At 32.0% G+C, this 144,179-nt stretch overlaps 7 protein-coding genes and 2 long non-coding RNA genes across 12 annotated transcripts; 6 read left to right on the forward strand and 3 right to left on the reverse strand.

Annotated features, from left to right (window-relative positions):
• Positions 1 to 2,549: 2,549 nt before the first annotated feature.
• LOC127705001 (uncharacterized) lies at positions 2,550 to 30,676 on the reverse strand. The gene is made up of 2 exons (XM_052209249.1): positions 30,589 to 30,676; positions 2,550 to 4,464 (listed from the first exon to the last, which is right to left on the reverse strand). Exon 2 carries the CDS (start codon positions 4,448 to 4,450, stop codon positions 2,765 to 2,767), a length of 1,686 nt encoding a protein of 561 aa, XP_052065209.1. The 5' UTR covers positions 4,451 to 4,464; positions 30,589 to 30,676; the 3' UTR covers positions 2,550 to 2,764.
• Positions 6,116 to 9,313, forward strand: LOC127705014 (uncharacterized). Its single transcript, XR_007983608.1, has 2 exons — positions 6,116 to 8,261; positions 9,040 to 9,313. It is a non-coding gene; the product is annotated as an uncharacterized LOC127705014 (long non-coding RNA).
• On the forward strand, positions 9,833 to 11,685 carry LOC127705008 (uncharacterized). Its single transcript, XM_052209256.1, has 2 exons — positions 9,833 to 11,049; positions 11,466 to 11,685. Exons 1-2 carry the CDS (start codon positions 10,800 to 10,802, stop codon positions 11,636 to 11,638), a joined length of 423 nt encoding a protein of 140 aa, XP_052065216.1. The 5' UTR covers positions 9,833 to 10,799; the 3' UTR covers positions 11,639 to 11,685.
• LOC127705004 (uncharacterized) lies at positions 14,739 to 23,715 on the forward strand. 3 transcript variants are annotated; one of them, XR_007983602.1, is made up of 2 exons: positions 14,739 to 15,752; positions 16,700 to 17,824. XR_007983602.1 is itself a non-coding variant. In XM_052209253.1 (2 exons), exon 2 carries the CDS (start codon positions 22,660 to 22,662, stop codon positions 23,647 to 23,649), a length of 990 nt encoding a protein of 329 aa, XP_052065213.1. In that variant the 5' UTR covers positions 14,744 to 15,752; positions 22,590 to 22,659; the 3' UTR covers positions 23,650 to 23,715. The 3 variants fall into 3 exon arrangements, 2 of the variants coding, with proteins under 2 accessions (XP_052065213.1, XP_052065212.1); XM_052209253.1 differs by lacking the exon at positions 16,700 to 17,824 and adding an exon at positions 22,590 to 23,715 and having other exon boundaries at positions 14,744 to 15,752; XM_052209252.1 differs by lacking the exons at positions 14,739 to 15,752; positions 16,700 to 17,824 and adding exons at positions 21,475 to 21,642; positions 22,590 to 23,715.
• LOC127705013 (uncharacterized) lies at positions 25,009 to 27,058 on the forward strand. The gene is made up of 3 exons (XR_007983607.1): positions 25,009 to 25,340; positions 25,934 to 26,090; positions 26,853 to 27,058. It is a non-coding gene; the product is annotated as an uncharacterized LOC127705013 (long non-coding RNA).
• Positions 30,677 to 35,075: 4,399 nt separating the features above from the next.
• On the reverse strand, positions 35,076 to 44,432 carry LOC127705569 (cytadherence high molecular weight protein 2-like). Its single transcript, XM_052209898.1, has 21 exons — positions 44,427 to 44,432; positions 43,994 to 44,150; positions 43,246 to 43,512; positions 42,743 to 43,081; positions 42,516 to 42,602; positions 42,119 to 42,415; positions 41,850 to 41,936; positions 41,202 to 41,540; positions 40,667 to 40,889; positions 40,503 to 40,621; positions 39,969 to 40,191; positions 39,805 to 39,923; positions 39,009 to 39,494; positions 38,358 to 38,696; positions 38,001 to 38,276; positions 37,350 to 37,688; positions 37,037 to 37,268; positions 36,537 to 36,655; positions 36,286 to 36,498; positions 35,470 to 35,673; positions 35,076 to 35,308 (listed from the first exon to the last, which is right to left on the reverse strand). Exons 1-21 carry the CDS (start codon positions 44,430 to 44,432, stop codon positions 35,076 to 35,078), a joined length of 4,704 nt encoding a protein of 1,567 aa, XP_052065858.1.
• A 20,739-nt stretch (positions 44,433 to 65,171) lies between these two features.
• LOC127704993 (chitin synthase chs-2-like) lies at positions 65,172 to 77,434 on the reverse strand. Of its 2 annotated transcripts, XM_052209238.1 has the most exons (6): positions 75,797 to 77,434; positions 71,664 to 71,819; positions 70,504 to 70,998; positions 69,758 to 69,969; positions 67,804 to 67,852; positions 65,172 to 66,297 (listed from the first exon to the last, which is right to left on the reverse strand). In XM_052209238.1, the coding sequence occupies exons 1-6, from the start codon at positions 77,343 to 77,345 to the stop codon at positions 65,906 to 65,908; spliced, it is 2,853 nt and encodes a 950-aa protein (XP_052065198.1). In that variant the 5' UTR covers positions 77,346 to 77,434; the 3' UTR covers positions 65,172 to 65,905. The 2 variants fall into 2 exon arrangements, with proteins under 2 accessions (XP_052065198.1, XP_052065199.1); XM_052209239.1 differs by lacking the exons at positions 65,172 to 66,297; positions 67,804 to 67,852; positions 69,758 to 69,969 and having other exon boundaries at positions 70,250 to 70,998.
• A 21,835-nt stretch (positions 77,435 to 99,269) lies between these two features.
• Positions 99,270 to 109,870, forward strand: LOC127705570 (uncharacterized). Its single transcript, XM_052209899.1, has 2 exons — positions 99,270 to 99,462; positions 109,608 to 109,870. Exons 1-2 carry the CDS (start codon positions 99,270 to 99,272, stop codon positions 109,868 to 109,870), a joined length of 456 nt encoding a protein of 151 aa, XP_052065859.1.
• Positions 109,871 to 115,540: 5,670 nt separating this feature from the next.
• Positions 115,541 to 122,167, forward strand: LOC127705007 (C-type mannose receptor 2-like). The gene is made up of 3 exons (XM_052209255.1): positions 115,541 to 115,708; positions 120,614 to 120,793; positions 121,865 to 122,167. The coding sequence occupies exons 1-3, from the start codon at positions 115,588 to 115,590 to the stop codon at positions 122,101 to 122,103; spliced, it is 540 nt and encodes a 179-aa protein (XP_052065215.1). The 5' UTR covers positions 115,541 to 115,587; the 3' UTR covers positions 122,104 to 122,167.
• Positions 122,168 to 144,179: the final 22,012 nt, after the last annotated feature.

Genomic DNA, 144,179 nt, shown 5'->3' on the forward strand with positions numbered 1-144,179 from the left:
CTCGACCACCGTATAGGTATACAATTAGCTTTCTGTGCACAAGACATGTAGTTTAAGACTACTTTATATATAAGAAAGTACTAAAACGTCCAAATGGTATTTTTAAACATCTGAAAGTTAAAAATACACTTAAAAGTTTAAGAGCAATTCAGGTACCAATTTTCCAAGTCACCAGTCATACAAAATTCAGCTGAAGCTGTTTTAGTAATTTCTATCTTTCTCTTGCTAAAGGGACCTCAAGTAGGTGATTAGTAGTCTTCGCTTTACCTCCGTGTGAACACAAAGAGAAACTATCTCTTTAATTGTGTTTAAACTACTACGGTAAAAATGTATCGACTCGATAATAAATAAACATATTACTATTTTAGATTGTGAGGTGTTATACTTTCTACATCCGTTCTAGATTAATAAATAAATAAGTAAAAATGAACGTTATAATAATGATTTAGCTCCATGCATAGAAAAACAAATATTTTTGGTCGAACAAATTACTTATCTTGCAATCTCCATGTATATATCTTTATTTCCATATGTTTCTTTCCATACAATGTGTATAATTTAATTAAAGTTTAAACAAATTCGGGCTAAGGGTCACTATATTCATTATTTGCCGTGCATTTTAACGTTTTCTCCATTAATCTAGAAAGGTTGTAGAAAGTTCAACATCTCACAATCGAAAAGTAGTAACATATGTATTAATAGTCTACAATCGCATGCAAATAACAAATAAGAACAAAAATCCTACCTTTTATCTGTCTGTAAGTGTTCAGTCAGCATACTGGATAGTAGATACAATCGAGATAGTATACTTATACCGCGACCAACTCCGCTCAAACCGGTGTTAAGGGCCGTCTTAAACTTGCAGTGAGGTAAAAGTTTTGCTCCATGCCGAAGTCTTACTGTATCTTGGAGATGAAGAACAGCAATAAAAGCGTTGTTCCTTTGCTTTTGTGTTTTTTGTTTTGCAAGGTCTGATTTTGTGTCCTGGATGGATACTCCAGATGTGTTCTTTTCTATTATACTCCGTGTTGACAATAAGTAAGATTCAAGAAAATACCTCATTATACAAAGATGTAGTTATGAATGATCTTTGATATTCTCTGATTTTGTAGTCTCTGGACAATTTAATGCTTGATATATCGGATAGACACTTGGTTATGTTGGCCTCAAGATGCCTTTTATTTTATCTATAGTTTAGGTTGATATCTCATTGACTGAAACCTCACATATCCTTTTATTCCGCCTTATATTATTATTCGTTGATAATTATACCGTAATTATGCTTAAGGAATAACTGCAGCTGTCATCGGTAATTTTTAAAGAACTTCTCTTTTTTAAGCACGTATATCAATTCTATCTGATACCTTTGATTGCGTAATATATTTAACAGTGATAAGGAGTTTCGGTTGATGTACACATTTATGTAAAAAAAACTTTTGAGGAAGGTGATATTCCTTTGACACCGTCTTACGATGTTCATTTATCTCCAACTCGTTCGCTATGCCCGTGTCTGTAGTGACCTTTTAGATTTCAATTAGCATAATCTATGTATCACTGGTTTACCAATTTAATACTGTAATTAGATCTTTGAATATTGTTTTTATTTGTATAAATATTGATTCTGTTATCAGTAAATTAAAACAATACTAAATATTATTGGTATACACATATGCACTTTCACGGTACTATAATCTATTGATACCTATGTTTTGGCATTTCACACGGCCATATTTTCTCTGACTGTTAATGACGTCTTTACACTAAATCAATTGGATATTTGATGTGTACTTGATTGATGTATTAGTCTTAGATACAGGATTTTTTATTAGTTGTTATTGGCTCTGAACTAGCCGTCAGTAACTGCTAGTTGTCTCAGATAGCGTGTGTCTTTTTTGTTGTAAGGGATGTATAATTACCCTGCTGAGTCCGGTCTGTGTTTCGTTAGATTTTTTTCTGCTTTGTATCGATGTTATGAATTACGCCCTTTTCAACTGATTTTTATAGTGTGTTCTAATGTTATTATATTACACCACTGTCCCAGGTTAGGAGGAGGGTTGGCGCCTTTAAACATGTTTAACACCGCTATTTTTGGTATGTGTCCGTCCCAAGTCAGGAGCTTGTGGTTCAGTTTTTGTCGTTGGCTCATCTCTGTCATAGTTGTTTTTTGTAAATTGTTTTGTTATAATTCAGACCGCTAGTTTTCTCAATTGAATGTGAATGGTTCCATATTGTTCATGTCGGGGCCTTTTATATATGGTGTGGGTTTTTCTGATTTTCGAAGGCCGAACGGTTGCCTGTAAATGCTTACATCCATACGACATTTCTTTATTTTTTATAAAGATACATGTGAGTTATTATCAAATGAAAAAAAAAAAGATGCAGTGTTCAAAGTTACGAGTTGCTTCATACAAAACTGCATGCAGTATTTTAAAAATACACAAGAAACATGAGTTGTTATCTAAATACTGTAGATCTCATTTTTCTTTTTAAGCATAACAAGCGTGTAGGGCGGTCAAGCTCTGACTTGGTTCATACAAAAATTCATGAGAAACTTAGTATAAATGATATTTATTCTATTAAGTAATTTAATTAGTTAAACAGTATATCTAAACTAGACTATATATCTCGGTATGAGAACATCAATGATCATTAGACAAACAATTAAAAGAGTTTGAAAAAAACTATTACAATAACGATTTTCCATGCTTCTATTACAACTTCGGTGGTGTAAATAAAATCATTTGGCAGCTTAAATGATAAATATTCAAATCAAAGTAAAAGTAAATGCCTTGTCGTAAAAATTCGAAACCAGTAATTGATTTGTAGTTCTGTTATAATCAATAGACACAGGATGGGAAAGACCATCACTGGCTAACTCTTTGTATTGTTGTCCATCAGAAGATATAACTACTACTTTTTTCGAATATTCTCCTACTACGTATACATTACTATCATTGTCGACAGTTATACCACTCAGACCCCTGAGGACTTTTTCATTCTTAAATTTCCATTGTTCTGTACCTTGTAGATCATAACATGTAACGTTGTTTGATTGGTTATTTGTATGGTACATTTTGTCACCAAATATTGCCACGTAACAGCACGCTGGTATTTTATCGCGGACTATATCAATTGTTGAGTTGTTGTGCGGATTGATCAGTTGAATTCCTTTTCCTTCAGCAGAACAAATGAATTTGCCATCTGTCACTGCTATGCCATAATATTGAGAATCAACTGGTATTGTTTTCTTGATTTGTTTGTTTTGTATGTCGATGATTGTGATACATTTCCTACCTGACTCGCCTGATGTTACAGCAAGTGTGTTGTCGTGACTGATGTAGGCTATGTCGAATGCAAATGTCGGTGTAATCAATTCAAAGTCGTTGGTGCCGTCTAGGTTGAATACTCTTACAGCTCCACCAAAGTAAGACAAAAACGCCATTTTACCATCTGGTAACATGCAACAACCCGTAATGTTCTTTCCTGTTGTATTTATAGTTTGAAGCAGCTTCAAATTAATATTGTCGACTGACCTGGATGATATGTGCAGAAGCATTATTTGGGCTTGTTTGTCTTTCCTCCTTGTGAGGACTACATCGCATGGTTTTTTCTCAATCTTTACTTCTCCAAAGTTCTTGATACGATTAACTAAATCTTGCATGGCGGAATTTGTATTGTACGACAGTTCGCGGTCTTTAAACTTTTCGCTGTTAATCACAGACTGCAGGAATTCGTCTTTGATTGAGACATTTTTTTCTAGCTCCTTCATAGAAATAAATGTCTGTAGATCTGTAGCATGTTGCTTGATATTTTCAATGTTTGTTCGGAATTCAATTATCTCTCTTTCATTTTCCTTCAATAAGTTCAGTAGTTCGCTAATTATCTTATTTTCATTTGCTTCGGTTTCATTTAACTTTTTCATAATGTCGTCTTGTATTTTGTCTAAATGGTTGTTGATTGTAATCCTTGTTTGTTTCACTTCTTGTTCAATTTGCATTTTCTTTTCGGATAACCTCTTCAAGTTGTGTTCTCTATCATTTCGAATAATTTGAATATTGTCGGAAAGTTCTACTAATAATTGTTCTATTTCGTAAAAGGCATTCGAAAGTTTAGTGTTTTGAATTACATCAGCCAACTTGTCGAAGTCTCGACATTCCATATGATTTTCTACAATGCAACTACCACAGCAAAGACTTTCATGCTTTTTGCAATAAAATGTGTACTTCTCATTATGTTTGCCACAGGTTTGAGTGATTTTGACAATGTCACTTGGTATTTCCTGGTATTCACTTATTAGTACGGTGTAATGTTTTCGTGTTCCCTTTGACCTACTGTGGTGATCTTTGCATTCTGAACAAAGCCCTTCGTCACATTCAAAACACCAGATTATGGATGGTTTGGTAATATTACTTTGATCACATACACCACACACGGGTGTCGATGATGCCATTGTAAACAATAAAACTGGAAACAAAATAATTCAATTACAATGCATTACAATTAATAATGTATTCTATGATCTCTTAACATACATGTATCCCATCATCAATTAGAGGATTATTTGAATTTGTCTTTTGCAATTCATTAAAGAAGAAGAAACTTTACTAAACAATTTTTTTTATGATTTAAGTTGAATTTCGTAAACTTCAATATAGATTTTAAAATGCATATTTAAGGAGTATGTGTTAAAGAAAGAAATGGATTGACTTTTGACATCTAAAGAATAGAGTCTTCTAAGAAACTGACACGCTCAACTGACAAATATGTCATTTTGATATTAATATTCACATTATATACAATCAGCTTTTTTTATTGGATTGATCAGTTTCACTTTTTATAATTTCTCTGTATCTGCAATAGTTTTCGTGAAATAAGTCAAAAGCACAAACAATTAATAAAAATATGTGTCAGTCATGCTGAAATAAGGATTTATTTGATCATGTTTGTCTATCTGACTTATTTGTAAATTTTGGTTTGATGAACATTTTCCCTATGTGCAGTACTAAATGTTTAGAATAGTTTTTAAAATAATGGCTAAAAAACACAAATGGATTAAAACCGTCGTTTAAGGGCAATTACTCCTATTATGAGTCGATTGACAATTACCATGATTACCGACGTTTGACTTTTACGTAGGGTGTGTGTTGCTTATGAATGTTGCTGTTTACCATAATGGCATTTCTCATTATTTTAGAATAGTGTTTAAGAAAATACTACCAAAACCTATAAACTTGACAAATATTGTCATTCAAGGGCATACAGAATCGATTTACAATTTCTGTCTACCATATGTATTTGCAGGTCTTGGTATGCTGGTCACGTTAGCTGTCTATCATTATATATTATAGTTTTCAATATAATTGCCAAAAAGCAGTTAATGGGTTATGTAAGAGCTATAAATCAAAAAGAAATAAATTTCACATATTGGTGATGTTAAACTTGTATTAGATCTTACCGTTCTCGTTATTCTTGCTGTTTACTTTTTTACTCTTATTATCATTGTTTTTAGAAAAAAGCTATAAATAAAACCAATGGTTAAACTTGACATTCAAGGACAACAACTCATATTAAGAATCCATTTCCCAAGTTATTTGTTTGTGTTTCTAAACATTTTGCAATTTACATATTTTGCCTACTTCCTGAAGGTTTTGAGATAGTTGAAAGCGGCAAATATTGAAAAAAATCGACATTTCAAGGGCAACAACTCCAAAACATTGTGTCAGAATTTCATTAGTTTTTCAAATGTATATAGATCTTGTCACACTGATCATTTTAATCATTTAAACTTTAAACTTAATAACTTTAGATTTGATAACACACAAAAAATGGAAAAATGGACTTATTAGGAGTAATAACTCCGAAAGAGATTAACATCATTTTAGTAAATAAAAGTAGATAATTTTGCTGTGTGGCTAATTTTTGCCATAAAATATTGAAAGAAGCTTCTAAAATATCCAAGATAACCACGATAGCTTCCAAAACTTTAACAAATCCAACAAAACGAATAATCTAGATCAATTTCATCAAAACGAGAAATATGATTTTTCTACAAATATTCGGTTTAAAACATCTTGTCCTTTTTTAACAATTTTGCAATTTACATTTTGAACCACAGACTAGTTCTTATACTTTTATAGATATCAATAAAAAGTAAAATCACAAAAATACTGAACTCCGAGGAAAATTCAATCGGAAAGTCCCTAATCACATGACAAAATCAAATGACAAAACCCATCAAACGAATGGACAACAACTGTCATATTCCTGACTTGGTACAGGCATTTTCAAATGTAGAAAATGGTGGATTGAACCTGGTTTTATAGCGCTAAACCTCTCACTTGTACGACAGTCTTATCAAATTCCGTTATATTTACAACGATGCGTGAACAAAACAGACATTATAAATAAAATAGTCAAAATATGGGTACAGCAGTCATCACTGTGTTACAATATCAAAACAAACAATTATTTACAAAAAAAGCACAAAAGCATCTATCAAATTAAAAACCACATTCATTGCTTCGCGTGTCTGACGTCAGAAAATGTAAACGTCACATAAGAAAAAAGTTTGTCATTCAATGTTTATTCAAAACAATTTTATAATTTCACATGGGGAATGTTGGTATACAGGGTTAAAAAATCAAAAGTTATGTTAGAATTAATTTCAGAAATAGACCGAGATTTAAAATTGTCCAAAAGTTCTTTAGAATTTTAAAGAATCCACATATGGTAAATACCACTACGCGAGTAAAATAAATTTGTCGTTTGTCGTTCAAAGTATTTTCAAATTTATAATAGAACAATAACATAATGACATATAATAGAACAATAACATAATGACGGGATCTTTTAAAGTACAGAGTCACGTTATAAGAACCACGTTAACACAAAAAGTCGCATATACAAAACACACCAGCAAGAATGAAAGATAATACAAACACATTGACGGGATGTATGAGTACCTAGCCACGTCAAATGGATATCACAGAAAACAAACCAAACAGTAAAAGTAATATTAATAATAGAACAAAGACAAATGAAAGAACAATATTACACGTTGTTAAGATGATAAACAACGTCAGTATGCAGAATCTATACTTCAAGACCATCATGTATTATTTGTGAAGTTGATACGGAATATTTATCAACAAGGTCTTGGTACCTTCCGATGAACTTTTTTAGAAAAAGGACGAGACGTTCTTTGACATACCCCTGGTTCATCAACTTTCTGCTCAGACACTGGTGACGTTTTACAAAGTCTGAGTAGGAGCTGCAAGCTCTTGAATATCGAATAAGTTGGGAAATGTATATCCCATATGCAGGTGAAGTTGGTATATTGCTACTAAGGTGGGGGAAATTTATAATTTTAAAACTAAACTCGTCTCGTTTGTCATAGATTCTGGTACTGAGATGACTGTGTATGATAAAATAATAAAATAATAAATAATAATAAAACACTGGTAAAAACGTACAATTCATAGATAATAACTCGATTTAGAGTTTTTAGAATGTTTTGGGTAGATAGATCTTGCCATGCTGATCTTCATTTTTGGAAAAATACTCTTTTAACTTTGCTCTGATTGTTTTCAAAATAATGGCAAAAAACAGCAGTAAAAAATACAAAAATCTAAATTTCAGGGGCATTAAGGGGGTACCGTACACCTAAGAAAAGATAACTCTGACTGAAATTCTGAATTAACTTACGTCAATATAGCGTTTTAAAATACGCCTCATATTACAAGCGTTTTATTGACCTTGAATAGTTGTTTACCTGTTGATATGAAGCAGACGATACATCAATGTTATAATGGAACAGCGTAAACGTGATCCGTTTGGTAAATTTTCGAGGTCTAAATCTGCCGATAAGAAATCAAATCGTTCAGATTACTTCAAATGGTTAAATGATGGCAGGAAATTGGAAGATTCTCCGCAAGTCGGCTTGCGTAATGATCATGGCAATTACGTATACGAGTTTCTTGATGTTGGGGCCGAGGCTGAATTGGAAGATGATAACAAGTCTGATGTGTCAAAATCTTGGACAATGAGGAGAAGAATTGTTGAGTTGAATGTCCTAGCAAAAGTAATGTATTGCTGCACTTGCAAGTGTCCGCTTCACCTGTCAAATATTGTAGGAGAACGACTGTTTGGGCTAGGTGGTCTACTGATGGTGGATTGTGAACTGTGTCATACTGTAACTGATGTCCAGTTTGGGAAGAGGGGGCCATCTGGAAGTTATGACATCAACACAAAAGCTTCCATAGGTAGGTATAGAAACTATATGATTATATCACATGCTTGTAAATTATAATAGCCTGTATGATGCTAATATTTACAGTTTTACTGTTTACATTTTATTTATAATTAACATGTTGCATTGTTTATTTTTCATAATTATATTTAAATGCATTCATGATTTTTGTTTAATAAATAGATTAATATTGAGTCCTTGGGGGCAATTACAACTAATGTGTCTATATATATAGCTAACTCAACAGTGCATGCTGCTTGCATACTTGGGCAAATTGGGGTGTTGGGAAAACTTTTTAGATTAAGGTATTTAGGATTTTTTCTGAGACAAATGCCTGTGCCTTATAGCAAATTAATTGTTGAAAACATTGTCATTGTTTAATGAACATCAACAACTTTCAACCCCTCCCTTCTTATCTTTTTCATAGTCAAAGTAGGCTTTGAAAAGAGTTATAATAACTAGTTATAAACTGTGAAATATTTTTTTTAGGGCTTGGCCATTAAATGTACAACTATATGTACATTATCATATCATGCAAATATTCTTAGATGATGTTTTGTAAGCCAAGTCAGAGAAATTAGCACAGGACTGTCAGCCTGTGTCCTGTTAATATATCTTTAGTCTAGGAAATTTTAAAGAATTTTACAATTTTAAGAGAAACAAATTACCATCTTTTCTTTGTTTATAACACAACTGTTTCTTAGTCTTAGAAATGCAGGTGTGTACATTTTCCATTATTAAGACATCAATTTTCTTTCTCAATTTTAATAATACCTCATATTCTATTAAAGGAATGATACATGCAGGGATGGGCCCAACTCATCTGCAGAACTTTCTAGCAGAATGTAACCTGCCATCCATTACAGAGAGCACATTAAGGAAAAAAGAGAAAGAATTAAGTGGACAGATTAAAAATGTAACAATCCAGTCGTGCAATATGGCACAAAGAGAGGAAAAGTCACTTAGCACAAATGGCAATGTAAGTATTAAATGTATGCACACAAAGTGGAATATCCAGACTGGATGCCCCTTTCTAAAAAACTAAGTCTTTTTTACCCCCCACCCCCCCCCCCCCCCCCCCCAAAAAAAAAAAAACCAAACAAACCTTATATTGTATAACTTTTTATGGAGTACATCTAGAAAGTCCTAGATCCTAGATTTAATTCAAGGGACTTAGGTAATATATATGAGAATTATAATGCAATTTGATCATGTAATGCTACATTGTATATATGTACAGGTATGTCATAAGAAACTTCAAAGTAACATCAAACATGTTTTTGAAGTGAAGCTGATTTTTTATTATTTCATGGTTTCATGCATCAAGAATCATTCAAAGAATTATTAAACAAATAACAGTTTCACAGAAGAGTAAATTTGTAATATTAAAATGTGTCCCCTTAGTAAATATTGTCCTAATTACAAAAAATACAATAATCATTTAGGTATAAGTGTGAGACAGACAGAATAAACAACAATACATGTACATGCATGTACAGATCAAGACTTTTCACCACCTAAAATTGCACAGGACAGCACAATTTTTGAAATTTTTTCAGTAGATTTAACAGTGAGGACCAGCAGAATTTCTTTAAGGACCACAAAAACAATAATTTCTAATTGTGTATTTGGTGTGCAGTCACTGCAAATGTTTGTTTCTGCATACATATGCATCCAAAAGATTTGTTTGTGTTCTTAATAATGTATTTGTAGCTTACTACAAAACTAGGTATCCTAAAGGTGAAGGTAAATGTTTAAGGTCAATCTATAAAAAACTTGCTGGGACTTTTTTTTATTAGAAATGCAATCTTTTTTAGATTGAAGCAAGTTTTGACGGCGACTGGCAAAAGAGAGGCTCCGGTTGGAATTATAATAGTAATACATGTAAATAAACAGCATTCATATTATATAATTTAATGTCTGACATTCATGATTTAATTACTGTATTTTGTTAAATTTTGCTGAATCAATTATTAATATAAATAACTTAATTGGACAAAGAATTAATTTCACTATTTAGTTTGATATAAGACATGTAAGAAGCTGTAGTTAAAGAAATATCTTCCCATACTTATTTTTATTCAATCCCTAGGCTAGATCTCTTTAACTTACCTGGTTCAATTATAGCAAATAGGTGAGCTTTTGCCATCATTTTGCATACATTATAGAAGTAAGATGTGTTACATGATTGCCAGTGACTCAACTGTCCACCAGAGCTCAAATGAATTGGAAGTAGGCAATTATAGCTAGACAACTATAAAACCTTCAATAATGAGAAAAACTTATATCCAACATGAAAAATACCAAACAATTCAAATGAAAAAACTAACGGCGTAAATAATAACAAAACAATTTATGAAGAAAATATGACAGATGTAAACTAACAACAACCACTGAACTACAGGCTCCTTATTATCAATATCTGTCCGTCATATTAATCTGTAACATTACATCTGTGAACCTTTCATTAAAATATCCATTATCCTACACTTCTAAACAAATTGAAACCAAACTTCAAAAAAATATTTACTAAACTGTTTATCATTGCATCATGTATGTAATACCTTTTACTTTAATTCTTGCAGGACATGCAACTTTTATTGGAAAGGAGACAGGAAAGGTGTTGTCCTTTGATTTAAGGAGTAAGACTTGTAAGGTTTGTGAATTCCATCTTAATAGAAAAGAGACTGTTCCGGAGCATGAGTGTCAGTTGAATTGGCATGGCTCTAGTAAATCCATGGAGGCAGATATGGCGGTTTCTATGGCCCACAGATTAAAAGGTGATGAATGTGAAATTAATGGTATGTCTCATATTCAAAATAAAGAATTTTGAAATACAATTTCATGTAATGAGTTCCCCAAAATGCATTGAAAATATCATATAAAGGGAAATAACTCTTCTTTCAACAATACTTTTAAATTTGAAAGGTGAATATTTTGTGATTTTCACAGGAAACTAAGATTTTGTTCTTACACTTTTATGACAAAGAATCAATTAATTTTGTTGTTAATGATATAACATAAGCAATTGCATGTAAAAATCCAGTTTATATTTATTTTAGTTGCTTTATTTACATTAGCTACATGTAATTAAATAAGGCAGAATATAACAGCTATCACTATTTTCCAAATAAAAAAAATATGCTTGCAGTTGTATATCTTGACCGCTGTTGTGTTGCCTTTTTGTAGGTTTATAATTCTTCAATCTTCATTTCAGTCATACATGCTGATAATGATGCAGCAACATCAGCCAGACTTGAAGTTGAGTTTGAAAATATAAAGAAAAAAGATGACCAGAACCATGTAAAGAAGGGTATATCAACAAGCAAATATAATATTTCAAAGAGGTATTTTCACAAATTAATTTTAGTGTTACGAGTATGTCTATGATATGAAAAGGCTTAAGCCCATCCTTTACCAAATCAAATCATACTTATAGATCTTATTATATTGATCTGTCAAGACTACAAACTCTAAAAAAAACATTACAATGAAATTTCAATTTTGTGTTGTTCAAAGACATGTAAAGATCTTTGCATTTTTGTGTTATCTGAATTCACAAACATTACATTGAAAATTGAAAGAACTATTAGTATATATATGAGTAATCTTCATGGCTTATGGAACGACCAAATAGTTTTTAGTGAGGCTTTATGAAGTTTAGAATAAAAAGGCCGGACTTAAAAAATAGAAACTAGGACCCTTTTTTTCTGAAAATTAAAAGGCAGATGCATGAATCCATGATTGAAGATTTAGTTCATGCCCCATAAAAGTCTGAAGGGTGCTTGCTCCCTCAATAGTATAGACAGATAAGCAATAAAAAAAAGAAGACTTTTTAAATTTTTTTTTTACATTAATTATTTGTTTCTTATTTTGTAGTTAAAAGAATTGCAAAAGGATGAAACAAAAAAATATTTTGAGGTGCTTTATGTATTCCATTAAGGGAGGTGACAATGAAGATGACATTAAGATTGGGCTGCAAAGAATTGTACCAGATATTTTTGGATCACATGAAAATTGTAAAGATGCTGACTGGTGTAGCTATCATCAAGATCCAGAAACATTTACGTAAGATCTTCTATACTGGTATTGACAACATATTGTTAGCTTACTGGGGCCCGAAGGGCCCCATGTGAGCTTATACCATCACTTGGCGTTCGTCTGTCGTCGTCGTCGTAAACTATTTCAAAAATCTTCTCCTTTGAAACTACTGGGCTAAATACCTTCAATCTTAAAATAAATGTTCCTTAGGGTATGTAGTTTATAAATTGTATCCAAAGTTTTGATCCATCGACAAACATGGCCGCCATGGCTAAAAATAGAACATAGGGGTCAAATGTAGTTTTTGGCTTATATCTCAAAAACTAAAGCTTTTAAAGCAAATCTGACAATGGGTAAAATTGTTCAATTGGTCAAGATCTATCAGCCCTGAAATTTTCAGACGAATCGAACAACCAATTGTTGGGTTGCTGCCACTAAATTGGTAGTTTAAAGGAAATTTTGCAGTTTTTTGTTATTATCTTGAATATTATTATAGATAGATATAAACTGTAAACAGCAATAATGTTCAGCAAATTAAGATCTACAAAAAAGTTAAATGACCAAAATTGTCAATTGACCGCTTAAGGAGTTATTGCCCTTAAAGCTTTAAAGACAATTTTACACAATTTGTTCATCAAGTTTGCTAACATTAAAAAATCTTCTCCTCTGAAACTATTGTGCCTAATACTTCTTAACTTTAAATAAATGTTCCTTTAGGAATTTAGTTTATGAATTATATCCGAATTTTTTATCAATCAACAAACATGGCCGCCATGGCTAAAAATAGAACATAGGGGTCAAATGCAGTTTTTGGCTTATATCTCAGAAACTAAAGCATTTAGAGAAAATCTGACATGGGGTAAAAATGTTTAAAAGGTCAAGATCTATCATCCCAGACTTTTTCAGACAAACATTGTTGGGTTGCTGCCACTAAATTGGTTATTTGAAGGAAATTTTGCAGTTTTTGGTTGCTATCTTGAATATTATTGAAGATAAAGATAAACTGTAAACAGCAAAAAATGTCCAATAAAGTAAGATCTACAAAAAGGTTTCATATGATCAAAATTGTCAATTGACCCCTTAAGAAGTTATTGCCCTTTAAGGACAATTTTATACAAGTTGTTTATGTTTTTTAACTTTAAAAAAAGAAATGAATCTAGTATAAATTTTGTATTTTATTTCCTTGTACGTCAAGAAACATAGAAACTATGGCTAAAATGGAACATATGGGTAAAATGCATTTATTTGCTTTTGAAGAAAATATGACAGATACAATGAACATTGAAGTGGCATTTTTAAGCCACTCATTAATATATATTGAAAAGCAAAACTAATCATTGATGAAAGATTTAACCAGGTTTTAACAGGTGAGCGATTCAGGCTCTTGAGAGCCTCTTGTTTTCTGTATTGTCTCATTTCTCAAAGAATTAATAGATATAAGATGTGGTATGAGTGCTAATGAGACACCTCTTCCATCCAATTCACAATTTGTAAAAAGAAACCAATGATACATATGTCAATCCTAAAAATTGATTCCTTAGTATGCTGAATCTTACCGTGTATTAAGTTTTTGGATTTTGGCCCGGTTTTTAAATTGGTCCACATTGAGGTCCAAAGGGTCAAAAATTAAACTTTGTTTGATTTCATCAAAAATTGAATTATAGGGGTTCTTTGATATGACGAATCCAACTGTGTATTTAGGTTCTTAATTTTTGGTCCCGTTTTCAAATTGATCTACATTAAGGTCCAAAGGGTCCAAAATTATACTTTGTTTGTTTTTAACAAAAATTGAATTCATGGGGTTCTTTGATATGCTGAATCTAAACATATATTTAGATTTTTGATTATGGGCCCAGTTTTCAAGTCAGTCCAAATTGGGGTCCAAAATTAAACTTTGTTTGATTTCAACAAAAATTTAATATATGGGGTTCTTTGATATGCTGAATCTAACCATGTATTAAGTTTTTGGATTTTGAACCCCATTTAAATTGGCCTACATTGAGGTCCAAAGTGTCCAAATTAAACTTTGTTTGATTTCATCAAAAATTGACTTATTAGGGTTCTTTGATATGCGGAATCTAACCTTGTATTTAGATTTTTAATTTTTGGTCCCTTTTCTAATTGGTCTACATTAAGGTCAAAGGGTCCAAAATTAAACTTTGTTTGATTTCAACAAAAATTGAATATATTGGGTTCTTTGATATGCTGAATCTTACCATGTATTTAGATTTTTGATTTTGGGTCCCGTTATCAAATTGGTCCATATTGAGGTCAAAAGGGTTCAATATTAAATTTTATTTGATTTCTTAAAAAAATGAATTCTTGAGGTTCTTTGATATGCTTAATCTAACCATGTATTTAGATTTTGGATATTTGACCTTAGTAGGTGAATGCCCAATTTAAAAATTTTAATTTCTTAGACTACATTCATTTTGTGTCAGAAATCTATGCTGTGTCAAATATTAATAACAATTCAAATTCAGAGCTGTATCAAGCTTGAATGTTGTGTCCATACTTGCCCCAACTGTTCAGGGTTCGACCTCTGCGGTAGTATCAAGCTGCACCCACTTTTTGTTCTAAGAACTCCCCTTTTTTCTTAACAACTCCTGCCCCTGTTTTAGAATTTCTTGATCCGCCCATGTACAGAAATATTGAACATATACTTATACTAAATATTAACACTAAAGTTTCAGGCTAAGTATTTTGTGCAAATAAAAATTTGAAATGTAAATTTTATTTTCATTTTATTCAACTCCATTTTAGGTATAAAAGTTTACCAAATGGGAAACCGCTCAAGTCTGAAGGATTAAAGGTTGAATTGAATAATTTAGTGCAAAAAATGATTGGTAGGAGTAATTCTTTAAATGATCTTGGATCTACACAGTCAAATGAAAGCTTTAACCAGCTTGTATCTGTAAAGGCCCCTAAATCAAGGTAATTTGTATATATATTTGCATGTCAGATCACATTCTAAAGCAACAATGAATACAAGTATAAAAAATATGTTTTATGATTACCAATAACTAAGACAACTCTACACTAGAGAGCAAATGACACAGAAATTAACAGCTATGGGTCACAGAAAGGCATTTAACAATGATCAATTCTCATATGACATAGTAAGCTATAAAAGGCCCCAATTCACAAATTTATGTATAGATATAAAAAGATGTGGTATGAGTGCTAATGAGACACCTCTTCCATCCAAGTCACAATTTGTAAAAAGAAACCAATTATACATATGTCAAAGTTCAACATTCAACACAATTCAAACAAGAAAACTAATGGCCAAATTAATGTAAAAAATCAATAAATGAAAAACAAATATGTCACATTGCAATTACTGACAGCTAGTTCAAAGCCAATAACAAAAAAAAAACCCATGCATCTAAGACTTAATTATCTTGTCAGGCTATCTGCAGCTGTGCTTCAGAAAAATGAAGGATATGGCTACTTATCCAAGGTAACTATGAAAATTTTAACATCTTCTTTTTGAACGAAGGGTGACATAGTGATTGAATATGATTGCTTCTTTTTCTTTCCTCTTCTATTTCTTTCTTCTTCTTCATCTTTTCAGAAAAGCCTGTTCAGACCATAACTTTATTAATCTTTTGATATAGCATATAATGAATTTTTAGTATGTGGGTATATCACTTGTGTCAAGTTCCAGGATTGGTAACTAAGACCTTGACCTAAAGTTCATTAAAATTAAATTTTTAGTACTATCTTTATGTCCACTCCATGTCTTTTTGTCCGTCTGACCTTACTCTCATCCTCTTTCATTTCCTCACTCTAACTGAAGTTTGCCTCATCACGGAAAGTGAGTCACTTATTGTTCTAGAGTCATGCCCTTTATAACTTGCAAATTGTTTTGTTTCCTTACTCTAACATAAGTTTGTCTGATACAACTTTTATAGAACTGATACATATAAGAATCACAACACTCAGACAGAGTTCAAATTTGTGTTGTGACTCATTTGTCAACCTATAGTTCTGTCCCTTTTTAACTTGGAAAATTGCAAAGCTACAGCGGAGGCATTCATGACATCTTACACATTTTCCTTTAATAATTTTTTTATCTTTTTGAAACCATGTTACATGTTGCATCCAATGTTTATATACAAGGAGATTACTGTATTGCTTTTTTAGCCCTGCAGATATACATTGTACAATTTACAGTCACGAATCATGTTTATCTAGTATGTAACTCAATTATCTTCTTTCTTCTCAAATTGTTATCAGATGTGGTATGTGTGCTAATGCAACAACTATCCATCCAAGTCACGATATATAAAGAGTTACCATTATAGGTCAAAATATGTGTTCACGATGGAGACTACTGTTTTTTCTTGATTTTTAATATTTTAATGCATATATGTATTACATTTTAATTATGTTTCATTTTTTTAGATCAATGAAGCAGCAAACCTCTCTCCAGGAGAATTTACAATATCAATTTCCTCTGTAAGAGATAAAAAAAATGGAAAAAAGAAAAGAAAAAAAGAGTTCAAAGGAATATAAAGTTGGCCGTATACAAAAGAAAAGAAACCGCAATAAGAACGAGCGTAAACATCTGTTAAGAGAAGGAAAAACCTATGGATCTCAAATGGAATTTGATCGTCAACAGGACCCTGAGCAAACCACAGAAATTCCACTTCCTGTTAATCTAGATGGCACTGAATGCAAAGTGTTTTTTGATTTAGAAACAACAGGCTTGGGTAGGAATAGCGACATCATTCAGATAGCAGCTAAGTCAAATTCAAATAGTTTTAACAGATATGTCATCCCAAGAGTGGACATTCAGATCGAGGCCAGTAAGATCACTGGTATAACATACAGCCATGGAACAAATAAAACGTATGTTCGAGGAGATATAGTTGAACCTGTGACACTACATAAAGCCCTACTTGATTTTATACATTTTTAAAGGAACAGAACCAGCCAATTATACTAGGTCATAACATTTGTAACTTTGACATTCCTGTAATTGTTAACAAATTGAAAGAAATTCATGTAATTTGTTTTTCGACATTTTGTGAAACCGTGAAAGGTTTTATTGACACAATGAAAGTGGCTAGAAAATATATTTCAAAAAATGATGTAGAAAATTTTAAGCAGCAGACTCTTGTCAAACAGTTTGTAGGAGAAAATTACTCTGCCCACAATGCAATAGAGGATGTGGATTCATTAAAAACATTATACAACAGTAAATTTACCTCACTAGTGAAATCTGATGATGTATTTTCCATTTTATACCACAATTGCATGGACTCCTACTCTGACTTACTAAGTAATAAAATTGTTTCAAGGCTAGTTTGCATGCAACTAGCAAAAGATGGTATATCGTTGAAACACCTCAAACTGGCATCTGTACGAGATGTAAATGGACTGAAATTTGTCTTACAGGACCATAAGATACCACCAAAGAGTGTGAAATGCATTCAGGACTACTTTCAGACTGAGGAATGAATTTTGTATGGCCAAAAAATAAATATATGTCTGTGTTTTCCTATAACCTGACTGTGTCTACCCTGATACTTGTTTTATTATTTTCCCAACACAATGAATTTGCCAAGGATATGATGTTTCAGTCTGTCCATTTGTCTATATATATCCTATTCTTGTTAGTTCAACTCCTTAACAACCACACAACAGAATTTAATGAAATTTGGAAGGTGGTAAGAATGCAATAAGTGTGTATATTACAAATTTCTATGAAATTTTGATTCCCTGCATTATCATTTTTATATTTTGAGTTATAGTCCCAGCTCAATTGACACTGAAAAATAAATAATTTGCCATTTTTATCTGCAAAAAAATGACCGCCAAAGTCAAATATACTAGTGGTTGGATATTGTACCCTATGAAATAAAAATTTCAAAAATCATTTATCTGAAGCTACTAAAATAAAATGAACCAAACTTTAAAGTCTCATGAAGGTCAAATTTGCAAGGAACACACCACTTCATGATAATACATTCATATTTGCCAAAGATGTAAGACCTAGGTCAAAAGTCATGGCCTGGTCATTTTCATGCTAAAAACTACATAAAGTTGACCTTGTGGTCAAATTTCAAGATCACATGAAGGTCATCATGGTGCAAGACACATTACCTGATGATGATACATCTACATACCAAAGATCTAAGTCCAAGGTCAAAAAACAACAAGGCATGGTAAAGTGTTAATAGTAAAAAAAAAAATGACCTTGAGGTCAATTTAAGGTCACATGAAGATCATCACAACACAGGACACTCCATCTCATTATGATACATCCTCATACAAAAGATACAGGACCTAGGTAAAAAAAAAACAACAACAAAAATGCATATGGCCTTGTTTTCTATCAAAAATTCATATATTTGACCTTGAGGTCAAATTTCAAGGTCACATGAAAGTCATCTTGATATGTGACACTCTACCTCATGATGATACTTCAACATGCAAAATATCTAAGCCCTAGGTCAAAAGACAAGAAAACTATGCCCCAAATATATTATCAGAATGGAACTTGCTCTTATTTATTGAGGGTGGTGGTATTATAAAAAACTATAATTAAAAAAAATCTGGTGGATAAAATTTATACATTTTTGCAAGAATTACAAACTGATATAGCACTACAAATGGTTAGTTTTAAAAAAAAATTAAACGACACGTTTTTTTTTTTTTTAAATTTTTTCTTCAAATACTTGACCCATCATATTCACTGTGGGGGGGCTGAATCTGAGACCCCCCTTTTTAAATTCGGACAAAAATTCAAATCCAGAATAAAAAAAATACAAGTAAAGGGAATAGGTGAACTAAAATTCGCCTCAGTTTTCACTATTAACTATGCTATTGTCAATTTAGGATCAATTTTAAATTTTTTAACATATATACCCCTATACCCATATTTCTGAAACTTCCAAATTTGGCTGATATTAGCATGTAAAAGATGCCATATTCGAGTTGCCAAATCTTTTAAACGTATGATTCAAATCCTTCGAAATTTTTATAAGATGTTTAGCTTGGCCTAGTTTATCAATGGGATAAAAACAAGAAAAATTAAACGACAGTTTTTTTTTGGATTATAGTGTTGGGTACCCCCTTAAGTGACCATTAAACATTACCAGGTATTTTTCCTCTAATTGCTATAGTTCGCATGTTCTATTTCTAGCAATAGAGGCCAAATTTGACGAACAGAACATATAAACAGATTATATATACATTGAACGATACATTGCCAGATTTGACATTTTAATCCATGTTAAATTATCCTGACATGTTTCACTAACTGTGTTTTTACTGTTGTACTTAAAAAGAAAAAAAAAACTAAATATTATTGTTTGATTTATTTTTTGTTTAACTTTGCCGCATAAAGGGATATAACTGAGTAACAGAAACTTTTGTGAAACCAATGATACATATGTCAATCCTAAAAATTGATTCCTTAATATGCTGAATCTAACCGTGTATTAAGTTTTTGGATTTTGGCCCGGTTTTTAAATTGGTCCACATTGAGGTCCAAAGGGTCAAAAATTAAACTTTGTTTGATTTCATCAAAAATTGAATTATAGGGGTTCTTTGATATGACGAATCCAACTGTGTATTTAGGTTCTTAATTTTTGGTCCCGTTTTCAAATTGATCTACATTAAGGTCCAAAGGGTCCAAAATTATACTTTGTTTGTTTTTAACAAAAATTGAATTCATGGGGTTCTTTGATATGCTGAATCTAAACATATATTTAGATTTTTGATTATGGGCCCAGTTTTCAAGTCAGTCCAAATTGGGGTCCAAAATTAAAATTTGTTTGATTTCAACAAAAATTGAATATATGGGGTTCTTTGATATGCTGAATCTAACCATGTATTAAGTTTTTGGATTTTGAACCCCATTTAAATTGGCCTACATTGAGGTCCAAAGGGTCCAAATTAAACTTTGTTTGATTTCATCAAAAATTGACTTATTAGGGTTCTTTGATATGCGGAATCTAACCTTGTATTTAGATTTTTAATTTTTGGTCCCATTTTCTAATTGGTCTACATTAAGGTCAAAGGGTCCAAAATTAAACTTTGTTTGATTTCAACAAAAATTGAATATATTGGGTTCTTTGATATGCTGAATCTTACCATGTATTTAGATTTTTGATTTTGGGTCCCGTTATCAAATTGGTCCATATTGAGGTCAAAAGGGTTCAATATTAAATTTTATTTGATTTCTTAAAAAAATGAATTCTTGAGGTTCTTTGATATGCTTAATCTAACCATGTATTTAGATTTTGGATATTTGACCTTAGTAGGTAAATGCCCAATTTAAAAATTTTAATTTCTTAGACTACATTCATTTTGTGTCAGAAATCTATGCTGTGTCAAATATTAATAACAATTCAAATTCAGAGCTGTATCAAGCTTGAATGTTGTGTCCATACTTGCCCCAACTGTTCAGGGTTCGACCTCTGCGGTAGTATCAAGCTGCACCCATTTTTTGTTCTAAGAACTCCCCTTTTTTCTTAACAACTCCTGCCCCTGTTTTAAAATTTCTTGATCCGCCCATGTATAGAAATATTGAACATATACTTATACTAAATATTAACACTAAAGTTTCAGGCTAAGTATTTTGTGCAAATAAAAATTTGAAATGTAAATTTTATTTTCATTTTATTCAACTCCATTTTAGGTATAAAAGTTTACCAAATGGGAAACCGCTCAAGTCTGAAGGATTAAAGGTTGAATTGAATAATTTAGTGCAAAAAATGATTGGTAGGAGTAATTCTTTAAATGATCTTGGATCTACACAGTCAAATGAAAGCTTTAACCAGCTTGTATCTGTAAAGGCCCCTAAATCAAGGTAATTTGTATATATATTTGCATGTCAGATCACATTCTTAAGCAACAATGAATACAAGTATAAAAAATATGTTTTATGATTACCAATAACTAAGACAACTCTACACTAGAGAGCAAATGACACAGAAATTAACAGCTATGGGTCACAGAAAGGCATTTAACAATGATCAATTCTCATATGACATAGTAAGCTATAAAAGGCCCCAATTCACAAATTTATGTATAGATATAAAAAGATGTGGTATGAGTGCTAATGAGACACCTCTTCCATCCAAGTCACAATTTGTAAAAAGAAACCAATTATACATATGTCAAAGTTCAACATTCAACACAATTCAAACAAGAAAACTAATGGCCAAATTAATGTAAAAAATCAATAAATGAAAAACAAATATGTCACATTGCAATTACTGACAGCTAGTTCAAAGCCAATAACAAAAAAACCCATGCATCTAAGACTTAATTATCTTGTCAGGCTATCTGCAGCTGTGCTTCAGAAAAATGAAGGATATGGCTACTTATCCAAGGTAACTATGAAAATTTTAACATCTTCTTTTTGAACGAAGGGTGACATAGTGATTGAATATGATTGCTTCTTTTTCTTTCCTCTTCTATTTCTTTCTTCTTCTTCATCTTTTCAGAAAAGCCTGTTCAGACCATAACTTTATTAATCTTTTGATATAGCATATAATGAATTTTTAGTATGTGGGTATATCACTTGTGTCAAGTTCCAGGATTGGTAACTAAGACCTTGACCTAAAGTTCATTAAAATTAAATTTTTAGTACTATCTTTATGTCCACTCCATGTCTTTTTGTCCGTCTGACCTTACTCTCATCCTCTTTCCTTTCCTCACTCTAACTGAAGTTTGCCTCATCACGGAAAGTGAGTCACTTATTGTTCTAGAGTCATGCCCTTTATAACTTGCAAATTGTTTTGTTTCCTTACTCTAACATAAGTTTGTCTGATACAACTTTTATAGAACTGATACATATAAGAATCACAACACTCAGACAGAGTTCAAATTTGTGTTGTGACTCATTTGTCAACCTATAGTTCTGTCCCTTTTTAACTTGGAAAATTGCAAAGCTACAGCGGAGGCATTCATGACATCTTACACATTTTCCTTTAATAATTTTTTTATCTTTTTGAAACCATGTTACATGTTGCATCCAATGTTTATATACAAGGAGATTACTGTATTGCTTTTTTAGCCCTGCAGATATACATTGTACAATTTACAGTCACGAATCATGTTTATCTAGTATGTAACTCAATTATCTTCTTTCTTCTCAAATTATTATCAGATGTGGTATGTGTGCTAATGCAACAACTATCCATCCAAGTCACGATATATAAAGAGTTACCATTATAGGTCAAAATATGTGTTCACGATGGAGACTACTGTTTTTTCTTGATTTTTAATATTTTAATGCATATATGTATTACATTTTAATTATGTTGCATTTTTTTAGATCAATGAAGCAGCAAACCTCTCTCCAGGAGAATTTACAATGTCAATTTCCTCTGTAAGAGATACAAAAAATGGAAAAAAGAAAAGAAAAAAAGAGTTCAAAGGAATATAAAGTTGGCCGTATACAAAAGAAAAGAAACCGCAATAAGAACGAGCGTAAACATCTGGTAAGAGAAGGAAAAACCTATGGATCTCAAATGGAATTTGATCGTCAACAGGACCTTGAGCAAACCACAGAAATTCCACTTCCTGTTAATCTAGATGGCACTGAATGCAAAGTGTTTTTTGATTTAGAAACAACAGGCTTGGGTAGGAATAGCGACATCATTCAGATAGCAGCTAAGTCAAATTCAAATAGTTTTAACAGATATGTCATCCCAAGAGTGGACATTCAGATCGAGGCCAGTAAGATCACTGGTATAACATACAGCCATGGAACAAATAAAACGTATGTTCAAGGAGATATAGTTGAACCTGTGACACTACATAAAGCCCTACTTGATTTTATACATTTTTTAAAGGAACAGAACCAGCCAATTATACTAGGTCATAACATTTGTAACTTTGACATTCCTGTAATTGTTAACAAATTGAAAGAAATTCATGTAATTTGTTTTTCGACATTTTGTGAAACCGTGAAAGGTTTTATTGACACAATGAAAGTGGCTAGAAAATATATTCCAAAAAATGATGTAGAAAATTTTAAGCAGCAGACTCTTGTCAAACAGTTTGTAGGAGAAAATTACTCTGCCCACAATGCAATAGAGGATGTGGATTCATTAAAAACATTATACGACAGTAAATTTACCTCACTAGTGAAATCTGATGATGTATTTTCCATTTTATACCACAATTGCATGGACTCCTACTCTGACTTACTAAGTAATAAAATTGTTTCAAGGCCAGTTTGCATGCAACTAGGAAAAGATGGTATATCGTTGAAACACCTCAAACTGGCATCTGTACGAGATGTAAATGGACTGAAATTTGTCTTACAGGACAATAAGATACCACCAAAGAGTGTGAAATGCATTCAGGACTACTTTCAGACTGAGGAATGAATTTTGTATGGCCAAAAAATAAATATATGTCTGTGTTTTCCTATAACCTGACTGTGTCTACCCTGATACTTGTTTTATTATTCTCCCAACACAATGAATTTGCCAAGGATATGATGTTTCAGTCTGTCCATTTGTCTACCCTACTGAAAATGAGTACGGGATTCCACTGGTATTCAGTGGAAAAAAATATTCCGATGGAATCCCATTAGAATTTCATCCAAAACATCTAAAATATTTTTCACACTGTAATACCAATGGAAAATCAGTGAAATTTCCAATGAAACTTCCAAAGATTTTCCAATTAATTTCCAGTGGAATATTATTGTTTACATTTCAGTGGAGTTTTGATTTAATGCAAATATTCCAGTGGAATTTTGGACTTAGAAATTTAAAGGAATATATAATTCTAATTCAATTTTTTTCAAATAATTAAGTGCATGATTATTATATAAAGGATTTAATTTGTAACATATAATTTGCTGGCCTGATAAGAAATTAAATATTATAATCATGATAATATATGGGATGTAATGAATATTTCATAAACCTACATAGATACATGTATATGAAACATTTGTTCAAAAAAGTTACATGGTTAAACGTAATATGAAATCACTTGCCTAGCAACAAATGAAAATAATCATTTGGTCTGAAAGACCCCCCCCCCCCCCCCTCCCATATAAAATAAGTAAAATGGTAGCTCCTCATATGTAGGGTGAATATAATGCATCACCATATAGCCTATGAGTATGACACATTGAAAGGATACATTTTAACTATTAGGAAATAAAATTAAATGTGCAATAATATAAATAAATTGGGTTGAGAATAAGATTCTGTTTGATTTAACGAACAAAAACAATTACGATTCTTTTTGAAAAATGTGCATGGCTCTTAAAAGGGCCGTTTTTAAACAGATCTGTTGCAGAAATTATCTTCAGTCTGTACGAATTGTTAGGATAACTCCGTTTTTTTCTTCAAGTGACCGTACTGGAAACTGCCTTGCACTAGTCTACATGTATACAATAATATAATTATTTCTCCTTTGACTTCATCATATTCATTAACTGTTACTGGTCTACTGTTCTTTTGAGAAAAATAAAGTGAACGGCTTTCATTTTCCACATTGTTCTATAAACTGTTTCGGTATCTTAACTTTGTCGGGGTGATGAATTTTTCATCATTTTCATGTCCTGAACTCGGTACTGGAACTCGCGTCATATAAGTTAATCTATAGAAACATTTCACATATAGTCCAATCAATTGTACGCTAAATGTCAGTGTTTTGGCATCATTTGAGCAAAAAATTCGTGAAACTGTAGTCAATAATGTTGTTTTTCAACACACATATTTACATTCATGGAGGCTGCCATTTTTTTCTACCAGACTATAAAAATAACCGCTGATTTGATTGGATAACTCAATTTCCGGGATTTCCGATCGGCCAATCAGATCGTCGTTATCATTAATACACGGAATGTGTTCAAATTTGAAACTAAAAATATTGTACGAGTATGTATCCTGTCCTGTGGTTACATTAATCATGTTAATAATTATTAATACTCAACAACCTTCGATAAATAAAGAAAAAGTCATTAAAAGCAGAACATTTAGGCATGACATTAGCTGTTGAACCAAGAATTTACGATGAGACGATGTGCTGATGTAGGGCAGACGTACAGCAGATACAGGTAATGTTTAAGAGATTTTAATTTGATTTTTACATCATGAATATTTTTAATTAAAATTATAAAAAAGATATACACCCGCTTTAGTTTCATTCATGGGCTCCGTTAGTTCACACTTTGAGGATGACCATTTGGTGTTCTGAAAAGGTAGTCCAAATAATCATGACGTCTTGAAAGGTTATTATATTTTTTTTCTTTGACGCCTTACATCGATGTAAGGCGTCAAAGAAAAAAATATAATAGGCTTTCAAGACGTCATAATTATTTAGACTACTGAAAAGGGGGAGGTGGGAATGTAATAATAATTTTATTATTCAATATTCAATTACATTGTGTGCCTTCACAATCAAGGAAAGATGTTTACTACACAATGTCAGGCACATTCAACTTAATTTTGTCATGTTCTGAATTGGATGGATATGCAACACAAAAAATCCCTAAAGGTTAATATTGTGTTTTAGAATCTTTATACTTAAATGAAAGAAGCTTCTTAATTATATATGTACATTGTATGATAAATATCAGTAATATATGATGCATACAGGTCATGACCAGAATTAAAAAATATTAATAAAATGTTTTTACATTTTTCTTAGGTTGTCCATATATTAAAAGGAATTGATCATGGTGAAGGTACAAAGCTGCAAAAATGATGACTGTGCATCGATCAATATCCACTCAATAATATGAAAACACGATGAAAACAAACGAACCAGCAGGAGAAAAGAAATTTGAGTATAAGATTATTGAAAGGTACTTGAATTATTTTTTCATCCTTCCCACACTTGAAATAAAAATACATTAATCATTCACATCTATAAGCTGTAAACACATCTCAAAAACATTCATCTGATCATCATGCACAAATTGTTAATCATGGATATTATGTAAATAAAATGAGGTGTCTGGTATGCTTCAACCAGATAGTAAACCAACAACAAACACAACACAAAGGGGAAGATAATATGAGGCTAAATAAAAATATATGCATGGTTCCAATTACCTTACCTACCTTTTTTTTAGTCTTAACATTAGCCTACCCTAAAGTATTTTTTTGGAATTTTTCAGTAAGTACTGTTTAAGTCAGAATGTTGCTCCCATAGACTCAATGTAAAAAAAGCCATAAAATAAAAAAAAATCTTACCTACCTACCCTAATTTTTTTTTAAATGTAACTGGAACCAAACATACTATTTTATTTGGCCTCTGAGAGACACCTGATCCATAAACAATAAAAGTCTATTTTGATAAAAAGAGATGTGTGTTATAAATCTAAGAGACAGCAACCCAACAACTATAGCCAAAGAAATCTAGAGAACACATAGTCTTCAACAATAGACATACATGTGTCTAAATTGCTCTTAGTGTATAAATGTTGTGAATAAATTAAACAAACACAAAAAAATATGCCAGTAACATATATTTTTGAATAATTGCAGACTGGAGCATGGTATTGTAATATTATTTTATTTCAAAATTCTATGCATGTTATGATGTATGATTTTTTTTCTTTCAGATTAATCAATGAAGACTTAATTGAAGAGGATTGGAATGCAGAAACTTTTGACTTAATTCATGAATAATATCAATGGATGATGAAGAAAACTGACCAAACTGACAAAGTATTTCGTATGCGTGTAAACTGGACATTTTTGTTTGTTTAATGCACAATAAACAAATTTGTAAAATTGAAAATTAAAACCATTTGTGAAAGATTTCAAGGACCAAAAGTTACCATGGACTTATGAATAATTTAACCAGAAAAATGATTTACATGTACAATTAAGTAAATACATCTTTTACTAAAAAGTGATAATTTATCAACATTAATATTTTAAAGAGGTTGATCTTTTCATTTAAAAGGTCTTAAATGTGGATAATGTATAAACTGTTGTAATTTCTTTAATTGTTGACTTGCATTAAAATGGTTATTGTCTTATTTCAAGTTTTCTTATTAATTCATTCAAAAATAAGCAGTGCATGCAAAATGATATCTAACGTTTCAGTGGAATTGTCAATTTCCATTGAAATATCACTGGTTTTCTTTGGTTGATTGTTACAATTTCCAATTGAATTACCACTGGTATCCCAGTTGAAAACAACAAATGTCCAGTGGGAAAACAATGGTATTCCAACGAAGTTTTCACTGGTATTCCAATGGAATTTCCACTGTATTCCACTCGAGTATTCACCGGAATCCCATTGGATATTTCACTGATATCCCAATGGAAAATAATGAATGTCCAATTAAAATCCCGACCAAATTTCCCAGTGGTAATACAGTGGTATTCCAATGGAACTCTGATGGAACTCCACTGGTATTTTCAGTGAAATCCCACTTTACATTTTCAGTAGGGTATCCTATTCTTGTTAGTTCAACTCCTTAACAACCACACAACAGCATTTAATGAAATTTGGAAGGTGGTAAGAATGCAATAAGTGTGTATATTACAAAGTTCTATGAAATTTTGATTCCCTGCATTATCATTTCATATTTTGAGTTATAGTCCCAGCTCAATTGACACTGAAAAATAAATAATTTGCCATTTTTATCTGCAAAAAAATGACCGCCAAAGTCAAATATACTAGTGGTTGGATATTGTACCCTATGAAATAAAAATTTCAAAAATCATTTATCTGAAGCTACTAAAATAAAATGAACCAAACTTTAAAGTCTCATGAAGGTCAAATTTGCAAGGAACACACCACTTCATGATAATACATTCATATTTGCCAAAGATGTAAGACCTAGGTCAAAAGTCATGGCCTGGTCATTTTCATGCTAAAAACTACATAAAGTTGACCTTATGGTCAAATTTCAAGATCACACGAAGGTCATCATGGTGCAAGACACATTACCTGATGATGATACATCTACATACCAAAGATCTAAGTCCAAGGTCAAAAGACAACAAGGCATGGTAAAGTGTTTATAGTAAAAAAAAAATGACCTTGAGGTCAATTTAAGGTCACATGAAGATCATCACAACACAGGACACTCCATCTCATTATGATACATCCTCATACAAAAGATACAGGACCTAGGTAAAAAAAACAACAACAAAAATGCATATGGCCTTGTTTTCTATCAAAAATTCATATATTTGACCTTGAGGTCAAATTTCAAGGTCACATGAAAGTCATCTTGATATGTGACACTCTACCTCATGATGATACTTCAACATGCAAAATATCTAAGCCCTAGGTCAAAAGACAAGAAAACTATGCCCCAAATATATTATCAGAATGGAACTTGCTCTTATTTATTGAGGGTGGTGGTATTATAAAAAACTATAATTAAAAAAAATCTGGTGGATAAAATTTATACATTTTTGCAAGAATTACAAACTGATATAGCACTACAAATGGTTAGTTTAAAAAAAAAATTAAACGACACGTTTTATTTTTTTTTTAAATTTTTTCTTCAAATACTTGACCCATCATATTCACTGTGGGGGGCTGAATCTGAGACCCCCCTTTTTAAATTCGGACAAAAATTTAAATCCAGAATAAAAAAAATACAAGTAAAGGGAATAGGTGAACTAAAATTCGCCTCAGTTTTCACTATTAACTATGCTATTGTCAATTTAGGATCAATTTTAAATTTTTTAACATATATACCCCTATACCCATATTTCTGAAACTTCCAAATTTGGCTGATATTAGCATGTAAAAGATGCCATATTCGAGTTGCCAAATCTTTTAAACGTATGATTCAAATCCTTCGAAATTTTTATAAGATGTTTAGCTTGGCCTAGTTTATCAATGGGATAAAAACAAGAAAAATTAAACGACAGGTTTTTTTTGGATTATAGTGTTGGGTACCCCCTTAAGTGACCATTAAACATTACCAGGTATTTTTCCTCTAATTGCTATAGTTCGCATGTTCTATTTCTAGCAATAGAGGCCAAATTTGACGAACAGAACATATAAACAGATTATATATACATTGAACGATACATTGCCAGATTTGACATTTTAATCCATGTTAAATTATCCTGACATGTTTCACTAACTGTGTTTTTACTGCTGTACTTAAAAAGAAAAAAAAAACTAAATATTATTGTTTGATTTATTTTTTGTTTAACTTTGCCGCATAAAGGGATATAACTGAGTAACAGAAACTTTTTTAAAAACAATGTGTTATGAATATCCCCAATTTATTATATAGCAAGAAAGTTCTGTGGCCCCATTTTTCCTTTTTCTTCTCTGAAAGCATATTATTTGATCTACCTTCTCATATTTTATCTTACAATTCGATGGTTAAGTTTTCATTTTATCACACAAAATTGGGTTTTCCATGCATAATCTTTACAAAATTTGACAATTTTGTACAACATGTAGAGTAAAAAAAATCCCAGTGACCCATACTTTTTATTATATTTAAAAAAAAAAACCGTGACATAAACAACATTTTGACCAGTTATTAAAAGATTCTATACATTTAAATTAACGCCCCCACCTACAATAAGACAAGTTATTTCAGAGCGAAACTAGTCGAATTATTGTATCACTAGCCTGTCATTTATGAGGTTTTGAGTTCGAATCCCGCAGGTGGCAAGTGTCCTCGATTTCAATCTTTATTTACTAAGAAGGTCAGTTTCCTACTGAAGGTCGGTGGTTCTCTCCGGACACTCCGGGTTCCTCCGCCAGAAAAAAAATGACTGCCACGAAAATGCACACAAGTGCTGAAAGTTGCGTTAAACAACAACCAATCGATCAATTTGTTGATTCTGATTTTATTCTGTAAGGGGTGGGGGAAGTTGTTGTATTACTTTTTGGACGAACAGAAAATAAATTTTAATAAATAATAATAATGCCCTGTTCTGAGAGTAAAACAAAAATAGTCTGGTCGGCTTTAAATTAGAAATAAGTATTTTGACTATATTAAATTTTCAAGCACTGCTCTTTCAGAATGAAATGGTCGTCCTCTAACTTTGAACAAATTATTCCATAATCTAAAAACGAATGGATGTATCAACCATAATAATGTTACTTGTCATTAAATGTTAAATGCTTGAGATGAGTTATGAAAAGGACAACTTTTATCTAAAAAAATATTACCAACTATGCCAGATGTTCACGAGGTTTAGACGATTACAGGTTGATGACCATTATCTCCCTTGTACATGTTGTATTATACCTTTGAACATATTATTTAAACAAAAGCAAATTGGACATATCCACCACAATAATATTTTCTGTTGTTAATTAACATGTTAGATGTACATAATATAACATAGCATACATACGAAGTTATTAGTTTAAAGGAGTAAAACGACTGTAGAAATAGAAATTCCAGCAGGAAGGTAAACAATAGGTAAATGTATCACATGATTTGTTATGACGTTTATCTCTATAATATTTATACAATAATCAAGTGATATTCGCGGTATATTTAAACAAAGAAAATTATAATGATATAACTTTGATTTGTGCGAATTATCAGGATAACGAAAACTGCCACTTTATTTGATTAATACTTCTTAATGCTTTGAAAACCGACACAAATTGTATAATTAGCAATGTTCCCATATTTTTTGTACTATTATCCGTTGAACAGTTGTCTGATCGCTCAACCATCTCAATGTAGATATCATGAAAAAGTGAAGTAAAAAACAAAACAAAAAAAACCCCAAAAAAATCAAATGAAAATGAAGCCTCAATTGTTAATTGTAGAATAGAAATATAATACCTTTATTATCGGAGAATATATATTTTTTTCTCTTACGAAATAGGAGAACATTTTTTTTCTATTTTTATTACGAAATAGGAGAAAAGCTCGCCGAGGCTTACTTGTTTCCAACGATCGTACACATTATCTTTTATAAAAATTGTCTTATTTAATATAATATGTATTGTATTTATATAATAAGTTTGTGTTTGATATTGCTGTTTCCGATTCTTAGACAATGAGATGGTAAAAAAAAAAAGAAGAAAAAAAAAGCAAGGTCGGTTGAACACGCGTCTGATTTGTGAGCGGACATATTCATATTATCAAAGTAAACGTCGGCTTTTACAGCCAACGGCCGTACGGTTGCCTGTTACAGCTTACATTTACAGCTGGTGATAGTTGTATCCTTGGCATTCATTCCACACCCAATATTTTTATATTTATTTCTTTTTATCGTTTGAGACCGTATATTTAAAAAGATCTTTGACTTTTGTTCGGACGGTCATTGAATCGTTCACGTTTATTTCAAATCCGTTTCATTAGAAAATTATTACACATTGTTTACCTAAGAAGAATTCAGTGTATTAAGATACGATACCAAGTACTAGTATGTAAAAGTCTTGCTTATCATACGATGTTGATGTCAGGTTCCTGCTGCAGTTGTGAAAATGATTGCAGTCGTACAGAAAAAGAAAATGTCCAAATCCATCGTCTGTTTTATATGCAATCCTAGCATCACTGTTCAAATCAATTTGACTATTTGATTGTCAAGTTATCAATTCTTTTTAATATAAGTGAAAAAATTGCTTACAATAGCATTTACCCTGAAGTCGTTTTAATTATCAATTTATTTGAAAGGTTAGTAGTAATCTTGTGCCTCATTCGGTCTTGTGGTAGACTTTTCTAGATAAAACAAAAGTTTCATTGGTTTTGTTATGAAATCTGGACAGATTTTGCTTAACTAATTCAAATCGTCTTTACTGAATAATAAACTTGTTTTGAAGTAATAATATTTCAAGTCGATGCTTCCATTATCGATCCATCAATCAACAAAAAAATTATTACAAATATGAATAAAAGTATGATATATTAGAATTTATTCGATTTAAAAATATTCAATCAATTAAACCAAAGATTATGATGAATCTTCTGTACAAAAGTCGGTTAGGGCCAACGTTTTATAAAAACAAAACAGCCGATTTATTTCTATTACTATAAATTAGTGTAGTCATTGATTATTTGCGCGCAATGATCTACTAAAAGTTATTTAAGATACAACGTATATTTACAATTCTCTTGATATATATTTTGAGCATATTCTATACCAATTTTGTATAAGAGACAATGTATTCTTTTTAAGTTTGGCCCAATTGAATAGTTAAATCGTATTCTGCTCATTCATGTCATTTGTTCAGATTAATTGATACGTAGGCGAAATTCTCTTTGCAATATGACCACATGCAATTTTCGTTGTCCGGTCAAATATTTATACTTGTATCCGGTTTATGTTTCCTCTGCAGTCCAATCATTCGTTTAAAAGATTAATTACCGGTTTTTTAAAACGTCACTAATTATAGAAAAATGAACGAAGCTTCCAAAACGAATTAGCGATCGATTTCAAAAAATTAGCTTACCGATATGTCAAAGAAACAAATGAAACCTTCCACCATAAAACCCACTCCCCTAACCCCTCCTCCCCCCAAAAAAAAGAAATATAAATAAACTCATTATAGATACCAGGATTTAAATTATGCACGCCAGATGCGCGTTTCGTCATTAAAAGACTCATCAGCGACGCTCGAATCAAAAACGTTTTTAAAGAAACAAAATATAGTAGAAAGCAGCTCGTACTCCCGAGATTTAGAACTACAAAATTATAATATGGTTTGAGATCGTTTCTCTATAATGCTGCCAAATCTGGAGTGTAACCAATTAAAAAAATTGGTACATCCCAATAACAGCTCATGCCAATGCGGTGCATGTGTATAGTGCTTTTCTACTTGTGCTTCTTTATTTTTGATTTTGTTTTACTGTTTGATTGCTTTAGCTTTTTTAGTTGCTATCATCTGCTGTGCTTATCATTCTTACTAATGCCATGTTTTGAGATATACTCAATTTTGCATACTATGCATTAAACTTTTATATGTCATCTATAGTATCTTACCATTTACTGTATGCTTAAAATGATGTTATTTTCATGACTTTTGTATGAGTGTATATATTTTGTTATTCAGTCAATTTGAAAAGCTCACTAGAGCTTGTGTTTGTGCAGTTTTTTGAATATCAATTGAAAATAAACTTTAAATTGAGTTGAAGAGCATTCATGACCCGACATTCCGAATGGTTTTGTCCAATACAGATATTGTTATAATTTCCTTGGGTAGAAAATCCTTAGTATTTAGAAAAATGCAATGTTTTTTAAACAGTACATTTATAATTATGACCATATCAATGATAATTCATGTCAACACAGAAGAGCTGACGGTACTGGAAACCTCCACCGGCAGTGTCATCGACCCAGCTGTTGTAAATAAATTCATCATAGATACCATCCTACTCTATCCCACCCTACTCATGCAGCCATACCTTGAAGTTATTGTGTATCAGTGGCACGTGTTATTTAGAGGTAGTCTACCTCTGCCCCTTGTATTATGGCCGAGGTGGACAATCTCTGAGTTTAGCAAGCTGGCAATATTCAAAGAGAGGCCAAAGATATCAAAGGAATATTCAAACTCAGTAGTCGAAAACAAACTGTCAATGTCATGGCAAATTAACGATTAACGACGAAAAGACAAACAACAATACACAAAACACACATAGAAAACTAAGGACTGAGCAACACGAACTATGAACCATGTGACATACCGGTATATGGTGTTTGTGGAACGATGCATTATAAAGGACAATTATATAATGGCATTTTCGTTATTGACATTAATCTCATCAGCAAGAACATAGAGGGAACCAGTAAGGGCGAGATGATATTCGAGCTGATGAAGTCAGAATAAAAAAATTATTTAACATTATTCTTTTTATCAGCCACTTCTCTTAACTATATGTTTTGTTTTGATTTGAAATATAAAATATCTTGAAGGACTTACAATCTAGTAAAACTACTATTTAAGCTTTCAAAGAGGTGTATTTGTTTATCTTGGACTGTCTCATGACATTGTATATACTTCATTGTTTGCAGCAATAGGGTTTTGTCTTTACATTTTGAAGTTTTATCTTTAAGATCAAGAGTTAAGTATTTAAGTTTTGTAGTTTTATCTTTTAACGATATGAGGCTTTGCCTTTATGGTTGGTCTTTTTATCTTTCCTAGCGCATTGTTCCTTTTGTGATTATGTCGTTACGTTCTGTAGTGATGTCATTGCGTTCTGTGGTGATGGCTTTATGTTGTGTAGAGAAGTCGTTACGTTGTGTAGTGATGTCTTTATGTTGTGTAGTGATGTCGTTAGGTTCTGTAGTGATGTCGTAACGTTCTGTACTGATATATCTCTACGATTTGTAGTGATTTCGTTACGTTGTGTAGTGATGGCTGTATGTTGTGTAATGAAGTCGTTACGTTGTGTATTGATAACTTTACATTATGAATCGATGTCGTTACGTTGTGTAGTGAAATCTTTTCGTTATGTAGTGATGTCTTTTTGTTCTGTAGTGATTTCGTAACGTTCTGAAGCGATGTCTTTACGTTCGAAAGTGATGCCTTTACGTTCTGTAGTGATGTCATTAGGTTCTGTAATGATGTCCTAACATTTAGAAGTGATGTCTTTAAGTTCTGTAGTGATGTCTTTAAGTTCTGCAGTGACGTCTTTACGTTCTGCAGTGATGTCTTTAGCTTCTGTTATGATTTCGTTACGTTCTGTAGTGATGTCTTTACGTTGTGTAGTGATGTTTTAAAGTTGTGAAGTGATGTCTTTACGTTCTGAAGTGATGTCTTTACGTTCTGTAGTGATGTCTTACGATCTGTAGTAATGGCTTTATGTTGTGTAGTGAAGTCGTTACGTTGTATAGTGATGTCTTTACGTTCTATAGTGATGTCTGTAGGTTCTGTAGTGATGTCTTTACGTTCTAAATGATGTCTTCAGGTTCTGTAGTGATATTAAGTCCTGTAATGATGTCTTTACGTTCTGTCGTGATGTCTTAACGTTCTGTAGTGTTGTTGTTAGGTTCTGTAGTGATGTCTTTACGTTCTGTAGTGATGTCTTACGATCTGTAGTTATGGCTTTATGTTGTGTAGTGAAGTCGTTACGTTGTATAGTGATGTCTTTACGTTCTATAGTGATGTCTGTAGGTTCTGTAGTGATGTCTTTACGTTCCAAATGATGTCTTCAGGTTCTGTAGTGATATTAAGTCCTGTAATGATGTCTTTACGTTCTGTCGTAATGTCTTAACGTTCTGTAGTGTTGTTGTTAGGTTCTGTAGTGATGTCTTTACGTTATGTAGTGATGTCTTTACGTTTAGTAGTGATGTCTTCACGTTGTTTAGTGATTTCTTTATGTTGTGTAGTGATATCTTTACGTTGTGTAGTGATGTCTTTACGTTCTGCAGTGATGTTGTTACGTTGTGTAGTGATGTCTGTATGTTGTGTAGTGATGTCTTTACGTTGTGTAGTGATGCCTTTTCGTTGTGTAGTAATGTCGTTACGTTGTGTAGTGATGTCTTACGTTCTGATGTAATGGCTTTATGTTGTGTAGTGAAGTCATTATGTTCTGTAGTGATGTGTTTAGGTTCTGTTGTGATGTCTTTACGTTCTAAATGATGTTTTTAGGTTCTATAGTGATATCTTTACGTTGTGTAGTGATGTATTTACGTTTTATAGTGATGTCTTTACTTTCTGTAGCGATGTCTTGAAGTCCTGTAGTGATGTCTTTACGTTCTATCGTGATGTCTTAACGTTTTGTAGTGTTGTTGTTAGGTTCTGTAGTGATGTCTTTACGTTCTGTAGTGATGTCTTTAGGTTCTGTTGTGATGTCTTTACGTTCTTAATGATGTCTTTAGGTTCTATAGTGATATCTGTACGTTGTATAGTGATGTATAAATGTTTTATAGTGATGTCTTTACTTTCTGTAGTGATGTCTTGAAGTCCTGTAGTGATGTCTTTACGTTCTATCGTGATGTCTTAACGTTCTGTAGTGTTGTTGTTAGGTTCTGTAGTGATGTCTTTTCGTTCTGTAGTGATTTCGTAACGTTCTGAAGCGATGTCTTTACGTTCGAAAGTGATGCCTTTACGTTCTGTAGTGATGTCATTAGGTTCTGTAATGATGTCCTAACATTTAGAAGTGATGTCTTTAAGTTCTGTAGTGATGTCTGTAAGTTCTGTAGTGACGTCTTTTCGTTCTGTAGTGATGTCTTTAGCGTCTGTTATGATTTCGTCACGTTCTGTAGTGATGTCTTTACGTTGTGTAGTGATGTTTTTAAGTTGTGAAGTGATGTCTTTACGTTGTGTAGTGATGTTTTTAAGTTGTGAAGTGATGTCTTTACGTTCTGAAGAGATGTCTTTACGTTCTGTAGTGATGTCTTACGTTCTGTAGTAATGGCTTTATGTTGTGTAGTGAAGTCGTTACGTTGTGTAGTGATGTCTTTACGTTCTATAGTGATGTCTGTAGGTTCTGTAGTGATGTCTTTACGTTCTAAATGATGTCTTCAGGTTCTGTAGTGATATTAAGTCCTGTAGCGATGTCTTTACGTTCTGTTGTGATGTCTTAACGTTCTGTAGTGTTGTTGTTAGGTTCTGTAGTGATGTCTTTACGTTTTGTAGTGATGTCTTTACGTTTAGTAGTGATGTCTTCACGTTGTGTAATGATTTCTTTATGTTGTGTAGTGATATCTTTACGTTGTGTAGTGAAGTCATGACGTTGTGTGTTGATGTTTTTACGTTGTGTAGTGATGTCTTAGCGTTCTGTCGTGATGTCTTAACGTTCTGTAGTGTTGTCGTTACGTTGTGTAGTGATGTCTATATGTTGTGTAGTGATGTCTTCACGTTGTGTAGTAATGCCTTTTCGATATGTAGTGATGTCGTTACGTTGTGTAGTGATGTCTTACATTCTGATGTAATGGCTTTGTGTTGTGTAGTGAAGTCATTAAGTTCTGTAGTGATGTCTTTAGGTTCTGTTGTGATGTCTTTACGTTCTTAATGATGTCTTTAGGTTCTGTAGTGATATCTTTTAGTTGTGTAGTGATGTATTTACGTTTTATAGTGATGTCTTTACTTTCTGTAGTGATGTCTTGAAGTCCTGTAGTGATGTCTTTACGTTCTATCGTGATGTCTTAACGTTCTGTAGTGATGTCTTTACGTTCTGTAGTGATTTCATTACGTTCTGTAGTGATGTATTTACGTTTTGTTGTGATTTCTTCACGTTGTGTAGTGATTTCTTTATGTTGTGTAGTGATGTCTTTACGTTGTGAAGTGAAGTCGTGACGTTGTGTAGTGATGTCTTTACGTTCCGTAGTGATGTCGTTACTTTGTGTAGTGATGTCTGTATCTTGTGTAGTGATGTCTTTACGTTGTGTAGTGATGCCTTTACGTTGTGAAGTGATGTCTTTACGTTGTGTAGTGATGTGTATACGTTGTGTAGTAATGTCTTTCCGTTCTAAAGTGATGTTTTTAAGTTGTGTAGTGATATCTTTACGTTGTGGAGTGATGTCCTTACGTTCTGTAGTGATGTTTCTACATTCTGTAGTTTTGTCGTTACGTTATGTAGTAATTTCTTTACGTTCTGTATTGATGTCTGTATGTTCTGTATTGATGTCTTTTCGTTCTGTAGTGATGTCTTAACGGTCTGTAGTGATGTATTTACGTTCTGTAGTGATGTCTTTACGTTCTGTAGTGATGGCTTTATGTTGTGTAGTGAAGTCGTTACGTTGTGTAGTGATGTCTTTATGTTTTGAAATGATGTCTTTACGTTGTGCAGTGATGTTTGTATTTTCTGTAGTGATGTCTCTAGGTTCTGTAGTGATGTTTTAACGGTCTGTAGTGATGTATTTACGTTCTGTAGTGATGTCTTTACGTTCTGTAGTGATGGTTTTATGTTTTTTAGTGAAGTGGTTACGTTGTGTAGTGATGTCTTTTCGTTTTGAAGTGATGTCTTTACGTTGTGTAGTGATGTTTGTATTTTCTGTAGTGATGTCTTTAGGTTCTGTAGTGATGTCTTTACGTTCTGTAGTGATGTCTTTACGTTGTGTAGTGATTCCTTTACGTTTTATAGTGATGTCTTTACTTTCTGTAGTGATGTCTTGAAGTCCTGTAGTGATGTCTTTACGTTCTATCGTGATGTCTTAACGTTCTGTAGTGATGTCTTAACGTTCTGTAGTGATTTCATTACGTTTTGTAGTGATGTATTTACGTTTTGTAGTGATTTCTTCACGTTGTGTAGTGATTTCTTTATGTTGTGTAAAGATGTCTTTACGTTGTGAAGTGAAGTCGTGACGTTGTGTAGTGATGTCTTTACGTTCTATAGTGATGTCGTTACGTTGTGTAGTGATGTCTGTATCTTGTGTAGTGATGTCTTTACGTTGTGTAGTGATGCCTTTACGTTGTGAAGTGATGTCTTTACGTTGTGTAGTGATGTGTATACGTTCTGTAGTAATGTCTTTACGTTCTAAAGTGATGTTTTTAAGTTGTGTAGTGATATCTTTACGTTGTGGAGTGATGTCCTTACGTTCTGTAGTGATGTTTCTACATTCTGTAGTTTTGTCGTTACGTTATGTAGTAATTTCTTTACGTTCTGTATTGATGTCTGTATGTTCTGTATTGATGTCTTTTCGTTCTGTAGTGATGTCTTAACGGTCTGTAGTGATGTATTTACGTTCTGTAGTGATGTCTTTACGTTCTGTAGTGATGGCTTTATGTTGTGTAGTGAAGTCGTTACGTTGTGTAGTGATGTCTTTATGTTTTGAAATGATGTCTTTACGTTGTGCAGTGAAGTTTGTATTTTCTGTAGTGATGTCTTTAGGTTCTGTAGTGATGTCTTAACGGTCTGTAGTGATGTATTTACGTTCTGTTGTGATGTCTTTATGTTCTGTAGTGATGGCTTTATGTTTTTTAGTGAAGTGGTTACGTTGTGTAGTGATGTCTTTTCGTTTTGAAGTGATGTCTTTACGTTGTGTAGTGATGTTTGTATTTTCTGTAGTGATGTCTTTAGGTTCTGTAGTGATGTCTTTACGTTCTGTAGTGATGTCTTTACGTTGTGTAGTGATTCCTTTACGTTGTGTAGTGATGTCTTTACGTTGTGTAGTGATGTGTATACGTTCTGTAGTAATGTCTTTACGTTCTAAAGTGATGTTTTTAAGTTGTATAGTGATATCTTTACGTTCTGTAGTGATGTCTTTACGTTGTGTAGTGATTCCTTTACGTTGTGTAGTGATGTCTTTACGTTGTGTAGTGATGTGTATACGTTCTGTAGTAATGTCTTTACGTTCTAAAGTGATATTTTTAAGTTGTATAGTGATATCTTTACGTTCTGAAGTGATGTCTTTACGTTCTGTAGTGATGTCTTACGTTCTGTAGTAATGGCTTTATGTTGTGTAGTAAAGTCGTTACGTTGTGTAGTGATGTCATTAGGTTCTGTAATGATGTCCTAACATTTAGAAGTGATGTCTTTAAGTTCTGTAGTGATGTCTTTAACTTCTGTAGTGACGTCTTTACGTTCTGTAGTGATGTCTTTAGCTTCTGTTATGATTTCGTTACGTTCTGAATTGATGTCTTTACGGTGTGTAGTGATGTTTTAAAATTGTGAAGTGATGTCTTTACGTTCTGAAGTGATGTCTTTACGTTCTGTAGTGATGTCTTACGTTCTGTAGTAATGGCTTTAATTTGTGTTGTGAAGTTGTTACGTTGTGTAGTGATGTCTTTACGTTCTATAGTGATGTCTGTAGGTTCTGTAGTGATGTCTTTACGTTCTAAATGATGTCTGCAGGTTCTGTAGTGATATCAAGTCCTGTAGTGATGTATTTACGTTCTCTCGTGATGTCTTAACGTCTTAATGTCTTGTGTAGTGATGTCTTTACGTTGTGTAGTGATGCCTTTACGTTGTGAAGTGATGTCTTTACGTTGTGTAGTGATGTGTATACGTTCTGTAGTAATGTCTTTACGTTCTAAAGTGATGTTTTTAAGTTGTGTAGTGATATCTTTACGTTGTGGAGTGATGTCCTTACGTTCTGTAGTGATGTTTCTACATTCTGTAGTTTTGTCGTAACGTTATGTAGTAATTTCTTTACGTTCTGTATTGATGTATGTATGTTCTGTATTGATGTCTTTTCGTTCTGTAGTGATGTCTTAACATTTAGAAGTGATGTCTTTAAGTTCTGTAGTGATGTCTTTAACTTCTGTAGTGACGTCTTTACGTTCTGTAGTGATGTCTTTAGCTTCTGTTATGATTTCGTTACGTTCTGAATTGATGTCTTTACGGTGTGTAGTGATGTTTTAAAATTGTGAAGTGATGTCTTTACGTTCTGAAGTGATGTCTTTACGTTCTGTAGTGATGTCTTACGTTCTGTAGTAATGGCTTTAATTTGTGTTGTGAAGTCGTTACGTTGTGTAGTGATGTCTTTACGTTCTATAGTGATGTCTGTAGGTTCTGTAGTGATGTCTTTACGTTCTAAATGATGTCTGCAGGTTCTGTAGTGATATCAAGTCCTGTAGTGATGTATTTACGTTCTCTCGTGATGTCTTAACGTCTTAATGTCTTGTGTAGTGATGTCTTTACGTTGTGTAGTGATGCCTTTACGTTGTGAAGTGATGTCTTTACGTTGTGTAGTGATGTGTATACGTTCTGTAGTAATGTCTTTACGTTCTAAAGTGATGTTTTTAAGTTGTGTAGTGATATCTTTACGTTGTGGAGTGATGTCCTTACGTTCTGTAGTGATGTTTCTACATTCTGTAGTTTTGTCGTTACGTTATGTAGTAATTTCCTTACGTTCTGTATTGATGTATGTATGTTCTGTATTGATGTCTTTTCGTTCTGTAGTGATGTCTTAACGGTCTGTAGTGATGTATTTACGTTCTGTAGTGATGTCTTTACGTTCTGTAGTGATGGCTTTATGTTGTGTAGTGAAGTCGTTACGTTGTGTAGTGATGTCTTTATGTTTTGAAGTGATGTCTTTACGTTGTGCAGTGATGTTTGTATTTTCTGTAGTGATGTCTTTAGGTTCTGTAGTGATGTCTTAACGGTCTGTACTGATTTATTTACGTTCTGTAGTGATGTCTGTACGTTCTGTAGTGATGGCTTTATGTTTTGTGATGAAGTGGTTACGTTGTGTAGTGATGTCTTTTCGTTTTGAAGTGATGTCTTTACGTTGTGTAGTGATGTTTGTATTTTCTGTAGTGATGTCTTTAGGTTGTGTAGTGATGTCTTTACGTTCTGTAGTGATGTCTTTACGTTGTGTAGTGATTCCTTTACGTTGTGTAGTGATGTCTTTACGTTGTGTAGTGATGTGTATACGTTCTGTAGTAATGTCTTTACGTTCTAAAGTGATGTTTTTAAGTTGTATAGTGATATCTTTACGTTCTGAAGTGATGTCTTTACGTTCTGTAGTGATGTCTTACGTTCTGTAGTAATGACTTTATGTTGTGTAGTAAAGTCGTTACGTTGTGTAGTGATGTCATTAGGTTCTGTAATGATGTTCTAACATTTAGAAGTGATGTCTTTAAGTTCTGTAGTGATGTCTTTAAGTTCTGTAGTGACGTCTTTACGTTCTGTAGTGATGTCTTTAGCTTCTGTTATGATTTCGTTAGTTCTGAATTGATGTCTTTACGGTGTGTAGTGATGTTTTAAAATTGTGAAGTGATGTCTTTGCGTTCTGAAGTGATGTCTTTACGTTCTGTAGTGATGTCTTACGTTCTGTAGTAATGGCTTTAATTTGTGTTGTGAAGTCGTTACGTTGTGTAGTGATGTTTTTACGTTCTATAGTGATGTCAGTAGGTTCTGTAGTGATGTCTTTACGTTCTAAATGATGTCTTCAGGTTCTGTAGTGATATCAAGTCCTGTAGTGATGTCTTTACGTTCTCTCGTGATGTCTTAACGTTCTGTAGTGTTGTTGTTATGTTCTGTAGTGATGTCTTTACGTTTAGTAGTGATGTCATTCCGTTCTGTAGTGATGTATTTACGTTTTGTAACGATGTCTTCACGTTGTGTAGTGATTTCTTCATGTTGTGTAGTGATGTCTTTACGTTGTGTAGTGAATTCATGACGTTGTGTAGTGATGTCTTTACGTTCTGCAGTGATGTCGTTACGTTGTGTAGTGATGTCTGTGTGTTGTGTAGTGATGTCTTTACGTTGTGTAGTGATGCCTTTACGATGTGTAGTGATGTGTATACGTTCTGTAGTAATGTCTTTACGTTCTAAAGTGATGTTTTTAAGTTGTGTAGTGATATCTTTACGTTCTGAAGTGATGTCTTTACGTTCTGTAGTGATGTCTTACGTTCTGTAGCAATGGCTTTATGTTGTGTAGTGAAGGCGTTACGTTGTGTAGTGATGTCTTTACGTTCTGTAGTGATGTCTTACGTTCTGTAGTAATGGCTTTATGTTGTGTAGTGAAGTCGTTACGTTGTGTAGTGATGTCTTTACGTTCTATAGTGATGTCTGTAGGTTCTGAAGTGATTTCTTAACGTTCTAAATGATGTCTTCAGGTTCTGTATTGACATTAAGTCCTGTAGTGATGTCTTTACGTTCTGTCGTGATGTCTTAACGTTCTGTAGTGTTGTTGTTAGGTTCTGTAGTGATGTCTTTACGTTTTGTAGTGATGTCTTTACGTTTGGTAGTGATCTCTTTACGTTGTGTAGTGATTTTTTTATGTTGTGTAGTGATGTCTTTACGTTGTGTAGTGAAGTCATGACGTTGTGTGTTGATGTCTTTACGTTGTGTAGTGATGTCTTTACGTTCTGTAGTGATGTCGTTACGTTGTGTAGTGATGTATGTATGTTGTGTAGTGATGTCTTTACGTTGTGTAGTGTTGCCTTTTCGTTGTGTTGTGATGTCGTTACGTTGTGTAGTGATGTCTTTACGTTCTGATGTAATAGCTTTATATTGTGTAGTGAAGTCATAACGTTCTGTAGTGATGATTTTATGTTCTGTTGTGATGTCTTTACGTTCTAAATGATGTCTTTAGGTTCTGTAGTGATATCTTTACGTTGTGTAGTGAAGTATTTACGTTTTATAGTGATGTCTTTTCTTTCTGTAGTGATGTCTTGAAGTCCTGTAGTGATGTCTTTACGTTCTATCGTGATGTCTTAACGTTCTGTAGTGTTGTTGTTAGGTTCTGTAGTGATGTCTTTACGTTCTGTAGTGATGTCATTACGTTCTGTAGTGATGTATTCACGTTTTGTAGTGATGTCTTCACGTTGTGTAGTGATTTCTTTATGTTGTGTAGTGATGTCTTTACGTTGTGTAGTGAAGTCATGACGTTGTGTAGTGATGTCTTTACGTTCTGTAGTGATGTCGTCACGTTGTGTAGTGATGTCTGTATGTTGTGTAGTGATGTCTTTACGTTGTGTAGTGATGCCTTAACGTTGTGTAGTGATGTCTTTACGTTGTGTATTGATGTGTATATGTTCTTTAGTAATGTCTTTACGTTCTAAATTTAAGTTGTGTCGTGATATCTTTACGTTGTGGAGTGATGTCCTTATGTTCTGTAGTGATGTTTCTACGTTCTGTAGTTTTGTCGTTACGTTATGTAGTAATGTCTTTACGTTCTGTAGTGATATCTTTACGTTCTGTAGTGATATCTGTATTTTCTGTATTGATGTCTTTTCGTTCTGTAGTGATGTCTTAACGGTGTGTAGTGATGTCTTTACGTTCTGTAGTGATGTCTTTACGTTCTGCAGTGATGGCTTTATGTTGTGTAGTGAAGTCGTTACGTTGTGTAGTGATGTCTTCACGTTTTGAAGTGATGTCTTTACGTTGTGTAGTGGTGTTTGTATTTTCTCTAGTGATGTCTTTAGGTTCTATAGTGATGTCTTAACGTTCTGAAGTGATGTATTTACGTTCTGTAGTAATGGCTTGATGTTGTGTAGTGAAGGCGTTACGTTGTGTAGTGATGTCTTTATGTTCTGAAGTGATGTATTTACGTTCTGTAGTGATGTCTTTACGTTGTGTGGTGTCTTTTTTATGCTTTTTTCTTCTTAAAATGTTACTTTTGTACTGAAAATGTTTTTGGTCTTATTTTTACCTAAATTTTTTTATTAATGCACCAACGTGCAACAACCAACCAGTAGCAGACTCACAATGTACGGAAATCCTGATTTCACACTTTTGATACAAGTGTAACTGGAACATGCATACATGTAAAAAAGTATAACAAAAAAAGTGAACTTCAAGGCAATTTCAACAAGGGGGAGTGTATACAAACTGACAAAATCAAATGCTGTCAATCAACAGAACAAGTGTAAAACAACTGCCATATTCTTATCTTAGTACAGGCATTTTCCGGATAAAATGGGGTGTTAAACCTGGTTTTATAGTTAGCTTAACCTCACAATTGTATGACAGTTGTTCATAGTTCCGTTATATTGACAAAATTAGGTAAGCAACCCCAACAGACATACTAGATTTATTTGACAGCAATCGGGAGCCATCAATTCAAAACTGTGTAAACATACATCACAGACAAACAACACACTAAAAAATTCATCCTGGGTTTATTAAACAAATATTTCAGATAAGAGTTTATGTTTCCCCTTAGTTTGCAATCGATGTTAATAATTCTGATATGACGTTAGATGAGCCATCCTTTGTTTTTATATTTAACCGAGTGTTTAGCGGAAATGTGTAATCGAAGTACAAGATTTAATATCCTTTTTAAAACTGCAACAAGTGCAAGTTACTTAACCCCTTTTTTAGCAATTCTTCTTCAGAGTCCTTTCTTTTCGTAATGCCATAATCATTGACGTATGCATATAAATCGTCTTTTAAGATTTTCAATTTATAAAGTGTGAGAGCAGTACGCTAGTAAGAGTTTTTCAAATTTTTTATCATTCACTCGAAATAAGCTTTCATTAACATATTTTTCTTTTTATTTACCTTATTAATCAACCACTTATAAAAATACCGCCAATTGCACTTGCTAATCGTATATAAACATTCTGATGAGTTATTATATACCATCCGATGATTAATTTTCTGTGTAGGACAATACACAATCTATGAATCATCATCATTATCATTACAAGCTTCACCTGTCGATACATTTAACCGCTGTTTACTGTCACGAAGGAAGAATTGAAGTATTTCAAAATCTGCGTACAATTTACTCGTTTGAGGGATTAACTCGGTATGTAAGCTTTGTAATATTATTATATTTAACGCCATACATTCGTTGAGTATTTTGTTATATCAATATGGTTGAAACACTCATTTTTTTTTCTTTTGATCAATTGTTCAAAGTTAAAATATAAGGGAGACAATCGTCGTGAAAACGTTATTATTATGATTTTTTTAACATTTTGCAAATTTTCATTTTCAGAAAAATCATGTATAGGATTATTGTTTGATGTCCTATTGTTTAACATTTAGATTCGATGTTCTTGTGATAATTCAGTGCTTGTGGTGATGCTGAGGAATACAGTGTCCAATCTTTTCATGTTGGGCCTGTCCTTATGAATTGACAGATACGGCTTCTCAGCGTCCTCAGTAAATTATTTTTTAGAGTTTGCTTTACTTTTTAATGGTTCATCTGATTTTATAATAGCTGAAACTATAGAAATATCAGTAGCAGTTACATATAAGGATCCGTCAAATCTGTTTGCTATTTTTCTCAATTCTTTTTTTTTTTAAAGTAAAAGATACGAAAAGGGATACTCAAACTGATAAGTCGAACACAAACTGATAATGCCATGACACGAACTCGACACAAAATCGGAGTTGACACCAGGTGCTTCGGAAGGGTAAGCAGATCCTTTTCAACATTAGGCACCCGTCGTGATGATAATGTAAGTACAAACCCCGTTATAAGTCTCATTATGTCTGTTTTGGTTATTCCCCCAATTTTGTCAATTTAACGGAACTATAACAGTTGTCATACATGTCGGAGTTTGAGCTACCTGTAGCTCTAAAACCAAGTTAAACTCAATATTTTCGTCGGAAAATGCCTGTACCAAGTCAGGAATATGACAGCTGTTTTTCATTCGTTTCGTTTGTTGATAGAGTCTAGCGTTTGATTTTGTCAGTTTTTATGGACTTTCCCTTTGTGAGTTTACCTTAGATTACGGTATTTATGTTACACTTTTTTTGGTAGGTCAGAGGAAAAGAGAACGGATTATGGTTACGACAATTTGAACATCGTCGTCATCTGTGGAACAAATATCTCATAACGGTCAACGAATTCGTGACGACGTCAATAACAATTTCAACTTCACCACTTGAACCTTTTGTTCAAATGTACATTTTGGCTTCATTTTCATTAGTTGATATTGATGACAAAATAGAGGTTAAAGCCACTGTACACATACATGAACCATATCTCATTTAATACGAATATCGGTTATCAGAAACTGAAACAAAATTTTATACCAAAAAAAAATGTCATTGTAAAATATTTCATCTTCAAAATTTTTTTTAGAGACGGAATATTTGAATGGAATGATGACAATTTTTTTGAGAACGTTTTTAGCCGAAATATGACCTTATCTTAAAATTTGCCTCTCTTGATGTGAGAAGATGGCCTCTTCCCCAAATGTTTCTCTATTAACAACAGTTTTCGCTATCAACCATAAACTAAGTAATACCAGATATCAATTGCTGTATGGGAAAAATTACGGGATATAATAAACCTATTGTGATTCTTGTCATAATCTCAATTGCGTTTGGTCACTGACGAAAATTCGTTTAAAAGGTTTTAATATGTGCAAGGGGAACACATGTATATATACGGAAAAAAACGTTACATATAAGGATATTTTTGGTGAAAAATGGCAAAGAAAATTATATAGAAATCATTGAGAGAATTGTCGTAATGCGTTATTAGTTAACAGAGGTATGTAAAACAGTTATTTTTTAAATATTGTTTTACAGAATATATTAAAACATTGATGAACCACTCAACTGTAAATAAAATAATATAATAAGTTAAAACAAACAATATATTATTAAGTTTTGGTTGCATACCTTTTTTTTGAACCGGAAAGATAACTTCCCATTTTGGTTGTGAATTTGGAGTAATTCAAGTCCTGATAAAAACTGGTAATTAAATTAAATATATATTACAATTATATATAACATTAAGCAGTAAAAGACATATATTGAAATATACTATTGAATATCAGTTGCCATTCAAATATGTAGCTTTTTATGGAGAATGTGAATGAGAATACAAAAAAAAAAAGAAATGCATGATACATGTAGCCAAATCAAAAGAGTAACAGTTAATTCCCTTTGCATTTATGTATCATGATTAAGTAGTGTTACCTCTATAATCTTTAGTAGTCACAAATTCCACTTAAATATGCGTTTCATTAAATTATTATTCAATGTTAGATTGCTGCTTTAAATCAGATCAATATCTTTATAAGATATGTGTTGAAGATCGATTACCAATTAATTAATTACCCGATATGCCAACTTTCATTTGTATTTTAGAAATGAATATTCTTAATTGATATGGCTGAAATGTAAATAATTGTACAGAACATTTGTTCGTCAGTTAAGAACGATGCACGTATAGGCTATTTATAAACTATTAATATTTTGAAAAGTTTGAGTTCAAAATTATAAAGTTGCCCCTATTAGTTTATAACACTAATAACCATAAAAAAATTGTAATAAGTCAATAGCTAATGCAAATAAATGGAATTTATTAGATCCACTTTGAATGCAAATGTATGACTGTTTCTTGTATATACCAGTCTGATTACTGTTTATTTTTCATATAATTTCAATCCGATTTATAATTGTCCGTTATAGTTGATTAAGATTGTTTTTGCTGCAGAATTGAATGTAGCAACAACACAATTAAAAACAAAAAAAAATCTATTTGCTAAGGCGTTTTAAGCAAAGATTTTCTTCTTTAATGAATTGAGCAGTACACATTCGATGTGTCCTCTAATAAGTGACTGAATATATATAAAGTATTGTCAAAATACAGAACTGTTACAATTGAATTATATTTTTTGTAGTTATTGTTAAACATGGCCTCATCAACACCCGTGTGCGGTATATGTGATCAAAACAATATAACCATACCATCCATGATCTGGTGTTTTGAATGTGATGAAGGACTTTGTTTAGAATGCAAAAGCCACCACAGTCTGTCGAAGGGAACACGAAAGCATACCACCGTACCAATAAGTGAGTACCAGAAATTACCATGTGATATTGTCAAAATCACTCAAAACTGTGCCAAGCATAACGAGAAGTTCAATATTTATTGCAAAAAAGCATGAAAGTCTTTGCTGCGGTATTTGTATTGTAGAAACTCACTTAGCATGTCGTGACCTCGGCAAACTGGCTGATATTATTCAAAACATAAGCTTTGCAAATGCCTTTGATGAAATTGAACAATCGTTAGCAGAACTAACCAACAATATTCAAAGAATTCGAAATGATCGAGAAAATAATACGAAGAGGTTAACCAAGAAAAGAAAGCAGATCAAGCAAGAAATTGAACACACAAGGATTACACTGAACAACCATTAAGACAAAATAAAAGCTGACATATTAAAAAAATTAAATGCAACCGAAGAAACGGAAAGTAAGTTAATTGGCAAACAGCTGGAATTGTTGAAAAAAGAAGAGAGTGAGGTAACTGAATACCGGAAAAACATTAAAAGTATCAAGCAACATGCCACAGATCTTCAGAAATTTATTTCTATAAAAGATCTGAAAAAAAAGGTCACAAGGAAAGACGAATTCCTGATGGCAGTGATTGACACCGAAAAATTTTAAGACCTCGAAATGACGTATAATGCCAATGCCGCCATGCAAAATGTCAACAACTATATCAAGAATTTTGAAGAAATAATAATTGAAACGAAACCGTGCGATGTCATCCTCACAAGGAGGAAAGCCAATCAAGCCCAAATAATGATGCCGAACATATCACCTAAGTCAGTTGAAAATATAAAAGTGATGCTGCATAAAACTATAAATACTATGGTGAATCGGACATGGGGTTGTTGCATGCTACCTGATGGTAGAAATACCTTTGCAGATTACTTAAACAAAGATATCAGAATATTCAAAACTGACGGATCAAAAAATTTTGATGAGAGAACAGCAACAAATCCATGCGACATAGCTTACAACAGTGAAGAAAAAAACACTGAATGTAACCTCAGGACAGTCAGACAAGTAATACATTACAATATCGACATACAACACAAACAAATCAAGAACGAAATACCATTTGATAATAAGTATTACGGTGTAGCTGTAAAAGATGGTAAGTTCATTTGTTGCGCAGCTGGAAAAGGAATTCATTCGATCAATCCGCACAGCAACTCAAGAAATGATATAGTTTGTGATAAAATACCAAAGTTTTGTTACGTTGAAACATTTGGTGACAAAATGTTTCAAACAAATAACAAACTAAACTCCGTGATATGTTATGACATACAAGGCTCAGTACAATGGTCATTTAAGGATGAAAGCGTCCTTAAGGGTCCAATTGGTATCTCTGTTGACAATAACGGTAACGTGTACGTAGTTGGGAAATCGTCAAGCAATGTCATTGCTATATCTGCAGATGGCCAACAATACAAGGAAACACTAACTGCCAATGATGATCTGTTAGACCCTTCATGTCTTCATTATAATATTAGTTCTAGTCAGTTACTGGTGGCAAATTATGAAAAGAATGCAATGATTTTTACTTTGAATTCAATATAAAACAATCATCATACTTGATATTACAAATGCTAAACGCATATTATCGTTTATGTCAATTAAGTTGCAACGGCTAACCTATAAAGTAGCATGTGATCTGTCTTTCCATTTTTTATTCTTTTATCTTGACATTGTATTCATAAGAACATGTGCAGTGACATGTTATAAATTTTATTTTACTGTTTGAACTAAAAAGCTTTGTAATTAAACAAATAATCATATATTAATTGACTCACTACATGTCCGATGTTCAATTGACCACTACAATGTACTACAAATTATAGATTAAATTTTCGTAGTTGATGGTTCGTTGCTTTATTGTATCATTTTGCTTCAACGGGTAAAATTAATTGTGTGATGGATCCGATATACCTTACCAGAATGGTAGATAACAAACACAAAAATTCTTTGCAGATTTGAAACTTAAACGACTATTCATTTCAATTTTGTAACCTATATAATATTAAATTCAAAATGTTATCGCTCGTCAATTTTAATACATCTAACAGAAAATCAACAAGGCATTAACAGAAATCAGTGAAGTAATAAGAATATAACCCAACGACACAAAAAGACAAATACCATCTAGAAGTTAACATATAATCATCAGTTATAGACAGTCTCCAATATAATATGTCAAGCTCAAAAAACCGTATCACTTCTATCAGCTTGTCAATAAATTTCAAAGATTATTTATGAAATGTCATTAATATTAATTTCTATTCAGGACATGCATATATATAAAACATGAATATGTAACTACACAGACAACTGCAGAAGATATTCTTGTCTGTAAAGACGAAAATCGAGTGTGGCTTACTTAATTAAAAGCTTGTTATCCCTAATATCATTTTACAACTGGGTGGATGCCTCTTTCGGGGAAACCATTAACACAATTGTCTGTACTCACGTTCTGACACGAATGTGACCTATCAAATTAGACTTATCACTGGGTTTGTACTGACATGAGTAACACGACAGATGCCACATGTGGAATAGAATATGCTTACCCTACCGGAGCAGCTGATATCATCACCGGTTTTGGTGGTGTTCGTCTTGCTCAGTCTTTAGTTTTCTATGTTGTGTTTTGTATGCTGCTTGTCTCTTGATTGTTTTTCAATTTTTTGCCATGTCATTGTCAGTTTGTTTTCGACTTATGAGTTTGAATATCCCTTTAGTATCTCTCGCCTCTCATTCAATTCTTAAGACCGGTTGATTGAGATTGTTAGTTTTTCAAAACCATTAGGCAGATTAGTATATCATGATGCAGTTGAGGAATACAGGCTGAAATATTTGTTTATAAATATCATTTGTTTGTAATATAATGCTTATGGTAAATATAATAACTTTAATGGGTCTTTTTCATAATTTCTGGACAGTCCCAATTTTGTTTAACCATACTTTCACGAACACAACTGTCAGACCATATGTTCTGTAAATCTATTGTATTCATTTTCATTCGTAACACTTGTTTTTACCCCAAGGCATAGATTACCTCAGCATGATTTGTTACATTTTTCAATTGTTTATTTGTCAATATCCCCAACTTCTTTATTGATTTATTTACATATTATTTGTAAAAGAGAGGTTAAAGATACCAAAGGGACATTAAAACTCATAATTCGAAAATATACGACAACGCCATTGCTAAAAAAGAAAAAAGACAAACAGACAAACAGACAAACAATAGTACACAAAACACATCATAGAAAACTAAAGACTGAGCAACACGAACCCCACCAAAAACTGGGGATAATATCAGGTGCTCCGGAAGGGTAAGCAGATCCTGCTGCACATGTGGCACCCGTTGTGCTGCTCATGTTAGTAAAAATCCGGTAATAAGTCTTATTCGGTAGGTCACATTCGGGGAAAAGGGGACGGGATTGTAGTTACGACATTTGGAACATATCCGCTATCATCTGTGAAACGGATATTCCATAACGGTCAACCAACTCGTGATGGCGTCCGTAAAATTTACGAAGGAATGATTTCAATTTAACCACTTGGAACTCATGGTTTAGTAGCTTCCTTTTGAGCAGCAACCCTCTATCAAGGAAATTATGATAGGAAATACAAGCCCTGGAATATCGTATCAACTGGGAGATATACAGTACTCCGTATGCAGGCGCTGCTGGAATGTTGCTACATAGAAATGGAAAGTTCGCAATTGGGAAGCTGAAATCATGTCTTTTGTCGAAAAGTTTTGTTTCAACCGACCCTTAGTGTCAATTTCTAAATGTAAGTCAAGATATGATACTGACTTGACTGTATATGTTGTATCCTTGTAAAAATCTGAAAACCACCAAAGTATACACACAATGCAATTTATCACTAAAGAAAATGTCACGAGTACATCAAATTTAGTCTGAAACGGTAATCTTTATCTTAACATCATCCAATAAGTCTGAACAATATATTATTGAGTCATTTTCAGTCTTTCAGTCATGTTTCAGACTAGTCCACTGCGATAAATTCAGTACTGCTCAGGCAATTCGCTCTCAGTCAATTTAGTACTGTTCAGTAGCTTTTCAGACAGTTCAGTAGATGTGTGCAGGTAAATAGCTACTACTGGACATTCTGAACATAGACTAAACAGATGTTAATTGACTTAATAATATATTGTGCAGTATTTAAAGAGCTATTTAAATCAGAGTTGGGTAACTAGTAGGTTGATTGACACAACCATGACACACTTAAAGGAGACATGAAACGATTTTCAATTTGTGTTTCAAAATGTTTATTTATACTTAACTTTCCCCAAAAATACATCGATAGCAATATAAGTGTCAAATATTTGGTGAAATATTTATTTTAATGAGATTTTAATGCAACGATTTATCGACCTGTCAAATATGCATATTTTCATCCCGGAAGTCACTCAGAACGAGGCTACTACGTCAGTGGTTACATTCATTCATATTGACATATGGGTATAGCACAAATTTAGTTTCGATTATTATCCAACAAAACGCATGACAGTGATAAACAATGATTATGTATGATGCCAATGAATTCAACAATATAATAAAAAAGAATATTGACTTGATATTTTCTGTTTTTCGAATGACATGCAGACTTAGGTGTAAAGATGTGACTTTTTAACAAGCCCAAAACTACACTTCTTTCCGCCCACTTTCTTAAGAATCCAGAGTTGGGGTCTCGGGTGCCATGCCATGAGTTCATCATAGGTCACAGGTGTACGGTACAGGTGATTGAGTTTCGCAATTTCAGGTCTTGTTTTAAGTTGCAAGCTTCATGTGTCACGCCACATGGGGGATTGATAAGACATAGTTATTACGCAATATTACTTCATAAGCTCTTTGTGTACATCCTGGATGTTGGTTTTGCCGAGGGCACAGGTGAAATTGGAAAATATTATTGTTACAGTAATACAGGTACAACTACCTGATCATATGTTTAATGAATACCTGAAGTACGACCATACAATACCCTATGCACCACCAATTAAATACTCTAACCAGTGTTGATAACTAATAGACAACCTGTATACATAGATCTTACCGTTCTACATGATTAAAAAGTAGTTTTATTTAAATAAAAAAAAAAAAAAAAATGCAGAAAGCGGTTTATTCAATTTATTCATCAGACAAACCAAATACAGTCGGTATTGTCTGAAAAATCGTCGTTGTTGGACTCTTCGCATGAAGAAATAATATCCTTTTCTTTGTTATTTTTCACACACAATGGCTCAAATTGATGAGGTCAATTGTCCTTATAGTGTGTCAGTAATCGGCAAAAGTGCTGCCAATACCGTCCATAGTGTATCGACATCGTCTAGTTAGAGACATTTTTCAAGCTTGTAACCACTGACGTAAGCACGATCACGTGATCGTTATCTAATTAAAAATCATTCATTATGACAAGCGCTGGATTCTTTGACCAGAAAACTGCCGATTGATCAGGTTTTGATCAGCAAAATTGTAAAAAACAGGTTTTTAGACTAATATTTATTAATCTAATAAAAAAGAAAATCGTGTCACGTCTCCTTTAAAATTTCACTCGAAATAGGCTGTTTTTTTCCTTGAACAATGAACAGTTCTGTCCACAAATAGAATAAGATAGACTGAACGACCAAATTTCACAAGTTCAAATGCGGAGAAAAACATTTGATTGATGATCGAATGTTTCATTTGTAGAGTAAATGTACGAATTAAGTTAAGGGAAAACTTATTTTACAGGGAAACATTGTAATAAGATTAATTTTTGATGAGATAATACACTTTCCACGATATAAATTACCTCTTTTTAAAGAGATCATGGTTTTGTACTACGGTATGGGACGTAAAGACACGAACAATTGATATTTATTGTGTCTCTACCGAGGATGAGCAATGACTTTTCTGCTGTAGTTAGAATTGTTTTTTCGATACTGGTGACATGTTTTGCTGCAGACTGTTATATGAATCTAAAACAATTACAAAAATAGATCCGTTTGCCGGTATCATACAATTAAACCAACTCATATCTCAATAGCATGTTATCGTCATTAATAAACAAGGTATGTGTGCTGCATGGCGTGAGGCATCAATGACTATTTATAGAATATATTGTCATGGCATTTTCCATATTGACTAATCATGCCATTCCCTCAACCCATGTTAAGCCCTTGAACTAAAGTTCTCAGTCCAATATGCAGTCCCGGGATAGTTCCAGGATCTATATATTGATATTTTTTACATATATAGCGTATCTTATAAAAAATGGAAAATGAAATAACAATTTAAAAGGTTTTAATTTACTCTTAATTTGTTGTTTTTGTTTTGTTTTGTTTCTTTATTCCTGACTGCATTGGTTAACATTCCAATGATTCCCCAAGAATTCCAGTAGGGCTGGCCATCTCATACATGTCATACTTTTATGTTTTTTTTTTCTTTTGTTTGAAGCAACTATGTTACACTAATGGGTGTCATTTTTGGAAAATAAAAAGAGAGCTCTATTTGCTTGGTCAATGTACTGTTCATTGCGTATTATAAATTATGCCATGGTTAGGTTAAGTTTTGTAAAAATGAACACAACTCCCTAAAATTAAAGAGGGTCTATTCGAATTTTGCATGTTGGAAGCTCAAATAGCCTACCCATTGAAATTACATGGTTAGCCTATATACGCACCCGCATCAGCCTGCTCTTTTGGTAATATTCTGTTTTGTGATATCTACGATAAAAAATTATATAAATTCAGTCAACAGTAATTAAGTATTTCACGGATGTTCAAATCTCATAAATTGATTCATTTGATAAACGTCATGGTTACAACCAAAAACTGAGGGAATTACATGAACTCCAAACAGAGTGAGACGGGGTGCGTCGACTGCCGTAGTATCCTGCATCGGATGTTCACAGGATAAATGAGATACAAAACATTTCTGAAATTTGGACTGTTGAACGATATGACATCATAAATGTATCTGAATGTCAAAATAAAGAACCTTGCAAGATGCTTTATCTTTTTGTCTGAGAACGTCTTGTATGAATTCTGCATGGTATTATTATAAAAACAAATCGGCAAGTATGTGTGCACAGTTAATCATATTCGGAAACTGATCGATACAGGCACCTAGTACGACAGTGATTATTGATTTTCCCAAGGTTTACCGTGTTTACAGGTACATGTAGTTACATTAATCCTATATACAGATGGTTTATAATATTTTATATATTATATAGAAAGATAATTAATTTATTTAAATGATGTTTTCCGTTAAGTTACATGTCTTTTCAATAAAACAGAATTACATTATGCTTATAAATGTTCTTTGTTTACAATAGTAGAACAAAAACAGGAAAGTTTAAAGCGTTTTATGATATGAAACATTACTTATATACTTAGATGATGTGATACTACCTTTAAGAGAACAACTGACGTTGATGATAAAAAAAAGTCTGTTCGGTTTAAGCTCACAACAGAAAATTTATTCGACTGATGCTCCTAGTTTATTTGTAATTACTTGTACAAATACTACTAAACGGATGGTAATTTCTAAGAATTCCTATACTCCTAACAAAACAACTAAAATATCATTAAACAGCAACCTTTTCATGAACAGATGTATAAAATACTAAGAGATAAATATTCAAAACTTGTTATTAATTTTCAACTCACGGTTTTTTTTTTGTTTTGACCGAAATTTACAAAGCTAATTTTAAATATCACTTGCGAAAACCTCTCTACTGAATTAAAAGACCATAGAAAACCGTATTTGAATTCAAATACACACACAAAAAACGTAGCAATATCTCCATTTGATCTCTGCTTATATAAGTTAGGGCTGGAATGAGTAAAACTTTGAAATGGTAGATGAAGCAGTCAACGTGAATATAGCGTATTATCAAATGTATTTATTGAACAAAATGTGATGAAAGTTCTGGCAAAATGTACTTTATTTTAATTAATGCGGAAGCAGAATGTTTGTACGTAAATTTTATTTTTGTATTTAATTTATGTGATCCTGCAATGTGGATCCCCAAATAAAAAAAGAATCGTCATAATATATAACGTATGGACGATCATAGTTTAGATATGTAGTGGGAAATGTGATCCACGTCATATTGTAATAGATTTTGTTGACATGTGGTTAATTAGCCCATATACACATTCATTAACGTTATAATTCTTTTATTCACCTTATTGATCAACTACTTTTTAAATATACCGCCATTATCACTTGCTATTTGTATAAACATGAGACATACTCGTCATAACAAGTCACCTGATACATTTATCTGCTGTTTACGTTCCTGGTGGGCGTATTGAAGTACTGAACAATTCTACATCCGATTCAATTCTTTTGATGTAGGTACACCGTATGTATGCTATGTTATATTATGATAATTTAACAACAGAAAACATTATTATAGTTAAGATGTCTATTTTTCTTTTTTTTTCTTCAAATAATTTGTTCAATCCTCATCAACATGTTATCATCTAGACTTCGTTAAAACGAGGATAGTAAAAAGTAAAATAAAAAAAAAAAATACCGAACTCCGAGGAAAATACAATACGGAAATGTCCCAATCAAATGGCCAAATCAAAAGCTCAAACGCATCAAACGAATGGAAAACAACTGTCATCTTCCTGACTTGGTACAGGCATTTTCTTATGTAGAAAATGGTGGATTAAACCTGGTTATATAGCTAGTTAAACCTCTCACTTGTATGACATTCGCATAAAATTCCATTATATTGACAACAAGGTGTGAACAATTGTAAATGATAGTAAATGATGTTTTCGAAAGAGAAAGTTGTCCTACAGATATCACATATCGTATGTATTGTTTGTTTCAAAAAAGCACCTATTCATCTTCAAGGTAATACTTATTTGAAGTCTGTGCTTTAGTACAGACATGATTTATAAACAAAATTACTTAAACCTCTGTAGATAAATTACGAAATGATTAAAAACTGAAGTAAATCAAATTAATTTGTCGGGATGAAGGTTAACAAAGAAAAGCTTTCGGACGTATACATTTGAGTGTTTAATTATTACCGTGGATATCATTGACAATTATATAAGGGTGATGCCGAACATCGAGTTAATTGAGAGTTCGCTCTAAGTTCGAAATAGACGTCTGCATATTTGAAGCGACGTAGATTTTCTTTGAGGTTCAAAAAAGGGTTGTACTCAGACACATTAAATGTATTATCTATCTTTATTTTTAAATTTACTTGAGTTGTTGTATTGAAATCAAACAGAAATAACAAAAACCAAAAAAAAAAAAAAGTTCTTGAATAGCATAGTGTGCATGCATACATAATCAGTTGGAACAGTATTACAATGTACAGAGCCATGGTTTACAAATGTCCAGCGGAAAATCAATATGCAAGACGAAGATATTCTTATACGAATTTATTATGAACCCAGCTTCGTGGAAAATCGACACCTTAAGCGTATTTTTAACGTGTTAGATCACAGGGAACATTCGCAGGAAGACATGTCACCATACCCGGACACATTATTATGATCCCGCGCCGACAAGTATTTTCTTTACTCCTGAATGTCCCCTTCTTAGCGGTTTTGTAGCAGATATCAATTTTATTGTCTTTCGTTTGACCCGGTCTCGAACGAGCATGTTCGTCGAGACGGTTCTACCTGAAGAATATTTATTAGTTAGACCACAACTTCATAGTAACCGAATATTATCCGGGAAGAGATTGGGGTTTCAGTATTTCCAACCGGGCTTATACCAACCCTGTGAAGAATCCACATACATTCCATGAACATTTCTCTCGAAATTACCTTATCATTCGCGTTCTTTTAGGACCAGTTCTTCGTTGCATTAATCATGCTCCTTTTATGCATACATGCTGTCAACTTCTTTTCTTTGCTTTGGTGTATCAGAAGTATGCTATGAGAACACTTAAAAGTTTAACATCAAAGTTATGCTGTATTTGTTACGCTGTAAATATGATAGATATAAGGAGATGTGGTATGAGAACTATTATAGATAGAACTATCTTGAAAACTGTAACATATAGTATAAACGTTAAAGCAAAATTTATCAGCAAATCAAGGACTACACATACATCAACTTTGTCTAAATCATCAGATGACTGCTTATTGTAATATTGTAATATCTAAATCAAATAATATTTTCTTCAGTTTTTGTTTTCCATGGCATCATCAACACCCGTGTGCGGTGTATGTGATCTCCGTAGTATTACCAAACCATCTATAATCTCGTGTTTTGAATGTGACGGAGGACTTTTCCCTGAATGCAAAGAGAATGTCAAAGGGAACACGAAATCATAACTACATAAAATAAGGGAGTACCAAAAATTACCAAGTGAAATAGTCAAAATCACTCAAAACTGTCCAAACCATAATGAGAAGTCCGTGATTTGTTGCAAAAAGCATGAATGTCATTGTTGTGATAGTTGTATGGTATAAAATCATATGGAATGTCGGGATTTCGACAAATTGGCTGATATCACTCAAAATATCAAATTTTCAAATTTTTATGACATAGAACAATCAGTAGCAGACCTTTCTGACAATATTCACAGAATTCAATATAATAGAGAAAATAATTTTAAAAGTTTAACCGAAATGAAGGAGCAGGTTGAGGAAGCAATCAAACAAACTAGGATTATTATTAACAAACATTTAGACAAAATACAAGTTGACATAATGACAAAATTAAATGCGACCGAAGAACAAGAAAAAAAAACGATAATTGAACTGCTGGACTTGTTGAAGGAAAAAGAAAGTGAGATAATTGAATACTAGAAGAACTTCGAAAATATCGAGAAACATGCTACAGATATTCAGACATTTATTTCTATGAAGGAGCTAGCCAAAAACGTCTCAAGCAAAGACGAGTTCCTACAGTCGGTGATTGACAGCGAAAATTTTAAAGACCACGAACTGTCGTAAAATACCAATACCGCAATGCAAGATTTAGCAAATCGTATCAAGAGTTTTGGAAAAGTAAAAATTGAGACAAAACCATGCAATGTAGACCTTACAAGGAGAAAATACAAACAAGCACAAATAATGCTTCCGCATATAGTATCTAAGTCAGTTGCAGAAGTCAATCTAAAGCTGCATAAAAATATGAATACTAGGGGAAACAGCACATATGGTTGTTGCATGTTACCAGGTGGTAAAATGGCGTTTACAGATCACGTTTGAAACACTGTAACAGTGTTCAAATCTAATGGATCAAAAGTTTTAATAGTGAAAACACCATCGATGGCGTTTGACATAGCGTACATCTACGAACACAGCACACTGGCTGTATCATGGGGATTGTCAGTAAGTCGCTGCATTACAATCATTGACAAAACAAACAAATCAAGAAAGAAATATCAGTTGATTCATGTTATTACGGCATAGCACTAAAGGAAGGCGAAGTAATGTGTTCTACCTTCGGAAAAGGAATACAATTTATAAATCTGAACAACAATCAAACAAATAATATAGTTCGAGATGACATACCTGCTTTATGTTACGTTGCAACATTTGGTGACAAAATTTACCATACAAATCCCCAACGAGACTCCGTAACATGTTATGATTTACAAGGAAAAGCACAATGGACATTTAAGAATGAACGCGTACTGAATAGTTCACGTGGTATATCTGTAGACAATGGTGGTAATGTATACGTAGTATGGTATATTTCTACCAATGTAGTAGCTATTTCTGTGAACGGACAACAAAACACTGAAATACTAAAAGCCAGGGATGGTCTCTACAATCCACTTTCTCTTGATTATAACAGAAATACAAATCATTTGCTAGTCGCAAATTATCAGAAAAAAGCAATGATTTTTACCATGACTGGATTATACAAAATTATCAATGTGTAGCTGAAGTTATAATATTTCGGTGTCAGAGTAGCACATTTTCTGTCATGTTGTAATTTTTGCTTAATGATGAATGATGATATATTTTAGTCATACTAATGATTATACAGCAATGCTATTTTTCAGATTTTATAATACTTACGAAAAAAACCAAAAAAAAAAAAAAAAATAAGGAAGATTTAACAGTTTTATTTTTAGACGACTAAATACAAGTTCTTGAATAGCATAGTGTGCATGCATACATAATCAGTTGGAACAGTATTACAATGTACAGAGCCATGGTTTACAAATGTCCAGCGGCAAATCAATATGCAAGACGAAGATATTCTTATACGAATTTATTATGAACCCAGCTTCGTAGAAAACCGACACCCTGAAGCGTATTTTTAACGTGTTAGATCTCAGGGAACATTCGCAGGAAGACATGTCACCATACCCGGACACATTATTATGATCCCGCGCCGACAAGTATTTTCTTTACTCCTGAATGTCCCCTGCTTAGCGGTTTTGTAGCAGATATTTTATATGTCTTTGGTTCGACCTGGTCTCGAACGAGCATGTTCGTCGAGACGGTTCTACCTGAAGAATATTTATTAGTTAGACCACAACTTCATAGTAACCGAATATTATCCGGGAAGAGATTGGGGTTTCAGTATTTCCAACCGGGCTTATACCAACCCTGTGAAGAATCCACATACATTCCATGAACATTTCTCTCGAAATTACCTTATCATTCGCGTTCTTTCAGGACCAGTTATTTTTTGCATTAATCATGCTCCTTTTATGCATACATGCTGTCAACTTCTTTTCGTTGCCTTGGTGTATCAGAAGTATGCTATGAGAACACTTAAAAGTTTAACATCAAAGTTATGCTGTATTTGTTACGCTGTAAATATGATAGATATAAGAAGATGTGGTATGAGTGCCAATGAGACAACTTTCCTTCAAAGTCACAATTTGTAAAAGTAAACCATGTATTTAGAAAAAAAAGGAGGGTACCTAATGAAACCTTCGGGGAGTTTTCTTCTTGATTTTTGTTGAGCGGAAATATTCAACAAACAGATGTGTCACCCTAAGCTAGCGTTCTGTATTAGCGAGGACATTAGAATAGATGGAACCCCATAATATTTCGTACCTGTACCAAATCATACAACACAGACCACATGTTTTCATTGTTATTGGTATTTTCTTGTCTGTCTATTTGCTCTGAATGTTAAAAAGTTATTGATTGATGGTGCGGTATGTTGCATTGTCCAAAAGTTTAGTATTTTCTGTTATCATTGGTACAAGTTATCAAATTGTCTAGTTTTTTGAGAACTGATTATTTTTCAAGTTTACCTGAACCGAAGTGTCAGGTGAGCTATTGTTAACACTTGGCATTTCTCGACCGTCGTCCGTTAACTTTATTTTGGTCGACATCGCTAAACATTTAACATAAGGCTTAAATGCAAGTTATGTTTATTATCTTTAAAAAGCTAAAGAAAGAGAAAATCTGACTGGGGCAGAAAGTTTCAATTCTTTTTAATTTCTGCGTATTGTCTTGAAAACTTTGAAAGATGAAGAGGAATTGTAAATGGCAAAAAATCATTATAAAATCTGAATCTACAATTGCGTTAACTTGGCCGAAATAAGTTGACTCTTTAATGGAGTCATTCCCTTTAAATGACGGGTTTTTCCAATTAATTTGTGTTTTTACCTATCTTGAGAACAATAACATGTATAATAGATAGAATTATCTTGAAAACTGTAACATATAGTATAAACTTTAAAGCAGAATTGATCAGCAAATCAAGGACTACACATATATCAACTTTGTCTAAATCATCAGATGACTGCTTATTGTAATATTGTAATATCTAAATCAAATAATATTTTCTTCAGTTTTTGTTTTCCATGGCATCATCAACACCCGTGTGCGGTGTATGTGATCTCCGTAGTATTACCAAACCATCTACAATCTCGTGTTTTAAATGTGACGAAGGACTTTGCCCTGAATGCAAAGACCACCACAGTCTGTCAAAGGGAACACGAAATCATAACAACATAACAATAAGAGAGTACCAAAAATTACCAAATGAAATAGTCAAAATCACTCAAAACTGTGCAAACCATAATGAGAAGTCCATGATTTATTACAAAAAAGCATGAATGTCTTTGTTGTGATAGTTGTATGGTATAAAATCATATGGAATGTCGGGATTTCGACAAATTGGCTGATATCACTCAAAATATCAAATTTTCAAATGTTTATGACATAGAACAATCAGTAGCAGACCTTTCCGACAATATTCACAGAATTCAATATAATAGAGAAAATAATTTAAAAAGGTTAACCGAAATGAAGGAGCAGGATGAGGAAGCAATCAAACAAACTAGGATTACTATTAACAAACATTTAGACAAAATATAAGTTGACATAATAACAAAATTAAATGCGACCGAAGAACAAGAAAAAATAACGATAACAGAACTGCTGGACTTGTTGAAGGAAACAGAAAGTGAGATAATTGAATACCAGAAAAACATCGAAAATATCGAGAAACATGCTACAGATATTCAGACATTTATTTCTATGAAGAAGCTAGAAATAAACGTCTCAAGCAAAGACAAATTCCTACAGTCGGTGATTGACAGCGAAAATTTTAAAGACCACGAACTGTCGTAAAATACCAATGCCGCAATGCAAGATTTAGGAAATCGTATCAAGAAATTCGGAAAAGTAAAAATTGAGACAAAACCATGCAATGTAGACCTTACAAGGAGAAAAGACAAACAAGCACAACTAATTATTCCGCATATAGAATCTAAGTCAGTTGCAGAAGTCAATTTAAAGCTGCATAAAAATATAAATACTAAAAAAACTAGAATAAGCAATGATTTTTACTATGACTTGATTATACAAAATTATCAATGTGTAGCTGAAGTTATAATATTTCGGTGTCAGAGTAGCACATTTTCTGCCATGTTGTAATTTTTGCTTTATGATGAATGATGATATATTTTAGTCATACTAATGAATATACAGCAATGCTATTTTTCAGATTTTATAAAACTTACAAAAAAGTGAATGAACACGTTAATCATACCCTTAACCCGGAAAATAAAAAAAAAATATAAATCAACTTTCAACGAAACAAAATATTACATCGACGCTTTTTGATAGCATTAAACTTTGATTAAATAATGATTTAGATTTTCAAAATTTTCAGCATTTGAGAAAAATTCAAAAATATTAAACTAGACATTTATTTAGATTCCACAAGCTACATTCTTATGTCAGTGTAAGATCAAAGTACGGGCTATCAAAAATGAAATAAAGCATACCAAATAAAACTTAATTCAATTTTTGTACTCAAATAAAAGAACTTCTTCTGAATACTGCAGATATGTTTATTAGATACAAAAAAATATTCCTGGATATGAGTATATCGTAAGAGTAATTTCCAGATTAAGAGTAATTCCCGAATAAGTGTATGACACACGTCCACAAAATGATAATTTTACTATTCTATCTTTTTTTTTTTGCCAAATGAATGTACGAGACAAAGGTTAAATACACCCCTGTTGTAATTGCATGTACATATATTTTTCATTATGTTGAATAATGTTTTGAATTTGAAGTTAAACGAAAATGATGATTATACAAATTAATGCTAATTTGGACCTGTTGTGTTGAAGTTTGGTTAGTTGTAAATTTAGACGCGGCATGAACCTCAGTGTCAGCAATGATTGATAACCGACACAAATAACATACAAATTAAAGGAACTTGTAATATCTTTTAATCGTTCTAATAAACATGAAACCAATATGTTTCATAACTTACTTAACTCAACAATTTGTAAAAAAATCAATTCTTACAGAACAAAATAACCTTCTTCTTCTATTGTTGATCAATTTACATTTTAATATGTGGAATCATTGATAAAGGCAACTATATACCTTGTTATGTCATAGGAAGATACTTTTTTAAGCACAAAACAATTACCTGAATCTGATTGCAACTCCTTAGCATTTAAATTGGGGTACGGAATATGTAGCTCTCTCGTGTATAGCTATGATTCCTTGTCCATGTTTGAATATACATTTGTTGTTTTTTGGTTATATAAGCTCTTCAATGTTTGTTTTTGTTGAAATAAAGGCCTCAAACAAACAGAAATAAAGAGACAAAAGTGATCTGTTTCGAAAGTCCTATGGTCACTGACCTACATTTTATGCTTCATTGACTTTGCTTTACTTTTACGTCCGAGCTAATAACTCTGTAGCTTTTAGAAATAGTCTGTTAACTTGTCTAGAAATATACGAGTATGTAAACATGACACATGTCACAGAAGACTAGGACTGTTTCATGTTATTGAAAAAGGATGGCAAAAAGAAAGGAGATGATCTGAACACCTCAAGACACATTTTACTTGATCAATTCCATGCAGCGACTCAGGTTCAGACCCCGTCTTGGTCTGGTTTTCGTCGGTATTTATACTTCTTTGGTTTTGAAATATTTGGTTTTTAGCCTACCTGATGGAGGTAAATGCAGAAAAGCGCTTCGGACGCATACCATTTATAAAGTGTGTTTTCGTGTTTTATGCTGTTCTGTTACGCAACTGTACATGTCGTAGGTTAGGGAGAAGGTTTACTGTTAATAGACATGTTCAGCCCGCCATATTCTGTGAGTACCTGTCCCATTTTAAGAGCCTGGAATTCAGTGGTTGTCGTTTGTAGCTTTCTGCCATATTTATTTTTCGTTTTTTTTTGCTTTTATGATAAACTAGGCCGTTGATTCTCTCTTTTGAATGTTTCATATTTTGAAGATGGCTTTTTACGGCTTACTATTTGGTATGAGAAAAAAGTAAAACAACAAAAATACCAAACTCCAAGGAAAATTCAAAACGGAAAGTCCCTTAACAATTGGCAAATCAAAAGCTCAAACACATCAAACGAATGGAAAACAACTGCCATATTCCTGACTTGGTACAGGCATTTGCATTGAGTTTTGTTCATTTGCGAAAGCTTTACGTTGACTTATAAAATTGAGAATGGAAATGGGGAATATGTCAAAGAGACAACAACCCGACCATAGAACAGACAACAGCAGAAGGTCACCAACAGGTCTTCAATGCAGCGAGAAATTCCCGCACCCGGAGGCGTCCTTCAGCTGGCCCCTAAACAAATATATATACTAGTTCAGTTATAATGAACGCCATACTAAACTCCAAATTGTACACAAGAAACTAAAATTAAATTTAATACAAGACTAACAAAGGCTAGAGGCTCCTATTATAGCTGTTTACATTCTCGGTCCTTGTTGCGTGTTGTCTTATTGACAATCATAGTACATCGCCGCCTTTATTTTATTTTATTAATTTGCATTTAAAAGTAGCTACAAATATGACAAATATTTCAATTTCATGTTTGGAAAATTCTTTTTTTTTTTGCGTCCCCTTTGGCGATTCGCTTCAGTTAATTGGTATTATGTTTAAATCTGATGTATTGGTATGTGGAGGTCAATAACCGATAGTCTATTGTAGCCGTTCAAATCTTATTTCCGATTATTTATACATGTAAACTTCTAGGGCAAAGTGATTGATTTTAAGTCTTTTATTTTTTTGTGATAGAAGGAAATTGTTTACGCAATTGGTAAACTTTTAAATTTCAATATGAATGTTAAGGGTCAACATGCAGTAGCACTAGTAATACAACCGTTGTAATATTGACCACCGCCATACATTTCATGAAATTATTACTGCTATGTTCATATTTATGTCACAGTGATTATCCATCGACCTATACGATTCAAGGTATCATTGATTCTGTACACAGTACTACCGGATATTTGAATAAGGGGTGATAGCCATAGCGTTGATCCAATTACAATGCTAAATGCGGATTTACTACCTAAAGTCTGCTTCGAAAAAGCATAAAATCCTACCAGTGCAACCACGCAAATTAGATTAGCACTAAGAAAGAATATTAGCGCCTTCTTTCTCAATAACTGTAATCCCATTTTCCTGTCTTCGTTTGATATTCCCTTTGATACAGATGACCCGATAACGTTGGAGACCAGTTCTTCCCAGAATTTAAACTCAGTTTGGTTGAAGTCACTTAAACTAAAAGATGATGCACTCAAACTTCTGAAAAACGTTGTGTCAACTGAAAGAAAAATGGATTTCGCTAAAATTATACCAGATGTTAAACGAAGTAACGAACAAAAGTTAGAAAAAAAAATCAACAAAGACCTGTCCTATAAAAAAAAAAAATGAATATCCAAGTAAGTGGAAAATGTTTTTATTACATTGCACTCACATTTTTATTATGTATTATTGCAAGTAGATTCAACGCATCTCATATCGTTTACATTTTTTACAACCGCTTTTTAACTCTTTATTTTGATAATTATATAAATGAAAGCTCCTATTTATTCGATATCCAATTGATATATCGCCGGAACGATTTTTATTAAAATCCAAGTAAATTATATTCAAATATGAATATTAATATTATATATTTTTTATAACGTACATTAGTTGTTAATGATACTATTGTAGTAAATTTTTGGGAGCCCAAAAATATTAGAAAAGACGCACATTTGTATTTTTCCATTAATTATTACCAAGTGTACCTGTATGCTCGACAAGATTAGAGAAACTGCTATGGGATGAGTTTATTAATTGTTTAAGGCAACACGATAATCAATAGTTGCTTTAATCTGCTCCATTTTGGACTCAGTCGGACAGTCATGTCATTTGCAATCATATCACATCTCGTAATTTGAAATACCAGTAAGAAAAACAAAAATCGCAACAGCAGACACGTTAGACAGAATCTTGGAACTAATATTGACATCAATGATGCATGTAATAATTGCTCAATACGGATTTGTTTCCGTATTCAAATCATCACAGAAACTGAGCTAACAAGCTGGGTATTATAAAGGATGAAAAAGAAGTCTTTTTTATCAATTTCAGCGTTTGTTATGCTTTTTCTTACTGTTCGGTTTCGTTTTTATTACATTCGAATATAGGTAATTAAATACAACAGAACACATGCATCCGAAGCACTTCTTGGATTTATTTATTTTCATGAGGAATCCAAACATTTGAAAGCCAAGGACGTATAAAACATTAAAATGTGAACAGTGATATGACCATGAACATACTGACCCCTCCCCCCCCCCCCCAAAAAAAATAAAACAAATGTCAAATTCATCTAAAGTCAATTTTGCATGAGACAGTTGGAATCGGCAACTTGGATTTTAAATATTAAATGGTCTTCGGTATGAATGGATCAGTTTTGAATTGTCAGATATTTGAAATGAGCATTACACATGATTCCTCAGTGCCTCTAGGATTTTTAATCGTTTTCGAATAAAGTAGAAATTTTTCAATTGATAACAGAGAAAATTACTGTTGCCAATAGTTCATCATATTCCAAATCAGAAAGATGATCAATACATCTTAATTCGGAGGTTTTGGAAAGTAAGTCAACCGAGAAAAAAAGATACGAACATTAAAAATACAACAATGCATCAATACAAATCAACCAACATGGGTTCATTTTCCTTGGAGTTCGGAATTTTTGTTATTTAACTTTTTTCTTATATATTTCTTGCTAGTTTTTGTAATGTATATTCTGTTTGAAGATGTTGAGCCTATGTACCTTGTTGCGGTTCCAGTCCTTTCTTTATTTTCCCCTTTCTGTTTGGTAGCTGAAGAAAATATTAGATGAATACATATTGGCATATGATAATATTGTTGTAACAGCACAAGCACTCTATACAAATAACTGCATAAGCATTTAAATAAACAGCTTTTCACGAGGAAGTAATAACACAATTTCTAATACATGTTACACAAATGTATATTTGCAAAGGTTACATGTCTTATCTGTATTCTTTTCAATAAAAAAACCTATACTTTATGAACAAGTTACAGTTTAATTTTTCATAATACTATGTCAGTGAAGTGAATATATTCCTTAGCAGAGAAAATCAAATATGACTCAAACTACTTATTTCGTGAGAGAAACACGCTGCTGGGAACGTTTCGATTATTATCACTCCATAATTGTATTTAATCTTTTTTGATACTTTTTTGACGCTGCTTAATGACATCTATTTGGATGTGTGTTAGATAGTCAGAAGACACACTTTCACTTACAGCAACTTATAGTTGTACTCAATTATAGTTAACGGTATGCTGTTTGTAGCTATTTAACGTATCCGTCTACTGACGGACACAAGAAAACGATGGAAAAGTTTAGTTTGCGCAAATCTGTTGATTGACTCCGCTCAATCTTATGACAGATGTAAAGCCGTGGAACTCTGACTGCTTCTAAAGTTTAAATCACTTTTTTTTAAATCATGCAATAGTTTTTGCATTATAACAAATATGTTTTAACTCTCTGAAACAAACTTATAGCAACACACTGAAATTCAGGGAGGAACTGATCAATATAAATTCATTGATTGTTGCTTGCTTATCGTCTAGTGGCATATATTTCTTGCATGTTCAGGACGAGAACAAATTATCTTTTTATAAAAAAAGAAAGTCATACAATAGAGTCGACCTGGATGAAGGGCGGAAAATTTGGTATGCCACTGGAAGATGAGGGTATATTAGGGGCAAAATTTTAGTCTTGCCACCTACAATACCCTCAAGTAATTATCAAACACGTTCCTAAAGTGCAGAGTGCGTGACCATCTCTCTTCACGAGGCATCGTATTTAACGTTCTCATTCGGTCGTGGTTTTGAATTAATACATCCCGCACAGCCAAACAGACTTTGGCAACGGTTTAACTGCCTGTAGAAAAAAGACCAAGCGATTACCGTATTTATTTACCCCAGTCAACCCTCCCGGTATAAGAAAAAATATTTGATTAATATCAATTAAATTGTTAATGAAATATATACAATAAATCCGTTGGATGTGTACTAGTTGTTATTTTAACTCTGGGGAAAACATAATTATTCTTTTTAATATAATAGAACTAGCTTTTAGTAATTGAAAGTACTCTACGATCGGTACATTGTTTATTGAGTCCTTTTTTATGTGTTTTTTTTTGCCATCCTCTAATTCATTTGATCACTGGTGGAAAATTGAGTCACTTGCCATCATACCGCATCTTCGTATTTTTACATTTGTATATTCGTGCCGATGTAATGCGTCAATTCTTTGATAGTTTGTTCCTATTTGTTGCTGTTACGCCAATTACCAAACTTATGATACAATGTAGCGCTAAATAATGCGTTTCACCCTTCCAAATTCTTCATGTGTTTGACCCAAAGAGATGAGTCTGTAATTCAGTGGTTGTGGTCGGTTGCTCAAAGTCATATTTTAATTGTTCATTTAAGCATAAATCAGGTTATTTCCTTTGATTTGTCTTGTTTGTATTGTTTGCACATTGTCATATCGGGGCCTTTCATAGCTTTTTTTATACGTTTAGTAGTTTTGCTCATTGTTAACGATTATTGATAGTTGCTTACATCCACGTCGTTTTGTCTCCGGTGGATACTTGTCTCATTGACAATCAGACAACATCTACTTATTTTTCATATAACCAGAGTAAAATAACTTGAAATTCTGTTTCATATTGCAGCAAGCAATTACTTACATCATCACGTGTTCCCCATGATTGATCCACAATGTTACAGATTGCGTAGACAGGTAGTATAATATACATAAATGGTATAAAAAACAAGTACACGGCACCTGTTATCAATATCCATGCATCAGTTGGGTATAAAATAGCTCCATATATGTAACTACCAAGTACAATCATAACTAAAAATCTGTCTGCATGTTCAAAATGTCCATCTTGAAAGCCTATTTTGTAGATTTATAGTAATTGACCAAATATACGACAATTTAATATGTGTAAACAGATGCATATATATACATTATGATTATTTTAATAAACATGAATAATACATTGTTTGGCAATTATTGACATTTCAGCTAACTGTACGGCCTTCAAAAATTAGAAAACCCCATACCGTCCGATTTTAGATAACCCCATACCGTCCGATTTTAGATAACCCCATACCGTCTGATTTTAGTTATGAAAGGTCCGGCATGACAAAATGAAAAACGATTAAAACACGAAAAAAATTACCTGATTTATGTACAAAATGAAAAACGAAAACACATATATAATATACAGCAACCAACGACAACCAAACGTGTCTCTGATAAAATTATATACTATAGTGTTCAATTTTGCAAAAGTGATTTAAAAACATTTTAAGTAACTGAATTGCATTCAACTTGTAGTTACAATGTTCTACATTCCCCACAATTATTCATTTACAAACTACATAACCGTTATCTAAAAAAAAAAACCAATACCACACTACCTACCATTTGTTAAGTCTCTAAAAACAATAACAGTATAAGGCACAGATATGTAGACTGTTCCTGCCCCGAAGACAATAATTAACATTTTTGTGATGACTAATTGCATTGTTGAAGAAACTTGACTGAGTAACATCAAACAGTAGGCAAACACTATTGCAACTACCGCAGGAGCTACAATGAAGAGAGGTGCACCAGTCGCCATTTCAAAACCGAAGCACAGTGTAACGATTGTAGCTCCCGGATATAAAAGCGTTGAAATGAATAGGTGCAATAAGTAGAAGACGTACAGAATGGAAAATGCATCGTTTGCAGATATCAAGGTTCTAAGCATTCGGATAACCAATACTGCGTTTGCATAGTCTGATAGTATCCACCTACGGCGTTGTTTCATGAACTCTGCCATGTCTTCCGGACAGAACGTTGAATTTTTAGCATGACTACAATATCGTAATTTCCATCCCTTCAACATCATTAACGTACACATCCATCTGTCTTCACCTGTATATATAATTGAAAGTAACTAAATATTTAGATTTTATTTCTATTTTACACTTACTACAAACATTACATTGTTGTTATCATATTTATCATGTTTATATGTATTCCATATTCATTTTTATAATGGTCTATGATAGATATTGAGGCAGTATGATTTTCCAAACAAAAAGTAAAAGACAGAAAAGTTTGGACGTGCAGTTAGTATGCTGTTATTTCTACGATTCATTAAGTGCGTTATGTTTTTTGACTTTTTGTAAAAAGTTAAATCACAAAAATACTGAACTCCGGGGAAAATTTAAAACGGAAAGTCCCTAATCAAAACTCAAATAATTGAAACTCAAATATTGTATTTAAAACCATTCAATGGCGACGAAAAAGCAGACGTATACACACTTGTTATCATTGTGGCAATTCTTATACAGAAAAATAAAACGATGCATAACATTGATAGACGGAACTCTTTTACTGTCTGAGTGAAACTAGTTCAAAATGTGTGTTATATAAAAATCTACAGCAGACGATTTTTAAAACATGATTCGAAGGTTAATAAGCATGAACGTGAAAGTCTACTGAATTTTATATAAAGGAATGATTTTGAAGAATTTCGAAACATTAACTACATGTATTGCAAATATATCCTCCAAAAATGTAATAGTTTTTAATACCGTTGTCTTTTGTAAAAACATCTTCAATGTTTGCCACTGGTACCGAATATTCTGCAACCACTTCTTTAACAGCTTCTAGTTTGTACATACTAAAACATCCAGGGCAACACATAACTGAACCAATGATATTCTGTGAACTTTTAATTATCCATAAATCTAAAAGTACATTTTTTCAAATTATCATATACTTAAAGTAAATAACTTGTGGTTTTTACAGTAAGATAATAGCATGGAATAAACGTGAATTCCATATTTTCCGAAATGGTGTTTAGCGGGCTGATATGAAAAATTTATCACATGCCTCCGGCTATTAACACATTCCTTTCCGTAACGTTATCGCATGGAATTCCGGCGTTACTCTGTAAATTCCGGAAAATACACCTCAATCGGACGTTTTCAATGAAAAACATAACAAAGTAGGGTACAAAACAATTATAAGAAAACAAAAAAATATATCATGCAAAATGCAAAAAAAAAAAAATAAAAAAAAAAAATGATACAATAAATGCATTTTTCAAACTTTCCAGCATAATTTAGAAAGTTATTTTACAAATGTATACCTCCAAACAGTTATTTTTTGTTGAATTTGTTTTTTTTTATCATCGATATAGAAATATATTATACTGTTGTTTTTCTTCTCCGTTGAGGCATACGATAGAAAGATTTCATATCGGATGTATTACATTTGGCGTCCGACGTCCGTAAACTTTTCACTTTTTTATACTGAGAACCACTTAAACGGATCAATATTTAAAACTGTTTAAGCGTGTGACAAAAAGATCATAACATGTCATTTTTCATATCAGATGTATTTTCACCCCTTGAACCATGGGCTGATAATACATCTGATATGAAAAAATTACCATTTAATAATCTGATATTATTAACTACTCTATTATTGGACTTGATATGAAGAAAACTGCCTGTACTATACAAAAGTGTTAAGTCGGCCAATAGTTATCAAAGGCACGAGGCTTATAATTTAATACGCCAGACGCGCGTTTCGTCTACATTAGACTCATCAGTGACACTCAGATCAAAATAGTAATAAAGCCAAACAAGTATAAAGTTGAAGAGCATTGAGGACCCAAAATTCCAAACAATTGTGCCAATACAGAGTAACTTGACCAATATTGATTTTTTTCGTATTGGCTGAGTTCTGATTCGGCCAATAAGATATTTCGGAACGACTCTAGATTTAGGTCGAAAGTCATGATAAACAACAACTTAATGTAAACTGCTGTTTGAAAGACGCTAATTTATTTACACACCATAAACATGCCGAAACGTTCAGTGTGGCAAATGTTTCAGGCTAGAGACTGTCTTATCTAACAAGCCTTTTGTAGTCGGACAATTTAATTATTTCATGTCAGGGCAACGAGTCTATCACACAGCTGATTTCTTGTCACCGCCTCATAGTTATTTAAAAATGTTTTTCAGTTTAATGGGTGCAAATCGATTTACTGTTTACTTTCGCTCCTCATGTTTTGTAAGGTGCCATTTATTTTTCAACCCAAACAGGCATATTAATTGCTGAAGGGTGACCTGTAGTTGTACAAGTCTTTGTTCTTTAGTCATGGTCTATATATGCCTCATTGGCAATCATATTAAACTCCTAGTTTTATTTAATCTTTTTGTTTCTGCATCTCTCGTACCTTTCTAATTACTTTTATGTGTTGCGTCTAAATATGAATTGTAACACTTTATAGTGACTGAAAAGATGTAGCCTTGGTTCATTTGTTTTTAAGGCCACATACTAAATGTCATTTAGCATTTTAAAGTCTAATACTATGTCAATTTCAACATATTTATGACATCATATTGACATTTTTGTGTCCAGACTATGTCAACCGGTTCATTTATCAATGACATAAATATAAATTTCGGCAGTGATAAATATACATTGAATAGCAAAATGCGAATCTGGTGCAGTAAAGTTGGAATTTGTAATATTATTTCTACAACAAAGTTCATACTTCTGCTGGTGGGCTGTTAGTCCCAGAAGTTATGCAAATTGCTTTCATAAATTTTGGAAATAACTTTAAGCTAATCCCTTTCATGCAGAACTCTGAATCCTGTTACGGGTTTTCCTCTACCAAGTGTCTTTTTTGGCTTACCAACTCTTTAAAAGAGGGACTAAAGATACCAGAGGGACAGTCAAACTCATAGATCGAAAACAAGACAAACAGACAAATAATAGTACAGATGACACAACATAGAAAACTAAAGACTAAGCAACACGAACCCCACCAAAAACTGGGGGTGATCTCAGGTGCTCCGGAAGGGTAAGCAGATCCTGCCTCACATGTGGCACCCGTCGTGTTGCTTTTTTTATTACAAATCCGGTAAATAGTCTAAATCGGTAAGTCACATTCGTGAAAAGGGAAGGGTATTGTAGTTACGACATAAGGAACATATCTAATATCATCTGTGAAACGGTTATTCCATAACGGTCAACCAACTCGTGATGGCGTCCATACAATTTACGAAGGGATGATTTCAACTTTACCATTTGGAACTCTTGGTTTAATAGCTTCCTTGTGAGCATCAATTCTCTATCAAGGAAATCATGATAGGAAACACAAGCCCGGGAATATCGTATCAATTGGAAGATATATACTCCGTATGCAGGCGCTGCTGGAATGTTGCTACATATAAATGGAAAGTTCACAATTGGGAAGCTGAAATCATCTCTTTTGTCGTAAAGTTTTGTTTTCAACCGACCCTCATTGTCAATTTCAAGATGTAAGTCAAGATATGAGGCAGACTTAACTGTATCTGTAGTATCCTTTATCTCTAGTTCGATGGGATAGATTCGTTCAACATAGTCACCAAATTTTGTATTATTTCGTGAGAGAACATCATCTATATAGCGGAACGTAGAGTTAAAGGATATTGCTAACTTCTTATCTTTCTTCCTAAGAAGTTCCTGTATGAAGTCAGCCTCATAATAATAAAGAAACAAGTCGGAAAGAAGAGGGTCACAATTGGTTCCCATTGGAATTCCGACAGTCTGTTGAAAAACACGTCCTCCAAACGTAACAAATATGTTGTCAATCAAGAAATCAAGCATCTTGATAATGTCAGTTTCAGAGAATTTTTTGTTTGAATCAAAGTGATTCTTTACAAAGTAGGATTTATCACTCCCCAAGACAAGATACTTGTATCTACGTTCGCCATTCTTTTTAATGAAACAAAGTAATACCAACTCTTTCAATTTGTCTTTAAGTTTGGAATGGGGAATACTTGTGTAAAGTGTAGAAAAGTCAAATATTTTAATACTATTGCAAGATGAGAGAGTCTTAGATTGTATGTACTCTAAAAGATCTTTTGAAGTTTTTAGTATCCACATCCGATTCACGCCACCTCTAGAATAGGCAGTTTCACAATAACATTAGAGCCCGGCTTTGATTGCTGATAAAATAGATGTTAATAATTTAGAAAGAGGTTTCGTGGAGCACTTGGAAGACCCAGCAATATACCGTTGTTTGTAAGGACACTTATGTAGTTTAGGTATCCAATACAGTTATGGAAGTTCCAGTTCTTCATCTTTGGTTGAAATTCCAAAGGAACATAGAACAGACCTATGATTATCCAGGATTTCCTCTTTGGTAAGTGTCGTGAGGGTATATGTTGAGTTTCCAAGTGAATTGTCAATACCTAATTCATTTATCAAGCAGTTTATGTAATGATATTTACATTTCAATCAGGATTTAGATTTTCTAGATGCAAAACGTTTAATGTATAAGCATATCCATTGTATATTTCATTATTTTGTATTATGAAAAATTTTGTATATAATAAAAGTGTTTGATATATATTTTTGACAGATTTCTTTAAAAACATTATGATCAACAAATTGAACATTTAAGAAACAAGACAATAGTGTAAAAATAAAATTAAGTAATTTGGCCTAGAATATGAATCACCGAATGAGACCTACCACCGACTTGTTAGTTTTTGGTGCATTCCGTCTCTTATTGTAAATGATAAATTAAGTTACGAAATGTAAATCGATTCCCAAACATGAGCAGTACGATTTATTATAAAACCAATAATGTCAATGAGCCAATATTCCGGTTCGCCAACAAATGCTTTGTTGAGAATTATTCATGTTGATGCACATATCTTACCTTTAGCATATTCGAACATCTGCAGCCAGACAATAGGACGACAATGAACCCCTTTAGGGTATGTTCTACCACAGACAGCCCCAACAGTCGGGTCTGATTCACACATATGTAATACTTCCAATATACTTGTATCCGGAAAAGTCATATCAGCATCAGTTGCAAGAATATAATCATCACAGTAAAAATTATCCTGCTCGTGATGTATTTGTTGTGAATCTGTTATGGTGTTTATTCTGTAAAATGACCCATTTTTTAAGCTCGTATCGCCTACAAATATTTTGACGTAAGGGACTAGTGTCGCATCTGTTTTGACAATATCAATCTCATTATGTTTTACAAGCGACTTGCATTTGTAGTCTATAACTGTAAAATCATGTTGAGTGGTTTCGTTTATCCCTTCAGGCGAGTCTATTGCATCTACAGAAAGCAAATCTGCGTAGGATTGAATTTTTGACAAATTTTCAGAGGACCTCCGAAAGATAGGCGAACGATAGTTTAAGACATACTCCATATACATTATCTGACTCCAACGCTTTTTCGCCTTGACTTTTGAAACATCTTTCAAGTGAACAAATAATGGTATTCCATTGTCAATCTTCCAGGAAAGCTGTATTCCGTATGGCGTAAATAGCATTATTCCTTGGTTAGTCTCTGTTATAATATTGTCTTCTATCAAGCCCAGTAACTGAAGACCAAACTGCTTGATATTTTGTCCATCAGCACCATTATCTAAGAATATATGAGTTTCCAAAACAATGTGTTCTCTTTTCAAAAGCTTTGAAGCTGAACTATTTCTAATACTTGCCAGTAATCTGTCCATTTCTGTCTGTGACTCCTGGTACATTGTAGTACAGACAAAAATTCTCCTGATGTTTCGTTTATTATCAACTGACATTTTGCATGTTTGTGTCTCCATTGTATTGAAAGTTCTACTGACTAAATGTTGCAATGTCAATACGGCTTCATACATACTAAAATCATTACACTGTATAGTTCTGTCATTTAGTATATCCAATGATAACGGAACAGTTAGTAGTCCTGCAAGAGTTCCATACAGTGCAGTATTATCTGCACTCACTTTGATTCCTTGATAATTTGGACAGATACTACTAGCCCATGTAATGTGAGATATATTTATTACTGACGAAAACGTTAATACTAGTATGAATGATACTATAATGGACGAAACATAGATAGGTAAATGAACAAGACATCTACCAGCTTTAGAGGTAGCATTGAAATACGTAACGCACTGACAAAGACTCGAACTCAGTAAGATCGAAACACAAAAACAAAGACTTTGTTTATTCGGTAAATATAAAGTATCAAAAAAGGACTTAAGTGATACAAGTTCGTTTGCATTACTTTTTCGATGTAGAAAGTAAACTGAAAACACACAAGTTAGCATCTTCAAAATGATATACAATATAGCGGAATTCTGAATACCTCTGCTATTTGTTGTATGAATACGTTTTTGAAAGTACGGTGTAATAATTATTGATATCATCACCAGGAAAAAACACGTAATTCCAGCTTGTTTTACCGGCATATTGTTTGTATTTACCAACAATACAAAACAATAAATAACGCAGCTTATGAAAACTAGAACCAATAGTTGTTGTATGTAACGACAATAGCTAGTGATGGTCATCTGAAACAAAATAAAAAAATACCTTTGTATTAATTCAATTTACACAATATTCTAAAGGGTTGTAAACTAATTCTTTTCTGTCACTTTTACAGCTAGTTAAGATTGTCAAAGTATGGAGTGTTTTTTTTTTATTGCTTGATATCATTTTTTTTATGAATGAATGTAATATTGATTTAAATGATGTTGTTGTATTGATTTGATTACTGATTAACAAATTAACTATACAAGAGGTGATGCAGATTTGACATTTAAGCGAACGCTTGTTCATCGTTGAAGACTGAATGCTAACCTTCAGATTTGGTTTGTTTTCATAGTTTGTTAGGTTGCTACTTCATTAAATATTACCACACATTGTATTTGTTCATATCATAGTAGAGGTGCTAGACATTACTGCTGATGCACGTTTTGTCCCTGATATTATCACCAATCCAGGAAACAGCGCTTTTGTATTGGCATGAAATATCATTTGTATGTTCATTATTCAAAACTCTAAGCTTCCCAAATTCACTATGCCCAAAACCATATAACCATTGTATTTTTCGCGTATAATGTTTTTTGTATTGATTTCATCATGTTAATAAATAATACGAACGTGTCTATTTTGAGTAACAATACTATGAATATAAGATCAACCTTATATACGGCAAAGGTGATGTTACCCAAAAACGCATAAACAAATAGAAAGGTAAACTAGGGATTGGTATATGAATTCGTGGAAGGATTTCATTAGATTTTTGAAATATTAACCTTCCTCTTATATCATCTCAATCAATATAAAATAGTTCTTTGTAGAAAATTAAAATAGATATCTCTTGAGACTAAGGACTATAATCGGCATATTGGTCTTTTTTTTTGTTCCATTGAACCAAGGATTTTTTTCCAAATAGACATCCATTTGGATCGTACTGTATTATTTGGATATGTTGTACACTATTCGTCATTGGCTGACCTTTAAGATTTAAGTTTTGCAAGATTTGGAAAATTTTATTGTCAGTTTGGTCTTTGCAGTTTTGTGTCATTTTAAATAAAAAACAATCGTATTTATTAGGGCTTTCGATGTTGGAAAAACTTTGCGTACAACTTACGATTTATTTTTAGATCAATCACAACAAACAACTTATAAAGTTGTCAGAATTTGGAGATTATGTTTAAAAAAAAAACATGCCGGACAGAGTTGTTACAACTGATGAACATGAGTGGGATTTTGTTAAACATGGTAATATGTTTTTACCAATGTCATTTACCGGTCATATAAAGAAGTTACCGATATACCAAAATAAAATTAATTAATTCAAATTATATTATAAATGGGTTAAATGACCCAAGAAAGGAAATAATGAAAAATGTATAAACTGAGATGTCACCATTCATGAAACCCGACATGAAACGATGAGAGAGAGAGAGAGAAAGAGAGAGAGAGAGAGAGAGAGAGAGAGAGAGAGAGAGAGAGAGAGAGAGAGAGAGAGATAGAGAGAGAGGGTACTGTTGTTATATTTAACTAATTATTTTTTATTTAATTTACATGATTTACGTACCATTCCAGTGGAACACAATGAAAAGAACATTCCAGAGTGTAGCACACCTAATAACAAAAATCCAGGTATTTTCCACAGATAACTCAAAAATAAGTTAGTCAACATATAACTCTCAGCAACGGATGATATAACACCCTTAAAAATATACAATATGTGAAATATATATTAAACTTATGAATAGAAAAACAAAATGTTTTATTTTCATCTTAATGTAGATATATACATATTGTTGAATCCGAAGTAAAAACCAAAAAAGTTAATAATGTCTTATAAGAATAGCAAAATACTTCGAAATGAAATAAATACAAATATCCATTCGAAACTTGGTATTATAATTCTTAGTATTATTTCGTGCGAACGAAATACATATCATAGAATGGTGTACTCTCATATTATGTTTCTATCTTCGTAGAATATCATTCCGCTATGCAAACGAATATTCTGTATATTTGATTAATTTTATCGGTATTCGTGGACATTAAACTCCTATTCTTTTGAATATATTTTAGTTGAATACCTTCGGCATTTTCAACTGATTTTCCGGCTTTGCACAATTCGAAGTAAAATAACATATTACAAAACATTTAGAAACAGCTGTATTACTTATAATGGAATATTTCATTGGTAACCTTAGATAATAAGTTGCCTCTATGGAAAATATTTATAAACTCTAGGGACTCAAATCACTGCTAAATCATTAAAAAGTATAACACCCCTGTTAATATTTTCAAAACTACAAAATCATGTGTCTTATTTAAGAGTGCAAAGAACAAAAAAAACAACATTTTTCTGGCTTCCTCCACCAATGAAGATCGGTCGCAATGATATAGCTAGGTATGTTTAATCTACAACACTTAATCAAATAAAGTATTCATCGGAAATAAAATCAAATTAATAACTCCGTAAAACAATTAAAACAAGATATAAGATAAGACATCAGCCGAGGAAACGTGCTGGTTTTATCTACGGTCACATGAACTAGAAAATTGCCATTTAAGGCATCAAGCGCAGAATCTTCACGTAAACTTGATAATGTCCCCTCTCTAATTTTTAAAATACACAGAGAGGTACGTCAAGGCGACACAATCAGTTCTTCATTATCATATATATCTATTAATGATATAAATGATGCATGTTTAGATGAAGAATGTAAGCCCTTCAAATTAGTTGTTTCAAATAAGAACTAGCCTTTTCTCTGCAGAAAACATAATTTTACTGTCAGAAAGATGGAATGCATAGATTATCTCAATACTATGATCAATGGCATTTAAAAGTTAATGCTGAAATATGCATTATCGACTTTTACCTACCATTTTGTTTTGCAGATAAATCAGATTAGCTATAGAAAAGTATATTAAATCCAGTCTGTAGTAAATTTGGCCAGATTACATACGAAAGATAGCAATCCTATATTAAAGGAATCAATTGGAATCTGTAAGATACAAATGCCCAAAATGTATATTCTTGGTATGAATATGTCAAAGAATTTATCCCTAAAGAGACAGATGATTTAAAAAAGTTGTCTTGATGCAAAACTATAAGGGAAGTCAAATCTCTGAAACATGTAATTAAGATAGGAATTCCTAATCCTTAAAAGCTCTATTAAAACCTCAATAAAATTATTAAAAACTTAAGTAAAAAAAGTAAAGTTTTTTTCTATAAGGTTCTCAAAATAGAAACAGAAAGAGAATTTTAATTATTACTTTCAAACGTTAAATTTCAAAACATATTACAAGCATTAGAATATGTGATCATTATCTGGATCTTGAATTGGGTAGATCGTAGACTATGTAAATTTTGCCATAGTAAAGATATACTGATACAGATGATTTTAATTGTATTTCTACTTTAACAGGTGAAAAGACAAAAAAATTACATGATGTAAGAAAACATTTCTTATCTGATTTTTTTTTCTCAATGAACTGACTTTATGAGTATCATGTACATTAAATGAATAAAATATATGTTCAATATACGGTTAATGGAACTGAGGACAAGGGACTCTTGATTAATTGATCGTTATATCATTTGTTGTATATAGGTTTTATGTAGGTTGTATTTTGCTTGTCAAAACCTGTAATTATGATAAACGACAATTCAAATTATTAATTTATATCACAACACAAACGCATTATATTATTTCTTGAAAATGTAAAAAAAAAAAAAAAACTAGAACGTAATATCTAGATGTGGCACATCGTTACGAGAAATCCCATTCCAAACATAAAAAAATGCATGTAAACTTTCCCTAATTTTATGGATTTACTATCAATATAAATCAATCTGCGTCAAGTAAAAAATTGTTGACGTCGTCAATTAGTTCATTATCGAGAATATTCCTGGATGACATGAAAAGGAGAAGAAGATACCAATGGTCATACACACATTAATAATATTAACGGTAGAATTTAGTAGACAAACAACATGGAATCAACAAGAAAAGGAAACACCAACTGACAAAAAAAAAACAGTAAAAATAGTTATATCAACACCCCAAACAAAATTAAATAGGAAACTTAAGATTGGGCAACACGAACCCGACCAACAACAGAGGTTAATGAGGTGCTCCGGAAGGATAAAAAATGACTTCTCCATTTGCAGAATTTAAGGTATTTTTTGGATTTATTGCTCTTCAACTGTTTCTGTGCGTATACATCATTTGCTTCAAATATTCAGCTTTGATCGTTCCTGATGAAGGTAAATCCAGGAATGCGTTTCGGACTGATGAAATGTATGAAGTATTGTTTTTATTTTTTGTGACAATCATGAGGGTCGCGTTATACTTGTTTGTGAGTCATTAACGTTGATGAGGTATAGCTCCTTAGTGGATTGGTAAATATTATCAATAATAAATAATATGGCATTGAAAGCTAAATGAAAATCTTACCAGTAAAAGCGATTGCTTATTCGGCCACTCTTTCAATTTCCCTACTGTTGAAAAGGAAGATGTCCATACTTGTGATACAAATGATGCAACATATGGAAGTAGTACTATTAAAAGCGTTACCGATTTCCTGCAAAAGAATAACAACAAATATATACTTAATCATATTAGTGATATTAGAGCAAATATTTCGTTTGATTTAATGTCGTTCATTTGACAATGTTCTTTTTTTCTAAATTTGTAAAAGATATTTGTGTAAGTTGTTGATAGTTGTAAAAATGATTTGTGAATAAATGGTTAAATTCGAGATTTTTCTTGTTGAAAGTTTCTATAAACAATATTTAAACCTTAATTTGTTTTGACACCGTTTGACGTGTGGTGCACTTGTTTTTGTCAATACATAAAAAAGATGCAGTTGTAATCAGAAGTCGAAGAAAAGCAGATAGTATCATTTCAAAAAAATAAAGTCCTGAAAAGACACAAAAAGAACACAAAAAAAAAGATTGAACAACTACTCAAGCTCATACCGGGGGTAAAAACCCATGAACCCAATCGCGCCGAAAGGGGAAGCAGCTTACATATCGATCTCGTTTGTAATATCCCAATACGTTCTCGGCCGAGATATCACAATACAATATCGATCTTGAAATTATATTACTTTAGAGTTTTGTAAAATGAAGATTTTTTAATAATTCATTGTATTGCATTATACATATGAACTTAGTTTATTGGAGTTGGTCCAAAGAACATAAATATGAGAAGAAAAACGTACATGCAAAGCAGGAGCAGACGAAATAGACCACCTTCAGACCTCTCAAAGAGTAGTTGCCAGAGTTCTTAAATATTCAGGGAGCATGACACTCTCTAAAAACGATGCATATGATTGATCGTCCCAATTGTGACAGATTGTGATGCGCAACTTTAAATACTATCAAGTTAGTTTTCACTAATCATTGGTCTAACAAAAGAAAGGGAAACGTCCAGGCAATCATATTTCTTAATACTTGTCAACCATTAGGGTTTGGATTGTTGGTTCTTTGTTTCTTTATTTTTTAGACCATTTCTCTTTTTTTGGCACATTATTTTCTCTTCCTCAATTTATAATAATTAGCACTTTATTATTTTCTTATTTGTTAGTCCTATCCTGTAATTGTTTAAACATCAATTCTATATTCTTTCAAACCTACCTAAGACCCTTAACAGACAGGGTTTGCTATACTGTGTCGGAAGAACAATTGTAGAAATTAAACAAAAAAAAAAAAAGAACTGAAATTGACATAATTCTTATTTAGTAACTCTTGTATGATTTTAATGTGGATCTTATAAAACTAGACAAACATAGAGGTTTACACCCTCGCCATTTAATTCTTATGGCTAGTTAGCTATATAGTTATCTCAATTTGTAATCATACAGACCAAAAGTGTGACTGAGGAATAGAAGTATTGTTATCGGCAATAAAACCCTTGCAGAAGTAGGGCGGCTACCATGGCTTTTTGGCTGTAAGGGATGCATATATACGCTGCCAAGTCCATCTTAATATGGACCTTAAAACCTATGCCTAATGTAGAAAGAGGCTCACGCTCCCTGCACGTAAAGATCCTGGCGAGACATATTTGTGGGTCCGTTGACGGTCTTTTGTAAAGAAAAAAATTCTGTCTCTATCCAATATACCCTTATTATCCAGGATGTCTAAATTTCCACTATTACAGGACCTTTTTATTGTATTTTGTCTTAAATTGTTCTCGTGCTGGACATGTCTTAAATATTTGCCACTGGACGTAATGCAAACAATAATCAATTGTAATCATACGCAATTAGTTTGTTTTGAATATAATAAAGTAGCCTTACCATTCGTTGGTTGATTGATTTTCCCTTTGACTTAATAATAAAACTAAAGATCCTTGGTGTACGCAGAAGACACTGCAAATCAGGCTGAACAAAATAGACCTTAGAAAGATGTTCAAGTACATCTTTACACCTAAAAACATAATCATTTTGGGTATCAAATTTTCAACACTGACGGAAACACAGTTGATTGAAATAATAATGTTCTGCAATGATATTTTGTGATTCCATATTATATCGTGTGTTTGTGTCAGGAATTTTAGATTTTGAATCTGCTGTATTATTTCAAGCTTAGCTTTTTGTCTTTTGTTCAGTTGTACCTAATTTTTACCGAGGAAAGCAACTTCTTACTTTCAAAAAAATTCAAAGGTGAAAACTCTATATTGATATTAAAACGATGTTGTGTGCGTCGGTTTAACTAAATTCATATCCCTGCAAGATCACAGTAACCCTTTTTCACTCTTGAAAATTGTAAAAAAAACATGACGAATATAAAAAACAAGGTTCACCAACAAAACAAAAACCATTTGAATGTCTGTCAATCATTTTTTATTCGAGGTTAGTATTCAAAACGCATGCTCGAATGACAATGATTTACTCAAAGTTCGGAATGATCAGATACATAAAGTTTACATGGTATATATTGTGTTCAATAAGCAGTCAGGAAGTAACTTTTAAAATTATCTATATAAGTTATGTTGAAAACGAGGCTATATTAAATATAACTTATATGAGTAACTTTTGTTAATATTATTTTTTAGGTGTCCTTTCATACAGATTTTACTAGCTTTAACAAATTTTCACAGACATATGGTTATTTTCCCATGAAATATAAAAATTATTCCTCCCGAAACACTAATTGCTTTCTGACGCACTTACATTTCATATCGAGGCTTCTGGGTCAAATAATGGTCTCTTGGGACTATTAAAATATAATTTTTCCTTGAAAATCTTAAAGGTAGACAGAAATTTTTAATTAAGACTTGAAGCTATTTATAATTTGTAACCCCCCAAACAAAACATATGTTCCTTAAATAATTGTAATTACTAATTCTTTCGAAGATGTATAAAATAGCTCATACAAGTAATATTTTTGTTATTTTTTTTTAAAGTAAGCTTTTATCTCTCAAATTTATTAAATTCTTAATTTTATCTATATGATGTAACAATTCATAAAATCTACATTTAGCCCATGCTTCTTATGAAATTTAAAATACTATTGAGTAATCTAATAACATTTAAACACAAAAATTACCTATATAAGTAACTAAAATAAAATAAACTTGTTTAAGTAACGACCCTGACTGCTAACAACTTCTTGCAGAATGATAAGTGTTAGATTTTGTCAAAAGTATTCAAAATATAAGATAAAAAAAACAATCATTCTAAACCTGTACTATATTGCATGATGTGTAATTTTGATGAAAAAAATCGAAAACTTCCTGCAAAACTACTTATTTTATTATCAATAATGATCATCTTGAACTGATAATACATCAATTGTGGGTGTGTATCTTATACTAAATACTAAAATTTGCTATCTATTCTATCAGATTCAAGCACGTTAATGTGCAATTGCATTTAATACACCATTTTCTACACAAGTAAATGTCTGTACCAAGTCAGGAATATGACAGCTGTTTCCATTAGTTTGATGTGTTTGAGCTTTTGATTTTGCCATTTGATAAGGGAGTTTCCGTTTTGAATTTTCCTTGGTGTTCGGTTTTTTTTTCATTTTACTTTTGCTGTAAGTTAAATAAAACGTATAGGATATGTATAGCTTGATAACCAATTTTGATATCCCACCAATCAATCAGAAGTTTTGTGTCTTGTTTTCCCCTATACACATTTTTAGGTTGATTATTTGATTCATCAAAGAAAACATATTGTTTAATAAAGAAAAAGAACAGAGAGGCCAATGTGATATTAGTATCCATAGATTTTTTTTAAAACCTTGCAAGGAACGGGACCCTGTAAAAACCTAATCACCAGCGAGGATTTAAAATATTTCAAATGTTAAAAATGTGTACGTTTTTATAGAAATGGCATTACTACATGAATGTATCGTTTCTTTTGTTGACTAGTTTAATTGTTATTGAAACTATTAATTTTCCATAAAAAAGAACCAGAAATTAAAAAGATAGACGACACTTTGAAGAAAAATAATGAGAGAGGAGATATCGAATAGAGGACTTTATCATGACTGCATTAATATCAACTGGAAACGTTTGAAGTAAAAACAAAATATTCAAAATAGCATTTCAGCACGCTGCCTATTAATGGTTAACCCTAATCGCACGAAATTGTGATTCATGTTTCAGTTTAAATTTAAGTATTTGATGTGCCTTTTAACTATAATATTAAAATATATTTATGAATTAAAAAGTAAATATTTTGGATGCACAAACAAAATGCAACTTTGCTGTTTTGTCTGTTTGCAACATTATTTAAGTATAATAAACGCGGTAATACAAATTTTGGAAGATGATCGTTTTGCCAATTTACGAACATTTGGTCATCAATTATTTGTTTAAAATCAACCATTGCCCCAATAAATAGATTGATTATGTAATAGTTTAACTTACCAATATATTGAAGCTGTTTTTTGAAATACTCTTTATTGATTATTGAATAACAAAATACATACATACTGCGTGGGATTTTTGTTTAAACAGCTTGAAACCGGTTTTATTTTACATTTCAAGTGAAACCCAAGAATTTTATCGATAAACATATATTATCAGGTTTTAAATTTTTGACAATTTAACGTATTCACTATATGTAGATTTTCAAAATGAACATACGTTAATTATAAACTAAACGTATCTTGTTAACTAGTTAGTGTAAAAATATCCTTTTTTTCATTTAAAATATAACCAGTAGATGCAATTTATAAAGAAGTCATTTTAGAATTATTAAGTGTTTACAAAATTATCTCATATTTTATTCAAAGTCATAATTTAGCACATCAGACATTTTATAGTATGCAATTTCTTTAACTATTTTGACTATTTTTCAAAATTGTGACTCAATGTTACCAGGTGGTCTTATTTTCTGTTGATGACAAGGAAAATCTTCTCCTTTTAAGCTAGCTGATATAAAATAATCTTCAAAACATCATTTAGTTCAGTCTTTAGACTTGTATGTTGTGTTTTCTTTATTAGGAAATGCATATACCAAGTCAGGAATACGACAGGCGTTTTCCATTCGTTTGATTTGTTTGAGCTTTTGATTTTGCCATTTGATAAGAAAAATATTCCAGTTTTAATTTTCCCTGGAGCTTGCTAATTTTTGTTATTTTACTTTTTTTTGTATCAATGACATCTTGTTAGTATTGAATTTACAGTCAAAAGCGTTCAGCGTTGTATATTTCTATTACATTGAAAAACTATTCATGACCTGGTATTTACAATATGACGAAGGACTTTAGATTAACCGTCAAAAGCATGAATGCCTCTGAGGCTGTAGATGTATTGCATAAAGTCACGACATTTTCTGATATTTTGCGAAATTGTGTGGAAATGTTCAAAACATAATAGTAACTAATGACTTCGGTAGAAGAACCCACCGACAACTTCAAAGAAATATGGAAAAACCGACAGAATCCGACGAATTTATCTGAGAAAAGGAACAGTTTTTGCATGAAATCAAACATTTTAGAGTAACATCAAACTTTAACTACGACAAAAAAAAAAAAAAAAAAAATAAAAAAAAAAAAATAAAAAGAAGAAAAAAAAAATGCAAAAATACTAAAGAAAGAATGATCATTTGTCAATTGCTTATTACATTATGAATGAAACACAAGAAAAGGGAAATGAAGTATCCGAATACCCAACAAAATATTATTTAAAGAATTCATTGTTGCAGTTTCCGTTAAAAAAGTGTTTAATGCTTTGCAATTCAAATTGCATTTTTACAGTTAAAATTCATAAGACACGATCTACTTCGACGCCTTGACAATCCTTCTTTAGTAAGAAATATGATAAAAATATTTTTCATTTACGTAAACTAAATAATAATATAATATATCATACATGTGTACACGTGTAAGTGATTTCAAAGTAGTTTTGCTTTTCATTTTTATATGATAAGAGATACCACACGGCCGGTAGTCTATAATTGAGTACTTAATACTAATATGTGGTTGTCATTGTCATAAAAGTAATCCATGAAAGAGATACATTCATTTTTGTAGAACAAATGTCATGCAGCTGTTTAAAAATGGTAAATGCAGTTAGCAATGTGAAATGAATTTTGTTACAAAAACCCTTTAGGAGGACAACGAAACCTTTTATGTAAATAAACATTTCAGCTTAAACTAATAATATTTGTTCAGGTAAGTACGATAAACATGATAAAAGATCATTCAATATATTTTTTTGTTTATGGTACTATAAATAGTATTGTTTTTTGCTCATCTCTAAATGTTGTTGTTTTCAGTTGATCAGACTATCTAATTAAGTTACTATTGTTTAAACGCTCAATCATTGTAAAAGGCTAAATAAACATCAATACGTCATAGCTAGATTGCTTTGTATGCATGGGTCGAAGCGAAGTAAAAATCGCATAAAAGAAGCCACCATATTGTATCTAAAATGAAGTAAGTAACCTTAATTTTTAAAATTAAAATGATTACTGAGTGTAGTTCATGTATCATTGAAATGGCCTTCACTCTTCATTCAATTTGATTTATGTAGGATTCTATTCACAGAAAACTATAAGCAAACAATATTATTGTATTATATCCTTATATGGAGATATTTCCTTTCTGAACTATAGTTGTTCCTTTAAACATGTTAAAAGAAACAAACCCGGGTGCCTGTTTATCGAAGGTCTTATATGACTAGGACATGTCATAATATAATCTAAGGACGTAGCGTAGTCCTAAGTGTTTTTTCAAACATGTCGTAACTTGGGAAAAGACATAAGAACCGTCCCAACTTAAGGACCCTGTTTATGATGATTAATTTGTAAACAAATACGACCGCCAGCCATATATGTTAATTAAGGGAGCATTATTGGTATTTATTTAACAAATGACTGCCTAGGGACTACAATAATCAACAGACATATTTAAATGACATATGCTCTATAGGAATGGGTCTCTCTATTTCTAAATATTTTTGTATTGTGTACCATAAAGTTTAACCTATTTTCACTTATTTAATATTTTCTTGTCCGTATCCAAAAGATATTACAAAACATATTATAGATGTGACGCCCCTTTATTCTTATTTTCCACGTTGATAACAGGAAAAGAGGGGCATCATATGTAAATAGATTACATTAAAAATGAATATAGGTTAAATTATAAAAGAATATTCACTTTGGATAAGTTTAAACACAGACAAAAGAAAAAAAAAGTGACACGTAGCAAAATAATGTAAAGACTCCGTATTGATACGAAAGATGCACGAGATTTGATTTTGAATTAAGTAAAATTTAAAACCGTAACACATCGAATTAAACTCACTCAAACATATAAAATGATTGTTACCTATGATCTTTAATGAGTTTTCACCCTTTCCAAATGATTTGATCAATTATTATATATAACGTTGTTATATTATTTTGTTTTTTGGTTTTTGTTTCAAAAAGTTTGAATGTACAATTATAAGATACATATTATCTATTATTTTTTATAAAAATACTAATAATATTATATTCTAATTTTTGATCTGATAAATATTTACTTTTAGTGAAATTCAATGCCATTTAAAATATAATTCTAAATCCTATTTTTCATTAAGTGTACCGTTGGAGAGCTTCCAGTCTGAAAAAAAATTATAATGAAACAAAGGAAAACTAAAATTCATAAGGCGACTTAAATGATACACTGATCATAAAAAAGTGACAAACTACTATACACGTATATAAAATAGTACAAACTATATGCTTGCACCACCCGTTATGCGAATTCACACTCAGTCAAAATATCACAATCGGGAGTGGGACACAATCTGTAAAACTATCGATCAGATGACTATACTGGTATCTAAAGAATCTTTGTTAAATATGTCACTGGTGAATTGCGACACCGAAAAATTACCGAATGTGTCCTATTTCCGAGGGTGACATTTTGAATAAACCATAACAGTCTTAGAAGTAAGTCGAAAATCTTCTGATTACTATGTTCATCTTTCTTATTATATTTTATAACCAGGAACCGTTACTTATTTAATAATTAACAAATTAGACAGTAATTAAATAAGGCCCAATTTGTCGAATTCCCATTCAATTATCTTGACGAAAAACATCATGAGATAGGTGGATTAAATAGAAAACTCTGACAAGAATATGCTAAATATAACATGTAGAAGAGGCTTGAGAAATTATCGAAGTTTCCGACTAGATAAATCCAGTAAGAAAACATTGGAAGTATAAATCAGGTAACATCCAAAAAATAAGTTCACTTCTGTTTTGTAGTTTGTCTTAACACTTTATGCAATTTATAATATGGCTCAATATTTATTGATTTAAACTTAGACAAGTCTTAATCTTACAATGTAAATATTTCGAAAACCTATTTTGAATATACAAATCTAGATAAAAAAACGTTAAAAGAAACGCACTCATTCATCACGGTGTAAACCGGGTACGTCTTCAAGTTTTCTCTGTACATAGCTGGCACTAGTTTCAGACCATTTTTTCAGTGAGATTAATATATTGAGAATCATAAAATTAAGGATATATTTCCGGATATTATACGCAAATATCCTGATTATTACATTAACTACCATTACAGTCTTATTCATATATATATGAACTCATATCCCCTGTAAAGGTAACCAATCATTTTGCAGAATTAGCCGGGATGTTTATTCCAGCATAAAGTACATTGTATGCTCCAAAAATTAAAAATGCATTTACTTTATAAAATTAGAAGCAAGAATATACATATTTGTGAAAAGTTTAATATGAAATAGTCCAAAAAAGTGTTCACCTGATGTTCCAATTATGACCTCAACATATGCAATGGCTTCAACTGTCTTAGTTGTGTTGTATTCAACAAAAACATCAACCAATCAAAAACTATTTTGTGAAGTATAAATATTTGATTTTCACACAAATATCAAGTCAATGTCACCGTGAAGCACAATTGTCCGAAATATCGTGAGGCTAAATCCATCAATTGGAAACACAACTTCAAAATACTGATGGATTAAGTCGAGGATTATGCCAGACAATTTTTTAAACGTTAGAAAGAAAACTCTCTCCGAATGAATTAAGGCTGCGAGGTTGTTGATACAGATCAGAATAAAAAAACTGAATGGGTCTATAACATGTATAAATACCCATGCTACGCCAATCTTTAAGGACTCAAATGTTGCAAAACACTTGTTCTACCTCCATGACAAATATGTTGTTGTCCCCGCAGATAAATCCCTAGACAACATCGTTTATTGTATGTAAATCACATTACATGAACTGCTTGCTAAATGAATGAGGTATTGATAATTCCCGTTGAGACTCAAAATATACCCCCATGACATTTACTAAAGAGGAAATCCTGTATAAGTATAGGTCTGTTCTATGTTCCGTTGGAATTTTAACCAAAGATGAAGAACTGGATCTTCCATTACTGTATTGGATACATAAACTACATAAATGACCTTACATTGTTGTACAAATAACGGCGTATTGCTGGATCTTTCAAGTGCTCGACAAAACATCTTTCTCAATTATTAACATCAGTGTTATCAGCAATTAAAAACTGAATTCAAAGTTATTGTGAAACTATCTGTTCTAGAGGTCGCGTGAATCAGATGTTGATTCTAAAAAAAACAAAGATCTTTTAGAGTACATACAATCTAAGACTCTTTCATCGTGCAATAGTATTAAATAAAGGCAACAGTGGTATACCGCTGTTCAAAAGTCATAAATCGATTGAGAGAAAACAAATCTGGGTTACAAACTAAAACCAAGGGAAACACATGAACTGTAAGAGGAAAACAACGGAACAACATAAACACTGAGGTGCAACAAAAACTAACACCGATGCAACATACATAGAAACGAACTATTTGATAACATATTCCTGATTTGGTACAGGACATTTTAAGATAAAAATGGTAGGTTGAACCTGGTTTTCTTGCTAGCCAAACCTCGCTGTTAATGGCAATGTTTAAAATACCGCTAAAATGACAACATTACATGACAGGAATACAGTACAAATAAATGCAAGAACACTCAGGACAGAGAAATACATAAATAAATAATATAATAGTACATTCCGACATGTTTACCACAGAACAACAACGAACACCAAAATTAATTCACGACAGTACACAAAACAGTATAATAGAATTGCGAACTGAGCGTCAGGCGAATGTATCAACGCCACAAAAAGTGACGTTACAGGTAAATTTAAAAAAATTGAATATAAATCGGGATGAAGTTTGTAATGGTGTTATTTGGTGTATTTTATAACAATTTCAAGAATTTTAATGAAGAATTGTGTTAGTAATTGTGTTCTTAATTGTATTATCTAACTATGCCGGTTTTCTTCTAAATCAAACTGTGAAAAACAAAACAAAAATCCTGTGCATATAGTTGCTTTAAACTTAAATCGTATATTTGAACTAGGTGATTAATTATCTTTACCTTTACATACGAATAGAAAATAAAAAATAGAATTAAAACTAAAAACGATAAGACATAAAGCAATATCCAATCAGTATTACAAATAAAACATCATAACTAAATACATGAATGGTGGATGTACAAATACCAAGACACGTCTTATAACATTTCTACACTTTACACAAGTATTCCCCATTCCAAACTAAAAGATAAAATAAAAAAAGTTGGTACTGCTTTTTTTTCTTAAAAAAAAATGGCCAACGTAGTAACAAGTGTCTCGTCATGGGGATGGATAAATCCTACTTTGTAAAAAAGTCACTTTAATTCAAACCAAAAATTCTCTAATAAGGATAAAAGATACAACACATTCAGTTAAGTCTGCCCAATGTCTTGACTTACATCTAGAAATTGACAATGAGAGTGGGTTGAAAACAAAGCTTGACCAAAAAAAAGATTATTTCGACTTCTCAATTTTGAAATTGTTTTATTAATATTTAAATATGAATCAAGACTTAACATAGAAAAAAGAAACTGTCTTTTAAGATGTATTTTCAAAGTGTTTCGGTAGGTCTTGGCTTACACAGGTTTGTTTTTTCTCAAAATGTTTGCGTAAAATAACTCTTTCTTTCGAATCACAATGTTTACATGTCATGACATTATAACGACATTATACGTACCTTTCTGTACTCAAGATTTAATAATCCAATGTATTCAAAATCTACATGTCTCATAATTTGAAATATGATATATGAACAGTAATTGATTATGTCTGTAATTGATTGACACAAGTTCTTACAACTTGCAGCTATGTTTGCATGGACAAATAAATCAATGACGAAGCCAAAAAATTACCATGTACATTTTTTTTAATATAGAACTAAAAATATGTAATTTTTGTTTGCATTGTTTTTAACAAATGTCTAAATCATTTCCAATGTTTGTATCTTAGGAAACTGACATTTAGAGTTAAGTATAAATGTCACCTTATGGAAACATTCACGTGAGCATGTCATTACTCACTTTTATCCAAAACCATAACACCAACTCACAACAACATTCAAAACCATAACCCTCCAATAGACAAACAGTCACTTTCGCGTTTTATCTGTCCCTCTGGTATCTTTCGTCCCTCTTTTATCGTGTTAATCGGAGTCTTGGATATTGACAGAATTTGGCCTACTCTTCCTTGAAATTTAGCTGTACGTATAAGTTTGACAGTTTTTATCTTCCCAAAATAGAATATTTTGAATTCGTACTTAGATAATATCTTTACATTAATGGTCATCCGGTGAATAAAACAAACTACCGTTAAAGTTAGTATATGATTAACTTGAATAGTGAAGAATTTATTGACGCTATTTCAACTTGTAATCGAATTTTCTATCATTTTTTTCAAGACCTGTATACCATGGCAACATCAATACCTTTCTGCGGTGCATGTGAACGTCAGTACATTACAATACCATCCATAATATGGTGCACAGAATGCGATGAAGCACTGTGTTCGTCATGTCAAAATCATCATAGCATTTCTAAGGCATCCCAAAATCACCACATTTCGTCAATTTCCGAATATCAGAAATTGCCAAGTGAGGTTCAACAAATCACCCAAATCTGTAAGGAACATGATGAAATGTACACAATGTACTGCCAAAAGCATGAATGTCCCTGCTGTAGTAGTTGTATCGTTGAAAATCACGTCGGATGCCGAAAATTCGCAAAATTAGCTGATGTTATCAAAAATAGCAAATATTTAAACACATTGTATGACATCGAACAATTGTTACAAAAACTTGCAGTTAATATTCAAATAATTCGACAAAGTAGATTAACTAACCTGCAGACGATATCAGATAAGAAACAACAGATCGAGAAAGAAATTAACAAGAAGCGGATTACAATAAATTCCCATTTAGACAAAATTCAAGACGACATTCTCAAAAAATTAAATGCAACTGAAATGAAAGAAACCAAGAAAATTAGGGAGTTGCTAGGTTTATTGAATGACAAGGAAAATTAGATTATTGAATGTCAGAGAAATATCAGAAAAATCAAAGAACATGCTTCAGACATGCAATGATCGACAAAGGAACGGTTAAGGATCGCAATTTGTCGTATAAATACTATAACTACATGGACAAATTCACCAAATATTTCAAATATTTTGTAAAAATAATAATAAAGAAGGAACTAAGTGATGTTGTATTAAAAACGAATAAAAACAAACAAGCTCAGAAGATGATGTTGCAAGTCTTACCGCGGTCAGTAGGAAATATCAGTATGAAGCTGACTACAACTATAGATACTATGGGAAAAAATAACATTGGTTGTTGCATGTTACCTGATGGTAGAATGGCGTGTACGGATTATAGTAGCGGATGTGTCAGAGTATTCTGAACTAACGGAATGAAAGATTTTGCAGTGGAAACGTTTTCATTTGGATTTTACATAGCATACAGCAGTGCAGACAACACATTGGTTGTAACGTCAGGAGAGTCAAACATGCGAGTGATTATACAAATCGACTTCAACAAACGAACCAAATATACTCATTTGGAATTTCGTAATCACATTTACGGCATTGCATTAAAATATACCAATTGTATTTGTGCTTCAGATAAAGAAGGAATCATGTTAGTAAAACTGAACACGACGAAGAAGAGTTCAATAAGTACTTTAATTCAAGGTCAAATACCGGATTATTGTTATGTTGCGGTATATGACGATAAGATACATTAGACAAATTACAATACAAACTCTGTTACATGTATTGATACACAAGGTGTGGTACATTAGACATTCAAAAATGAAAATCTCTTGAAGAAGCCATATGGCGTTTCCGTAGACAATGATGGTAACGTATACGTAGTAGGGTTCAAGTCTGACAACGTAGTTGTTATATCAGCTGGTGGACAACGACACAAAGAAATTCTTACAGTCAGTGATGGTCTTTTCAAACCTGCAGCTCCTAATTTTAATCGTAGAACAAATCAGTTACTGGTCGCAAACGCCGAAAAAAACAATGATTTTTACTTTACAGAAAGTGAAAAAGGTGATACTGGACATCTAAATTGCTTTCACTTATTATCATTCTTATCAATGGAGATGTAAAAGTTCATTTTTGAAGTAGCTTATGGTCTGTCTTACTATTTTGTTATCTCTTTTTTTTTAGTGTAATGAATCATAATAACCTTATATCTATTTGCGTTTAAAGAAATTAAACTGGTGTACATGTACCACTGTAATCTTAGGCCGTGTTCACACCAAACGCCATGTACAGTAAACATGTTTACAATTAGTTTAATGTAATGTACACTGGTTTCACATTAAATATGTTCACATCCATACACCTGGTTTAACTACCTGTACGTTAGATTTGTTCACACTTGTAAATTATATGTCATTTAAATGCCCATTACATAGAATCGAATTCAAATTTCTGTGACAACTTTTCCAACAGTTAGGGAACGACGATTGGACTTCAAAAAGGGCGGGAGGGGGGGGGGGGGGGGGTTATGGTTTTTTCCTTACGAAATATTCTAATTCCCAATTTGGCAATAAAACAATATTCTGGTCAAGCAGATGACACAAAACAAATATTCTGAAGCCAGATTTTCCCCATACCTTTTAGTGTTAAATTTTGAAAAAAAATTGATTGATAGTGTTGAAAGAAATAAATGAAAAGGTTCGCGCGAAAACACATTCAGACTCCGAAAAAAAACCCATAACACCTCCCTTGAAGTTAAATCGCTGCTCATTATGAAAGCCATTTTGATGATTTGCAGTACTTTAAACATACTAAAGATGTCTCGATTGCGCAATAAAAAACGTTGGCTGCAGCAGCGTACTTACAGACGAAAAAAAGGGATTGAAATGTTTAGGATTACTGCATTTCTATCTTTTCTGCTTGTTTCAAATGGCATTTCTCCTCCAAGGAGTATTTGGCACAGACAAAGGAGTAACAATAATTTGGTGAAACATATTTGTGTTTTTCTCAATTCATTAGTTTTGCTTGAATAAAACGGTCACGAGTTTAAACCAAGAGCAATGACCAAATTTTACCATGCAAAACCTTCTTAACAACTACGACTTTACCTTAAAAATAACAGTTTGTACATTGCAAATTGATGCGTTTTTTTTATTTCCGGATTTGAGATACTAGCCAAACAATACCATTTACCGCATACTCTTTTCAGTAAAGCATTTATGAGTGAATCGTTGATTGAGAAAAGACCAGTGGCAAATATTTCTGTGTACGTCCAGTCGATTCGGGAAGACATTTTCAAATGAATTATGTGTTTGGAAATGATGATGCTTGTAGTCTTGATAAGGGGATAATAAAGCTACCTACAGTTTTTTTTTTAACAAAGTAATAAAGCAAGTTTAGACAAATAATTATGTAAAGAACATTATTAATAATTGTTATATATATCAATTTAATTCAAAAACGTGTCTTCTTTAAATATACATGGTAAAATTCATGTTCTAAATATCTAGTTTTGTGTACACTTTACCCACACAAGGACTACATTGACTATCAACTGCATGTAGACAAAAAATGATTTAAACGACATGAAAACATTGAGTTTTATAAATGGGAACGTATTTGTGTTTAGTTTAGGTCTGAATTACACTAACACAACACCTAGTTTAGGTCAATGTGAACACGGCCTTACTGTGTGTACTATTACAATTGTTAGGTATCAATATGTTGTTTTAAGGACGTAGTTAAGTGAAATAAAAAACTATAGAATTTAAAATTGATACTATAAGTCAGAAAAAAAAAACATGAAAAAGCTAAGGAACAAAGTAATGTAAAGATATTGATAGGTTATGGAGCTCCTTCACAAGATATATAATTTTAAACAAATTGTGGGAAAAAGCTGACTCGGACTTTTACCTTATATTTGCATTAGTATTATTTGGGTCTCAAAGCAAAAGAAAAGAACTATAGAAGCTGCTTAAATTTGGGCAAATGAATTTTTATGAGCTATGAAAGTCTTATATGAAAAGAAAATACAGTTATTGGGCAAAATATTTTAACCTGTATCGATGGCAAAAAACTAAGGAGTCCGAACATTGAAAAAAATCACAAACTCCACGTAATTACATCCTTTATTTTGTATCGGTTGATGTTGGTTGATAAAAATGTACTCTGAAGAAGCGAATAAGTATCACAGAGATTCTCCGAAGACGTGTTGTCTATATTAATATCAATCAACGACAAAACATTACTTAAAGTTATCTACTTGAAATCGATACAACTTTATATAGTGTTTTGCAGTACCATTATCAGTGTCATTTTTCTACATTTAACGTTGCTAATCAAATTGAAAATGTTTTTCAATTACATATTCATGTCAACTCATTACAATAATGAATGCCGTAAAATAGATTATTGTTAGAATATTTTGGTGCATCAAATGTAGCTATAAACTAATAAAATTCAAACTATCGAAATACCGGACTACGTAAAGTCTCTTATCAAATTGCAAAATCAAAAGCTAAATCACATCCAACTAATTTAAAACTACTGTCATATTCCTGAATTTTTACATTCATTTTCTTCAGTAGAAAAGTGTGGGTTAAACCTAGTCATACACATATTACAGCTTTCTAAACCTCTTGTATGACAGTCACACAAAATTCCATTTTATTGACATCAATTGGAAACCAAACAAACAGACAATCAGAAATAATAGGCAAAAATGTTTAAACAAATTTGGAGACAGCAGTCATCATTATGTTATAATTTTAATCACTGTTGAAATAACAACTATGTTAACAAAAACAAATTCAAAGGTTTTGATAGAATTATTTCATGGAAAGGTCGAAATTTTGAATTATCCAGAAGTTCTTTTACTTAGACCAGACTAGAGGGTATTATAATTGAACTAAGAGAAGATTTTTTTCAATTAAGGTAATAGGTGAAATCATACCTGTAGCCCTAGATAACGTGCATAATCTTCGATGGGTGTTATTGTAAAAGTAACGATGCACGAAATTCATACAGTCAGATTTCTTGCAGCTTTAATAAATTTTGAAATGTCTTTCGAAATTTAAAACGCATTTTGTTATATACAACCCGTAGGAAGACAACAAGATCTTTTATGCAAATATCAATTGCATCATAATCTTATAACGTGTGTTTAGGTCAGTTCCAATAATAGATCATTCAATATCTTGTTTTGTTTAAGATACTTTACAATGTTAACCTTCATTGCCCATCTCTTAATCTTTGTATGTATATCTGTTGTTTACAATTGATCAATTTATTTAATTAAGTTACCATTGTTTAAAAAATTCAATCATTGTACAATATTTAGCACCAATCCTTTATAACCAGATTGTTTGGTTAGCGTGGTTCAAAGCGAATTCGGATGTGTTTTAACCCATTAGCGACAAGTTTTCGCTGTCTATTATTTAAAGACAACAGAAAAAGTTTTCTGGTCTGTAAAGTTACCATTTGTGTCCTATTCCTGGTGGAAATATTTTGAATAAACCTTTAACGTCATAAATATCAAACCAAAAACTTCTGACTGCTCGTGTTCATATTACTCATACAAATATAGTCCTGCTGGTCACGGTATTACCCGGGGCCTTGAGATTAAATATAGTAACAACCTAAACAGTAATTAAACAAGACAAAACATTACCCTGAAGAAGAACGTCATTGGTTTGAAACGTTCAAATAATTCTTTAAGTAATTATATATTCGTGGCTGGTAATTTCAGACTTCATTAAACACTTTTGTTTCTAGCAACGGGACATGATCGGTCGAATGACAGATTACGACTACTCTGTTTTCGAAAGATCTAAGAGCGCTACAACGTTTCGCTAGTGAGTTTAGACACAGACACATCGTATCGGTCACCCTATGAAATGTTGATTCTAATCGTCTTTCTTCCGTATGAACAAGAGGGTTTGTTACTGTTGAACGATGGGACGTTAACAATAGAATAGTTGAAAGCATCATGTTTGCCATAGATTTTAGTTTTTGTAAGTCAACAATCTGTGTCAATATAAAGGAAAATATCAAAAAGGAAAAACTAAGACGTTCTAGTTACTGTAGTTTCTTTAATCAAAGTTCAAAGGATATATTAGATGCCAGCACTCAATGCAATGTAGACATCAACAATATATATGAAAGTGAAATAAAAGAACTCGGCAAAATGCGTTATCTCCTTGTCTTTGAAAAGGTTCTGTATTGATACTGCTTGATATGAAAACAATCGATTCGGAAATCCTACACCTATGGCTAGAACGACAGGTAAACTTTTCAAGGTTTTCAATGTTTATATAAACCTGATCTACTGGTGATTTATTTATTTTAATACTTTTTGTAATATATAGAATTTATTTCAATGATTTTTTTAAAGAATAACCTCTCTGTTTAGTTCAACAGAATTGCTTCATGCTGAAAATGTTATTTATAATAGCCATACGATGAGCATTTATATATTTTCTCCATTCAATGCTTGACAAATCACAACTATGACTGGAGAAACCCTCTCTGTTGTATTGAACAGATCGTCGAAAACCGTGTTTACATATAAATGCACATGCGAAAAATAGAATCGGTGTGCTATTAGGATTTATCGCTGGGATGAGTAAAACTTCGAAATAGTTTTTATTTTTTTATATAATGTATGTGATCGTGAAATGTGGACCCAGAAAAAGAACCATGATAACCCTATTCTTTCCGTAACATCTTGTCCATAACGTAAGGACGATAGTATTCTTATTTTATATATGTTGTAAAAAATGTGATTTAAATAAGAGTATAAAAGATTTTGTTATGCTTTTAACTTGTCCATATTAACATTAATTTATGTTATAATTCTTTTATTTACTTTATTGATCAATCAGTTTTCCAACATACCGCCATTTCTATTTGATATTTGTATGCACATGATATATATAATCGTGATAACAAATCACCTGATATATTTATCAGCTGTTTAATTTTCTGTTGGGCGTATTGAAGCACTGAACAAGTCTACACCATTTAGCTCTTTTGATGTAGTTACTCCGTATGTATGCTAAGTAATATTATGTTTGTTTAATGACAGAAACCTAACTTTGGTTGAAATGTTCATTTTTTTTATTTGTGTATTAGATTATTTGAGTAAAGTTATGATGTAATGAGACTAATTCATCATCAAAATCGTCAAAAGACTTCGTGAACACCGGGCATGGTTGATTTTACGTTTCTGATACAAAGTTATATATTCAGATTACTCGATCATGTAAAATGCTTGTTTCCAAAAAGCACGTAACTCTATACATCTTCAAAGTAATACTCACCGGAACCAAAATCATTTACAGACTGATAAAAATCAGACCTTAATTTCATGCTGCTCCTTTAGATTTTAGTGGTCATGTTTTAAAAGATATTGTGTGCACATTTGTTATCCACCAATCATTATTTCACAACCTTTAATTTATGTTTCATTCACTCATGATGTATAATAATTTATAAAACAATTCAATTCGTCTGTTTTTCTTATGATAACAATTTAAAAAAAGTTAATTTACCCATAATAAGTTGATATTAAAAAAATAAAAAAATGGACAATGTATGGTTAACAACGTTTTTTTTTCTTCTTCTTTAATTTATTGTTCTAATTCCTGATGTAATACATGTATTTCTTAGGAGCCTCTTTATTCTGCAAAACAGATGTTAGATAATGAAAAATTATTATAATTATTTTGTTTTGTTTTCAGTCACTGTTAACCATGGCATCATCAACACCCGTGTGCAGTATATGTGATCTCCGTAGTATTACTAAACAATCCATAATCTGGTGTTTTGAATGTGAAGAAGGGCTTTTTACAGAATGCAAAGACCACCACAGTCTGTCGAATGGAACACGAAAACATTGCACCGTACCAATAAGTGAGTACCACACAATACCATGTGATGTTGTCAAAATCACTCAAATATGTGGCAAACATAACGAGAAGTTCAATATTTATTGCAAAAAGCATGAAAGTCTTTGCTGCGGTATTTGTGTTGTAGAAAATCATTTGGCATGTCGAGACTTCGGCAAGTTGACTGACATTATTCAAAACATTAAATTTTCAAATGCTTTTTATGAAATTGTCGAGAAAACAACTTAAAAAGGCTATTCAAAAAGAAAAGGCAGATTGAGCAAGCAATACAAACTACCAGGATTACAATCAACAACTATTTAGACAAAATTCAAGACAATATCATCAAAAAATTAAAGGCAACCGAAGAAAAAGAAAGTAAGCTAATTAGAGAATTGCTTCATTCATTGAAAGAAAAAAAAAGTTAGATAGCTGTTTACCGGAAAAATATTCAAGATATCAAACAACATGCAACCGATCTTCAGAAATTTATTTCTATAAAGGAGCTAGAAACAAAACTTTCAATCAAAAACGAATTTCTGCAGTCGGTGATTGCCAGCTAAAATTTTAAAGATTGCGAACTGTCGTACAACACAAATGTCGCCATGCAAGATTTAACAAACCATATCAAGAACTTTGGAGAGGTCCAAATCGAGATGAAACAGTGCAATGTTGTTCTGACAAGGAGGAAAGACAAACAAGCCCAAATAATGTTGCCGCGCATATCATCTAAATCAGTTGAAAAAATTAATCTGAAGCTGAATAAATCTTTAACATGTATGGGTTATAGGGGACATTATACACGGGGTTGTTGCATGCTACCATATGGTAAAATGGTGTTTACGGATAACTATAATAAACATGTTGAGATATTCAACATGGACGGTACAAAAGACTTTTAGGTGAAAATACCATCATGTCCATATGACATAGCGTACATCAGTGAAAACAACTCACTGGTCGTAACATCGGGAGAGTCAATTAGGAGCTGCATTACAATAATCGACATAAACAAACAAAAAATCAAGAACAAAATACCAGTTAATATCAATTATTACGGTATCGCTGTGAGCTATGGCATATTTGTTTGTTCTGCAATGGGTAGAGGAATTCATTTGATCAATCCGTACAACAAAACAACAAGTGAAATTGTCCGAGATGAATATAATTCGATTGGTTATGTTGCAAAATTCGATGACAAAATATACCATACATCAGACCAATCAAACTCTGTGATATGTTATGATATACAAAGTACAGAAAAATGGTCATTTAAGGATGAATGCGTACTCAGGCATCCAGGAAGTATTTCTGTGGACAATGATGGCAATGTATACGTAGCTGGCAAGGCGACTTCGAATGTAGTAGTTATATCTGCTGATGGACAACAATACAAGGAAATACTTACACACAAAGATGGTCTTTTCAAATAATTTGACTCTTCATTATAGTAGGAGTACAAATCAATTACTACTTGCAAATGATAAGAATAAAACCATGATCTTTAATTTGATTTGAATGTACAGATATGATATTAAAAAAGAGAAAAACTGCACACACTTTTTTTTTATTTTATTTTGTTTTTGTTGTAAGTTGTTATATTTCGGTTTGAAAGTAGCATATTTTTTTTTCATAATGATAAATTATTTCATGATGTTGTCATACTACAAACAATTTAATCAATATTAAGCGGTGCCAATTAACAAATAAAAAATCATTAAAATAGATGAATCAATTTATCTTTTAAGTTAATTTGATACTAGAGGTAGAAGATGATAATTGAGTTGTTGCAGAACTGAAGTATTCAGATACGTATACGTTTCGAAGTATCCATATTCGTGCGATTGAGTTAAAATAAGCATCTATTTCTCTGACTCTGATGACTTAATTAGTGTATTGATAAACAAGTGGTATTTGGTATGTGAAATAGGTTTCTGTTGAATGTTTTATTCATTTAAAAACTGCAGAAGTACAGAAGACTAATTTTTAAAGATATTACTCAGAACAAAATATAACTTCAAGATTCGAGTATATCTTTCTACTTTCGATTGTATAGTAGTAAAAGCGGGAGGTTTGGCATGCCACAAAACCAGGTTCAACCCACCATTTTTTTCTTAAAATGTCCTGTACCAAGTCAGGAAAATGGCCATTGTTATATTATAGTTCGTTTCTGTGTGTGTTACATTTTAATGTTGTGTTTTTGTTGTGTCATTGTTCTCCTCTAATATTTGATGCGTTTCCCTCAGTTTTAGTTTGTAACCCGGATTGTTTTTATCTCTATCGATTTATGAGTTTCAAACAGCAGTATACTACTGTTGCCTTTATGTATGGTAACTAATAAGGAATAATCATGTACTTGTGTATCTAGATACATCTGCAGTCTAGCTAATGTATTATTACTTTAAGTTATAGAGTGGAGAACAAGGTCATTTATGCATATGCGCAATAGAATTCTTCGCTTTATTATCCTAGTTTGTTATATATAATTCATACCGCATCATGCAAGCTTAAGCAATTAATATAATGCGCTACGTTTAATTTCCGTTGATTTCCGTTAATTTCCATTAATTTCCGTTAGGCAATAGGTTTGTATGTGTATTTGCATACTTATTATCCTTATTGTACTTTGAATAAATTCAGAAACCAATCAATATTGTTTTATTTGAACAAATAGTCACAAATGTTTGGAAGGTTTAATTAAGAAATGTAATATATATATATATATATATATATATATATATATATAACAAGTCTAAATTGAAAACAATGTTCAAGCCTATGATTGCGTTGGATAAAAACCGCAATTTTTATACGTGTGCATGCAAAACAAATTTCTTGTTAGAGGGGTCTAAATACAGCACAAACAACATTTTCCAAAAGACCAAAAAAGTCAAAAAGTGACTAACAGGTCGAACAACAAATGTTCGTAAACCCTGCCGACTGCCATTGGTGAATGCCAAATAAACGGATCACCAGGTGTAATAAATAGATCTTATTTATAAATTAATACCAAACAGAAAACAATAAACTTGCGGCAAAGATGGTATACCGCAAACAAAAGGTGCAAAGAGTTTTGTACACCATATACGGGTTTCGACAATTAATGTCTCTTCAGTGATGTTAGGAATCGAAACGGTATTTGGAAGGCCATATAATTTACCTCAATTTAGGATAGACTCTTGCATTTTGAGGAGTCAAAATAGGATGAACGGATCATATAAACCCGAAGGCAAATATAATACAAGCCCAAACGATAAAAAAATTTAAACAAGTTTAAATTGAACACAACGTTCAAACCTATGATTGCGTTGGATAAAAACCGCAATTTTTATACGTGTGCATGCAAAACAAATTTCTTGTAAGAGGGGTCTAAATACAGCACAAACAACATTTTCCAAAAGACCGCAAAACTGAAAAAGTATATTTAAACAAAACGCATTTGACTAACAGGTCGAACTACAAATGTTCTTAAACCCTGCCGACTGCCATTGGCGAATGCCAAATAAACGGATCACCAGGCGTAATAAATGGATCTTATTTATAAATTAATACCAAACAGAAAACAATAAACTTGCGGCAAAGATGGTATACCGCAAACAAAAGGTGCAACGATTTTTGTACACCATATCCAGATTTCGACAATTAATGTCTCTTCAGTGATGTTAGGAATCGAAACGGTATATATACATACAAGTCTAAATTGAAAACAACGTTCAAACCTATGATTGCGTTGGATAAAAATCGCAATTTTTATACGTGTGCATGCAAAACAAATTTCTTGGTAGAGGGGTCTGAATACAGCACAAACAACATTTTCCAAAGACCAAATGACGGAAAAAGAATATTTAACAAAACACATTTGACTAGCAGGTCGAAGAACTGATGTTCTTAAACCCTGCCGACTGCCATTGGCGATAGACAAATAAACGGATCACAAGATGTAACAAAATATATTTTATTATTAATTTATTACCAAACAAAACACAATTAACTTGCGGAATTTAAAGATGTTATACCGCAAACATGAGGTGCACATAATTGTACCCAATATCCGGATTTAGACAATTAATGTCTCTTCTGTGATGTTAGGAATCGAAACGGTATTTGGAAGGCCATTTAATTTACCTCAATTTAGGATAGACTATTGAATTTTGTAAGAGTCAAAACAGGATAAACGGATCATATAAACCCGAAGGCAAATATAATACAAGCCCAAACGAAAAAATATAAACAAGTCTAAATTAAAAACAACGTCCAAACTTATGATTGCGTTGGGGTCTAAATACAGCACAAACATCATTTTCCAAAAGACCAAATGAATGAAAAATTATATTTTAACAAAACGCATTTGACTAGCAGGTCGAACAACTGATGTTCTTAAACCCTGTTTACTGCCATTGCGATTGCCAAATAAACAGATAACAAGATGTAACAAATAGATCGTATTATTAATTTATTACTAAACAAAAAACAATAAACTTGCGGAAAAAAGGGTATACCGCAAACATGAGGTGCAAAAATTTGTACACCATATCCAGATTTCGACAATTAATGTCTCTTCAGTGATGTTAGGAATCGAAGCGGTATTTGGAAGGCCATATAAATTACCTCAGTTTATGATAGACTTTTGAATTTTGAAACAGTCAAAATAGGATAAACGGATCATATAAACCCGAAGAAAAATATAATACAAGCCCAAAAGAAAAAATATAAACAAGTCTAAATTGAAAACAACGTTCAAACAACCAAACCTATGATTGCGTTGGATAAAAAAGAGCAATTTTTATACGTGTGCTTGCAAAACAAATTTCTTGGTAGAAGGGTCTATATACAGCACAAACAACATTTTTTCAAAAGACAAAATCAGTGAAAAAGTATATTTTAACAAAACGCATTTGACTAGCAGGTCGAACAACTGATTTTCTTAAACCCTGCTGACTGCCATTCGTGATTGCCAAATAAACGGATAACAAGATGTAACAAAATAGATCTTATTATTAATTTATAACCAAACAAAAAACAATAAACTTGCGGAAAAGATGATATACCGCAAACATGAGGTGCAAAAATTTGTACACCATATCCGGATTTCGACAATTAATGTCTCTTCAGTGATGTTAGGAATCGAAACGGTATTTGGAAGGCCATATAATTTACCTCAATTTAGGATAGACTCTTGAATTTTGTAAGAGTCAAAATAGGATGAACGGATCATATAAACCCGAAGGCAAATATAATACAAGCCCAAACGTAAAAATATTAACAAGTCTAAATTGAAAACAACGTTCAAACCTATGATTGCGTTGGACAAAAACCGCAATTTTTATACGTGTGCATGCAAAACAAACTACTTGGTAGAGGGGTTTAAATACAACACAAACAACATTTTCCAAAAGACCAAATGAGTGAAAAAATATATTTTTGACTAGCAGGTCGAAGAACTGATGTTATTAAACCCTACTGACTGCCATTGGCGATTGCCAAACAAACGGATCACAAGATGTAACAAAACAGATCTTATTATTAACTTATTACCAAACAAAAAACAATAAACTTGCGGAAAAGATGGTATACCGCAAACATGAGGTGCAAAAATTTGTACACCATATCCAAATTTCGACAATTAATGTCTCTTCAGTGATGTTAGGAATCGAAACGGTATTTGGAAGGCCATATATTTTACCTCAATTTAGGAAAGACTCTTGAATTTTTAAAGAGTCAAAATAGGATAAACGGATCATATAAACCAGAAGGCAATATATATGGGTCAAATGATGCTTATTAGTTAGACGAAACATGTATCTTTCTGAAAGCAACATTCACTTACCGGTCGTGATGGTGCATTGCGAATAAGAATTACGATATCGAAATATAGCTTTGTCTTGATTAAAAAAAAAATAAGACGATTTGATATACAAATAACAACATGAACAAGCTAAATATGGTTTTTATTTACGAAGGGTATTGTTCAAATTCATTACATAAATATTGTATCAATAAAATATGTCAAGCAAAAGTCTGAAAAGTTGAGGATGCATTTTAACAAGATTTATAAATGAATGATAAACATGCAAATTTGCTTTAAGAACATAAAGTAAAAATCCTGTAAATCAGTGGTTGTCGTTTATTGCTGTGTTACATATTTGTTTTTTTCGTATTATTTCATACATACATTAGGCTGTTGGTTTTCTCGTTTGACTTGTTTTAAATTTGTCATTTCGGGGCCTTTTATAGCTGACTATGCGGTATGGACTTTCCTCAATGTTGCAGGTGACCTATAGTTGGTAATTTCTATGTCCTTTTGGTCTCTTGTGGAGAGTTGTCTCATTGGCAATCATACCACATCTTTGACACATTCCCCATTTCCATTCTCAATTTTATTTCATGTAACATTATTAGACAGCAATCACAAAATATATTGGAATCAAGTTTTCTCTGTACAGAGCCCGTTGTAAACACAATTTGCAGTGACATTCTAATGTTCAGATTCGTTATTTTACAGTTTTTTTCTCAGATAATTACTTGTATTTCTATGTTTGACGTCATATCAATATTGTCACTGCACAAACTGTGCCAAAAACAGTTAAAATTATTACTATTTATCAATGCAATAGAGACCAGATTTCCCATATATAGATTTTGTGTTTATATAAATAACAAAAATAAGAATAATCTCAAGATATAAACTTTTGGTAATCAAAATAAAAAATCATAAAATAAAATATAAAAAAAAAAACATCCATATAATTGCTTCAATTGAAAAAGGCAGACAGAAAGGTATGTTGCTATGTATTTTCATGGAAATAATTCATATAACGAATAACGAATGTGCAAACATGTATGTTTATGCACATTTTTCTTATTCATGTATCCTTTCATTCCGACAAGCATAAACATTGAATTAATAAAGACGGCAATGAAATCTTAAACGAACCTTTGGTTCATGTTGAAAGCAAAATTATATATTACTAAACGCTGCTTATTCTTTCTTTTTCTAGTTATCGTTTTTGAGTGGCATCAGCGACGCCAGTGTGCGGTGTGTGTAATCTTCATAATATCACAGAACTATCAGTGACCTTGTGTAAAGAATGTAACGGAGGACTTTGTTTAAAATGTCAAGAACACCACAGTCTCTAGAATGGAACACTAAACCATAGTACTGTACCAATAACTGAATACGAGAAATTACTAAGTGATAATCTCCAAATAGCCCAAAACTGTAACACACATAGCGTAGGTTATATAATTTACTGTAAAAATCATGAAAGTCTCTGCTGCGGTAGATGTATTGTAGAAAGTCACAACGAATGCGGAGAAACCGCAAAATTGGCTGATATAGTCACAAATATAAAAACATCTAATGCCTTCTATGAAATTAAAAATTCGTTAGAAGAACCCGATGACATTATTAAAGAAATGCAGCAAAACAGAGGGAACAACCTTACGTCGTTATCTGAAAGAAAAGAGCATATTTTGCATAAAATCAAGCAAACCCGGTTAACAATCAACAAGCATTTAGACGAAATACAAGATGACGCAATAAATGAAATAAATACAGCTGAAGAAAAAGAAAGAAGGGACATTTGTCAGTTGCTGACTCTATTGCAGGAAAAAAGAAATGAAATAACTGAATGCCAGAGAAACATTACGAAAATTCTGAATCTTGACACAGATCTCCAGACATTTATTGCTATGAAGGAGCTAGAAAAAGAAGTTTCAAGCAAAGTACAATTCATGCATTCCATGACCAAAACTGTGGACATTAAAGAAACAAATATGTCGTATCAATTTAACACCGGCATACAAAAGTTCATCTCGGAGACCCAAAGTTTAGGGGAATTGATAGTTGAGACGAAACCATGTAATATTGTCTTCACAAGGGAGAAAGACAAACAAGCACAAATGGTGCTTCAGCATAGCTCACCAAGGTCAGTTGAAAATATCAATCTGAAGCTAGATACCACTTTAGATAATACGGGATTCTGCAAATGGGGTTTTATGCATGTTACCCGATGGTAGATTCGCATTTACGGAAACCTTAAACAATCTTGTCAGGGTATTTAACACTGACGGATCAAAATATTTTGAAATTAAAACAACATATAGGGCATTTGATATAGCTTACATCAGTGAAGATAACACTCTAGCTGTAACATCAGGTACGGATGGAATGTGCATTTCAATAATTGACCTACAGAACAAACAAATTAAGAAAGAAATATATGCTGAATCATATTATCACGGCTTAGCAGTAATGGATAACAAACTCATCTGCTCTGCAAATAAAGAAGGAATACAGTGGTTTAATCCAAACGACAACTCAACAAGCGTTATAGTCCAAGAGGAATTCCCCACAATGTGTTACATTGCTACATTTGATGATTAAATTTACCATACAAATAACAAAACTAACTCCGTGACATGTTATGATTTACAAGGCACAGTGCAATTACCATTTGAGAAGAAAAGTGCTCTTAAGAGACCGTTTGGGATCTCTGTAGACAATGAGGGTAAAGTATACGTGGTAGGGAGGTTATCTACCAATGTAGTAGTCATATCTGCTGATGGACAATATCACAAAGAAATACTTACAGCCAGTGATGGTCCTTCCCATCCCTTGTCTTTGTACTATAATAGAGGTACCAATCAGTTACTAGTGGCAAACAATAACCAGAGAGCAATGCTTTTTTCTTTAATTTGAAAAAACACTTGTATTTAATCCACCGACGTTATAATAGTTTTGTCGAGCCTGCGACTTCTGTCGAAGAAAATGAGACATAGGAATAGTGATCCAGCAGCGGCGGCGACGGTGGCGTTAACGACGGTGGCGTTAACGATGGCGGTAACTAACTACTTAAAAGCTTAATATTTCAGAAGGTAGAAGGCCTGGATGCTTTATACTTTGTATATAGGTGCCTTATGTTATGAAGTTTCCGTCTCTCATATGTCCATTGTCCTTGACCTCATTTTCATGATTCAGAAACAACTTGAACGATTTTTTGTAATATTAATTCCTCTAATTATGAGTAATAGGATAACAACATTTGGTACGTGCGTACCTTATACGGTCCTCATGATTGTCAGATAGTTTTTATTATATCTCGACCTCATTTTATCGATCAGTGAACAAGATTAAGTTTTCGTGGTCAAGTCCATATCTCAGATACTATAATCAATAGTTTTACTATATTTGGTGTATAAAATGATTGTAAGGTGTATATGTCCAACTGGCAGGTGTTATCTGACCTTGACCTTATTTTCATGGTCCAGTGGTAAAAGTTAAGTTTTTGTGTTTAGGTTTGTTTTTCTAATACTGTATACAATATGTGAACTAAATTTGGTGTATGGAAATATTTTACGATTGCATGTCAGTCTAGCAGGTTTTATGTGACCTTGAACTCATTTTTACAATTTATTGACAATGTTATTTTTTTCATAAACTTTAATCATGTAAAGTTTATTAGATACTTGTAGTAAAACTTTATATTTAAGACTATCAACATAAATCAATGGTCAATAAAGCAGGCGAGATATTTCAGCGTATGCACTCTTGTATAGGATAGTAGCATGTTTATATAGAATAATTATGCTATTTCTGTTTATCCTTTTGTGTATAAATACCTGTTCAGTTGTTAGAATTCCTTTTAATAAAACATGAACTAATAGGGCATTAAAAAAAATAGTGAAAATAATTAGTTTTTAGCCTAATTTATTTCAGTCGGTTGGGACCCTATACTTCTAAGAGACAGATATAATCACGGAGAACAGCTGTGCTCTTTAAATTTTAGATTTCGTACTTAACTGTCCAAAATCACAGTTTATGTAAAAACTGAAGAAACATCATTTGTTAGATATGTTATCGAGAATACTTGAGTTATGTAGGCGATGTAATTGATGTAAACAATCCAAATTTCATCAGATTTGAAAATGAATTTATCCTTGTCCACTCACCATTTAAATGTTTAACTCACTGATTATTTTTTGAAATATAACTAGTGACAAATGACCGTTAAATAAATTGATATTATAGTATCCTAAACAAATAATCAACGTGGTTATATTTCTTTTCCTATTGTTATTCTTTCTCTTGTGCAAGTGGTAACGATGTTTTGTTGGATCCTTCTCTTTGGTGAAGATTCCCCAGTTGATTCTACAGGCACATTTTGATATTGCGATCTATGATTTTAATAGATCTTCAGTTTTTTTGCGCAAATTTGCCAGTTTGAACTAGCTTTACAGAAAAATATATACTCATGTCAAAATGTCATAAAATCTTTAAAGACAGTGCATTACTTTATGAATAAAATGATTCAAATATATATTAGCAATATAGTAATTCATTGTAAAAGACCAGGACGTTCTAACATATATCCACCACCATCGTGATGATGATGATCATCATAGGTATGCTATTCAATGATTTAATTATAATGGTTTGTATAGGATACAAATTGATTTCATTATCATCACATGTTCGTCTAGCATCGGTACAGTGCACTGACATTGTTATATGTTACATGTCGTGTTACAAAAGCCAGTTGTAAACTGAACATGCTGAAAATGTTTATGAAATTAAAATATATTGAGTTAAATACTATTATGCAGGTAGAATTAATACTATGATATATCTCGAATTGGACCTAGAATGAATTTATTCATAGGATGTGTGCTGAGATGATTTACTTATATAAGCTACGACTGAAATAAGTGCAATTCTGAACCTAATAGCATCAGTAAAAGGCGTTTTATGTCATATCGTTTTAGAGATATCTTAAATTATGTTGATAACAGAACTTTGGATTCTATTACGGTAGTATCCCCTAATATCAATTGATTATACTGGATTTTCTTGATTATAACCTATACTACGAATGTGATCCTCGTTTTTGTTCACAGGGTAGTTGCGCTCTTATCTCTTGTCAAGGTAACCAATCAAATTACAGAATAAGTCGGAATATTTCACTCCAGTAAAATGTATGTATTTGACTTACAATTTAAAATACATCAGAAGCATGAATACATATATTGTGAAATTTAAAACGCAATGGTTGTTAAAGGTCAAAAGAGTCACCCTGATGTTGCAATTATGACCTAAACATATCACTAGTAAACCGATATTGAACTGAAACGGCAATTCAATCTTATCAGCTCTGTACACGTATACCTAACAACAAAATTATTTGCATTTACCTGTGTTTAAAGTAATTGCAAATGGCTGATATTTTTGTTCGAGCATATTGTTTTCCTTAAATTGTTTAACATTTCATAGCGGTATAACATGTTACTTTTATTATTCTTCCATTAGTTTATTTATTTTGTATTTACATTGTATCATAGGTCAAATTTATTTGTTCAGTGTATGTTCACTGGTGTTAATATGTCCTTAGATTGAGTTAAACTATTTCAGTTGATATTTTATAGTGTGTCTTTCTATGTTGTGATGTTACACTATTGTTTAATCTGATGTTCAGTAGTTGTCGTTTGTTGATGTTGTTCATAAGTGTTTCTCGTTTCTCGTTTTTTATATAGATTAGACCGTTGGTTTTCCCGTTTGAATGGTTTCACACTAGTAATTTTTGGGGCCCTTTATAGCTTGCTGTTCGGTGTGAGCCAAGGCTCCGTGTTGAAGACCGTACTTTGACCTATAATGGTTTACTTTTTTAAATTTTGACTTGGATGGAGAGTTGTCTCATTGGCACTCATACCACATCTTCTTAAATCTACTTAAAAAAACAAACAACACAATTTTAACGTTGAATATTATGACGTTTTTAAACAAGCAGAACGTATTATGAGTAAACACTTTTTTCATTAATGTTGACGAAATGATGATGATCGAGTTGATAATGATGATGTTTAAAGTCGGCAGAAAGACATGCCATCTTACATGAATGGTATTTTATCCATTTTTATAAAAGACAATTAACAGCAAGCATAAAAAGTGATTGGTGATTGTTGTTTTTTTTTAACCCAAAAGACAATGCTATTGTTGCAAATAGTTCACGTATATTCACGATGACAAGTTAACATTAAATCAAACAGGACATGCAAAGTAAACTACTTTAAAAGTAATATGGAATGAAATGCAAAACATTTGTAACATCACTGGAAAATAAGGTCATTTTGGAATGAAGTATAAATCACAAGCTAATGATATATTAACAGCTTTTTCTTAATGAAGCACAATTTTTCTTTCTCAATTTAGTTTGCATATTGTATCTATACCTTGTGTTTACATTGTTTACATTGAAGACATTGCTATGTTGCCAATAGCGAGTCAACATCGTGTTTATATTGTACATCAATTCTATACCTTTGTGTTTACATTGTTTACATTGTAGACATTGCTATGTTGATAATAGCGAGTCAACATCGTGTTTATATTTCATAACAAGTCTATACCTTTGTGTTTACATCGTAGACATCGCGATGTGGACAATAGCGTTAGCATCGTGTTAATATTGTATACCATGTCTATACCTTTGTGTTTACATCGTTCACATCGTAGACATCGCGATGTTGACAATAGCGAGTCAACATTGTGTTCCTATTGAAATAAAGATTATATATCTATTTATGTTATTTATTTATACTAAGTCTCTAACTTTGTGGTTTCATCGTTCACACCGTAGACATCGCGATGTTAACGATGTCAACGATGTAAACAGCATATACGAGTTCTTATAATGTTAACTATTTTGACACGATATCGTGTTAACATTGTTACAGCGCGATGTAAACGATTCAAACACGATATATTTACTACATTGTATACATCGCGATGTTATTGATGTCAACGATGAATACAGTATATAGGAGTTCTTACAATGTCAACGAAGTTGACACGATATCGTGTTAACATAGTGAATATCGCGACGTCGACAATATTGTTTTTACATTGTGCGCTGGACATGAATGAGTTGTTTTGTTGTTTTATGGAATTATCAATTAAAACTCATCTGTCCAAGGGATAGGAAAAGCTTTAAATGGTATACTGTAACTGAATTTTAGTCTTAAAGGGTCATTTTGGTCTTAACATCATCTGAAAAAAAATCTTAAAAATGATTAGTTTTTTTAAGAGTTTAAGCTATTTTTTTTTTTAGATATTTTCAAATTGTAGATTTTAAATCAGAATCAGCTTAAAAGTATCACGACCTGCTTAACCTTGCGGAGTAACTTAAACACCCCTAGTTTATGACCAGTTTCTTCTTTAGTTTTCTATGTAATGTTTTGTGTACATTATTAATGACTGCATTTTTATAAATGCGCGTGTTTGTTCCAATCTTTATTTTCCTTAATATACATTTTGTATAAGGGCCGATAATTGTCCCTTCTCACTCAAAAGTAATATGCATGACCCGTTCTTACGTTATGTTGTTAGAAGGCTAACACAAATCAACAGATGCTGCTTCTTTTCTTATTCAATTTTATTACAGATAATATAATAGAAAAAAAGTCAACATACAGACGAAACTGCCCAAACAAAGAAACCACTTTGCAAAACAGTGTTTTAATAGACAAACTCTTCTTATTTTATGACTATTGTCGTGAGTTCAACAAACCTTATTACAAATTATTTTTTTTTAACTTTTCATCTTTTATCATCACCCTCATACGAACAGCTTAACACAACTAATTGTTTGTTATTTAATTATTTTAATTATTTGCTTATAAGCCTGGACAGCAAAACACAATTCTGAAAGTAGAAACTATTGAATATTCTTAAGAAAAAGATGATAGTTTCTTTTTTAAAATACAAGTCTAAGATGCCATTATTGAAAACAAAGTATTGAATTATTGAAAGAAGTAGGGGAAGCTTTGATGAATAATTCATTAGGAGTTATAAATATCTGTGCAGCTGCGTATTGAGCACTAGACATATTGAGTGTTAAATATCGAGGCGAGAGATAAAAACGTAAGCGGACTCTTAAACACCAAGTAGACCTAAATTATATACTAAGTTTTGCGTTTTTATTAAGACATTCGTAAATTTTGGAAAATTTGCGATATCAAATCAAATAGACATGATGGAGCAAAGGACATCAATTTTAACATAAAAACTAAGATATCTGTAAACTGTTATTGAGAAACTCCTTGATTTTAACATGTGTTGTGTTCAATGCTTTTCGAGGGAATCTAGAATTGTGTAAATCACGTGTTTTGTAGACTTACATAAGCATCACCTGTAAGCCAATGAACAAAAATAAACATACGTGACTGTATACTATAATGGAAGTTAAAGGAATTATATCAGTTTTGTTCGTTTTAATTTCTCCCCTACTATATGCTGATATTGTCTCTTACATTGCCGTACAGCAGTCGTATTTGGAAAATTGGTTTATAAATGCAAATATAATTGTGTTGAGAAATCAAAGTTTGATCAAATGTTCGTTACAGTGCGGTGTTTTGGATGAATGCATGTCTATTTCCTACCACAAAGGATCAAAAGAGTGTATAGGGGTTACCATTGGTTACATAGTCAAACCTACGTTACTAGGATATACCAGTGTTGGATGGAGTTTTTATCTTGTGCTTGATGGTGAGACATTTTTTTTTATTTTGTGTTTTTGTACGAAATAAACACGACGACATCTAATTGTTCAGGCAAAATATTTGAGGGTTTTTCTATAAAAAGGGCTTATTATAGCAACATAAAAACACGTAAGAGGCAAAAAATAAATGGGAAATTCTAAATTAAACATGTTTAAACAATGACATTTGATTCTGAAAACTGTTATCACTTTACTATTCATGTAGCATATCATGATAATTTTAAAATCTAAGGTATCTAGTTGGCTCCTCAAATATGAACGGCCAGTAGAAGTTGTTATGCAAAGAAACCCATATCTTATTAAGTTTTAAATTGCATATTTTTATAAAATGATATTCAATCAATGAATATTAACCTCAATTGGATTCTGAGGATAAACAGTCGTGCAGGAACAAATACTGAACGTCCCCTTTTTGTTACTAAAAAAATGTTCACTTACTACGATTTGTCGAAAGGCGTCCATTGAGTTAAATGTGACAAAGTGGGTAAATAAAGGTATGATCGATATAATGTGCCTTAAAGACAAAGACCACCCAACATTGAAGCATTCGATGTTTGCACCACTACATTTAAAATAAAGCCGTTTGAATACAAATATTGTCTTTTTCATTCTCTAGATTTTCTAAAACAGCCTCTGTAAAGCAGAGTTTGTCAATTGAGGGCAATTAGTTTTTTTATTGTATAAAATGGTTGCACATGATTTGAAGAAGACTAAGTGACTTGATTGAGATGCTAGACAAAATGTAGGAGTAATTTAAAGAATATTACTGGTTCTATGTCGAATTACGTTTTGGAAGTTGCTTAGGGCAATCATGTTCTCCTTACACTGCTTATGTTTTATTTCCCTTGTTTAATGTTGTTAGTCTATTTGCTTTTTTTTTATAGGCCATGGTCTAGCATGATTTTTGTCAATGCACACTTCGTATTTTTTTCACTTTTTATTCAAAAACATAATGGGTTGACCCATCAATGAAAACGAATACTCGTTATTCAATATTCTTAAAGACACTATTTTTACACTCGAGGGTAGTACGGATTCTGAAAAAAAAACCCTTTTCATATAAAGAGTCTGATCTTGAAAACCTCAATTAAATGATTTGACGAAAAGAAGTACAACTATTTTTTTCTGGAACTATGCTTATTAATTACGGCCCAAGTTTTTTGTTCTTTTTTTAAAAAACATCGAAAAAATCTCAAAACAGTAATAGGTTGATCATTCATTATTCAATTTACTGAATATATTGTTACAATGTTAACAGTAATAGCAGCACAATAGTTATTTGAATATTTTAGTATGTGTATATGACTTATAACACTTATATTTCACTTTAAAATATTGATTGTTGTGATTATATATATACATATATATATATATATTGAACAACAAATGAATCAGCCTTTTATTCTCATATGTTTAAATGGTTATATCAGAATCGAAACGACAAACTATGTATGTGAATGTCTTTAAATGACAAAGCGGTAGGCATAACATAAGACTTAATATAAAAGGAATACCCGACTAACCTTTCCACGTCTAAATTAATACCAATTTGCAGGAATTGATTTTGAACATACTGTTGCATATGTGTTGATAGGCAGATATGTAAATAAATGTTATTATCATGACAATTTGTGTATGTATCTAATTACTTTAAATGAAATTAAAGAGTATGCAATTTCAAGATCCAACATTATTTGCACCTACTTAAATCGGCAGTTAAATCCTTTCTTAATTTGAAAATGAGAGATGCATCTGGTTTAGCTTATTGCAAAAAGAAAACCCTGATATTATCGAATTAGATTTTAAATTGGTATAAACAGAAGATTAAAAAAAAAACATGGGACGAATGTCGATGATATTGTTGACTTTTGAAATAGATATGAGTATATTCAAACATACACACATTGTTGAGAAGGAAACCAAAAGCTTGTACGATAAAGACTCGTATATGACCTTCAAGTGTAAATGTTGCGCTGATCTCTCGATAGGAATATCAAAATTTTCCTAAATTTTATCATCCCTTAATTTAAATTGTTAACAAAAATTGAATAACATTTCATGCATTTTTCCAGTCATTGATTTAATGCGATTAGATACAATACAATCATTTGTTTCACTAGAGATGCATTCTATCAATTCCGTATAGAAATTGATCATCTATATGATGGGAATTATCGCAATATCTCGTCTCAATAGAGGTATCTTCAATACTTGTAACGTTAATCTATTACATTTTATAAGCATTACAGCATAGCAGTTGAAGTAACACGCTTGCAAAAATTTAAAATGTCTTCAATAAAAGATTATTCTTAATAAAATGCTTTTCAAAAACATTTGGATCAACCAATAAACTCAAAATACCACTGGTGTTAAACTGATTATGGTAATTGCAGTTACGACGATCCCAACATGGCGGAGCCAAAAACAAGTAAAATCGTCTTCTTCAAATTTCTCCGTCTGCACTCGTTGATTTCAATAATTACTCAGCCGCTAGGTTGATATTTGCGGTATTGTTGTGTGTGTGTGTTCTTAGTATCATATGTGGCCTTGTTACCGAAAAAAAATAGCAATCGAAAATTTACGGAAGATCATCGAAACTCCAAAAGAAGATAATCGTAACTTGTGGACAAATAACTTGAAAGATAATCGTAACTGTATAAAATATGTCTATGATCATGGTAACTGATTTTATCAGTACCCTCTGCTAACGGAATATTGAATAATACATGGGTCATGTGTCCATGGGACACAGAGGATTCCCCAGCTTGCATAAAAGAACATAAATCAAGGACAGTAAAAGTGATACTACCCAAATTTGTTCCTGATTTGAGTTTTGTAGTAATAAGCATTTTGATTCACAACATTTGATTGAGGCAAACTTAAGTAAGAGAACAGAAACAAAAAATTCAGCAATATTTCCATTTGTAAAGGGGCATAACTCTAGAACGGTATAAGTGATGCCTCCAAAATTCAAAACTTGATCTGTGTTATGTAGTAATAAGCATTGTATTTAAGTTTCATTGCATTTGGTTAAGGCAAACTAAAGTTAGAAAGCTGAAACGAAAAACTCAGCATTTTTTTTTCTTTTGTAGAGGGGCATAACCCTAGATCAGTAAAAATGACACCACCAAAATTCCAAATTGATTAGTGTTATGTGGTAATAAGCATTGTGTATAAGATTCATAAAATTTGTTGAGGCAAACTTAAGTTAGACAACGGAAACGAAAAATTCAGCACTTTTTATGTTTGTAAAGGGGCATAACTCAAAAACGGTAAAAGTGACGCCACCAAATTTTGAACTTGATCTGAATTATGTGGTAATAAGCATTGTGTATACGTTTCAAAACATTTGGTTGAGGCAAACTAAAGTTAGAAAGCTGAAACGAAAAACTTAGCATTTTTTTTTCATTTGTAGAGGGGCATAACCCTAGAACAGTAAAAATGACACCACCAAAATTCCAAATTGATTTGTGTTATGTGGTAATAAACATTGTGTATAAGATTCATAACATTTGTTAAGGCAAACTTAAGTTAGACAACGGAAACGAAAAATTCTGCAATTTTTATGTTTGTAAAGGGGCATAACTCAAAAAGGGTAAAAGTGACGCCACCAAGTTTCGAACTTGATCTGAATTATGTAGTAATAAGCATTGTGTATACGTTTCAAAACATTTGGTTGAGGCAAACTAAAGTTAGAGAACGGAAACCAACTTTGGGACGTACGTAAGGACGGACGTACAGACAGACAATTGTAAAACTTAATGCCCCTTTCGCTACGGCGGGGACATAAAAAAGATTATTTAAAGGTAACAACAAACGCGTAACAACATTCAGGATCGAAATACTTTTTCAAAATAAGGTTAGTTTGCAATTTTCATTTAAGTGAACCTTGTACAAAAGGGAACGAGATTAATAGTTCAAAGGAGAATAGGATACCGTGATCTAAATCATATCTTTACTTGAAAACGAACGTAATTTAAATATTATAGTTCCATTAACAGTGTGTGAACATGGAGAATGTTTGCCTCTTCTTGTCATCATGATGAACATTTACCGTAAATTATAACTTGTAAAATATAAAGACTATATCCACAAAGCAAAAAGTAAATTAGTACTGAAATTATTCACTAATTCTAGTCACACTATCAAATATTCAAACACGATTTATATATAGTCGCCATCCCCATCAGCATATAAAAAAAGTTACGATTATCACTGATAAGTTACTATTATCAATTCCAAGTTACGACTATCTAATAATCAAGTTACGATTATCATATCAAACAAAATTCTTGGAGTTACGATGATCTTCCGTAAAATTTCTATGACTATTATTTCGGTAACAAGGCCATATATGATATTAAGAACACACACACGCAACAATACCGTACATATCAACCTAGCGGCTGAGTAATTCTTGAAAACAACGCGTGCACACGGAGAAATTAAAAGAAGACGATTTTACTTGTTATTGGCTCCGCCGTGTTGCAATTACCATGATCAGTTTAACACCAGTAAAATACTTAGCAATATAAGCTTTGATAATGAATCGACAATTCATAAATTGTTTTCGAATTGAAAACTGAACATTACATGCTTTATTTACAATTTTGTATGAAATTTCTTACTTTTTTTACATTGCACTCTTTAGAAAAGGAACAACTTCCAATGTTTTACTTTTAATCTTATACCGAGATTATATTTTGTGCAAGCACATAACTACAGTATATACACAGAAAACTTAAGAAAGATATTGATCTAAGCCTACATACAACATACTTAACGGGTATTGTTAACAAAATTTGTTGGTATTGTACGTTATCTTATCAATACTGAACGCCATTTTACATACCTGCTTATCTCTTATGATTGACATTTTCTTAATTTCATAGAAAGATGCCCGGATGTTACTGGTTATGTATTTAGTAAAGCATTCAACAGTTGCTATAAAGTCCATGCATATAATAATACCTTGAAGTACGATAATTACAGCCAAATATGTGAATCAGAAGGTGGAAAACTCATGAAAATTGATTCGGACGAAAAACAACAACACATTGTCATATTTCTAGGTTTGTATGTTTTCTTGAATATCACATGTGCAGTTTTGGCCAAGGTTGATTCATGTTGTAATTAATTCAAATAACTTTTATATTTAATTTGCAATTACCATGTTGGATCACCTATTTCGTCTTTTATTTCTTATTATTTCAATATATAAAGGTAATACGTTTAAAATGCAGATACCAAAGTTATAGCATTTTTTAATAAGGAAAATATATTGGGTTGTATAACATAGCAATCAGACAAACATGATAGTGCACTGCAGACTGACATCAGTTGTTTTGTTTATTACACATCATAACGTTAACAGTACCAATTGCTTATTTGACTACTGTCTCTTCAGTAATGCTCGGGGCCATAATATTCTATATTTAAAAACCAAATACAGATGTCGAAGTGCTGATAAAACCAAAAAGGATATTACGAAAGACAAACTTGTTCAACGACTACCGAATATGATAATGCTTTCTATTTTTCTCTACTTTGTCTAAAAAGAGGTGGAAATTTCAAATATAAAGTAAACATAAAAATCTCCTAGATTGAGGAAAAACATATCTTGGCAAAAGATTACTACGATTAAAAGACTAGGCACTACTATACATAGAAAACTGAAGACTGATCAAAACGAACCAAATAACAAAATAAGGGTGACATCAGGTGCTTTCGTATGTTTGGCAGATCCTGCTAGTCGTATTTTTTCTGTGAAACGATGCTGCATACGTCGATAGGGCACTGTGTGATTTTAATAAATTCAGGTATAATAACTTGGTAAAATCACATACATGATATACGATAAGCTATATTTAAGTAACTGCTTTTAATTTATAATTGAGGATTGGTCTTCTACCCAGACGTTGCATAAATCTTTTCGTTAATTAAAATGAATCAATTAAATCATCGCATACATCAATATGTGTACATTTTCATTGTACAGCAACCAGTCGACTTATATACACAAAGAGACATGTAAAGAGCTACATACTGTTTGCCAGCAAAGACAGGTGTTTATAATATGTTTATCCACAAATATATCAATGTAATGCTAAATTTAATATCATTTGGGTGCGATTCTTTTTCAGACCAGTTTGACATTTCCAATTGGATATACTTCCAGGGAACCCATCTCCTGTCAGAGCCAACATGGCGATATGATGATGGTTCTGTTATATCATATTTCAACTGGCATCCATCACAACCAGATTCAACAACCTCAGATACATCAGAATATTTGTGTATGAGAAAGTCAGACCAATATCAATGGCATGACTGTTGGAAAACAATGATAGGCGCATTCATATGTGAAATAAAAATAATCTAAACGTTTGAAACCGTTTACAATGTAAAAACAATATGTATAATGCATAAAGGATATTGTTTCATTATCTTTTGTGTTAACTTTTAACAGTGTTTAATTACACGCAGAAAAAAATGATTTGATATTTGAACGCCTTTGTGTTACAATAACGTCTTTGACATTTGATATAGAAGGTTATAGTAGTTACCTGATAAAAGACGACATGCGTCTGATATCTACATATTCTGCTTATTTCAGTATTTAACTGATATAGTATTTTAGGAATTGATTTTTTTTATGTGTTGTACAGCCGTATTTACGTTGGAATTACTAACGTGAGATGAATTAAGATGTGTGAATTGACTCTTGATTGTTTTGTGATACCAGTTAAGAGTCTCTTTTGGTGAATTAGTGTTATATCAAATAATGTCTCGTCCTTTTTCGAAAAAAAGTTCATCGGAAGATACCAAGACCTTGTTCATATTGTTGATAAACATTCCGTATCAACTTCACAAATATTACATGATGATCTTAAAGTATAGATTCTAGGTACTGGCGTTGTTTTTTTTTAAATATAATGAAATTTTATGCGACTGTCATACAAGTGAGAGGTTTAGCTAGCTATAAAACCAGGTTAAATCCACCATTTTCTACATAGGTAAATGCCTGTACCAAGTCAGTAATATGACAGCTGCTCTCCATTTGTTTGATGTGCGTGATCTTTTACTTTGACATTTGATAAAGGACTTTCATATTTGAATTTTCCTTGGAGTTAGGTATTTTTGTTATTTTATCTTTAATGTTTGAACAGTGGTCGTTTCGAACACATCCCTTATTGAACATTTATTAACTCTAAGTTTTAATAGTATAAAAGAATCACGTTGTTTGTCTATCCATCAGTCTGTGTGTTCTTTAGTGTGTCTGTTAGACCAAGCTCGTCCTGATTGCTATATATGAAGCTTTACATGTTTTTCATTTCATTTGTGTATACCTCACATGAATGATGCCAACCCTTCCAAAGGTTGACCGTTTGTTGTAGATAACAATTTTATTGGTTTGTTTATACTATTAAGATAATAAACCCATCATAGATTTTGAACGCCAGACGCCCGTTTTGTCTACAAGAGACTAATCAGTGCCTCTCGAAACAAGAAGGTTGAAAAGGAATAATAAAATTGACACTTTATTTTTTATCATAGTGAAAAAGTCGAGAGAAGCAAATACTAGCTCATGTTGGCTGAAGGATCTTTATGAGAAAGAATAGTTTTTGTCTCCCGGCAATATACAAGCAACGTCTTATATAGCTTGTTTTGTGTTCAGGAACTCTAAGTAATGGAATTACCATATATTGTATTATGTATGCATACATTTTTCTTTACATGACTTGCTGAAAAATAATCAATTAAACCATCAATTGAATAATTATTTTGATGTCCGTTTTAAATTGAATTTAATATTTTGAAATCTAAATAGCATCTTCAAATAATACCAACGCATAGAATAGAAAACAGATATTTTAGTTGAAATGCAGATTAGTTGACATTCAACGGATTTGTGTAAAAGCTTAGACGGAAATGGTCTTGTTAGAACTATCTTTTTTTTATTTCACTACAAATATATTTGTATATCTTCTTTTCATTTATCCGGTAGTTATGGATGTAATAATTGAATATTCGTACTAGGAACAAAAAGACGATTGATTTAATCTCAAAGCTATTATATGTGGTGGTAAAAGGAAACCTGCCATGATACATTATTGCAGAATCTATAAATGTCAAAAGAAACTTTTCAATATTAAACGATGGTTAATGTAATCACCGTCACGCAAGGAAGTCACAGTGTCGAAAACAAATAAGCCGTCATTTTATTTTAGATTTGTATTTTTTACATATTTATAAAAAATATCATCCGAAAAGTTCTATAATTAGCTATAAGCTCTGCGGCTAAGCGAAATTGTTTGTCCTGAAAATGCATGAAATAACCAACTGGGCTAACAAAAAATAAAAAGAACGCTATGTAACGATGAAAACAAACAAATGGAATTTAGAATATTTTGGTACTCGTGTGTATTCTTGGACTTCAACCCGACTTCAGTGTTACTAAATCAACAGTATGCATTGTTCTCTCCGGAATGTTTTCCTCATCGTCCGTTAGAGTTTTAAGTTTTATTTTTTTTAACTTTCAGACAGCTAGTTTAAAATAATTTTTATTATAAGAGAATGTTTAATATGTAAATCCAAACTGAATGATTAGAACTTCCCCAGTGGTTCTACTGTTATGTTGATGATATTTCTTCGCTAAATAATCAAAAATTCTCTAAATATACTGCCGACATTTACAAGTAACTTACATTATGTAAATCTAATATAAACAGTAATACCTGTCCTTTCCCAGATTTATATATTTCAGTTTTGCACAGGAAACTATAAAAAATACATGAAAAATGTGTCCATGTGATGCAGATGATGCCCCCACTTGCATATCACGTATAAGGCTTATATATAACGTATAAGGGGCATTACTCATAAGAACGGTAAAAGTGACGCCACCAAAATTCGAAATTGATCTGTATTTTGCTGTAAAAAGCTTTGTGTATAAGTTTCAAATAAATTCAACAGTAGTAAACCGCTGTTCAAAAGTCATACATCGATTACTGTGGATTCATTTATTTTCGTGGCTACCAATTTTCGTGGATTGAGGAAAATATCCACTTTCGTGGATGTTTGATTTCGTGGTTTTCCAAAAGGCTGCATATATTCATAAAGCAAATTTGTATTTCGTGGAACATTTCAATTTGTGGTGTTCCTGTTCCCACGAAATCCGCGAAACTTGGTATCTAACGAATAGTTATGAATCCACATTCAGAGAAAACAAATCCGGGTCACAAACTAAAAACTAGGGAAACACATCAACTATAAGAGGAAAACAACGGAACAATATAAACACTGAACTGCGACAAAAACAAACCTCATTATACATAGAAACGGACTATTTGATACCAACTGACATATTACTGACTTGGTACAGGACATTTAAAGAAAAAATGGTGGGTTGAACCTAGTTTTATGGCTAGCCAAACCTCCCGCATATAAGGCAATGTTTAAAAATACCGCTAAAATGACAACACCTCGTGAGAGGACATTTGGTTGAAGCAATCTAAAGTTAGCGAACGGAATTTAATTTAGGGACGTACGTACGAACGGAGAAGGGTTACATGTAATGCCTCCTCGGGTAACGGCGGGGCATAGAAATTAAAAACAAGAGTAATGATTTGTCTTTCCCTATTATATATTTTTTCATTTTTGGACAGTGATGTCCCTTTGGTCTCATCGTTTTGTGTTTATACATATAATATTGATATTGGTTATCGAGTCTGCAAATTTAGATACGATCCGGGTCACCTTATCGATCCTTTAAATTAACACTGCAATGATATCTTTGAAATATTGTTCTTATTGGTATGAATATTTATATACTTGTTATCAATCAATCGAAACCCAACAAAGTTGTATTGCTGTACAGATATATGCACATTTACGGTGCTTAATTCTGTCGATACCTACATCATAGCATTTTAAAAGGTCATTGGTCATGCTTTTCTCTGAAGTTTGTGATAAATGAGTATTCATTCGTTGTTATAGGCTTTGAAATAGCTTTCAGTAACTGCAAGATTCTGAGGTCTGTACTTTGTGGTAATGTTTTGTTTTAGTGTATCGATCTTGTAACTCCTTTTTCAACAAATTTCGATGGTTTGTTCTTGTGTTGTAACACCTCCGCCCCAGGTTCAGGAGCGTGTTAATGTTTATCATATTTGTTTTCGGTTTATTGTTTTGTACTTTAATAAGCTCGTTCGTTTTGTTTTACAATGTACATCGTAATTTTGGACCTTTACATCACTCATCGACTCGCTAAAATTACTGATTGAAGGCAGAACTCATTTCATAAATGTTTTTACCCTAGGGAGCAAAACTTAAGCGACTTAACGTATGCATAAGGTATACTAACTGTTAGCCTTAGATTTATTATGCATTATTTATTGGCGATAATTAGATTCGTTTACAAATATTGTTATCAATAAAAACATTCAGGTATGTCCAAGACAATAGATTGTGAGATGGCAAATTTTATGTTTTTTTTCAATTGTTTATGTATTTATAATTTTGCCAGACGTCGTCAGTGAAAAAACCCCAACATAATCCGACAAAATAATATCTCTCACTGCAAATGAAAAGTAGGGATACCAGATGAATTACTTTGCATATTTTAGATAAAGAATTGTATCTCCATTTTCCGAATTAGAAATAGGCAAGATTGCATCAAATATAAGAATTAGCAGATTGTTACGATTGAAACACAACTGCTGAATTGTCTATAAAAATATCTGTAGAAACGCATGCAGTTGTTTTGTCGTTCTAAAATTACAAAATGTCTATGACTCAGAAGTCTTTTACTGCAATGAAATGTAGGATTAATTTCCTACCACTGTCATATTCAAGGGAATATTGTTTCGACCCTTTTTCGTATGCAACCGGATGTGACGTACAATGATTTGGTGGAATTACATCTGAAACAGATATTGCATATCGATCACCTATCTCGTGATGTCGTCTGTAAAATATTTGAAGGGATAAATTCAACTTAATGTTTGGTAATCCTGGTTTAATAGCTTCCATGTAATCAGCAACCTTCTTTCAAAATGATGTTGATAGAAAATGCAAAGCTATATTTAGACTCAGCTGGAAATTTGGTTGAAAGACATTAAAAGTTCACAATTGGGAAGCTTTGTTTTGAAGTTTTCATTGAAAGTTTAGTCCTCAACCGACCATGATCGTCTATTTTAAATGTACACCGAGATGTGAGGCAGACTTATTTGTATCTTTTTATTTACACCACTGGGTCGATGCCATTGCTGGTGGACGTTTCGTCCCCGAGGGTATCACCAGCCCAGTAGTCAGCACTTCAGTGTTGACATGAATATCAATTATATGGTAATTTTTATAAATTTCCTGTTTACAAAAGTGAGAATTTTTCAAAATACTAAGTATTTTCTTATCCCAGGCATAAATTACCTAAGCCGTATTTGGCACAACTTTTTGGAATTTTGGGTACTCAATGCTCTTCAACTTTGTACTTGTTTAGCGTTATAACTATTTTGATCTGAGCGTCACTGATGAGTCTTATGTAGACGAAACGCACGTCTGGCGTACTAAATTATAAGCCTGGTACCTTTGATAACTATTGTATCCTTTATTTCGAGTTCAATGGGATAGATGCGTTCAAGATTGTCACCAAACGTTGAATTATTTATTTATAGAACATAATCTATACAGAGAAACGTGAAGTCAAATGATATTGCTCGCCTCTTATTCTTCCAAAAAAGTAACTGTATGAAGTCAACCTGTTATGAATAAAAAAAAAGTCGGCAAGAAGAGGGTCACAATTGGTTTCCCTTGGAATGTCGTTTATTTGTAAAAAAACAAAACATTCTCCAAACAAAACAAATAATCAAAACATCAAACACTTTGACGATGTCAGTCTCAGAGAATGTTTTGGCTGAATAAGAGTGATTTTTTTACAACGTTTGATTTATCCCACCCTAAGACAATATACTTGTATCTACTTTAGCAATCCGTTTTCTTGAAACAAAGCAAGACAAAAGTTTTGTTTTTAAATGGGCACTTATATTGTTGGGTACATTTTAATCTCTCATATATCTATTGATATGGTTCCTGTCTACCAGTATATAAATAATATAATCACCCAACAATATATAACATTTTTTTCAATCAAGAATTTTAAATAACGAAAGTAATATCTCATGTGAAAATAGATGTACTTAGCTCTTTCAGACTTCATTACTTCGCCTACCTTTTTAAATTACATTTTTTCTTTGAAGATCAAATTATATATATTCGAAGTATTGTTTAAGATCAGAACTATTTGAAATGTAGTTACATTGTAATTTTCGGTTTTTGTGTTGTTTTGTGTTGTTTTGTGTTGTATTGTGTTTCGCGTTAGTAGTTTGTTTCCACAAATTTCGAGTCGTTCTGACAGTAAAATAAAAATAAATTTTGTTTTGCCAGTTTCTATGGACTAAGGAAAATTCAAAACGGAAATTCCCTAATCCAGTGGCAAAATCAAAAGCTCAAACACATCAAACGAATGGATAACGACTGTCATATTCTTGACTTGGTACAGGAATTTTCTTATGTAGAAAATGGTGGATTAAACCTGAAATTTTAGCTAGCTAAACCTCTCAGTTGTATGACAGTCGCTTAAAATTCCATCATATTGACAACGATGTGTAAATAAAAGAAACAGACATAATAGGTAGAAATCGGGTGGAAAGAGTCCGTTGTTGTTTTTATTTCTGACTTCTTTGGGGCATCGTTGCGTTCTTTGTCATTGATGCTTATGCATGCACGTACATGTAACATGCATAAAACATACGTAATAAACGAATTTATCTTATTCGGCCCTATAATTTTGTTTAATGCTGGCATTAATAAAAAGTAATTTGAAGTCGCTTGACAGTGAAAATATTCTGAGGAAACATGATTTCATTTAAATGTTTCACTCGGTTTCATAAAACATCCTTTTGACACAAGGAATTTCAAATGACAACAAAGATAAAGTTTGACATGTTCAAATTTCGTTACATGAAAGCCTGAAAAAATGAACATATTAGGTATTATCTCTACTAAATGATGTTCAATCAGATCAAAATACATATCATATGTCCATGCTTTGCTTGCAAGGATCTGCAAACACTCCGTTCTACTTACTGTTTAAAAAAAAAACTTTCGAGGTTCTCTGGTTTTGTAGCATTAATATCAATTCAATATTTTGAAAGCTAAAATTTCTTTGGCTGCTGTAATAATTACCAAAACTATATATTTCTTCCTTGACAAAAAATCTTATTTACGTTATCTTGAATCAGATTGTCTAAAACTAGTAGTTTTGTCTTGTAAGATTTTAGTCTTAATGAGGTCCTGCTTGGGACCTTCTCTTTCTTCCACTTGGTAAGGGCTATACTCTAAGCCCTGTATATTTCTTCTTTTTTTCATCTTCTGAATCTTTCTGTAATGGATTTGTGGGTCATTCGTCCACTACCCTCCATCCTGCGTCTAAGGATTCTGGTAACTTAGTAAGCTTTTGTCTCAATTTTATTGGCTCATTACCTTCTGAAATCTTTTTTTTTGCGGTTAGAACATTGTTATTGGTCGAACGTTCTAACTCCAATCGACTGTTTGCCACCTCCGGAACTTACACCATGTACACGATGACCTAAGTGTTCTGTGTATTGCCCTTTTTTCGAACTGTATGTCCCTACCATGGTCTCGCCTAATTTAGTTAATTGTGACTGGGACATTGTCTTCTTGCTTTCGAGTACGTTTTGGTGAAAACTATTTAAACCTATGTCAAGCAGTGAATGTAAGCAGTTCAGTGGTTGTTCTGTGGTCAGGGTTCGGTGCTTAAAACTTCGGAATTTTTTTCTTCTAACGACGGCGTCCATTTCTTAGTGATGTCAATACAAACGCTATTTACATCTGTACAAGCATTGTATTAAATTTGATATTTTTTATTGTATAATTCGTTGTAAGATTTATTAAATGAAAGATTGAATATCATGCTAGTTACCAGGCAAAAAAAGTTATACGCCAGATTGGCATGTGTTCTACAAATTTTTCATCAGTGTCGCTCGAATAAAAATGTAAAAAGGGTTAAATAAAGTACGAATTAAAAAAGCATTGAGGATCCGAAAATTCGAAAGGTTTTGTCGAATATAGCTAAGGTAACATATTCTTAGGGTACAAAATACTTGCTATTTGACAAATTCAAAGCTTTAAATCAATTGCTTTATAATTAACACCATATCAATGATAATATCTTTAAAATGTGTAGGCATTTGATATTTGTTGTCAAAATTATTACATTGTAAACTTGATATGTACTTTTTCATTTGATATTTTGCAATCTATGTTGTTTTTGTTGAGCTTTTTTAACGAGGGTGATCGTTTCATTTTTCATAGTTTTTCTGATGAATCTAACGTTGATTTCTTTTATAGAAAATCAATACTTTACATTAAAAAGAAAGTAATAAAAACGGAATTGATGATTAACTTTACAATTTAATGTGAATGTTTCATTATTAGTTCTTTAAAACTACATGAAATTGAAAAAAAAATCTAAATTACACATGAATTTAAATTCTCTTTCAAATTTTGATTAATGACAAGTTATATTATTACAATTATTAGTCATAACTTTAAGTTAATTTTCTCAAAGACATCAGTGACGCTCGAATACATCATGTACATATAGAAAAAAATTAAAAAAAGTACGAATTTGAATAGCATTGAGGATCCAAAATTACGAAAGGTTTTGCCGAATACAGCTAAGGTGACCTATTTCTGAGGTACAAAATACTCACTATTCGACAACGTTTTAAATCAATTGCTTTATATAAAACACCATTTCAATGATAACATGTTTAAAATGTGTAGGTATTTGGTTTTTGTTGTCATAATTATTGTATTTTAAACTTGATATGTACTTTTTCATTCAATGTTTTTCAATCTATGCTGTTTTTTGTAGGTTTTTTTTAACGAGGGAGAGTATTTCATTTTTCATAGTTTTCGGATGAATCTAACGTTGATTTATTTCTATAAAAAAAATAATACTAATATTAGGAAGAAAGTTATCGAAACGGAATTTATAATTAATTTGACAAAGTTGAATGTGAATGATTCATTACTAGTTCTTTTAAACTACATGAAATTGAAAAAAAATTTCGAAATTACACATGAATTTAAATTCACTTTCAAATTGTAATTAGTGAAAAGTTATTGCAATTATTAGTCTTAAATTTTTGTTAATTATCTCACAGACATATTCATCTGTAACTGATCGATGCAAGAATTGTTTAAAAGAAAAAAAACGTTACATTTAACATTAAATAAATTTTTAGAAATAATAGTACTTTTAAATAAAAAGAGGGAGAAGTTCTCCTTCGAAAATTGACTTGTTGGTGAATCTTCAATACGCTGTTGTTGAAAATTTTTTAAGAGAACTAATATCTAAGACTCGACTTCAACGGAATTTGCTGTGAAGGACACTATACTAACTGACCTGGATTCATAATTATTGTGCATATATAACAAAAAATTATCTTATTTTATTGAAAGATAAGAACAGGAAAACAATATATAAAGAGTAAAATTGATAGAAAAGGGTTTTTCGTATTAGATATACTTTAAACTTACGAAATTAACATTTGTTGGCTAACTGATATTCAATGAAAATTGTTGTTGATATAAATAGCTTTTTCTGTGAAAAAAAGCCAATACTAACAGTCAAAGTACACACATTTATGAATTTTATATTTTCAGTATTGATATGATTACGAATTCACCATTTTAGAATCTAAAGAACTTTGGGTAATCTCATTGTTCGTACACCAAAATGAAAATAACATTACGTCATTGGTTGATTTCTGTTGTTAACGACGTTTTAAATCAATCACAACGCTTTTGAAAATATTACCCAGAATGCATTAGATTCTGAAATTGCGAATTGTTTAGAATACGTCAACGAGTTAGCAAACCAACTGCATAAAGAATCAAATCACAACCTACGGTCTTCGAAAATAAACTGGAGTTCTATGGAGTAAGCCGGGCTCTGAATTTCATCGTGTCTGAGCTAGTTATGATTAAGTGAAAAACAATTGCTATTTTTTTTTGTTGATACTATTTATCGTGGATTGAAGACAAATTATGTTTTCAGGAATATTGTATTTCGTGGTTTGGTCAAAGTTTCCCGACAAGCTTGTTGAAAATGTATAATTCATTGAGTATTTAAATTTTTGATTGACCTATAACTACGAAATTCACTAAAATTTCTACCCCAAAAATAATTATCGATCCACAGTATTAATTATCTATTAATATGCAAATTCTTTGACTGACATGCATTCAAAAATTTAAATAGCGAACAACGTTTCAGACGATTCATCATTTGCAAAAATCACGTGCAAATGTATCATTCGGAATGATTTTGTATTAATTGAAGATGTTCAGCTTGACGTCTGTGTTTTGTTGTAATTTTTTGTCATCTAAATATATTTCAATTTTTATTTTATCGTGTTGGTTATACATTGATGTATTTCAAACGACAAAACAACTTTATTACTGGTGCTTTGTTTTATTCCTTATTCATTTGTATTATTTAGTGTAGACGCTTTGCTTTCTGAATAATCATGAAATGTAGTAATCTTTATAAAGATCTTATGGAAATCTTATCCATTTATTTTTTAAATTGAAAGCTTGACAATGATAATTCGTTCGGATATGTTATTTCAAACAAATGTTAATTGAGACATTACGTTTTGCTTATGAATAATTGAATGTACAATCTGTTTTGTTTCATAGATGTTTTCAAAAATAAGGTTTTTTTCTAGTGGTTTTGTCAATTAATATCATTAATAAATGAAAAATCAGTATCAGACCTACTTAAATCATAGAGAGGAAAAGATAAAAATGTTTGGGAGGATTTTATCAGATTTTGTTCATGGCAGTAATACTTGCTAAGATTTATAATGTTGAATCTCGCATGAACGGGTTGGTGCAAAACAGGAGATAGTTATTATACGTTTTATGTATATTCAGTTGGGTATAGACCAAACATTACATGTAGACGCGCGGAAAAAAGTTAACGCGGCGTTTACTCGCGTGCATTTCATGTAAACGCCGCGTCAACTCTGCGTTTACTCCAAAAAAACGGGCGTTTACTTTCACGTTTACCTCCGCGTTAACGCGAAAAAGGCGCGTCTTCTAATTTTGTTCATAGTAAACGGGCGTTTACTTCCACGTTTATTCCACGTTAACGTGAAAGTGGCGCGTCTTCTGTGTTTTTTTGTTTTGTTTACTACTGCATGGTGGGTTACATTAATGACTGAACCAATGATAGAAGAATGACAGGACCAACATCTCAAATTTGAACTATAATAAAATTTCATTATTTAATATTTAAATATAAAAAAAAACCCAGAAAAATATTTTCTAAGCTTGCGAAACGTGACCTGATCAACGTTGACAATTACCGGACAAATACCGACAATGACATGTCAAAATGAAAGTGCTAATACCTTTTTTATTTCTAAAATAATTCATCTCAAATTTGAAATATAATAAGCCTGAAAATTGTGTACATTTTATACCTAAGAATGAATTGTAAGACATAAAAGTGAAGAATTTTAAATTTAGAATTGCAAAACTTGTTGTCTCATCAAAAAATAATGCCAATATTTTCCATTTTGTTAGAATATTATACAACGGCACTAAAATTCTGTTTTTTTTTACCCTAAGGATGAATAGTTTTACACAAATTGAGAGCTTTATAAGTATATGGTTACTAATATTTATGTCGATAACAACAAAAAGTGAACATATTTTTTTTTTTATTAATATTCTTGTACTGGACTGATAATTAATTACCTTTTCTACCTCATAATGGATTGTTAGACATAAAAGTGAAGAAATTAAAGTTTGAAATTGCAACATTAATTGTCGCATCAATGTAAGATGTCATTATTTTAACTTTTGTAAAAATAAGAGGTTACGTCATTAAAATCCTGTTCTTTTGGTACAAAATGATGGACATTTTTACACAAATTGAGAGCTCTTACGGTAAATTATATGTATAACGGTAAAAATAAAAATTGCAAATATTTCTTTTTATATAATTAAAGCTTGTACCATTTTACTGGCGCAATGAATTCTCTTTGTATACCTAAGAATGGATTTTTTTTACATAAAAGGAAGGGACTTATTTCGACGATTTTTCTTTATAAAAAACAATTCATTATGTCTGCAGGGATGAACAGATTTAATAAAATTGACATTTTACATCGTATATATAAATGTCGATTTTTAAATTCAGTAAACCATGAACTACGGCAAATATTTCGAAATTAGTGTATTGTCTGAAAACAAAATATTATAGAACATTTGATGTCGTCTGTTTTATTTCAAGTCTTTAAACATTGCCTAACTAAATCTACCGTAACGGTAATGAATATTAATTGTTGTTAAAATATAAAACTTTTTTTTTATGTTTTGCAGTATTTACTTATACAAATAATTTCTGAAAATATTTTTTAAGCGATACTTTATTTATTTATCGTTTGCAATTTATTAAAAAGCCAGAAAAGAGTATATTTATCATTTCCACAAATAGTTAACGGGAATAGTAAACGCCTGTTTTCTAAGTGCACGTACCCAAGTAAAGATGTAAGATCTGTAGTAAACGCCCGTTTACTACTGACTAAACGGACACAGAGTAAACGCGCGTTTACTCGAGTAGACATTTGAAATTTCCATTTTGACCGCGTTAACGCAATTGTAGTAAACGCGCGTTTACTGGTAAACGCGAAAATTGGAGTTGACAAATGAAATATGTGCACGCGGCCTTACGTGCGTTTACTTTATGTTATGATAGGTCTGCACCCAACTATAATTCCAATGAAATTAATACAACTTCGACTAGTTTTTTCGTGTTTCGTATATGTTTAACAGAGCTATATTTAGTGTAGACGCTTTGCTTTCTGTATAATCATGAAATGTAGTAATCTTTATAAAGATCTTATGGAAATCTTATCCATTTATTTTTTAAATTGAAAGCTTGACAATGATAATTCGTTCGGATATGTTATTTCAAACAAATGTTAATTGAGACATTACGTTTTGCTTATGAATAATTGAATGTACAATCTGTTTTGTTTCATAGATGTTTTCAAAAATAAGGTTTTTGTCTAGTGGTTTTGTCAATTAATATCATTAATAAATGAAAAATCAGTATCAGACCTACTTAAATCATAGAGAGGAAAAGATAAAAATGTTTGGGAGGATTTTATCAGATTTTGTTCATGGCAGTAATACTTGCTAAGATTTATAATGTTGAATCTCGCATGAACGGGTTGGTGCAAAACAGGAGATAGTTATTATACGTTTTATGTATATTCAGTTGGGTATAGACCAAACATTACATGTAGACGCGCGGAAAAAGTTAACGCGGCGTTTACTCGCGTGCATTTCATGTAAACGCCGCGTTAACTCTGCGTTTACTCAAAAAAAAAACGGGCGTTTACTTTCACGTTTACCTCCGCGTTAACGCGAAAAAGGCGCGTCTTCTAATTTTGTTCATAGTAAACGGGCGTTTATTTCCACGTTTATTCCACGTTAACGTGAAAGTGGCGCGTCTTCTGTGTTTTTTTTGTTTTGTTTACTACTGCATGGTGGGTTACATTAATGACTGAACCAATGAAAAAGAATGACAGGACCAACATCTCAAATTTTAACTATAATAAAATTTCATTATTTAATATTTAAATATAAAAAAAAACCAGAAAAATATTTTCTAAGCTTGCGAAAACGTGACCTGATCAACGTTGACAATTACCGGACAAATACCGACAATGACATGTCAAAATGAAAGTGCTAATACCTTTTTTATTTCTAAAATAATTCATCTCAAATTTGAAATATAATAAGCCTGAAAATTGTGTACATTTTATACCTAAGAATGAATTGTAAGACATAAAAGTGAAGAATTTTAAATTTAGAATTGCAAAACTTGTTGTCTCATCAAAAAATAATGCCAATATTTTCCATTTTGTTAGAATATTATACAACGGCACTAAAATTCTGTTTTTTTTTAACCCTAAGGATGAATAGTTTTACACAAATTGAGAGCTTTATAAGTATATGGTTACTAATATTTATGTCGATAACAACAAAAAGTGAACATATTTTTTTTTTTATTAATATTCTTGTACTGGACTGATAATTAATTACCTTTTCTACCTCATAATGGATTGTTAGACATAAAAGTGAAGAAATTAAAGTTTGAAATTGCAACATTAATTGTCGCATCAATGTACGATGTCATTATTTTAACTTTTGTAAAAATAAGAGGTTACGTCATTAAAATCCTGTTCATTTGGTACAAAATGATGGACATTTTTACACAAATTGAGAGCTCTTACGGTAAATTATATGTATAACGGTAAAAATAAAAATTGCAAATATTTCTTTTTATATAATTAAAGCTTGTACCATTGTACTGGCGCAATGAATTCTCTTTGTATACCTAAGAATGGATTTTTGTACATAAAAGGAAGGGACTTATTTCGACGATTTTTCTTTATAAAAAACAATTCATTATGTCTGCAGGGATGAACAGATTTAATAAAATTGACATTTTACATCGTATATATAAATGTCGATTTTTAAATTCAGTAAACCATGAACTACGGCAAATATTTCGAAATTAGTGTATTGTCTGAAAACAAAATATTATAGAACATTTGATGTCGTCTGTTTTATTTAAAGTCTTTAAACATTGCCTAACTAAATCTACCGTAACGGTAATGAATATTAATTGTTGTTAAAATATAAAACTTTTTTTTTATGTTTTGCAGTATTTACTTATACAAATAATTTCTGAAAATATTTTTTAAGCGATACTTTATTTATTTATCGTTTGCAATTTATTAAAAAGCTAGAAAAGAGTATATTTATCATTTCCACAAATAGTTAACGGGAATAGTAAACGCCTGTTTTCTAAGTGCACGTACCCAAGTAAAGATGTAAGATCTGTAGTAAACGCCCGTTTACTACTGACTAAACGGACACAGAGTAAACGCGCGTTTACTCGAGTAGACATTTGAAATTTCCATTTTGACCGCGTTAACGCAATTGTAGTAAACGCGCGTTTACTGGTAAACGCGAAAATTGAAGTTGACAAATTAAATATGTGCACGCGGCGTTACGTGCGTTTACTTTATGTTATGATTGGTCTGCACCCAACTATAATTCCAATGAAATTAATACAACTTCGACTAGTTTTTTCGTGTTTCGTATATGTTTAACAGAGCTATATTTAGTGTAGACGCTTTGCTTTCTGTATAATCATGAAATGTAGTAATCTTTATAAAGATCTTATGGAAATCTTATCCATTTATTTTTTAAATTGAAAGCTTGACAATGATAATTCGTTCGGATATGTTATTTCAAACAAATGTTAATTGAGACATTACGTTTTGCTTATGAATAATTGAATGTACAATCTGTTTTGTTTCATAGATGTTTTCAAAAATAAGGTTTTTGTTTAGTGGTTTTGTCAATTAATATCATTAATAAATGAAAAATCAGTATCAGACCTACTTAAATCATAGAGAGGAAAAGATAAAAATGTTTGGGAGGATTTTATCAGATTTTGTTCATGGCAGTAATACTTGCTAAGATTTATAATGTTGAATCTCGCATGAACGGGTTGGTGCAAAACAGGAGATAGTTATTATACGTTTTATGTATATTCAGTTGGGTATAGACCAAACATTACATGTAGACGCGCGGAAAAAAGTTAACGCGGCGTTTACTCGCGTGCATTTCATGTAAACGCCGCGTTAACTCTGCGTTTACTCCAAAAAAACGGGCGTTTACTTTCACGTTTACCTCCGCGTTAACGCAAAAAAGGCGCGTCTTCTAATTTTGTTCATAGTAAACGGGCGTTTACTTCCACGTTTATTCCACGTTAACGTGAAAGTGGCGCGTCTTCTGTGTTTTTTTGTTTTGTTTACTACTACATGGTGGGTTACATTAATGACTGAACCAATGATAGAAGAATGACAGGACCAACATCTCAAATTTGAACTATAATAAAATTTCATTATTTAATATTTAAATATAAAAAAAAAACCAGAAAAATATTTTCTAAGCTTGCGAAAACGTGACCTGATCAACGTTGACAATTACCGGACAAATACCGACAATGACATGTCAAAATGAAAGTGCTAATACCTTTTTTATTTCTAAAATAATTCATCTCAAATTTGAAATATAATAAGCCTGAAAATTGTGTACATTTTATACCTAAGAATGAATTGTAAGACATAAAAGTGAAGAATTTTAAATTTAGAATTGCAAAACTTGTTGTCTCATCAAAAAATAATGCCAATATTTTCCATTTTGTTAGAATATTATACAACGGCATTAAAATTCTGTTTTTTTTTAACCCTAAGGATGAATAGTTTTACACAAATTGAGAGCTTTATAAGTATATGGTTACTAATATTTATGTCGATAACAACAAAAAGTGAACATATTTTTTTTTTTTTTTACTATTCTTGTACTGGACTGATAATTAATTACCTTTTCTACCTCATAATGGATTGTTAGAACTAAAAGTGAAGAAATTAAAGTTTGAAATTGCAACATTAATTGTCGCATCAATGTAAGATGTCATTATTTTAATTTTTAAAAAAATAATAGGTTACGTCATTAAAATCCTGTTCTTTTGGTACAAAATGATGGACATTTTTACACAAATTGAGAGCTCTTACGGTAAATTATATGTATAACGGTAAAAATAAAAATTGCAAATATTTCTTTTTATATAATTAAAGCTTGTACCATTGTACTATTGTACTGGTGCAATGAATTCTCTCTGTATACCTAAGAATGGATTTTTTTTACATAAAAGGAAGGGACTTATTTCGACGATTTTTCTTTATAAAAAACAATTCATTATGTCTGTAGGGATGAACAGATTTAATAAAATTGACATTTTACATCGTATATATAAATGTCGATTTTTAAATTCAGTAAACCATGAACTACGGCAAATATTTCGAAATTAGTGTATTGTCTGAAAACAAAATATTATAGAACATTTGATGTCGTCTGTTTTATTTCAAGTCTTTAAACATTGCCTAACTAAATCTACCGTAACGGTAATGAATATTAATTGTTGTTAAAATATAAAACTTTTTTTTATGTTTTGCAGTATTTACTTATACAAATAATTTCTGAAAATATTTTTTAAGCGATACTTTATTTATTTATCGTTTGCAATTTATTAAAAAGCCAGAAAAGAGTATATTTATAATTTCCACAAATAGTTAACGGGAATAGTAAACGCCTGTTTTCTAAGTGCACGTACCCAAGTAAAGATGTAAGATCTGTAGTAAACGCCCGTTTACTACTGACTAAACGGACACAGAGTAAACGCGCGTTTACTCGAGTAGACATTTGAAATTTCCATTTTGACCGCGTTAACGCAATTGTAGTAAACGCACGTTTACTGGTAAACGCGAAAATTGGAGTTGACAAATTAAATATGTGCACGCGGCGTTACGTGCGTTTACTTTATGTTATGATTGGTCTGCACCCAACTATAATTCCAATGAAATTAATACAACTTCGACTAGTTTTTTCGTGTTTCGTATATGTTTAACAGAGCTATGTCCGTGTTTGTAGTGACTTTTGGATTTCAATGACCGAAATTTTGATACAATCTGGGTAAACTTACCAATCAGTTCAATAAACGTATTCTAAAAAGTTACCAATTGAAACCGTATTTAGATATTTGAATAATGTTTTTATTGGTATACATATTGATTTTGTTATCAGTAAATTAAAACCATACTAAATATTCTTTTTATACACATATGCATATTGGTACTACATGTACAATCTGTCAATACCTATATTTTGACATTTCACAAGGTCATGTTTTTCTTTGACTGTTAATGACGTTTTTACACTAAATCTATTGAATTTGGGATGTGTACTGATTTATATCTTAGTCTAAGATACATGATATTTTATCAATTGTCATAGGCTTTCAACTAGGTGTTAGTAACTGCCGAGTACTCTCAGATCTTTACGTCCGGTCTGTGTTTTCGGTACATGATTTCTGCTTTGTAACGATCTGATGACCACTCTTCCGTGTAAGAGGAAGGGTTTTGCGCCACTTCAGTTAAACTTGGGTGGATCGTTGTCTCATGGGCAATCATAACACATTTCCTTATTTTATTTACATCGACCTTCACTATTAATATATAATTCCTCCTGTTTACTGAAATCCCTTCACGTTATAGTATGCAAATGTTATTTAGTAGTAAACAATGCTTTTTGATATTTTTATATCACAAACTAGTCAAAACATTTACTAAATGTTATCATCGGTACAAGGACATCATTCGTGAATATAAATCAACATGCAGACATCTTATACGTTCAGGTATTTCACATCCAATCTTTTATGGTAAAATTCTTTACAAAGCACAAAAATGTCGGCATTCACCTCAAAAGTTAACCAAACAAATAAACAGACTAATTATGAAGGGATATATTTACGATACTGTTGTAAGGTCATTAAAGATGGCATATTTTGGTTTTATATTGATTCACTCATAGGGTCTTTGCATCGGAAATAAACACATTTATTCTAAAACCAGTTGTTGGCATGATACGGGTTATGTTCTTTTCATATATTGTATGAAGGTATGATACTAAACCCCTCACGGGAGGGATTGTGCTTAAGTTTCATTTGATGAAGACATAATCTCTCAATCAGTATAATAGAGGTCTGGAGCTGGCATGTCAGTAACTGCCAGTAGTCCTTTGTTAATGTATGCATCATTGTCATTTTGCTTAGTTTCTTTTGTTACCTATTCTGACATCGGACTCAGACTTATTTTAAACTGAGTTTTACTGTGTGTAATGCTGTGTGGTTTTTTTCTACATTGGCTAGAGGAATACAGGGATGGTTGAGATCTCACAAAACATGTTAAACCCCGCCGCATTTTTGCGCTTGTCCCAAGTCAGGAGCTTTTGGCCTTTGTTAATCTTGTATGATTTTTAATTTTAGTTCATTTATATGTTTTGGAGTTTAGTATGACGTCCATTATCACTGAACTAGTACACATTTTTATTTTGGGGCCAGGTGAAGCACGCCTCCGGGTGCTGGATTTTCTCGCTGTGTTAAAGACCCATTGGTGGCCTTTGGCTGTTTCCTGTTCTTTGGTCGGGTTGTTGTCTCTTTTACACATTCCCCATTTACATTTTCAATTTTTTTTTGTTATTTTGTTTATTCCTTTTTTTATTTTGTTATTTTGGGTGGAGGTTAATAATTAGATATTGCCTATTTATAGAAATTACACTTCTTCTATTTCCCGTCTATCATTCATTTGCTATATCTTTATTTGTGAACGTATGGCATACTGAAGTTTGCAAAGTTTTGGAATGTCTTCGTCGCATATAATTCCGTGACCGAGTTACGCTCTACGGTGTGTCAATCGTGTTATATAAGGCAACTAAAAGTTTCCGTAGCCCTTCAATTTCCAAAATATTGCTATCCCAATATAAACATATATATTACCAGTAACCCCAAAACTATCAAATTCCTTTGCGGAAAGGTGAAAACCTTCGATAGCATCCCAATGTCATTCTACTTTAAAACAAAAACAAAAAATGTAATAATCTAATAAAAAAATATATTCATCAAAACAATTTCCAATGTTGTCACAATTAGAGGATATATTCATGATATCAGGTCTTGCTTGTTTCCGAAAAAAATAGATGGTATTGCTAATCAACAATTCGTTTGCATATGATATAAAAGGGGCATAACTAAAAAAAAGGTTAAAGTGACGCCACCAAAATTCGAACTTGATCTGTATTTTGTGTTAATAAGCATTGTGTATTAGTTTCAAATAAAGGCAACAGTATTATACCGCTGTTCAAAAGTCATAAATCGATTAAGAGAAAACAAATCCGGGTTACAGACTAAAAACGAGGGAAACACATCAACTATAAGAGGAAAACAACGGAACAATATAAACACTGAACTGCAACAAAAACAAACCTCAACATACATAGAAACGGACTATTTGATACCAGCTGACATATTTCTGACTTGGTACAGGACATTTTAAGAATAAAATGGTGGTTTGAACCTGGTTTTATGGGTAGCCAAACCTCCTGCATATAAGGCAATGTAAAAAAAAAACCGCTAAAATGACAACACTTCTTGAGAGGACATTTGGTTGAAAGGAATCTAAAGTTAGATAACGGAAATCAATTTTGGGACGTACGTACTTACGGATAAGGGTTACACTTAACATGCTTAATGCCCCCTCCGGTTACGGCGGGACATAGAAATTTAAAACAAATGGAATGATTTTTCTTTCTCTATTTTATTTTATTTCTATTTTTTGACAGTGATGTCCCTTTTGTCTCATCGTTTGGTGTTTATATATATAAAATTGATATTGTTTATCGAGTCCGCAAATTTAGATACGATCCGGGTCACCTTATCGATCCTTTAAATAAACACTGCAATAATATCTATTAATATTGTTCTTTTTGGTATGAATATTTATTTATTTTATTATCAATAAATCAAAACCCAACTTAATAGTATTGCTATACAGGTATGCACATTTGCGGTCTTCCATTCTGTCGATACATATATCATAGCATTGTAAAAGGTCATTGGTCATGTTTTTCTCTGAAGTCTTTGATAAATTAGTATTCATTCGTTGTTATAGGCTTTGACCTAGCTTTCAATAACTCAGATCTGTACTTCTGGTTTTGTTTTGTTTTAGTGTATCGATCTGGTTACTCCTTTTTCAACAGATTTCGATGGTTTGTTCTTGTGTTGTAACACCTCCGTCCCAGATTAAGGGGCGTGTTACTGTTTATCATATTTGTTTTCGGTTTTTTGTTTTGTACTTCAATGAGCTCGTTCGCTTTCTATAATGTACACCGTAATTTTAGGCCTTTAAATCACTAATCGACTTGCTAAAATTACTGATTTAAGGCAGAACTTACTTCATAAATATTTTTACCCTAGGAAGCAACACTTAAGTGACTTAACGTATGCATAAAGTATACTTACCGTTAGCTTCAGATTTATTATGCATTAGTTATGGGCGATAAGTAGATTCATTTACAAATATTGTTATTAATAAGAACATTCAGGTATTTCCAAGACAACAGATTGTGAGATGGCAAATTTTATGTTTCTTTTCAATTCTTTATGTATTTATTGTGACGTCGTCAGTAAAAAACAAAACATAATCCAGCAAACGAATATGTATTGCTTTGCATATTTTAGATAAAGAATTGTATCTCCATGCTCCGAATTAGAATATAGAAAGATTGCCTCAATTATTACAATTAGCAGATTGTTACGTGTACATGTATATCATGAAACGCAACTGCAGAATTGTCTATAAAAATATCCGTAGAAATACAGGCAGTTATTGTGTCGTTCTATAATTGGATGATAGGAGCGGACGAGTGCATTCATTACTTTTATTTCTTCATATGTATTAGTAGACAATAGTTTATATTCGATATGCATATTAGATATTGGAAATAACAAAAGAGAGGTGAAAGATACCACCGGAATATTCAAACTCATGTGATCTGGAAGGATAAGCAAATCCTGCTTTACTAGTAACACCTGTCGTATTAATCGTGTAAGTACAAACCTAGTGATAGATTTAATTCGGTAGAACACATACGAGTAAAAGAGGACGGAATTGTGGCTACAACAATTGGAACAAATCGGTCTTTTTCGGTGAAGGTGTAATACCACCATTGATTTTCCCCTATTAGTCTTTGTTAAATTTGCACTTTAAAACAAAAATGTGCAGAATTTGTCTTTGTTTCAAATAAAGAATACTTGGTATGAGTAAAGTTTTATCCTGTCCAGTACTACAGACAAAATTTTCTATAACATTTCATTGCATATAAGATAATAACCATCACTGGAATTTACCCAAACAAATGATCACCCCTATTTATCCTGTGTACAAGCTTTAGTAACTCTTTTTTTCTACTCTTTTTCGTATGCAACCGGATGAGACGTACTATGATTTGGTGGTATTACATCTGAAACTGCTATTCCATATCGGTCACCTAACTCGTGATGTCGTCTGTAATATTTTGGAAAGGATAAATTCAACTTAATCATTTGGTAATCCTGGTTTAATAGCTTCCATGCAAGCAGCAATCTTCTATCAAAATGATGTTGATAGGAAATGCAACGCTATATTTAGACTCAGCTGACAATCTGCTTGAAAGAAATTGAAAGTTCACAATTGGGAAGCTTTTTTTTTGAAGTTTTCATTTAAAGTGTTGTTCTCAACCGACCCTGATTGTCAATTTGAAATGTACAGCAAGATATGAGGCAGACATATTTGTGTCTTGTGTATCATTTATTTCAAGTTCGATGGGATAGATGCG

The sequence above is a fragment of the Mytilus californianus genome, unplaced genomic scaffold (assembly GCF_021869535.1).
Source record: "Mytilus californianus isolate M0D057914Y unplaced genomic scaffold, xbMytCali1.0.p SCAF_6, whole genome shotgun sequence".
Classification (NCBI taxonomy): domain Eukaryota; kingdom Metazoa; phylum Mollusca; class Bivalvia; order Mytilida; family Mytilidae; genus Mytilus; species Mytilus californianus.

Bases quoted from the DNA above. Each gene is read 5' to 3' on its own strand.
- LOC127705001 (XM_052209249.1), bottom strand. From the start codon at position 4,450: ATGGCATCATCGACACCCGTGTGTGGTGTATGTGATCAAAGTAATATT.
- LOC127705008 (XM_052209256.1), top strand. From the start codon at position 10,800: ATGTATGTAATACCTTTTACTTTAATTCTTGCAGGACATGCAACTTTT. The intron at 11,050-11,465 runs GTATGTCTCATA...TCTTCATTTCAG, and splicing joins TGATGAATGTGAAATTAATG to TCATACATGCTGATAATGAT.
- LOC127705569 (XM_052209898.1), bottom strand. The intron at 39,495-39,804 runs GTAAGACATCAC...ACATCACTACAG, and splicing joins TAAAGCCATTACTACAGAAC to AACGTAAAGACATCACTTCA. The intron at 36,499-36,536 runs GTAAGACATCAC...ACATCTCTTCAG, and splicing joins TAAAGCCATTACTACAGAAC to AACGTAAAGACATCACTTCA.
- LOC127704993 (XM_052209238.1), bottom strand. From the start codon at position 77,345: ATGCCGGTAAAACAAGCTGGAATTACGTGTTTTTTCCTGGTGATGATA. The intron at 71,820-75,796 runs GTAAGATATGTG...ATGTACTTTTAG, and splicing joins GATGTTCGAATATGCTAAAG to ATTTATGGATAATTAAAAGT. The intron at 69,970-70,503 runs GTAGGTAGTGTG...TCTACAAAATAG, and splicing joins TTTTAGAGACTTAACAAATG to GCTTTCAAGATGGACATTTT.
- LOC127705004 (XM_052209253.1), top strand. From the start codon at position 22,660: ATGGAAAAAAGAAAAGAAAAAAAGAGTTCAAAGGAATATAAAGTTGGC.
- LOC127705570 (XM_052209899.1), top strand. From the start codon at position 99,270: ATGTTTGCCATAGATTTTAGTTTTTGTAAGTCAACAATCTGTGTCAAT. The intron at 99,463-109,607 runs GCAAAATGCGTT...ATGATTTACAAG, and splicing joins AAGTGAAATAAAAGAACTCG to GCACAGTGCAATTACCATTT.
- LOC127705007 (XM_052209255.1), top strand. From the start codon at position 115,588: ATGTCTATTTCCTACCACAAAGGATCAAAAGAGTGTATAGGGGTTACC. The intron at 115,709-120,613 runs GTGAGACATTTT...TTAATTTCATAG, and splicing joins TTTTTATCTTGTGCTTGATG to AAAGATGCCCGGATGTTACT. The intron at 120,794-121,864 runs GTTTGTATGTTT...ATTCTTTTTCAG, and splicing joins ACACATTGTCATATTTCTAG to ACCAGTTTGACATTTCCAAT.